Source organism: Dipodomys spectabilis, unplaced genomic scaffold (genome assembly GCF_019054845.1).
Source record: "Dipodomys spectabilis isolate Male_0828 unplaced genomic scaffold, ASM1905484v1 ptg000001l, whole genome shotgun sequence".
Lineage (NCBI taxonomy): Eukaryota > Metazoa > Chordata > Mammalia > Rodentia > Heteromyidae > Dipodomys > Dipodomys spectabilis.
Genome location: NW_024870678.1, coordinates 4,104,499 through 4,229,615, shown reverse-complemented (window position 1 = coordinate 4,229,615; position 125,117 = coordinate 4,104,499). Strand labels below are relative to the sequence as shown.

General features: G+C 39.5%; 1 protein-coding gene across 3 annotated transcripts; it reads left to right on the top strand.

Moving 5' to 3' along the window:
- The first annotated feature begins 11,301 nt into the window (after positions 1-11,301).
- Positions 11,302-118,240, top strand: Cdk19 (cyclin dependent kinase 19). Of its 3 annotated transcripts, XM_042684430.1 has the most exons (14): positions 11,398-11,480; positions 38,163-38,223; positions 52,456-52,531; positions 68,463-68,573; positions 72,901-73,041; positions 90,230-90,287; positions 96,787-96,918; positions 100,689-100,832; positions 101,255-101,324; positions 105,785-105,857; positions 106,503-106,600; positions 108,497-108,575; positions 110,196-110,459; positions 113,956-118,240. In XM_042684430.1, exons 3-14 carry the CDS (start codon positions 52,508-52,510, stop codon positions 114,085-114,087), a joined length of 1,326 nt encoding a protein of 441 aa, XP_042540364.1. In that variant the 5' UTR covers positions 11,398-11,480; positions 38,163-38,223; positions 52,456-52,507; the 3' UTR covers positions 114,088-118,240. The 3 variants fall into 3 exon arrangements, with proteins under 3 accessions (XP_042540312.1, XP_042540364.1, XP_042540373.1); XM_042684378.1 differs by lacking the exon at positions 38,163-38,223 and having other exon boundaries at positions 11,302-11,480; XM_042684439.1 differs by lacking the exons at positions 11,398-11,480; positions 38,163-38,223; positions 52,456-52,531; positions 68,463-68,573; positions 90,230-90,287 and having other exon boundaries at positions 72,967-73,041.
- The last annotated feature ends 6,877 nt before the right edge of the window (positions 118,241-125,117 follow it).

Genomic DNA, 125,117 nt, shown 5'->3' with positions numbered 1-125,117 from the left:
ATCCATGTCTTCTCAATTATTTTGTAAACTTTGTTCAAAATTGTGTTAACTTCGTTAAGCTCATGATCCTAATAGAGCTCTCTCACTGAAGAATCAATGATTTGATTCTATATACATAAAACCAGTGGGGAATGAAATATGGATACCGGGTCTAAGTAATGCCATCTTGTCCTCACCACCATCTTGGCATTTTATGGAAACTTTTCACCCAATTCTGGAAACTCAAGCAGTGAAATAGGTCATCCTTTGAATTCCATATGTGTCATGTTGTTTAGCTCCCAGAAAGTTTTTCTCCAAAGAATACTTTCCCTTGGTTGTTCTAGATTGTTCCCTCTAGATAACTAGTCCTTGATTGCCCCTGATTATTTTTCTAGATAGTTTGCTTTGCTTATATATAACATGCTTTTGTTTAATTCCCCACCCCAATCATGTTGTTTTTGCCTTTATAAGCTTTGTGCTAGTTACATTCAGGAGTACAAGTATTTTGGGACATGAATCCACTTGTAGCAGCCAGCTTTATAATAAAGACTACCAATTTGACCTCTCAAAATGTGGCTTCTCATGGGGCTGGGAAGGTGGCTCAGTGGTAGAGTGCTTGCCTTGCATGCATGAGGCCATGGATTCGATTCCTCAGCACCACATAAGCAAAAAGAAAAAAAGCTGGAAGTGGCGCTGTGGCTCAAGTGGTAGAGTGCTAGCCTTGAGCTGAAGAGCTGAGGGACAGCACCCTGGCCCAGAGTTCATGCCCCACGACCGGACCCCCTTCCCTCCCCCCCCAAAAAGTGGCTTCTCTGTATCTCACTGTTTGAATTCCCATATAACATTTAATAATTCACGGGGCTGGGAAGGTGACTCAGTGATAGAGTGCTTGCCTCGCCTGCATAAGGCCCTGGGTTCGATTGCTCAGCACCATATAAACAGAAAAAGTTGGAAGTGGTGCTGTGGCTGAAGTGGTAGAGTGCTAGCCTTGAGCTGAAGAGCTGAGAGACAGCATCCAGGCCCAGAGTTCAAGCCCCACAACCACCAAAAAAAAAACAAAAACCCCAAACAAACAAAAACCATTTAATAATTCTATAATCTGCAAAATTTAATTTGCGCCCTTGTCTGCCTCAAATCTTGGTGTTTTCTTTGCAGTGCTAGGGAAAAATTAATTTTAAAATTGTTTTCATCATTAATAATTTTTCACCTGAAGTTTAATATGAAATAAAGGTTTTTAGGGTTAGTCTGCAGTTCAGTGGTAGAATGCATGATCAACTTGTACTAGACCATGGGTTGAATCTACAACAATTTAGCAAAGATGCTTATTTCTTCCTTCTTTCCTTCCTTCCTTCCTTCCTTTTCTGCCTTCCTTCCTTTCTTCTTTCCTAAGGGACTAAAAAAGTCTTATTTTTTGTCAAATGGGCAATCTTTTTTTTTCTTCTTATTCAACAACCTTTAAATTCAGGTTTTAACAAAAGTGTAATGCTTATGTACCTCTAATCATATAAAATAATATTTATCAAATGAACTGTAGGAAATGAGAGCCAGGTGCTGGTGGCTCATACCTGTAATCCTGGCTACTTAGAAGCCTTAGATCTGAGGGTAGTGGTTTGAAGCCAGTCTGGGCATGAGACTGCTATCTCCAACTAACCACCGAAAACTGGAAGTAAAGCACTAGACTTGAACAAAAAGAGCTCACAGGATAGTCCCCAGGCCCTGAGTTCAAGCCCCCATGATAGACAATTAAAAAAAAAAATTAGGTTTATATGTAAGCCTATGAAAATTTGCTGAAGTAGTTTTTAAAACTGCAGAATCTAAACTCAATTAGGTTTTTTTTGTTTGTGTGCCAGTACAAGAGCTAGGCCTCACAATATTCTTTAGCTTTTTATTTATTTAAGGCTGGCCATTCCTTCTCCTTCTGAGGTTCAAGGGACTATCATGATTTTTGAGGTTTCATAGAAAGAGGGTATGATGTGCACAGATGACAGAGCAGATGATATTGGTCAGGCCAGTGGCCTGCTTGATCATTATTTCAGTTCTAGTTCTTTAAGGGGTTTTGGAAGGGTTGTGTGATGCAATATGGCCCCCAGGAGGTGACAATTCTTGCCCCAGAGTGCAGCATCACCATCCTGCTAATTGACCTCATTTGGGAAGTGGTCTGTTTTTTCCGGCTTGCTGTTGCTTGGGGATAGTTTTGGTTCTTTGGTTCTAAAGATGCTTATCCAACTGTCCTATCATTTCCGGAATTTAAGATACCCTGCTTCAGCTTCCCCAAAGGTGAAATTACAGGTATGTGGTACAACAGTCAATGAAAAGCAAAATAAATCTTTCATGTGCTCATTAGAGTAGCACTTTTAATTTCCTTCAAAACTTTTCCAAGGCTGGCAGGTGTGGCGGCTCAGTAGTAAAGCATGTCCTTTGGGTTCAATCCTCAGCAAAAACAAAGTAAAACAAAGCAAAATTAAACATTTCCTTTGTATTCACAACTTGACTAAGCAGTGAAAGTGGGCTAGTTTTTCACCTAGCTCACCTTCCAACATGCCTTACACACTAAGTTGAATTATTTGTAGCTTTTAATTTAAAATGAGAGTTCTGTGATCCTGCCTTTCCCTCAGAAATCTAGAGACCATTATTGGGTTACCAGCTAGCTTAATTTTTTTTTTTAATTGTCAAGGTGATGTACAGAGGCATTTCAGTTATGTAAATAAGGTAAGGAGTATGTACAGATTTCGATGTTGGGACTGGTAGCTCATGCTTATAATCCTAGCCATTCAAGTGGCTGAGATCTGAGAATTTTAGTTCAAAGCCAGGCTAACCAGTAACCAGACAGATTCTTTTTTTTTTTTTGTCAGTTGTGGGGCCTGAACTCTGGGCCTGGGCGCTGTCCCTCAGCTCAAGGCTCAAGGCTAACGATCTACCACTTGAGCCACAGCACCACTTTCAGCTTTTTCTGCTTATATGGTGCTGAGGAATGGAACCCAGGGCCTCATGCATGCAAAGCAAGCACTCTACCACTGAGTCACCTTCCCAGCCCCACCATACAGATTCTTTCTTTTTTTTGGGTCCGGTCATGGGGCCTGAACTCTGGGCCTGGGTGCTGTCCCTCAACTCTTCAGCTCAAGGCTAGCGCTGTACCACTTGAGCCACAGCGCCACTTCCGGCTTTTTTCTTTTTGCTTATGTGGTACTGAGGAATCGAACCCAGGGCCTCAGGCATGCAAGGCAAGCGCTCTACCACTGAGCCACCTTCCCAGCCCCAGACAGATTCTTGACTCTTATCTCCAACAAAGCAGCACAACTAGAGATACGGCTCAAGTGGTAGAGAGCAAGTCTTCAGTGAAAAGGCCAAGCAAGAATGCAAGGCCCAAAGTTCAAGTTAATCAAATCAATTTTTTACAAAATTTATGTACAAAGTGTTACTTATCAAACAATAATAATAAAGTCTAGGAGAGAAATATTAAATTGAACTATTCCTAAGAATATTTACTCAGAACATTGCTACTTTCCTCCAGTTTTACCAACAGTACCTTCCAGCTTGATTTTTAGTTGAACTGGCTCTTGAAATGAGGTTACCAGAAGCATTTTTTCCTTAGCACATAAAATTTTATACATTTCATTTCTCTAAACGTATTTGCATAATTAAAACTAGTACAATATTCCAATTCTCTTGCTACATTCCCTTGGCCTCCTGCATACTAGACAAGTACTCATCACTGAGCTATTTTGGCCATAAACACTCCTTTTTTTTTTTTTTTTTTTGGGTCTGGTCATGGGGCCTGAACTCTGGGCCTGGGCGCTGTCCCTCAGCTCTTCAGCTCAAGGCTAGCGCTCTACCACTTGAGCCACAGCGCCACTTCCAGCTTTTTTCTTTTTGCTTATGTGGTGCTGAGGAATTGAACCCAGGGCCTCATGCATGCAAGGCAAGAGCTCTACCACTGAGTGCTCTACCACCTTCCCAGCCCCAACACTCCCTTTTTTTATTATTGGTTGTGGGGCTTGAACATAGGGTCTGGGCACTATCCCTGAGCTCTTTGTACATGGCTAGTACTCTGCCACTGTGAGCACAACTCCATTTCTGGTTTTGGGGTAGTTGAGATAAGAATCTCACAGGGACTTTCTGCCCAGGCTGACTTTGAACTGTGATCCTCAGATTTCAGCCTCCTGAGTAGCTAGGATTATAGGTGTGAGCCCAACTGCTTAAACAGTTCTATAAAAAATAGAAGGCTTGAAAAAGGATAAAACAGATTGTTACTATATCTGAACCACTGAGTATTTGAAAAATGGGGTAATGTCTTCAGGATTCTAAGGAATATTCATTTGTTAACATGGAATTGTATATTTGGTCCCTTCCTGCCCCCCTAAAAGAGCTCATGGATTTACTTCAGAGGAACAAATGAACATGATATTATTTAACAGCACATATATATATATATATATATATATATATATATATATATATATATTTTTTTTTTTTTTTTTTTTGGCTAGTCCTGGAGCTTGAATTCTGGGCCTGAGCACTATTCCTAACCTTCTTTTGCTCAAGTCTAGAACTCTACCACTTGAGCCACAGCACCAGTTCTAGCATTTTCTGTTTATGTGGTGCTGAGGAATTGAACTCTGGGCTTCATGAATGCTAGGCAAGCACTCCACCACTAAGCCACATTTCCAGCCCTCAATAGGACAATTATAAAGAATACTTGCATGAATGAGTGCCACTCCACCCAGTCTAGGGATGTCAAGAGACTTCCTGAAGATGACCTCAAGTCAAGCCTTAAAACAACAGGAAAACAACTTGCTAAAGCTCTTGAATAAATTTTGCTGACCTACATTAGACAGGAGTAAGAGAAATTTTATCTCTGTATTCAAATTTGATTGTTTATAATTCATAATCTGGTCATGACTAAGGGCATAAGAATGAACAAATAGCCATAATTTGGCCTACTGCTTCCATCACATGCTGAGTGAACCTGACTTGCAAGATCATAGCTCAGTTGTGGTGACTAATCCATTATGTGCTGGGCACATTCTCCTTGCCTTTTTTTTCTTTTGGTGCCAGGACTGAGGCTTGAACTCAGGGCCTTTTGGTCAAAGCTGGCACTATTTGAGCCATAGTCTCACTTCAGGCTTTTTGGTGAGATAAGAGTCTCTTGGACTTTTCTGCCAAGGCTGGCTTTGAACCATGATCCTCAGATCTCAGCCTCCTGAGTTAAGGTTACAAGTGTGAGCCACTGGTGCCTGGATGCTTCTTGCCTTTTAAATGTGAAAAAAAAACCTGGTGAAACATAATTTTTTTTTTTCTTTCTTTCATTGAAGGGTCTGTACCTAGGCAAAGTGAACTTGTTAATGGACCCAAAGCCAGTTATACTCCAGCCAGAGTGGAGGCCTTGGTCTAACCTTTAAGTACCAAGTTCATGATGTTGCTAAAAAAGAATCTGAGGACTCATTATGTTTGGGATCAAGACAGTTTTATTAGTAAATCCAAGCAAAGCAAAGATGGAGAGATAATGCATGACCCAGACATAGGTGTGGGCACATCTGATAACAAGTGCTTCAATGTATACAGAAAAAGCAGGTTGAGGTTCAGCTCAAATTTATCATAAATACTCCCCTTGTTCTGACATCTGGTACATTCTGTCATTCTTGCTATTATGCCGTTTATCAACTGGACCTAGAGATTTCAAAGTTGGTCTGCTCATTAACTTTGGGTCATTGTGAATTATTTGGATATTCCTTCAAACAGCGAGAATGTGCTCTGCCAGCACAACACTCCCTTCAAGACAGATGTCTATCCTTCAGATAAATATTTTTCTTTGCAAACACTTTTTGTGTCCAGAGGTGTCATTTTCAGGGTTTCAACACTCCTCCCCTCACCCCCCCACCCCCCACCCCTGGTGTAAATGTCTCTCTTTAGGACATCTTTGCTCAGTTCCCAGAACACACTATTTGAGCAAGCAAACAAGGCCAGAGGGAGAGAGCTATAATCCTATAATCCCCAATTCATTTTTCTCTGATCTATCCTGCTTCACACTCTACTTTGGATGTGTGCATGCCTGCACGGGGATTGGGATTTGAACCCAGAGCTTGGGTGCTTAGATTTTTCTGCTTACCACTTGAATCGCATTTTGGTGGTTAATTGGAGATGAGTTTTATATTCTTTCCTGTTCAGGCTGGCCTTGAACCTTGATTCTTAGAACTCAGCCTTCTGAGTAGCTAGGATTGCAGAGATTGTTAAGTGTTAGCGCGGCAGAAAGTAAGGACTGCCAAAGATTGCAGATAACCAAAGTTGGAAGATGTAGTAAGCAGGGATTCTCTCCAAAGGCTTCAGAAAAACTAGCCCTTCAAACATCTTGTTTTTAGATTACTGCCTCCAGAACTGTGAGACAATCAATTCTTGCTGTTTCAAGTTACTCAGTGGTAATTTTTCACAGCAGCTCTAGGAAATGGCCATAGCTATCAATCAAGGTGTTCCTATCAGCAGCTTGCAGGCAGCTCTCCCTTTGTTTGGTCTGCATCTTCAGCAAATAGACAATCGTTTGATTATTTTTCTCTTTGTTTCCTTTCCTTTTGTTTTCTTTCTTTAATTTTCCTTTTTCTTTTGAGACAGGATCTTGATATATGGTCATGGCTGGTCTTGAACTTTCAATTTTCCTATCTCAGCCTCCAGTATCACAGATATCCTTCCCCATGCACATTTTGGGTGAGATTTTATTTTATTTTATTTTTTATTGTCGGTTTTGGGGCTTGAACTCTGGGCCTGGGTGTTGTCCCTCAGCTCTTCAGCTCAAGGCTAGTGCTCTAGCACTTGAGCCACAGTGCCACTTCTGGCTTTTTCTGTTTATGTGTTGAGGAATTGAACCCAGGGCCTCATGCATGTGAGACAAGCACTCTGCCACTGAGCCATCTTCCCAGTCCTGAGATTTGATTCTTAACTCCATTCCTTCCTATTCCTCCTCATCGGCTGCCTTGACAACAACTTTGTACTTAGGAAATCTAGTGTCTGTTTCCCTAACAGCCTTCAAGCATAAATCATCTATACCAAAGGCAGCTTTGTTCTCAGACTTTAAATCAATGTTTATGTAGTAGGAATAGCTTTCTCAGAAGAGTAGCAAGATTTACATGGCAGTTAGTGGCTCCAAAATCTGATTTGCCACTCAGTATATTTCTGGTAGCAAAGGCAAGGACAGTTTCTTATATTAACCAAGAAAATGAGTGCTTTAGTGACAGTAGCAACTACACATTCTCTGTATATTATAAGCCTTGTGCCTCTTGCACATACCAAGAAGGGGAAAATAACTGACAGCAACTAAATAAAAAGAAGAAATAAAATGTGCCAAGGTCATCCTTGAACTTGAGATCAATCTGATTCTGTCTCCTGAGTAGCTGAGGTTACAGGTGTGCACCACCACACCCAGCTTAGAGGTAGTAATTTTAATATATACAAACTAGGGTTTATGACAATGCTATGGTTAGTCATCTGGTGTTGAAATTTTAATCCTTATCTTGACGTATTAAGAGGATGGAAACTAAATCTATGGTGTTTGCAGGTAAGGCCTTTGTGAGACAGTGAGGATTTGCTAAGGTCATTAGGTAGAGCTTCCATGATTGAATCTTGGTAGCTTTTTCTCCCCTAAAGGGCCATGTCTTTGGTTGCTAGTATGGCACTACTGAGAGACAATGAAACCTTTAGATAGTAAGCCTTAAGAGAAGTTAATGGGTGAAGCTCTCTAAGGAGAGACAATTTCCTGGCCAAAGCATGAGTAGATTTTACTTCACCATACACTACTGTTATGATATGCTGCCTTGCACATAAAGCAAGGGATCAACTAATTATGGAGTGAGGACAAAATAAATGTCCTGTTTGTCTGTCACTGTCTCTGTCTCTCTCTTTTAGTGCAGGTCAAGGCCTGAGTGTTTTTTTTTTTTTCCTGTGTTGATCCTTGAACTCAGGGCCTGGGCGATATCTCTAAGTTTCTTTTGCTCAAGGCTAGTACTCTACCATTGAGCCCCAGTGCCACTTCCAGCTTTTTCTGAGAAGTTTATTGGCAATTAGAGTCTCACAGACTTTTCTGCTCCAACTGTGATCCTTAGATCTCAGCCTCCCAGTAGCTATGATTACAGTTATGAGCCACCAGTGCTGGCTTTGTCCCTGAGTCCTTTTGCTCAGCACTAGTGCTCTACCACTTAAGAAAAAACTCCACTTCTGGCATTTTTGGTAGTTAATTGGAGATAAGAGTTTCAGAGACTTTCCTGCCCAAGCTGGCTTAGAATCTCAATCCTCAGATCTCAGGCTCCTGAGTAGCTAAGATTATAGGCCTGAGCCACAGGCAATCAGCTAAGAATTCCTTCTTTCATAAGTACATAATCCATCCACTTTCAGAGAACTTTTCTCTTGTATGATCCTTGAGAAAATGAAGACATCAGATACCTTACCCCTGAGATGCCCGATTCCATTCCCAAAACACTAGGTAATCAAAGGGACAATGGTGGCAGGCCTGAAAGGCCAGGACTGGAATAATGTTATCTGAAGGACACTAGAAACTGGGCAAACTAGTGTTATCTAGAAGAAAACCTGCTTTCCTGCATGTACACACAAGATATGTTCCTTGGAATGCTGGTCAAAGGAACAAAGCAAGCTAAAGATGTCAGTGCTTATACAAACTAACCTGTAAAGCCCCTCTCTTTGTGATGACTGGTACATGGAAAGGACACTGCTCTTCCAGCCCACTGCCACTGGACTACTCAGCAGAGTGCTGTGCACAGGCTAAGTGCTTGCTATTGGAATTGCTCTGTTAGCGAGTTTCAATAATCCTTAGGTCTCACACATCATGTCTGGATACTTTCTTCAGTCTCCTGGCAACCTACCCACTTGCTAGCACAGCTGCTGGGAATCCAATTCTATCTTCTACATGACACTACGTGTATCTGGATCCTGTCTTCTTTGTGTTGCATATTTTAGTCCTGTACTATACTATAAAGATTTACCTTTTATAGTTCTCCACCAACTCTTTTCTCTTAATATTGGAAAGTTATTATATATATATATTTAATTGCAAAGATACTGTACAGAAGGGTTACAGTTACATGAGCAAGGTAATGAGCCCATTTCCTATGTGTGCTTATTTGGTAGATTCAGTTTCCCAATATAAAAAGACTAATTTTCACTTTTTATCTATAACATTTACCACAGAGCCTGGCAATAAGAGCAGTTCAGGTTCTTAACTCTAATTTTTTTGGGAGGGTATACTTGAATTTGAACTCAGGGCTCTGCTTGTTAGGCAGGTGCTCTACTACTTGTGTCAGGCCCCAGACCAAAACTGACACTTTTGAAATTTGAGCAAATTTCTCGAGGAGCTACTCTAACAAAAACAGCAGTTCTCTCTCTCACTCAGCTTTTTTTTAATTTTTTTTCCTGCTCAAGGCTAGTGCTCTACCTCTTGAGCTACAGCTCCGCTTTCAGCTTTTTGGTAGTTAATTGGAGATAAAAGTCTCATAGACTTTGTTGCCCAGGTTGGCTTCAAACCACGATCCTAAGTAGCTAAGATTACAAACATGAGTAGATGCCTGGTTCTTATGTAGTCTCTTGATTGGACTTGGAATCCAAATGGGGGCAGTGGAGACAAATTAAGGTGAGGGAAGGAAGTGAAAGGTAAATAAAAGCTGCCTCCGTATGCAGTCTCCTGGATCATAAAATTTATCTAGAAATAGATGATACAGATAATTTTAATAGTGATGTGGCTTGGTAGAGAGCTTGTCTAGGATGCATGAAGTCCTGAGTTCGATATCTCAGTACTATATAAACAGAAAAGGCTGGAAGTGGTGCCGTGGCTCTCAAGTGGTTGAGTGCTTACCTTGAGCAAAAGAAGCTTAGCAACAGTGTTCAGGTCCTCAGTTCAAGCCCCAGATTGGCTAAATAAATAAATGCAAGGTTCTCTTTACAAATTAATGCTGTAGTCAGCAGAAGGGAGCTGAAGTGTGCATCGTGTTGGTTACCAATTTAAGTACAAAGTTATTAAAATGCCAGAGGGGCACATTACAGTCTCCTAAATCATGTTTTTGGCCATGGTGTATCTAGAGCCCTAAACCATGATGAATTCATGTTCATTCTGATTAAAGAGAATTGCTTAAACATTCTGGGAGGACTTCACCATTATGCATAGGCTGTAAAAACTCTTTACAGTCCAACCCATATGATTGTTCTTAAAAGGCTGCATCTTCAGGCACTTCAATTGTCCTCAGACAGATGGCTCAAGCTTGGCTACTGCAATCACATATGCTAGGAGAAAACCAACTACAGAGCCAAGAATAAGATGATTGGCTGCCGTGGCTCAGAAGTTACAGTTCCCTTCTGCAAGAGCTAGGAAACCGCTGAGTTTTCAGGTTTTGAAATACAGTTTTTGCAACGTAAAGGAAAAAAGAGTAACCTATCAGGAAGAACCCAACATATCTAATCAAGAGCGGGAAAGAAGCCAAAGCCTGGGGATACCCACACACTAGTTAGAACGTCATTCTTCAGTCTCCACCAATGAGCTGCTGGATGGGGCGGGGCAACAGGCGGACCAACAGCCCTAGAAAACAAACCGCAATCTGCAATTCAACTGTCCTACCCAGTCCTTGTCATCCAGCCTCAGGAGCAAGCTTCTGGGCCAGGTGCTTGATAAGTGCTTTTTTTTTTTTTCTGTCTTCCCAGCCCAGTGACTGATGGGGCAGAAATAGTTCCTTCTTAGCAGAGCAACTGCCTTCTTCCCTCCCGCTCATGCATGCTCAGAAAAAACTCACTAAGTGCGTTTTATGCCTCCACAGGAACTCGGTCGAACGCTACCTGGGTTGGGAGGGGTGAGTGAGGGCAGCCAGGAGGCGCCAATGCGCAGGCGTACGTGCCTAGGGGGAGCGGGGCTGAAGGTGCCCACAGCAGCTTGGGAACTGTATTTCGTGCTAGCCACACTTCCATAGCTCTCGAAGACCTTGGGACTACATATCCCAGAAGCCACCGTGACACAGGGGGCCGGACCGGCTGGTTCATTAATGAGTTCGAGGAAGCCGCGGCTCGGCCCACCAGGTTCCAAAACAAGGAAATGAAGGGGGGAGGCGGGACTGGGGGTGTCTGCTGGAGCTGCCGCCGTCGCCGACGCCGCCGAGTAGGAGGCGGAGGAGGAGGAGGAGGAGGAGGAGGTGGAGGAGGAGGCGGTGGCTGCCGCGGCGTCGCTTGCTGAAGGCGCCCGCGAAGCGGCGGGCGGCGCGCGCGCGTGCCTGAGAGGCGGCTGTTGGAGAAGTGGAGCGGCGGCCGCGGGGGGAGGAGGAGGAGGAGGAGGAGGAGGAGGTGGGACTGAGCGGCGGCGGCCCCCGCGTCCCGGTGCCTCTATGGGGGAAGCAGACAATGGATTATGATTTCAAGGCGAAGCTGGCGGCGGAGCGGGAACGGGTGGAGGATTTGTTTGAGTACGAAGGGTGCAAAGTGGGACGCGGCACCTACGGGCACGTCTACAAGGCGAGGCGGAAAGATGGGTAAGAGCACGGGCGGGGGCAGTGGGCTCGCTCCGCTCCTCTACGGGGCGGGATGGGTGGGTCGGAGCCCTGCCGGACCGTGTCGGCGGGGTGAGGCGGAGGTGCTCGTGCGGCCGCGTCGAGGGGCGGACTCGGAAGGACGGAGTCTGCCCGTCCCCCCCCCCCCCGCCCCCGCCGCGCGGTGCCGTCGCGCCCCCTGGAACTCCCGCGGCGCTCCCCGGTCGGGGGCGTCGGTCCCGTCGGAGGGCGGCGGCGCTGGGGGCGGGGGAGGGTGGCTTTGATCGAGCCTCGGGCTGGTGGCGGGACTCCAGTTGGGACCTCGGTTGGAGGTGGAGTTTGTGGGGTCTTGTCTTCCTGGGGAAGCTGAGGGCTTGGTGGGGGGGGGGGCGGGGGGTGGGGGGGGGTTCGCTGCTGAGTTGCGGCTCCGGCCCTGGGCTAGTGACGGGCGTTGTGAAACTTCCAATCGGCTGAGCGCCTCCCCCGGGCGGCGGTTTGAAACCTCGCCCGCGAGCCCGTCGGGCGGGCGAGCGCTCGGGTCCTGGCTCTTAGGGCACCGCTGCCCAGATACAGGCTTCTTTCCAGCCAGCCCGTGGTCTGGCTGGGTAGGTCCTCGCGTCCCTGGGGTTTACCTGGACACTTCTCGGCCCCCTCCTTTTCTGCCCCAGATTTCACGGTCTTGAACAGTCATAATTCTTCACCTTTTTTCTCCAAAGAAGAACCTCCAGACATACGAAGGGTATTTTGCAAGCGCTAATTCGAGAGTTCGCTTGGTACCTATCTCCTCCAGCCATCGCCCTGGGTATCTTGAGTGTGTCTTAAAACAACAACAACCACAACAAAACAACCAGTCCTAGGGAGTGAACTCATGGCTGCCAATTCTCTACCCTTTGAGCCATAGCTGGTCATTTATTGGAGATGAGTCTCGTGGACCTTTCGGCTCAGGATGGCTTTGGACGGCGTTCTTCAAATCTCAACTTCCTGAGTAGCTAGGATTCCAAATGTGGGGCACCAGCGGCCTGCAAGGATGTTCTTTTTTATTTTCAATGAGTATTTATATATCTGCCCTTCACTTCATCCTTTATCCAGGGGCTGTGTGCTAGAGTTTATCTGGAACCTGGAGTTACCAAAGAGTGAATATGGAATGACAACAGCTGGTCCTGAACCGTTGTTTGCTTGGGAGTTGAGGGTGAACCATAAGGACCCTTTACCAGTATTAGTAAAACGCAAGGTGGATAAGGTGTTGAGCACGGTCTTGCAGTTCATACAGCAGGACACGTGGGAACCACATCCCTTCCTGCGGAGGGTCGATTTTAATTAATCAATTTCTGTCCCAGCCTGGGCAGAATTCCCTTCCCGTAGGGTTCCCTCTTAGAATCTAAGAATGGTCAGAGTAGGCAATAGAGGTTTTAAGACTATAACGGACTACTATTGAATAAACACATTATAAGCCCCAATGACATAGTAAGATTTGTATTTGTCTGTGCACTAATAAGTGTAATTTGATATGGATAGATTAAAACCTCTAGGACCAAAGTGGACAGATGATATGCTGTGCTAATTTCATAAAAGGAGCAACAACGCAAATTTAAAATGTTTAAAAGTTTAATGAATACCACAACAATACAAGTTTAAAGGATTATTATTATAGATATCTTTTTCTTGTAATAACTGTACAGACCAATGGTATTTCGTTGTTTCTAGTACTTTCAGTTAATTGTCACATGTCTTTGAACAGAATTGTGGAATGTAAGGTACCGTAATTGATTTGTACTTTGTTTTTTGGAGTATCCATTTTCCTTGTTTTACTGGTATTCCTGTGGGGATCTTATCAGATATAGTTGGAGAAAGCACATTCAATATTACATTGTTATAGAATATTGTGAGCTAGGTTTATTTTCCCATGCTACTCATCATAATTTCCTAACATATTTCATCTAAAGTATATTTTTTTTGGGGGGGGGTTAGTCATGGGGCTTATCCTCAGGGCCTGAGGCACTGTCCCTAAGCTCTTTTTGTTCAAGGTTCTATCCCTGTGCCATAGCTCCACTTCCTGTTTGGAGTGGTTAATTGGAGATAAGAATCTCTCAGGGATTTTTCTGCCTGACTTGTCTTCCAACCTTGATCCTCAGACTCAGCCTCCTGAGTAGCTAGGATTACAGGCATGAGCCATTGGTGTCAGCTAAAATACATAATTTTAATTTCTATTAAAGTAGCTTTCATTTAGCAGGAAAATTTTTACTAAAGTTAAAAAATAATCTGCTTTTGAATTGCAGTTTGAATAATTGGGCTTAACCAAAGATATAATTTAACTACTTCCATTTATTACTTTTGAATATTTCTCCCTTTAAAAAGTTCTTAAGTGGAGTATACTTTTTTTTTTTTTTTTTGGTGGTGGGTCTTGAACTCAGGGCCTGGGAGCTGTCCCTCAGCTCTTCAGCTCAAGGTTAGCACTCTACCACTTGAGCCACAGTGCCACTTCCGGTTTTCTGGTGGTTTATTGGAGATAAGAATCTCACAGACTTTGCTGCCTGGGCTGGCTTTGAACCATGATCTTTAGATCTCAGCCTCCTGAGTAGTGGAGTATACTTTTTACTTTTTTTTTTTTTTTTTTTTTTGTCGGTCATGGGACTTGAACTCTGGTCTTGGAGAGCTGTCCCTGTGCTCTTCAGCTCAAGGTGAGCGCTCTACCACTTGAGCCACAGCACCACTTCCGTGGAGTATACTTTTTAAGTGGAATTTGTTAATTAGAATTAATATAGCTTCAGTACAAGATTAATTTGTACATCTTTAAAGTAAAATGCCTTATAATTTTTAAGAATCTGATTATTTCAAACCACTATATTACATGTAAGAAAAACCATAATAAAGTTTTTTTTCCTCTTGGTTCAATTTGGTTGAGATTTGTAGCTTTCAGTAAACACCTACCCAATGAGATTAGTTTTATGTTCATTGATAATCAGTCATTTGGAACATCAGAGATTTTTAGTAATTTTGGGCTGTGATACAAATTTACATAGTACAGGATTTTTTGTTTGTTTGTTTGTTGGTCGTGAGGCTTGAATTCTAGGCCTAGGCACTGTCCCTTAGCTCATCAGCTCCAGGCCAGCACTCTACCACTTGAGCTACAGCGCCACTTCTGGTTTTCTGGTGTTTCATTGGAATTAAGAGTTTCACGGATTTTCCTGCCTAGGCTGGCTTTGAACTGCAATCCTCAGATCTCAGCCTCCTGAGTAGCTAGGATTACAAGTGTGAGCCACCAGTGCCCAGCTAGTAAAGGATTTTATTTTATTTTATTTTATTTATTTATTTTTTTTGGTCGGTCGTGGGGCTTGAACTCTGGGCCTGGGCGCTGTCCCTCAGCTCTTCAGCTCAAGGCGAGCGCTCTACCACTTGAGCTACAGCGCCACTTCTGGTGATAGGAGATAGGAGTCTCACGGTCTCTCCTGCCCGGGCTGGCTTTGAACCGAGATCCTCAGATCTCAGCCTCCTGAGTAGCTAGGATTACAGGCGTGAGCCACCAGCGCCCGGCTTAGTAAAGGATTTTATACACTGATTAATTCCAAATTTATTTTGGTTAGCTAAGAAAAATGTATAGTGCTATTTTAGGGAGTAAGAGAAATTGTGGGGATGTTAAACAATTCTAGTGCATTTTTGTATATAACCAACAAATTCTTCAGGTCTTTAGAAGAAACACTGGGTAGAAATAGTGAAGTATCAGCAGAAAAGAAAACAAAAACATCTTTGTTTATGGTTTAACCCTGGCTTACAGAACCCTAGGATGATAATTCCTTTGCAATAAGATTTTAATTTAAGCTTTATTATGTTACATCAATTGACAATAGATTGGAGATGTAATATATCTTACTTTTTCACCTTTTAATTGAAGCATGAAAACTATACATATTTGTGGGTCATTTTGATAGATATATATATTGTATAATATTTAAATCAGGGGAAACGTGTGTCCTAAAAACATTTATCATTTTTTGTGGTTAAAATACTCAATCCTTTTTTTTTTTTTTTTTTGGGTCTGGTTATGGGGCCTGAACTCTGGGCCTGGGCGCTGTCCCTCAGCTCTTCACCTCAAGGTGAACACTCTACCACTTGAGCCACAGTGCCAATTCCGGCTTTTTTCTTTTTGCTTATGTGGTGCTAAGGAATCAACCCAGGGCCCCAGGCATGCAAGGCAAGCACTCTACCACTGAGCCACCTTCCCAGCCCATCAAAATCCCTTCTTATAGCTTATTTAAAATACATAGTATTGCTGCCATGTTCTGGTGATTAAGCCTGTATTACTGGATACTCAGGAGGCTGAGATCTGAAAATCCCAGTTCAAAGCCAGCCCCTGGCAAACAAATCCATAAGACTCTTAACCAACTAAGAGCTGGAAGTGGAGGTGTGGTTCAACCTTGAGAGAAAAAGGCTAAGGGGTAGTGCCCAGGCCCTGAGTTCAAGCCCCAGTACTAGTACGCACATCCCCCCACCCTGCCAAATAATATACAATATTGCTATCTGTACTTAACCTACTGTGTTAGGCATGTACTTTACTACTGAACACAGCTCCAAAAGTTATTCTTGAAGAGAACAGGTTCAGAATACTTGTAAACTTTCTAGTATGAGCAAGAATGAATAGTTTTTCCTCATTAGTAATAAGTTGCACATAATATTTTATGGTTACAAATTTCAGGACCATATTTCTTCAGTTAAAAACACTTTTCATTGATTAAGGATTATTGTTTAAAAGGTGGTGGTGGTTGTTATTTTTGTGAAACATGGTTTCATAGCATAGTATTATGTCTGAAAACTGTTGTGTCCAGCAGTACTATTGCAGAAATTCATCGTCTATTGAATCTGTCCAGTAAATTGAATCTGTCCAGTAAAAGAATGTCTAGTATGGGAATGTAGCTCACTGATCCACTGCTTGCCTAGCATATGCATGACCCTGGGTTTCATCCTCAGCACCACAAATAAAAAAAGTTTATTTTGGGATGTTTTTGAAAGATACTCAGTAATTGAAAGTGAAATGGCTGGCAGATATCTTAGTTTCATTTTCACGTTAAGGTTTCAGATGAGTAGTTGTGTGACTGTATGCCATGAAATTCTTCACAAATGTAGTGAACGTATATAGAATACATATGGGTAAATTATAGGTACAATAGTAGTTCCCTGTTTTTTTCAGATTCTGCTATGTGTAGCTGCTGCTGTTCTTCTGGCTTTCCTTCATCCTTAAACTGTCCCTACTATAGGACCTTATCTGACTTGGACGGTAGTCAAATTGTTTAAGTCACTCCTGGTGTTGTTTTCATGCACAACAAAACCAGTCACAACTCTTTTTTGGAAAGCTACATTTCCTGTGGCTTTATATGACCACATCTAATTTTTTTGTGTGCTGATACTGGGCTTGAATTTAGTTTTTTTTTTAAATTTTAATTTTTTTTATTGTGAAAATACTGTACAGAGGGGTTATAATTACATAGGCAAGATAGTGAGTACATTTCTTTTTTCTTTTTTTTTTTTTGGGTCTGGTCCTGGGGCCTGAACTCTGGGCCTGGGTGCTGTCCCTCAGCTCTTCAACTCAAGGCTAGCACTCTACCACTTGAGCCACAGCGTCACTTCTGGCTTTTTTCTTTTTGCTTATGTGGTGCTGAGGAATCGAACCCAGGGCCTCATGCATGCAAGGCCAGCGCTCTGCCACTGAGCCACCTTCCCAGCCCAATGAGTACATTTCTTTTTTTTTTTTTTTTTTTTGGGTCCTGTCGTGGGGCCTGAACTCTGGGCCTGGGCACTGTCCCTCAGCTCTTCAGCTCAAGGTTAGCGCTCTACCACTTGAGCCACAGTGCCACTTCCGGCCTTTTTCTTTTTGCTTATGTGGTGCTGAGGAATTGAACCCAAGGCCTCATGCATGCAAGGCAAGCGCTCTACCACTGAGCCACCTTCCCAGCCCCATGAGTACATTTCTTATCAAGCATTGTAGCTTCCTCCTTTGTTTCCCCTTTCAATCCCCCCCCCCCCCCGTGATTCCCCCCCTCCCGAATTTAGTTTTTTCACTCAGGGATGGTGCTCTATTGAACCACAACTCTACTTCTTTGTGTGTGTGTGTGTGTGTGTGTGTGTGTGTGTGGTTAATTAGAGGTAAGAATCTCATGGACTTTTCTGCTCAGGCTGGCTTTGAACCACAAATCTCAGGCTTGGGGTAGCTAGGATTACAAGCATGATTCACCAGTGTCCAGACGATCACATCTAATCTTAGTTCCTTAGTTTGGCATCAAAAGCATTTGCATTCACATACTGAGTCTGTAGCCTTTACACTTTATGCCCAATTCTGTTTCAGAAGTGTGTGTTTGTGTGTGTGTGTGTGTGTGTGTGTGTGTGTATGTGTGTGTGTATATATATATATATATATATATATATATATACACTTCTGTAGCATTGAAATGTTCTTATTTTCTAGAACTTAACAAAATGTTTGTATCTCGTTTTCTTTGTTCTGCATTCAAAACAGAAGGTGTTCCATACCATTTCTCAATTTCCATTTCCACTAACCTTACCACACCTGGTAAACTTCTGTTCATTCATATAATTACATATCAATACCCAACTCAAATAACTTCTCTCAGAGGCCTTCTGTCATTTATTCAGTGTGCTTCTTAGCTAGGTTTCTATTCCTTCTTACTCTTGTATGGCTAATATCACTATAAGTGGTATTAGTATCTCTCAACTATTTGTACTATAGTCACCATCATTCTTTCTCTAGTGTGTTGCACAGGGTTGAACATGTATTACACATTGAAAAATTATATTGAACCAGGCATGTTGATGTGCATCTGTAATCTTAGAATTCAGAAGGCTGAAGGAGGAGAATAATGAGTTGAACGCCAGGCTGCACAGTAAGACTGTCAAAAACAAAATTAAGCTGGGAGCTGGTGGTTCACACCTATAATCCTAGCTACTTAGGAGGCTGAGATCTGAGGATCTCAGTTCAAAACCAGTCCAGGAAGGACTCCAATTAACCACTAGAAAACCGGAAGGGCGCTGTGGCTCAAGTGGTAGAGTGCTAATCTTGAGCTGAAGAGCTCAGGGACACCACCCAGTCTCAGAGTTCAAACCCCATGACCAACAAACAATAAAACAAAATTAAGCCCCTATAAACAAAAAAAAAACCCGAAACCCCAAAGCTGTGTTGAATTTTTCAAAACATGCTCTAGATTGGTAAGGATACCTTAGGAGCAGATCAATATCATTCTTAAAAAATAGGTTTATTTACGTTGAAAAGCAATACCTTCAATAATTATTTTATTTTTGGGTCTGGTCGTGGGGCCTGAACTCTGGGCTTGGGCGCTGTCCCTCAGCTCTTCAGCTCAAGGCTAGCGCTCTGCCACTTGAGCCACAGCGCCACTTCTGCCTTTTTTCTTTTTGCTTATGTCGTGCTGAGGAATTGAACTTAGGGCCTCAAGCATGCAAGGCAAGCGCTCTACCACTGAGCCACCTTCCCAGCCCCTTCAGTAATTATTTTGAAATGAATGCATGAGATAGTTTTAAGAATTTTTACCTTGGGCTGGGAAGGTGGTTCAGTGGTAGAATGCTTGCCTCGCATACATGAGGCCCTGGGTTCGATTCCTCAGCACCACACAAGCAGAAAAAGCTGGAAGTGACACTGTGGCTCAACTGGTAAAGCGCTCGCCTTAAGCTGAAGAGCTGAGGGACAGTGCCAGAGTTCAAGCCCCATGACTGACCAAAGAAAACAAACAAACCAATTTCTATAGCACTAGTGTATTTTTTTTCTAAGAAATTATATGCTCCCCATCATATAACTCCTGTTTTCACTGTATTTGATGTTGGTGCCTGTACCTTGTATATACAATTCTCTAATTCAGGGAGGGGAAGGGAAAAAACAAAGTGCTTAAATAAGAATACAGGTTGACCCATTGTAACAATGAGATGTACAAAGAACTATGTTGAAAACGATCTTTACAACTTGGGGTGGGGGGGTAGTTGTGGAGGTGGGAGGGAAGGGATGGTTGGGGGAACAATGCTCAATAGGAAATGTACTCATTACCTTGCTCATGTAACTAACCCCTCTGTACAGCATTTTTACAATAAAAAACATAAACAAAATTATATGCTGCTTTTTTGAGGCTTTTTATAGTGCCTACTAGGTTGGACGTTGTGGCTCACAATTGTAATCCTAGATACTTAGGAAGTAAGGAAGATTGCAGTTTGCCGCCAGTCTGGGCAAGAAGCAAGGCCCTATGTCAGAAAACAAGGAATAGCTGGGTGTTGGTGGCTTACACCTGTAATCCTTGCTACTCAGAAGGCTGAGATCTGAGGATTTATGTTCAAAGCCAGCTTGGGCAGGAATATTTATGAGACTCTATCTCCACTGAACTACCAAAAAGCCAAAAATGGTGCTGTGGGTTAAAGTGGTGGAGCATTAGCCTGGAACACAAAAGCTCAGAGACAGTGCCCAGGCCTTGAATTCAAACCCCAGGACTGGCACACACACAGAAAAAGAAAAAGATTATTCGGAAGGAATAGTCAGGAAGATTGTTGTGGGATGCCTACCCAGGCAACGTGTCTGAGACCCAACTTGAAAAATAATGAAAGCAAAAAGGCCTAAGTATGTGGCTCACATGGTGGAGTAGCTGCCTAACTATAAGGCCCTGAGTTCAAACTCCAGTACTACCTTTCTCATCCTACTAAACCCAAAGACATAATATGGTGGAAAGTAAGTAATTAAACAAAAAAACCCATATTTTCTCTTAGACTAATTTTGTTTTAGGATTACCAGACTGTAGTAATCTCTTATGTTTGTAATAGTTATTTATAGAGATGTTAGCTATTGTTAGCATTCAAATATATTTAGGACATTTTTTGATAGAGATTTGTAGTAAAAAAGAAAAAAAAAAGAAGGAAAAAGCAGTACACTGGGTGCTGGTGGTTCATGGCTGTAATCCTAGTTGCTCAGGAGGCCGACATGTGTGGATCATGGTTTAAAGCCAGCCTGGGTAGGAAAGGATCTGACACTCTTTTATCTTTAGCCACCAGAAAACGGAAGTGGTGCTGTGGCTCAAAGTGGTAGAGTACTAACCTTGAACAGAAGAGCTCAGGGACAGTGCCCAGGTCCACGGCTGAACAACAGCAAAAAAGTAGCTGAGATCTGAGGATTGCAGTTCAAAGCCAGCTTGGACAGGAAAGTCCATGAGACTGATCCAAAAAGATGGAAGCAGAGCTGTGATTCAAGTGGTAGAGTATTTACCTTGAGGGAAAAAGCTAAGGGACAGTGAGAGCTAAGAGTTAAAGCCTCAGGACTGGAAAAAAAACAACAACCAAAGCTCATTAAAATTATATAAATATATATATTATATAATATATATATACTTACATATAAATTATATATACAATTATATAAATCATTTGTTTTTTGTAGAAAGTACAGTTATTTCCTGTGCAAGTGTTTTAGTAGCACAGAAAAGCAGGTCTTAAATTTTAGATAGGTCTATGGAAGAAAAGGCTTTTTATTACAGTTGATGTCCACCTTGGTGAATTAAGTGTTTTTACATTGTATCATATACTTTTGAACTTGATATGCTGTATAAATGTTAATATGTAATATTAAATTGTGACTTTGAAAAATAGTACAGTAGTATAGATATCAGTATAGAAGGTTTTAACAGTATAATTTGAAACTTTCTTGGTGGTGATCAGAGTAAGAATACTTAGATCTTTAAAAACTAATATGTTTTGGGGCTGGGAAGGTGGCTCAGTGGTAGAGCGCTTGTCTTGCATGCGTGAGGCTCTGGGTTTGATTCCTCAGCACCACATAAGCAGAAAAAAAAAGTCTGAAGTGGCGCTGTGGCTCAAGTGGTAGAGCGCTAGCCTTGAGCTGAAGAGTTGAGGGACAGCGCCCAGGCCCAGAGTTCAGACCCTACGACCGGACCCAAAAAAACCCCCCCAAAAAACTAATATAAATTTTAATTTTATAAAAATTAACTTGTTTGTTGTCTTTTAATATTGTCTATAATGTTAGTACTACCGTTGTATCCTAAACAAAGGAGAAACATTTATAGAGCATATTTTAATATTTTAAATAATATAACTATTTTAAAAAACAATGCTTTAGGTCTAGAATTGTAAAGAGCAGTCAAAATTATTTAAAGACTTTTTTATCCATTTATAAATAGCTGATACTCCAGCACTTCCTGTAATAGCTGTTTTGAGCTTGTACTGTTGAGGGTAAGGGAGAGTCTCAAGAGAGATGACAGGATGTAATTCAGGATACAAGTGTACAGCCAGTTGTTTTTTTATTGAGGGTTTGAGTTCTTATCCAGAAGTGAGTGATGGATCAAAGAGAAATAAACCTTTTATGTCCTGAAGTAATTGGTGTCTGTGTATTGTTAATTTCAAATATGAGGTTTTTTTGTAGTGGAGGGGATCAAACAAATACAATGTCTGGTTAAAGAGAAAGTTTATACAAAACATTATTATACCAGCAGCAGTTTCAGATTTATTATTTTTTTTAATTTTTGTTTTTTGGGTCTGGTTGTGGGGCCTGAACTCTGGGCATGGGCACTGTCCTCAGCTCTTCAGCTCAAGGCTAGCACTCTACCACTTGAGCCACAGCGCCACTTCCAGCTTTTTTCTTTTCGCTTATGTGGTGCTGAGGAATCGAACCCAGGGCCTCATGCATGCAAAGCAGGCGCTCTACCACTGAGCCACCTTCCCAGCCCTCAGATTTATTTTTATGGTTTCCCTTGATTATATGGAGAGGCAACTTGGAGTTTTTGACCTGCACTATGTAGGTTTGTTTTGCACATTTTGTGATAGTTGCATAATCTCGTTAAGTAGTAGGTGACTATGCATAAAACTTAACTAAAGAAAGTAAAATTTTGGATGACGTTAGATCAAGATGCACTGTACTCATAAATTAATATCTTGAATTGAAACCCCAAAGATAATTTTAAAAATAAAAATTAAAAAGTCATTTAAAAATGTCATCTAAAAGTAAAAGAATAAGTTTTTTTTTTGGGTCCGGTCGTGGGTCCTGAACTCTAAGCCTGGGCATTGAGCCACAGCGCCACTTCTGGCTTTTTTTCTTTTTGCTTATGTGGTGCTGAGGAATCGAACCCAGGGCCTCATGCCTCATGCATGCAAGGCAAGAGCTCTACCACTGAACCACCTTCCCAGCCCCTAAAGCAATAAGTTTTATTCAGTATTTAAGCCTCTTTAAAAAATACAATTATAATTTTATAGAAGGTTGGTGATGTAGCTTGTCTAATAAGAAAGGGTGCTTGCCTAGCATGCATGAAGTATTAATCCTCAGCATGGTGAATAAGAAAAAAAAAAAAAAACTATTACACTGCAAATAGGGAAGGGAAAAAAGGAAAATAACTTGATGGGTGAACTTTAGATCTCAGCCCTGAGTAGCTAGCATCAGGTTGAGTCATTGGTGCCTAACTTGAACATCTTTTCATTGACTTATTGGCTGTGTCTGAATATGCTTTGGAGAGATGTCTACTGAGATTCTTTGTCTATTTTTTTTTTCATTTTTTTGGGGTTTTGAACACAGGAATTGCACTTGTTAGGTAGATGTTCTCTCACTTGTACCATGCCTTACCCCTGTTTTTTAAAAGTAGATTCTTTTTGGGGCTGGGAAGGTGGCTCAGTGGTAGAGTGCTTGCCTTGCATGCCTGAGGCCCTGGGTTCGATTCCTCAGCACCACATAAGCAAAAAGAAAAAAGCCAGAAGTGGCGCTGTGGCTCAAGTGGTAGAGTGCTAGCCTTGAGCTGAAGAGCTGAGGGACAGCACCCAGGCCCAGAGTTCAGTCCCCACGACCGGACCTAAAAAAAAAATAAAAGTAGATTCTTTTTATTGCTGAGTAATAGAAGTTCTTTCTTTCTTTTTTTTTTTGTTGGTCGTGGGGCTTGAACTCTGGGCTTGGGCACTGTCCCAGCGCTCTTCAGCTCAAGGCAAGCACTCTACCACTTGAACCACAGCGCCACTTCCAGTTTTCTAGTGGTTTATTGGAGACAGAGTCTCACGGACTTTCATGCCTGGGCTGGCTTTGAACCACGATCCTCAGCTCTCAGCCTCCTGAGTAGCTAGGATTACAGGCATGAGCCACCAGCGCCCGGCTATATAGAAGTTCTTTTCTATTTTTCTTGTCTTTTTTGGGTCCAGTTGTGGGCCTGAACTCTGGGCCTGGGCGCTGTCCCTCAGCTCTTCAGCTCAAGGCTAGTGCTCTACCACTTGAGCCACAGCGCCGCTTCTGGCTTTTTTTTTTTCTGCTTATATGGTGCTGAGGAATGGAACCCAGGGCCTCATGCATGCAAGGCAAGCGCTCTACCACTGAGCCACCTTCCCAGCCCATGCTACAGAGTTCTAACCTTTGAGGTTTGTATAATTTCTTTGGCCCAAATTAAATATATTTAATTTATATATTAAATATATATAAATTATATATATATATATATATATAACTACTTTTTCCTTAACTAAATCATACAAGAAGTATATTATGTGCTTTTAGAGAATAAATTCAATAACTTTTCAGTTTAGAAAGTTTATTTCTTAGGAAGTTTCTATTTATATTTAGGTATTTTTTACATTGGCATGTATTAATTGCACCAGGTAATGAGTTTCATTATGGCATGCATATAATGTACTTTGAACATATTCACCCCTCTTGCTGTTTCTTATCCTTTCCCCTCCCTCCCACATTCCTAATAGTCCCCCTTTTCCTATTGTGTTTCTCCCTCCCCCGAATTTCACAGATGCAAGAAAATACGAGACACTTGTCTTTCTAGAGTGGCTTATTTTGCTTAATATGATGTTTTTCAGTTCTACACATTTTCCTGAAAATGGTAGAATTTAATTCTTCTTTATGACTAAATGTACTCATATTCATATGTAATGCAAGTACATACATTTACATATATATGCAGTCAGTCATTATCTGTTGGTGTGCACCTAGGCTAATTATATAACTTGGCTATTGTGGATAATTCTGAAACACAAATATCTTTTTATTTTATTTTTTGTCAGTTGTGGGGCTTGAACTCTGGGCCTGGGCGCTGTCCCTCAGCTCTTAAGCTCAAGGCGAGCGCTCTACCACTTGAGCTACAGCGCCACTTCCGGTTTTGTGGTGGTTTATTGGAGATAGGAGTCTCACGGTCTCTCCTGCCTAGGCTGGCTTTGAACCTCGATCCTCAGATCTCAGCCTCCTGAGTAGCTAAGGATTACAGGCGTGAGCCACCAGCGCCCGGCGACAAATATCTTTATTATATACTGACTTAGCTTCCTTCGGATATATACTTAGAAGTGGTACTTGGATCATAAAGGAGTTTTAATTTTAATTTTTTAAGGAGGCTCCATGCTGATTTCCATAATGACTAGACTATTTAACATTCCCAGGGTATAAAGGCTTCTTCCTCTATCTTGATCAAAATTTGCTTTTTGTTTTCTTAGTGATAGACATTCTGACTGGCCCCCAATGGCATCTCAGTGTAATTTTCATTTTCATTTCCTTGATGACTAAAAATATTTAGCATTTTTCATATACTTATTAGTCATTTATACTTCTTCATTTGAAAAGTGAGCTCACTTCAATCTACTAATATCCTTCACTCACTTGACACTACTGAATTACTGAATTAGTACTGAATTAGGGCTACAGAGGGAAAAGACATAGTTTGATTTATATGTATGCATGCATGTGTATATGAACAAATTAACATTTATATAATGTGAGGGTAAGTGGGAATGGCACTTAACTGACCTTGGAGGTCTTCCTTCTGAAGGGTTCCAAGAGGAGAGGAGGTCATTGTTATCAAGATTTTGGAGGCTAAGACTAAGTCATACAGAGAAGTGGTTTTAAATTTAGTAAGAATAATATAGTGTGGGGCTGGGAAAGTGGCTCAGTGGTAGAGCACTTGCCTTGTGTGCATGAGGCCCTGGGTTCGATTCCTCAGCACCACATAACCAAAATAAAAAAGCTGGAAGTGGCACTGTGGCTCAAGTGGTAGAGTGCTAGCCTTGAGCTGAAGAGCTGAGGGACAGCACCCAGGCCCAGAGTTCAGGCCCCACGACCATACCCCCCCCAAAAAAAGAATAATATAGTGTGATCTGGTGGTGAAAGCAATCATAAACTCAGAGGTCTTGAAGAGATTTCAAGTCTTCATTGAGCCAGAGTAATTTTCTTAGAATTATAATGGCCAGATCATGGGCTATGACATTTGTGTGTGTGTGTGTATATGTGTGTACATATGTGTGCATGCTGTATTCTTTTTTTTTAATTTTTTACTATGAAAATACCGTACAGAGGTGTTACAATTACATGGGCAAGACAATGAGTACATTTTTTAATCAACATGCTGTATTCTTAACTGGGCTTGAACTTAGGGCCTCATGCTCTTGGTTTATTTTTTCACTCAAAATAGGTGCTCTACTACTTGAGCCATATCTCATTTTCAGCTTTCAGTTGCTTTATTTGTAAGAGTTTTAAGGAACTTTTCTGTTTGGGCCTGCTTTGAACCACACCCCTCAGATCTCAGCTTCCTGAGTAGTTACGATTACAGGGGTAAGTAACCAGTGTCCAAGTTGGCTTTTGACTTTATAGCTAAACTAGTAGGTAGATGGATGATCTTTGCCTTTATTATTATTGCCTGGGGAAATTGAGTGTTCTCATTTGTATATTGACTATTGTTTTTTTGATATTTGATAGTCATTTCCTTTGTCTTTTTTAGTAGGTGTAGTATGATGGTTAAGCTTGGGTTTCAAGGTGGATTTACAATCCCACCTGTATTCTTAGCTATGTAACTTGAGCAAATTAATTGTGTCTTAGTTCGCTTATTGGTAAAATGGACAGTAAGAGCCTATAGTGTTATTGTGAGGCATGTTGTACACATGAAGTACTTGTAACTGTGCCTGTCACATAACAAGTACTACCACTATTGTTAGTTTTTCCATACTTGTGTATTTTTCTTCCTAAAGAGGGTTAAAAATAGATATCACCAAATTGCCGTCTTAAAACATTGTTTCTAGGATGGGAAAGTGGCTCAGTGGTAGAGTGCTTGCCTTGCATGCATGAGGCCCTGGGTTCAATTTTTCAGCAACGCATAAGCAGAAAAATCTGGAAGTTGCGCTGTGGCTCAAGTGTTAGAGTGCTGAAGAGCTGAAAGACAGTGCCCAGGCCCAGAGTTCAGGCCCCACAACCAACAAAACAAAAAACATTATTTCTTTTTTCTTTTCTTTTTTTTTTTTTGGGGTCTGGTCGTGAGGCCTGAACTCTGGGCCTAGGTGCTGTCCCTCAGCTCTTCAGCTCAAGGCTAGCACTCTACCACTTGAGCCACAGTGCCACTTCTGGCTTTTTTCTTTTTGCTTATGTGGTGCTGAGGAATCGAACCCAGGGCCTCATGCATGCGAGGCAAGCGCTCTACCACTGAGCCACCTTCCCAGCCCCAAAAATTGTTTCTTTTACATTAAAAAACTTTATAACTCATTGTAAGTCAGGTGTCATTCAGTATTGTGTACAATATCTTTGTTTTATTGTTTCTGTATTTATATATGTGTCTTAAGAAGTCAAAGGATTCATGTAAAAATAATACATATTTTCTTTCTTCACTCCTTCCTTCCTTCCTTTCTTCCTTCCTTCCTTCCTTTCCTCCACTCTATCTCTCTTCCTTTGTCTTTCTTTCTCCCTTTCTTTCTTCTTTCGTCTTTCTTTTTTGTTTCTCTTTCTTTCTTTCTTTCTTTCTTTCTTTCTTTCTTTCTTTCTTTCTTTCTTTCTTTCTTTCTTTCTGTCTGTCTTTCTTTCTTCCTTTCTTCCTTTCTTCCTTTCTTCCTTTCTTTCTTGGTTGTGGGGCTTGAACTCTGGGGACTGGGTTTTGTCCCTGAGCTCTTCCTTAAAGCTACTAGCTACCACTTGAGCCACAGCGCCACTTCTGGCCTTTTCTGTTATATGGGTGCTGAGAAATCAAACCCAGGGCCTCATGCATGCGAGGCAAGCACTCTACCACTGAGCCATCTTCCTAGCCCCCAGATAATATATATTTTCTAACTTTAAAATAAAAACCATTTTTTAATTTTTGAGATAGTCTTGTTATGTAGCCCAAGCTAGCCCCAAACTTAGACTTCTTCTGCCTTAGTCTCCTGACTGCTGGAAATTCAGTACACCACCGCAAATTGCTCTTAATTTTTATTTTTATTTTTTGTCGGTCGTGGGGCTTGAACTCTGGGCCTGGGCGCTGTCCCTCAGCTCTTTAGCTCAAGGCGAGCGCTCTACCACTTGAGCTACAGCGCCACTTCCGTTTTTCTGGTGGTTTATTGGAGATAGGAGTCTCACGGTCTCTCCTGCCCGGGCTGGCTTTGAACCTCGATCCTCAGATCTCAGCCTCCTTAGTAGCTAGGATTACAGGCGTGAGCCACCAGCGCCCGGCTTTTAATTTTTATTTTTTATTTTTATCTTTTGTCCACCATGGTGCTTGAACTCCAGGCCTGGGCACTGTCCCTCAGCTCTTCAGCTTGAGGCTAGCGCTCTACCACTTGAGCCACAGTGTCACTTCCAGTTTTCTGGTGGTTTATTGGAGATAAGAGTCTCATGGACTTTCCTGCCCAGGCTGGCTTTGAACCACGATCCTCAGATCTCAGCCTCCTAAGTAGCTAGGATTATAGGTGTTGGGCCACTGGCGCCTGGCAGCTCTAATTTTTTTATTAGAAAAATTTCAAGCATGGAGAAAAGTTTACAATCTTAGTTCCATGATTACTTGTGTATCCACTATATAAGTTCTTCTCTCTGCAAAATATCAAGCATTAAAAAAAAATCTTTCTACAAAGGGCCAGGGACTACTTTAGGTTTTGGAGGCCATATGGTCTCTGTTAAAATTATTGAAGTTCTGTAGTTGTAAGTAAGCAGCCATAGACAATACGTGAAAAAAATGGGAATAGCAGTATTCCAATAAAATTTTATTTGTAAAAACAAACAGCTGAATTTGACTTGGATTATAGTTATCCATTTTCTGATACAGGTTAAATAGCAAATTGCTTCATTTGCTTTCTCTGTGAATATACTTGTATATAAACACACATTTTAACCATTGGAAAATAAGTTATAATCATCATGGTTACAACCTTTAATATCTCAGCATGTATTGCCTAAAAATAATCATACCTTTTAATATCTCAGCATTCATTTCCTGAAAATAATCACATTCTTTTTAACCACAATACCATTATTACAGCTAAGAACATAATACTTTTTGTACTATTACATAACACAGTCCAAAAGTGAAAAATCCTTAAATTTGCTCTTTAATAATTAACTTACTGAACTTAGTTTCTAACCTTCTTAATCTAATTCTGTTTTTTAAAATTTATTTCTTTTTGTCTTTTTATATTTTTGATTTACTTCTTTAGATAAAAATCTGAATGGAGAGCCTGGTGCTGGTAGCTCATGCCTGTAATCCTAGCTGCTCAGGAGGCTGAGATCTGAGGATCATGGTTCATACATAGTGTAGGCAGGAAAGTCTGTGAGATTCTTTTTTTTTTTTTTTGATGTGGGGCTTGAACTTGGCCTGGGCACTGTCCCTCAGCTCTACAGCTCAAGGCAAGCTCTCTACACTTGAGCTGCAGTTCCACTTCCGGTTTTCTGGTGGTTTATTGGAGATAGGAGTCTCACGGTCTTTCCTTCCTGGGCTGGCTTTGAACTGCAATCCTCAGATCTCAGCCTCCTGAGTAGCTAGAATTACTGGCGTGAGCCACCAACTCCGGACTCTGTGAGATTCTTATCTTCAATTAACTTCCAGAAAACCAGAAGTAGAGCTGTGACGCAAAGTAGTAGAGTGCTAGCTATGAGCAAAATTGCTCAGGAACAGTGTCCAGGCCCTGAGTTCAAGCCCTACAACTGACAAAAACTAAACAAAACAAAACAAAAAAAACAAACATTGAGGAAAGCTGTGTGTTGATTTCGTTTTGTACGTGTTCAACCACATGAAAGGAATATTTTTAAAAAATGTATTTGTTATTTATTAAAAAACCTAGATTTTGCTTTTATTCAAGTTAGATAAAGCCAAACACATACTTCTAAAAAATGGCCAATTTTGTTAAAATTTTCTTTTACTTGGTATGATAAGTATAATGTTTCAAATAAAGAAAGCCATTGTACTCTGTGAAAGTTGTGTCATAGAACGACAGTGGGTTCTTGTTTTTTCTACTGTTCCTTGTTCTATCCAAATTTAGCCCTCTGTATTGTGCCTCCTCCCCCTCTCATATCATCTCCTAGGCTATGGATGCACAGACTCATTTCATTTTGTTCTGTTAAAAACATCAGTTTCCCTGATGAGAATGAAAGACTGGTTTGTTGGTATAATGGTGGGATTGTAGGCTGTATTTAGGAATAGTGTAATTCAAAATGGGACAAACAAGACTTTATTCTCTTTAGATTAATGATGGTAAATAGTCTATTAGGAACATATTCAAGAGTCTTCATACCTCTTTGCAGTGTATGCAAAGGAAACAAACATACAGTTATGAAGGAAAGAAGTAGAACAGAAAGTTATTCAGGATGACTAGAGTAAGAACTCACGGTGGAGGTTGGGAATGCATTGGGAGAGAAAGCAGAGTATGATCATGTGGGCTATGCCAAAGAATTTGGCCTTTAACCTGATGGAGACTGGGTGTAATAGATTCCAAGTAGAGTGGTTTTCATCAGTTCTTGAAAGGCAAATAGTAATTTTTTTATTGTGAAAGGAATCCATATTATTACAAAAGCAAAACTGTTTAAAAAGGTGATGATGCTGGGTGCCAGTGGCTCATGCCTGTAATCCTAGCTATTCAGGAAGCTGAGATCTGAGGATCATGGTTCAAAGCCAGCCCCGGCAAGAATGTCCTTGAGACTCTTACCTCCAGTAAACCACCAGAAAACCGGAAGTGGCGCTGTGGCTCAAGTGGTAGAGCATTAGCCTTGAGCTGAAGAGCTGAGGGACAGCGCCCAGGCCCAGAGTTAAAGCCCCATGGCCAACAACAACAACAAAAAGGTGATGAAAGGTTCTGTAATCCCACTTAGTAACAAGTAACCATAGTCTGAAGTAGCTGTATAGTTTCTAGAGAGGGATTACACAGTCAGATTTGCGATTTGCCTTAGTGTGGGTGGTGATGATGACAAAAGTGATGGAAGTACAAGTTGGAGGCTACTAGAGAGATCAGATGAGTAAAGATGAGAATTGTTCTTAGTAGCAACGGTGGGGGAAACAAGGGTCAATACTGGTGGAAAATGCAAGGGATATATAGGAGGTAGGGTTCAGCGACCAGTTAGATGAGTCAAGTGAAGGACAGACAGTGGCCAGAATAACATTTGAATGTTCTTTCTAGAAGTGAGGATCAAACTAGCTTATTTGGGTATAAAAGGGAAATATATCAGTTTTTACCATCAACATACATCTACTGGGAGAGTCTCTCTCTCTCTCTTTTTTTTTTTTTTGTCAGTCGTGGGGCTTGAACTCTGGGCTTGGACTGTCTCTGCACTCCTCAGCTCAAGGTGAGTGTTCTACCTCTTGAGCCACAGTGTCACTTCCGGTTTTCTAGTGGTTTATTGGAGATAAGAGTCTCACAGACTTTTCTGCTGGGGCTGGTTTTTTTTTTTTTTTTGGTCGGTCGTGGGGCTTGAACTCTGGGCCTGGGCGCTGTCCCTCAGCTCTTCAGCTCAAGGCGAGCGCTCTACCACTTGAGCTACAGCGCCACTTCCGGTTTTGTGGTGGTTTATTGGAGATAGGAGTCTCACGGTCTCTCCTGCCCGGGCTGGCTTTGATTCGAGATCCTCAGATCTTAGCCTCCTGAGTAGCTAGGATTACAGGCGTGAGCCACCAGCGCCCAGCTTGGGGCTGGTTTTGAACTGTGATCCTCAGATCTGAGCCTCCTGAGTAGCAAGGATTACAGGTGTGAGCCACTGGCACCCGGCCTGAGTCTATCCATTTGTTGCTTTTTCTTCATGTGTTTTTATGCTAACTTGGAAGGTAAGGGTCAAAGTAAGAAATCATTTCTGTTTTAATAGCGAAGAGCTATTATATTATGCTCTTTTAGCTCTTTTTAATTATGTTGAAGGCAAGGGCCTTCAGGAAGTTGCTTATGTTTTGGAGTGTAGCATTTTTCTTTTTTGGAACTACAGGGTTAAAATAGGGAGAAATGGAAAAGACAGAGAAGCATTTCCAGTTCCTTATGTAGAAAATGAAAGTTAAAGACTCAAACGATGGCTTTTATATGTAGTGTTTATACTTTTTGAGCTGGGTAAATAACACTGTTATGTCAGTCTAATGACTCCTAATACTTAGACATGGTTTAGGGGTAGATATGATAGGTGACACTCACCCCAGACCCTGGTAGGACTTTCTTTTGGCCAGACAAGCCTTTCATTCTTTCTATCTCTACCTATTCATGATGAGTTCCCAGATTTTTATCATTTCAAATGAGAAGGCAGATTTAGATTAAACATATTGAATATGTTCAATCCATATTCAACTGCCAGCTACAGAAACAGCAAGAAACTAGTAAAATGGCAACCTAAGTCCATCTATTTGTCTTCTATATTAGATATAATGTTTAGATCAGTTACTGTTTATGAACCATTCTTTACTTTAATATGAGTGCCTCCTGGAGGGAGGAAGTTGATTTTAAATAGATATTTTTTTTTTTTTTTTTTTTTTGGGTCCGGTCGTGGGGCCTGAACTCTGGGCCTGGACGCTGTCCCTCAGCTCTTCAGCTCAAGGCTAGTGCTCTACCACTGGAGCCACAGCGCCACTTCTGGCTTTTTTCTTGTTGCTTATGTGGTGCTGAGGAATCGAACCCAGGGCCTCGAGCATGCAAGGCAAGTGCTCTACCACTGAGCCATCTTCCCAGCCTAAATAGATATTTTTTGAGTGAAACTCCAATTCGAGCAGCCACCAATAGTTTTGAAAAACAACCCATAGGCTACTGAGTTTTTCCCACCTTTGAATGAGAACTTTCAATGACCTGACCTGCCTTATAGTCTCATACAGAATGAAAGGTTTACCTAAGCCTAGAGTTTCAGAGATAGAGCAGTTATCTATGCTAGACTCTTGAGAGGGCTTTTTATTTTCCCAGGTGTTTACAATCTGGGACTGGGTTGCTTCACAGGAGCATCGTTGTCATCTAAATCCTAGTGGACAAAAACATTTCCAGATAGATTTTGAGCTGTTTCTTTGAGCTGGTCCTAATATTAAGAAAGCCTTTGTCTTTTAGGGTCAAAAATCAATTCTCAGAGTTACAGTGTGACCTAAATAATTTTCCCTTTTATTGGGAGGTCTGTGCCTTTTATGGAGACCCAGTGTCCTATAGAACCGAAGAATTTGGAACAGGGCTCCACAGTTTAAAGTTAAGGACCTTAATTTCCTTGTTAAGGTGTTTTTAGTTACAGTAGGATTTGATATACTACATTGAGCTAAAGATGACAGAATTTTATTTGTTTCCTTGGCCATTTTTAGCAGAGCTAATGTTACCTACCTTCTGCAAAAATTACCTATCTATCTATCTTATCTATCTATCTATATCTATCTATTGTCAGAGTTAGGGCTTGAATTTAAGTCCTTGGTCCTGTCTCTGAGCTCTTTTTGCTGAAGGCTAGTGCTCTGCCATTTGAGCCATAGCTCCACTGGTAAGAATCTCACAGACTTCCTGCCTAGGCTGGCTTCAACTTCAGTCCTCAGATCTTAGCCTCCTGAATAGCTAGGATTATAGGCATGAGCCACAGGCCCCTAGCTAGAACTAAGATTATAATAGTTGAAAAACAAGTACTTGCTAAGGTTGTTTTCCATGAGGTAGGACCTAAACTGTAGATGATAAAAACGTAGAATAGCCATAGTTAAAATTTTGAAAAAAGGCTTATCAGTCTATAGAAGTTTCATTACTTCCTTTACATATGGTACTTTAGGATAATTCCATTTGGCAGCCCTGTATCAGCACTATCAAGCTAATAGTTATAATTAGAAATACATGCATTGTAAGAACAATTTGGTACTGTGTTTTTCTTTTTTTGGTCCAGTCTTGGGGCCTGAACTCTGCGCCTGGGTGCTGTCCCTCAGCTCTTCAGCTCAAGGCTAGCGCTCTACCACTTGAGCTACAGTGCCACTTCTGGCTTTTTTCATTTTGCTTATGTGGTACTGAGGAATTGAACCCAGGGCCTTATACATGCAAGGCAAGCGCTCTACCACTGAGCCACCTTCCCAGTCCTAGTTTGTTAAATTTTAATCACTTAATATAAGGCCTTTATAAAATAGATACTTAAATGAACTCTGATTTAATTAGTTTCCTAAGTACTTAGAGGCCTGATAAAATTAGCAGAAACAATATTTCCCTAAACTCAATTTTTTTACGTATGTTACTAAGAGCAAATACATTTTTAAATTTAAAATTGTTTACTCTTATTATAAAGGTGATATACAAAGGGATTATGGTTACACAAGTCTTTTTGGACAAGGATCCCAGTTTTTCCCTCCAAAATATTTTAAGACCTAGAATTAGGTGGTGCATACAATTTTGACCTTGACAAATCTTTGGTGATTCTTACATTATAGTCAAATTAGTTCTGAATATAGACCTTTCATAACCTCTATCTTTTTATACTTCCTCATACTCTTTATAGTATTCTTTTAGCCTTCTGATTTCTTTGTCCTTGCTTGCTTTTTCTATTTTAGAACACTCTTTAGGACAAAGCTTGCCTTTAAAAAATCCTTTTTTAAATTCAAAAGCATGTTTTTCTTTCCTTTAGCTTTCTTTCCTAAATACAAATCCTCATAACTTCCTGTGACTTTGCTACTTGAGGAAGGTCTCTTGTATGAAATCCTTCTGTTTCATTCCATTTTAATTTTAATTTTTGAATTTACAAAAAATTTTTTCCAATAAAATCAGACATTCTTAGTACAAGTTTAGAATGAAGGTTAAGAAAATAAACAATCTAAAATAACCTTCCTGCATAACAATTTCTAAAAGCCAAGTTGTAGCAATACTGAAGATGAGATCTGAGTATCGAGGTTCGAAGCCAACCTAGGCAGGACAGTCCATGAGACTCTTCTCTCCAGTTATATCTCTTATCTACCACTGGCTCAAATGGTAGACCCCCAACCCTGAGTAAAAAAGAAGCCTAGGGAGAGGTCCCTGAATTCAAATTCCAGAATTGTCACCAAAAGAATAGAAAAGGTATATTTATTTTTAAAGTAATCAAAGTGTATTTGTGAGAAAGAGTTGGATATTTTGTTGAAACAAAAAATATTTGAGAGAAAATTGTCATACCTATAATTCAGGAAAGCAGTGAAATTTTGATTTTTGTGGTTTTATCAACATGTTGCTTTAGTTAGAAATCCAAGGAGGTCAGTCAAGACAGCTAACATCTGCTATCCCTGTTAGAGATACCTAGAACCCCTCATAGGATATTGGGAGTTGACTGATTGAGACTCCCAATAATAGGGGCCCCATTTGGTTGTGAGTATCCCCTGGTTGGTATAGCGGGACAGTCCCCCATGTTTGTGCTTATAGCAGTAGCAGCGTGTTCCTGGATATCAGGGCCCCTTCTTTGGATATGGCAGCTTTCTCTAGTGCCTTTGTTCTGCACATTTGGAATGAGGTCTTGACGTTTGCCTGGGTTGGCATGGACCATAATCTTCCTACTTACACTTCTGACAAAGTTAGGCTAACAAGGGTGTGTTTCTTTCCTTTCCTCTACTTAGCTTTTACTGGTTAAGATGGGGTGGTTTCATGACCTTCTTTGCACGGATGGGCTTTGAATTGTGATCCATTTGATGTTAGCTTTCTGAGTAACTAGGATTTCAGGTGTGAGCCTTATTTCTGGCTACCTACTTTTGGGCAACTTTCTTTCTTTCTTTTTTTTTTAGAAATGAAGTTTATTTTATTTTATATTTATTTATTTTTTTTGTTGGTTGTGGGGCTTGAATTCTGGGCCTAGGCACTGTTCCTCAGCTCTTTTGCTCAAGGTGAGTGCACTTGAGCCACAGCGTCACTTCCTGGGCAACTTTCTTAACTTCCCTACATCTCATTTCTTCATCTAGAAAGAATATAATATGCACTTAGTGTTATTTTAGGATTTCATACCTGTGGAATTCTTCGAAGTATATCTGTCATATTATCCTCTATAAGCCTTTGCTACTTTTTTTCTCCTTTTGGGTTTTAGAAATACATGCAATATGCAAATAGTTACCGTATTTCAAACACAGTTATGCTCTAAGCTCTTAGCTCAGAATGTCAGAAGCACAGCTTTAGAGAAAGAAGTTGTTTTGGGAATTAAGAGATTACATCTGATGCAGATAGTGTTGGTCATATTGCTGTTAGTAATACATAATTATCACTTAGAGTCTGTGTCCTGTTCTTGCCTTTTATCTTTGAGAACTGTTCTAGACTGTTCTGGCTAGATGAACTGTTCTGGATGTTCTGGTTCTGCTTCTTTGAGCCACCTCACACAGTTCCTTAAACTCCTGATTGGGCACTATATTCTCTCAGGTTCTACATTCATGCTTCCTATTAAGTTGCTAATGTAAGTCAAATTCATGGACTTAAAAGTTTGAAAAATATAACATTCAATTTTTTTTTTTTTGGTTCCGGTCGTGGGGCCTGAACTCTGGGCCTGGGCGCTGTCCCTCAGCTCTTCAGCTCACGGCTAGCGCTCTACCACTTGAGCCACAGTGCCACTTTCGGCTTTTTTCTTTTTGCTTATGTGGTGCTGAGGAATGGAACTCAGGGAATGGAACTCAGGGCCTCAGGCATGCAAGGCAAGCGCTCTACCACTGAGCCACCTTCCCAGCCCCAACTTTCATTTTTTTGTTGGTGGGGGGAGGGTTGCTTGAACTCTGGGTCTGGGCGCTGTCCCTCAGTTCTTCAGCTCAAGACTAGCGCTCTACTTGAGTCACAGCACCACTTCTGGTGTTCAGTGGTTTATTGGAGATAAGAGTCTCACGGCCTTTCCTTTCCTGCCCGGGCTGGCTTTGAACTATGATCCTCAGATCTCAGCCTTCTGAGTAGCTAGGATGGCAGGTGCCCTGCATTGTTTATAGTATCTTAATACCATGTTTCATTAATTCTCAATATAAACGTGAGATAGGGAAGGAATCCTTAGTTTGGTCAACTCTGGTTATACTGAGAGATCAATTACCTGGACTTTAGGGTCTGGGTTTTTTTTTTTTTTTTTAACAGTATTATTACTGCATTTCTTTCTTCATGAATCATCATATATTAAGACAGTTCTTTGTTCCTCCTTTAATTATTATTTGCTAATATGTTTATAAAGATTTGTAAATACTACCTAAACGTATTATGTCCTGCTATTTTATTTATTTATTTATTTATTGGGTCCTGTCATGGGGTCTGAACTCTGGGCTTGAGTGCTGTCCCTCAGCTCTTCAGCTCAAGGCTAGTGCTTTGCCACTTGAGCCACAGCGCCACTTCCAGCTTTTTTCTTTTTTTTTTCCGGTTGTGGGCCTGAACTCTGGGCCTGGGTGCTGTCCCTCAGCTCTTTAGCTCAAGGTTAGCCCTCTACCACGTGAGCCACAGCGCCACTTCCGGCTTTTTCTGCTTATGTGGTGCTGAAGAATCGAACCCAGAGCCTCATGCATGCAAGGCAAGCACTCTACCACTGAGCCACCTTCCCAGCCCCCAGTTTTTTTCTTTTTGCTTATGTGGTGCTGAGGAATCGAACCCAGGGCCTCAGGCATGCAAGGCAAGCGCTCTACCACTGGGCCACCTTCCCAGCCCCTGTCCTGCTATTTTAGATTGAATAGTTAAGGAAACTTATATGACTACTTATTCCCACGGGCTGTCTATAGTTTTTGAGTTTTTGTTTTTGTTTTTTAGTCCAGGCTGGCCTTTTCTCATGATCCTCCTGGCTCAGCCTCCTGACTACTGGGATTAAAGACATGCACCATCATGTCTAACTGTTTTGGAGTTTTTATTTTTTCATCACTTATACTAGAAAAGAATAGAATAAAATCTGAGATCTAAATATTTTACCTGATTAAATCCTTAATATTTTACAGAAACATTTTCTGAAAAGCCCGTCATATTTTGTGCTTATTCTGCTTCCTACTGTCCAGCATATATAGTAATCTACTTTTTCCAACCGTAATTTCAAAATTAAATCTTGCCATTGCAATAGCTTTATAGTTCTACTTTTCAGTTTTTTTCCTCTGCATTTGTCATTTTCTTGGTGTGTTTTGGATTGTTGTCTTATATTGTCAGTAATTTGTGGTCATAAGAAGAGAATCCCTTGCCCTATAGGACTCTTCACACTCCCTTTTTTGAAGTATATTTTTCCATTGAATTTCTTTAATTTTTCATATGTAAATATGTATTGGTTCTCACATAATTAAAAATGATTGTTACTTTCAGTATAAATGAAATCATATTTTTTACTGTTCTTTCAGTTTTTATAGTATTACTTCTTTTGATAAGCATATACATTAGATAAGGCTCAACTTTTGATCTTTTTGTATAACCAGTGGCATAACAGTGAACTCTTAGCAGTACATTGTTAATTTGCCCACTTTCAAATCTAAAATCTTAATTTCCTTGGCAGATATATAGATTTATGATAGGCATTTGGCATTTTATGTTTTGGGCAGTGTAACTTTAAATCTACATAAACTTCTCTGCCTTTTGCCTCTGCTGTGTTCGTAGATTCCAGGAGTGCTTCGTGTATGGACCTCAAGCGTTGGAGGTAGCAGCTTTTCAGCAGAAGGTAAAGCAGAGTGTTGCCTTCTGGTGTCATTGTGTGTGTGTGCTGGGGTGGCTATATGGCTATTTTCACCACAAAATTATTTATAATTATGCATTAAATGATTGACTTTCATTGGATTGAAAAATCAGTAATACCTGCACAATTTTATTAGTAAAATATATAAAATGTAGAAACCATTAAGTAGAAATCAAGACTGCCATTAACAGAGTAGGAGTGATTAAGAAAAGAGGTCATTAGTAAAAATGTATAAAATATACTGTATAATTTTCTCAGACTTAGATGCACTATGATTTCTTCCTGGGAACTTGTCCAAGTCATTATTCATATGTTGTATTATTCTCTACTGCTCCTTTTACTGAAAGATTGCTTTACAATAAACAAGAAGCAGCCTAATCCATGACTCATGACTGGAGGATAGACATTCTTGCATTATATAATATTCCGTTGCCAAAAATGTTGGTTTCCAATATGCTAATTACCACTCTTCTGAACTTGTTAATATGCTCTTCTTTCAAGTTAGTTCTTGTTTCAGCAGAGCAGCAAACACATCCCACATACTTGTAAAATATGTTTTTATAGAAACTTTAAAAAATTTTTTTAATTTTTAATTTTTATTTTTTTGGGTCCGGTCGTGGGGTCTGAACTCTGGGCCTCGGCGCTGTCCCTCAGCTCTTCAGCTCAAGGCTAGCGCTCTACCACTTGAGCCACAACCCCACTTCTGGCTGTTTTTTTCTGCTTATGTGGTGCTGAGGAATCGAACGCAGGGCCTCATGCGTGCAAAGCAAGTGCTCTACCACTGAGCCACCTTCCCAGCCCAGAAACTTTTTTTTTTAATGAGCTACTTTTTGAGGAAATCATGATTAGAGATGAGAAGTTATGACATACCTTTCCTAGGTAATGCTTCTTTGATGAAAAGAGAAACATTTTGCCATTTATTTACTAGATATTAAAACTACTTTTGTGAATTTATGCAACTGTTTATGAATGTTCTTTTGGTGATACTTAATAGTTGTTTTGTTGGTTTGTTTTTTAAGATCCATAGCAGTTAATGTAATAATTTTTTTTTTTGTCCTGGTCCTGGGCTTAAATTTAGGATAGGAACAGGGCACTCTTTTCTTACCAGTATGTAACTCAAGGCTGGCACTCTACCATTTGAACCACAACTCAGCTTCTGGCTTTTTGCTGGTTAATTGGAGGTAAGAGTCTCCACTTCTGGTTGGCTTTTTTTTGTTGTTGTTGTTAGTTTTTTGGAAATAAGAGTCTGTCATGGAATTTCTTACACCTTAGGGTTTCAAACTGCAATCTTCAGATCTCAGCCTTCTGAGAAGCTAGGATTATAGCCGTGAGCGACTAGCACCCAACTAAAAATACTTTTTAAATGTTAAAAAGGGGTTTTAATTTAATGTGTCAGTTTGTTAGTACAATGCATCTTGATCAATGCCAACCCTTTTATCATTCTCCCTCATCTCTCCAAACCCAACTCCATCCCTTCAATTTACCTGGTTCCAGGTAAATTTTATTTTATTATTTATTTATTTTTGTTGATCATGGTGCTTGAACTCTGGGCCTGGGCACTGTCCCTCAGCTCTTCAGCTCAAGGTGAGCACTCTACTACTTGAGCCACAGCTCCACTTTTGGTTTTCTGGTGGTTTATTGTAGATAAGAGTCTCATGGCCTTTCCTGCCCAGGCTAGCTTTGAACTGTGATCCTCAGATCTCATCCTCCTGAGTAGCTAGGATTACAGGAGTGAGCCACCAGTGCCCAGCTGTAAAAGTTTTTTTTTTTGTCAGTTGTGGGGCTTGAACTCTGGGCCTGGGCGCTGTCCCTGCGCTCTTCAGCTCAAGGCCAGTGCTCCACCTCTTGAGCCACAGAGCCACTTCCAGTTTTCTAGTGATTTATTGGAGATCAGAGTCTTACGGACTTTTCTGCCTGGGCTGGCTTTGAATCGTGATCCTCAGATCTCAGCCTCTTTATTTATTTATTTATTTATTAAAAAAAAACATTTTTTTTGGGAGGGGGGTCTGGTCGTGAGGCCTGAACTCTGGGCCTAGGCGCTGACTCTCAGCTCTTCAGCTCAAGGTTAGCACTCTACCACTTGAGCCACAGCACCACTTCTGGCTTTTTTTGTTTATGTGGTGCCGAGGAATCAAACCCAGGGCCTCATGCATGCAAGACAAGCACTCTACCACTGAGCCACCTTCCCAGCTTATGATCTCAGCCTCTTGAGTAGCTAGGATTACAGGCGTGAGCCACAGGCGCCCAGCTTGTAAAAGTATTTTAAATAATGGTATTTAGGTAACTTTAAAATATACCTCATATTTAGTAATGTGCACACTATTTAGCTCCTGTGCTGTCGTATGACTTCTGTAGGGCGAACCCATTACATTATGGCAAACTGTATTGCCTAGTATGCACCGCAGCACACATCTATTTATTGAATAAAGTCTTAAATTCCAGATGCTTACTGTAAATCTCCATCTTGCAAGAAAAAATAAATGGTAATATTAGGCATCTAAGCGATTAATGAATACACTAAATATTTGATTGTTAGCTGCAGGGTATTAGGTTATCACCTTTCTGGAAACTTAACCATACAAGTAAGTCATGTTAATTTTGGGCTAATAATACCTGTCAGGAATGCTGTCCTGCAGCCTATACTATGCATTCTAGTTGACATACATTCTTGATCTTCTTCCTTACTGTCTCTAAAAAAGCTTAGTTTATCCCTTCTTCATGTCTGAGCTAAGCACCCAGAAAGTACTAATATGCTAAAAACTATGGAGTTCAAAAAGGAAGCATTATTCCTTTTAATGAAGATACAGTAGACCTTTGGTATTTGTGGGTATGTGGTTCCTAGGACACTGCTGCTGAGGAAAATGAATTGTAGCATTCAGTCCTGTATTTCCATAATACTACTGACTGTCTGCTAAAGACATGTCACCTCTCAAACAATCTCAGGTTTTCAGCAATTAACTTTTACCTTGCTTTTGTATATCCTTTACTTTTTGGAAGGCAGCTTTTCACAAAATTAAGGACTGGCAAAGATTTAGCAGATCACAAGAGGATTTAACCACAACTGATTATAATGTGGAACGGACTGAGAGCTTCTCTGCGTTAACTCAACTGTGTAATGTGTGGAAGGAATTAAATATTTTTTGTTTTTTATTTGTTTTTGACCATGCTTGGTCAAAACGAATATATCTGTGAATACAGTAAAGTGAGCATACTATATCTGAAATCACTTTAACAGTGTTAATAACCAAATAATGAGTCTGGTGTATGGTTCAAATGGTAAGGGCCTGTCTAGCAAGTGCAAAGAGCTGAGTTCAAACTCCAGTACTGTCACCCTACCCCTCAATAGTCAGTATATATTTTAGGTATTATGCTTCTTTTTTTTTTTTTTGTCGGTTGTGGGGCTTGAACTCTGGGCTTGGGCGCTGTCCATGTGCTCTTCAGCTCAAGGCGAGCACTCTACCGCTTGAGCCACAGCACCACTTTCAGTTTCTAGTGGTTTATTGGAGATAAGAGTCTCATGGAGTTTCCTGCCTGGGCTGGCTTTGAACCATGATCCTCAGATCTCAGCCTTCTGAGTAGCTAGGATTACAGACATGAGCCACTGGTGCCCGGTATGATTATTAAGTGATGTTCTTCAGGATCTGGTTTTGCCTCCTATTTTCATGACTTTATTCTTTTTTTTTTTTGTGCCAGTACTGTGGCTTGAACTCAGGACCCTAGCTTTTTCTGCTCAAATCTGGAGCTCTACCACTCAATCCATAGGTTCACTTTTGGCTTTTTGCTGGTTAATTAGAGATAAGAGTCTCATGGACTTTGCTGTTTGGGCTGTGTTCTAACTGCAATCCTTAGATCTGAGCCTCCTGAGTACTTAGGATTACCAGTGAGAGCCCCTGGTGCCTGGATCATGACATTGGTTTCACATCTTTACCTCTAACATACATCTTCTTTTGAAGCTATAGGTTTGTCCAAATGTCTCTTGGACATCTCCATATAGATATCACCACAATCTTTTGAACTTCAACTTTTCTAAAACTCAGTGAATAGTTCCATTGCCACCCATTGCATAAGCCAGAAACTGGGAATCATTCTTGTGTTTCTTTTTATTGTTTCTTCATCAGATGTTCTGTTCCTCCCGTTTCCTAATTATCTTTCCAATCCAGCCACTCATTTCCTGTGTCACCATCCTAATTTAGACCATAGGCACCACTAACTTAGGTTACTTCTATCTCTTCACTAGTCCGTTTAGCCATCTTCATACCTCTAAACTATTCACAAAAACATAGATTGCTTAGTATTCTTACTTTGTTTCTTGGCATGAAGTTCAGTTTCCTTACCATGATTGCTTTATTTAGCTCTGCTGTTTTCTTCAGCTTTAATTTGCTTTCCGTATTTGAAACCAGCTTTAGTGAACTTGCGATACATATGCCCTCTGTGTCTGAGCTTTGACACATCCTGTTTCTTTTTCAGAAGAGGAATATGAAGAAATGAAAATAATTGCTCTAGTGATTTAATAAGCATAGATGCTAGAGCTAGCTGCCACTTTACTATAGTGAGTTGCTTACTTTCTCTGCTTTCAGCATCCTCATCTGTACAACACAATGGTAATGTATGCTTCCTAGCATATAGTAGGGATTAAAAGTCAATATTTGAGGATCTTAGATTTTTTTCCTGCCATGTAGTAAATATCATATAAGTGAAATGATTCATTATAGCTTTCATTATAAGTGTATTATAACACTGGGTGATGATGGTGATGGTAAAATTGGTATTTGTAGACAGGGTCTTGCTTGGTAGCCTCGACTGGCTTGGACTTCACTATATAGACCAAATTGGCCTTACACTTGGAGTTGTCTGTACTTTTCAAGAGCTGGGATTGCAGTTATGCACATCATGCTCAGCATGTAAGAGCTTTATAGTACAGAAGTGAATAAATGCTTTTGTAATTTACGTTTAGGAATTTTATAAGGTGGACACTGGTAGTACATGCCTGTAATCCTAGCTACTCAGGAGGCTGAGATTTGAGGATCAGGGTTTGAAACCATCCCAGGCAGGAGTCTTTGAAACTCTTCTCCATTTAACAAGCAAAAAGCTAGAAGTAGAGCTGTAGCTCAAGTGGTAGAGTGTCAGCCTTGAGTGAAAAAGCTAAGGGATAGCTCCTAGATCCTGAGTTAAAGTCCTAGTACTGGCGTGTGTGTGCACATACATAAGGGTTTTTTTTTAAAGTAAGTTTTTTATTGTAAGAATACCATACTGAAGGGTTACAATTACATGAGCAAGGTAATGAGTACATTTCTTATCAAGCATTGTTGCCTCCTCCTTTGTTTTTCCCCTACCATCCCTGCCCTCCCATCTCCATTGTCTATACCCCCCCCCCCACCACATACAGTTTTAAGAAAAGTTTTATAAAGAAATTCACTTATTTCTTTCAAATATATTCTAGAACTTGTGGATCATAAGGGCTTAGATGGTTTATATCAGCTAGGAAAAACATACAAAACCTTTTTATCAACAGAAGATGCCTCAATGGCTTAGGTTTGGTAGGACCTTCTGTGGTTAAAAAATTAGCATATGTTAAAAAATTTAAAGTTTGTTTTGATTTTTTTGCCTATTCTCTTTTCTTGTTTGTTTTTATTGATACTTAAAATATTAGATGATTTCATGAAGATTGAATTCTAAATATAAAGCTGAGAAAAGTGAGTTGGGCATAATTAAGTAGCAATAAAACCCAGAAACAACCTCCCCCAAATGCAAGTAAGTAAGCTGTTGATCCAGTCTTGTCTGATCTAAATGATCAAACTCTATCTGAACTGTCAGTCCAGACTTAAAAATGACAAAATATTTATAGTTTTGTCCTTCCTCCAGAAGGAAGTCATTGCCTTCTGGTGAGTTTTTAAGATATGATTATCCTTTCAGTGAAAATATTGCTGTAAGAATATCACTGTTGTTTTGCTTTTATTTTTTAGAATATTATTTCTAACTTTTAGAGTATTTTATCCCTACCCCTTTTTTCAGCCCTAGAGATTAACCCAAAATCTTGTACATTTACTAGGCCTTCTACATTCATTGAGTTCTTTCTTTTCTTGCTGTGTTGCTTAGCCTAGTACTAAACTTATAAATACATGTGATTCTCCCACCTCAGATTTCTAAGTATCTGGGACTACAAGTACATACCCTGCTGGAGTATATAGTATTAAAAGAAACTTAGCTAGGCGCTGATGGCTCATGCCTGTAATCCTAGCTACTCAGGAGGCTGAGATCTGAGGATCATGGTTCAAAGCCAGCCCGGACAGGAACATCCATGAGACTCTTATCTCCAGTAAACCACTAAAAAACTGGAAGTGGCACTGTGGCTGAAGCGGTAGAGTACTTGCCTTGAGCTGAAGAGCTGAGGGACAACGCCCAAGCCCAGAGTTCAAGCCTCACGACCAAAAAATAAAAATAAAAAATAAAAGAAACTTGTTGTATTTTCTTTTTCTTTCTTATTTATTTATTTATTTTTTGGTTGGTCATGGGGCCTGCACTCTGGGCCCGGGCGCTGTCCCTCAGCTCTTCAGCTCAAGGCTAGCACTTTACCACTTGAGCCACAGCGCCACTTCCACCTTTTCCTGCTTATTTGGTGCTGAGGAATCGAACCCAGGGCCCCATGCATGCAAGGCAAGCACTCTACCAGTGAGCCATCTTCCCAGTCCCCTCGTTGTATTTTCTTACTGTTGTAAAAATATTTTTTATGTTGATTAAGATAAGTATGTTTATTTCAGTGGAGTTTAAATAATAGCTCCTATTCATATAATTTTTTGTTAGCTCCTATATAATATGCAGAAATGAGTAAGATAGTTTTATCTCTTATTTGGGGGGTAGGTTAAAAGGAATCAGCTGTAATTCCATGTAATTTTAATAAAACAGAGTATCTGAGGTCCTTTATAGAAGTTTTGTTTTTGTTTTGATGTGGTATTGGGGCTTGAACTTAAGGAACTTGCTCTCTTGCTTGGCTTTTCCCACCCAAGTCTAGCGCTTGAGCCTCATACCTCTACTTCTGGCTCTTTTCTGGTTTATTGGAGGTTAAGAGTCTCATGAACTTTTCTGCTGGGGCTGGCTTTGAGTCATGTGAAGGCTGGCTTTGCCTTGATCCTCAGCAAAGAATCAAGGCTGATGTCTCAGCTTCCTGAGTAGATAGGATTATAGGCATGAGTCACTGTCACTTGGCTTCCTCAGTTGTTTCTGAGACATTGTTTTGAGATGTTTCTGAGACATTGTTTCTGTCACTATTACTCTTCCTACATTTGCTTTTTATCTTTCTAAATACATGTAATTTTCTTTGTCATTGAATCATAAGTTGCAGACATCGTAACATCACCTCCAAATATTTAAACCTACATCTCCTAAGAATGAAGATATTATTCTGTTGAACCATAATATTATACTACATTTAAGACAGTAAAATAAAAATAACATTACCCACCAGGTGCTGGTGGTTCACTCCTGTAATCCTAGTTATTCAGGAGGCTAAGATCTGAGAATTGAAGTTTGAAGCCAGTGGGTCAGGAAAGTCTGTGACACTCTTATCTCTAATTAACCACCAAAAATGCTGGGTGGAACTGTGTTCAGTTGATAGAATGTTAGACTTGAGCAAATAAAGCTCAGGGATTGCTCCCACGCATTGAGTTCAAGCTCCAGGACTGGCACACAAAATAACATTAACTATGATAACATAATCATCATGTAAAATTTAGTCCATATTTAAATTTTCCTAGATGTCCTACAATTAACGTTTTATAGCTATTTTTTACTTGAACCACAGTTCATTCAAGATTTAAATTTTTTGTTTTGGTACTGGATCTTGAACTCAGGCCTCTTGCCTTGCTCTGCTTGGCCTTAGCGTTTTTCAGCTATAGGGGAGGAGGACAAGAGTTTCCTATGACAATGCGTTGGACTTCTATAACCTACCTAGCCTTTACCACTGTCTTGGAATGCTCTCCATGACTGGGCACGGTGCCTGGAGGACAGGCCTCTCAAATGAATAAAGTAACAGATCACAGTGGTTCTACTTTTTAGTTTATTATGCTTGGCAAAACTAAGGGGAAATATTTGTGTCCATAATTTCAAACTTAGAAACTTCAAGACAAATAAAAACAGAGGCCATGGTTAAATAACACCCCACTCCCTATTAACTGCCCATAACCAAGTAGCCAAAGCTTAAGTCAACCTGATTTCTGTGATCTGTCATAAATTGTGGATGAAACATGCCTTCATTAGCATGACCTGGTGAAATTAAACCAATCAGCTATTCACAGATTAGTTTAAGCAGTTTAAATTAGCTTCAGCAATTTGCTTACTCAAAAGATTGCTAATGTATCATAGCCAGTTTTGAAAAATAGTTGGATTTCCTCCTTAATGCTGTATAAATTATGCCATAGGCAGTTTATGACCACTTAGTTTGAGGTCTCCTAGTTTATAAACTGTTCCTACGTATGCGCAATAAACTTTAATCCTCCCTCTCTTGCTCCTCTACTTCTCTCCTTTCCTTTCCTATCTTCCTTTGTCAATATGCTGGCTTGAACTCGGGCTCTTGCTAGGGTTTTTCTACTCATGGCTGGTGCTCTACTATTTGATTTGTGTTGACAATTGTGTGGATACATACAATATTACTGTCACTTACATATTGATCTTTGAAATTTTCATGATAAGTTAAAAAATTATTGTTACTAAACAGTGATATCAGAGAGGTTACTGTTCCATAAGTCAGGTAAGGAGTACATTTCCTTTTGGACAGTGTCGCTTCTTCTCTTGCTCTCTCCATTTTCCCTCCCATCCCCACCTACAAGTTGTATAGTTCAGTTGCAACATAGTGTCAAGTGAGTATCACTGCTACATTTGTTCACCCTTTGTTCCTCCATTTCTGTGTCATAGTACAAATTTAAGTTGAGCAGGATGAAGTATGCCTGTAATCCTGCCACTCAGAGATAAAGGCAGGAGGATTGTAAGTTCAGCTCCAGCCAAGGCTACATAGCAACATCTTATCTCCAATACCAAGAGCTGGGGATGTAAATCAATGGTGGAATGCTTACCTAACATGTGCAAGCTCTAGTTTCAATCTATAGCACTTACATAATAAGGGACAATGTTTCCAAATAAGGAATGATCACTGCTAAGCTGGGTTCATGATATATTGAATAATTCAGAATGATACTAATATAGTAACTAAATTTAATTTTTGTAATGCCAGATCTTCCTTCCTTTTTTTTTTTTTTTTTTTTTTGCTGGTCATGGAGCTTGAACTATGGGCCGGGGCACTGTTCTGAGCTCTTCAGCTCAAACCTAGTGCTCTACCACTTGAGCCATAGTACCCACTTCCAGCTTTTTCTGTGTATGTGGTGCTAAGGAATTGAGCCCAGGGCCTCATGCATGCAAGGCAAGCACTCTACCACTGAGCCTCCTTCCCAGCCCCGCCCCCTTCCCTTCCTTCCCCTCCCCTCCCCTCTTCTTCTTTCTCTCTCTCTCCTTTCCTTCCTTCCTTCCTCCTTCCTTCCTTCCTTCCTTCCTTCCTTCCCTCCCTCTTTCCTTCCTTCCTTCTTCCTTCCTTCCCTCCCTCCCTCCCTCCCTCCCTCCCTTTCTCCCTTCCTCCCTTCCTCCCTTCCTTCCTTCCTTCCTTCCTTCCTTCCTTCCTTCCTTCCTTCCTTCCTTCCTTCCTTCCTTCCTTCCTTCCTCCCTCCCTCCCTTCCTTCCTCCCTCCCTCCCTCCCTTTCTTTCTCCCTTTCTCTTTATCTATTTTTTTCATCTTTTCTTTCTGTGTGGGTATGGTGTAGAACCTTCCTAACCTGAAAAACTAGTTATCACATAATAAGGAAAAAGGCTTCATACTGATTATTTCTAGCAGATTCTTGGAGAAAAATATATTGGAAAGATTCAGGTTTCATACTGAAGAATGTATTATTGGTAACATCTAGTTATAAAAATTGTTAGCATTCTACTATCTTAAATGTTAAATTCTCATATAGTTAGGAAAAGCAAAGTTAAAGGTTAAAATTATTAGAACTTTTTGTCTTCTAAGGGATATGAAAGCGGATGGTCTTCAGAAATGCTTCTGTATTTTGATATTACAGGTTTGGAAATAAGCAAGCTGTTGGACCACTTGTAGGCCCTCCTGGAGAGGAACACTCACTTAGGATAAAAAACACAAAGCTTTCTGCCCCATGTTCCTAGTCATTGAAATATTTCTGGACAATGTGGTCAGGACACATTTTCAGTCTTTATACTCTGCTTAAATATCTGCACTGACGATATAGGTTAATGCCAGGGAGTCTCATAGGCTTTCTGGGATCTTGCCATTTCTTCATTGGGCAAATCTTAGTGGTACCTCAGTCACCATTTACCATCTGACAGACTATTAAGAAAGAATGATTGATTTATATACTTTCTTGTATTCTCATTTAAAAGCTGAAAATATTAAAATTACAGAGTTTTGAATATTTCATTAAACAGATGGAAGTTGCTGGGCACTGGTGGCTCACGCCTGTAATCCACGCTACTCAAGAGGCTGAGATCTGAGGATCATACTTCAAACTCAGGTTGGGCAGGAAAGTCCATGAGACTCTTATCTCCAATTAACCAGTAGAAAACTGGAAGTGGTGCTATGGCTCAAGTGATAAAGTGCTAGCCTTGAGCTGAAGAGCTGAGGGACAGTGCCAAGGCCCAGAGTTCAAGCCCCATGGCTGACCAAAAAAAAGAACCAGATGGAAGTTATATTTAAATTTATTAGGTTAAATAATTGCTAGGTTTGATACTTGTTCATAACCATATATAATTCAGAGTAAAGTCCTATGTCTATGCTTCAGTTTATTCTGCTCAAGCTTCCAAATTCCTTTGGCAGCTGGGTGTGAAATTCAAAAGCCATTAATGTGATGTGTTAATTTTGCACTTTTTGACTTAACTGCAAAAAAAAATCATCGTTTCCATAGCAACGATAACCTATCCAGATTGTGTAATATTCTTTACAGTATTAAAAATAAAGCTATGCATTACATGAGCTTCTGGAGTACTTAGGAGAACTGGGAGTTGAAATATTTCTGTCGAAAAACAATTATGATTATATGTGAAAATTTTGTCAGAAGGCTTTTATAATGTTTCAAGAATTTAATTATTAAATATGTAATATGTACATTGTAAGCATTGTTTCAGAGCAGCTAAGGCAGGTGGGCTCTACAACATACTTTGTACATAGATTGTAGTTAAAGGGGGTATTGGTTTTAATTACATTCACCTAATGCTCTGGTTTTTGGTGGTTTCTAAGAAGTCCATAAAAACAGGAAATGGGCCAGATGCCTGTGACTTATGCTTTTAATCCTTGCTACTCAGGAGGCTGTGAACAAGGTTCACAGACAACCCCAAGTAGGAAAGTTCAAGTAAAAGCCAGAATGTAAGTGGTATGAGTGCTAGCTAAGGAAACAAGCTTGAGGCTCTGAGTTCAGATCCTTGGTCTGGCAAAAAAACAAAACAAAAAACAACAGGAAACAAGATGGAGAAAAAGGTGCATAAAGATTGCTTAAGCTCCCCCCCCCTTTTTTGGGGGGGAGGGCAGCTTATGCTTGTTGGGCAGGCATTCTTCCATTTAACCTACCAGCCCATTTTGCCTTAATTATTGTTGGGATAGGATCTTTTTTTTTTTTTTGGTCGGTCATGTGACCTGAACTCTGGGCCTGGGTGCTGTCCCTCAGCTCTTCAGCTCAAAGCTAGTGTTCTATCACTTGAGCTACAGCGCCACTTCCGGCTTATTCTGTTTATGTGGTGCTGAGGAATTAAATCCAGGGCCTCATGCATGCCAGGCAAGCACTCTACCACCGAGCCACCTTCCCAGCCCTGGGATAGGATCTTTACATTATTTTCCTGGGCCAGTCTGGACCACAGTCCTCCTATTTGTGCCTCCTAATGCTTTCTGAATAGCTGGGATGATACAGGCATGTTCCTCTGTGCCCAGCTTATAGGTTGGAATGGAGTCTTGCTAACATTTTGCTATAGGCTGATCTTAAATCTCAGTCTTCCCTATCTCTACCTCCTAAGTAGCTGAGATTACAGGTATGAGTCTGTCTTCTGACTCTTCCCTTTTGAGACAGGGTCTGACTGACCTCAAGCTTACTATGTAGGCTGGGCTGGTCTTGAACTTTCTATATGCTTGCCTCAAACTCCTGAATGCTGGCATTAAAGGAATGTGTTACTGAGCCTGGCCAAACTTTTTGAAAATTTTGATTTTGCTCTTCAAAAGATTACTAAGTTCTTACTTTGAAAATGATAAAGATTACTTAAGTATTTCTTGAGTATCAAATTATTTTTGTCACCCCATTCTCATTTTAAAAACAGTTACATATTACCACTAAAGTTAGCAGTTTTTTTTTTTGTACTGACCAGTATATGTATGTATTTTTGTTGTTGTTTTCTTTTTCTTTTTTTTCTTTTTTTGGGTCCGGTCGTGGGGCCTGAACTCTGGGCCTGGGTGCTGTCCCTCAGCTCTTCAGCTCAAGGCTAGCGCTCTACCACTTGAGACACAGTGCCACTTCCGGCTTTTTTTCTTTTTGCTTATGTGGGGCTGAGGAATGGAATCCAGGGCCTCAGGCATGCAAGGCAAGTGCTCTACCACTGAGCCACCCTCCCAGCCCCTGTTGTTTTCTTTTGTTGGTTGTGGGGCTTGAACTCTGGGCCTGGATGCTATCCTTGAGCTCTTTAGCTCAAGGCTAGTGTTCTACCACTAGAGCCACTGTACCACTTCAGGTTTTCTGGTGGTTAATTGGAGATAAGAGTCTCATGGACTTTTCTGCCTGGCTGTCTTTGAAACATGATCCTCAGATCTCAGCCTCCTGAGTAGATTGGATTACAAGCATGGGCCCCTGGTGTCCAGCTATATAGTTATATTTTTATATATGATATAATTTGAGTATTTTCTTAATATTAGATATTTTTCTAATGTTCTTCATAGTCATATTCTAATAGTCGCATCATAATCCATCTGGTGTATATTGTTAAGATACTGCTTATTTTTTATCATATAATGGAAGAAAAATTGTTGTAATTTTCAAACTGATAATGGGAGAAAACTGACAATAACTCAGTTATTTAACATAGATGATTGAAGAAATCTTCAAAAGGCATATAAAATGTTTTGAAGGGCACATTATGAATAATTTTTTTTTTTTGCAGTACTGGGCCTTTTACTTTCTAAGCAGGTGCTCTACCACTTAAGTTGCACCTCCAGCTATGAAAACCTCTTAAACTGCTTTTTCTGCCGATAAATGGGTAATGAGTAAATGGGTAATAGCTAAGTAGGAAAAATGTGACACTCTGTAATACCAGCATTTAACAAAACCATGACAACATTGTGAACCTTGCTGAGGCACTAATATAATCAGAAGACCAAAACTTGGAGGCTATAGATTATGCTCCATTGTAAGAACAACCCATGAGATGACCCACTGTTAAGGTCGTTGAGCTGATGCCTTCCTATGGCTGGTTCTGGTGCCAGTTTCTTGAGGATATCGGTGTTCTAGCCAGTCACTATTTTTTCCCCTGGTAGTTCACCATTATTGAAACAATATCTTCTATTAGTTAAGCACTCTTATAAGTGTTGGAGTTTCCCAGATTCCTGTTTTTTCCCTACTGGGGTTCATAGAAGAGTTTCCTAGGTATATGATATTGGTGGCTTTAGGCTGGGATTTGGGAGTATATAAGCGTCCTCTATCCTAGGAGGAAATCTGTGTGTTCAGTGGGTTCTCCATACTTCTTTTTATTTTCTTCTTACGGTATGAGAGTATTTTAAGTGAACCTAAGAGTTTATGTCTGTCAGTTATTTTTGTAGTATATGTTTATAACAGAATGCTTTCATAGACATCACATAATTACTGCAGGAGTGGAATCATTTTGCAATATGTTTGAGTTTGTATTTATGCTTGTTTATTTTTTGTAACCAGTGCTGTGTTTAATATACTACCCTGTTAAATTTTGAATTTTGTGTTTTGGCTCTGTCTGATGTTTTTATTGTTACATAAATTTCTTTTGGTATTTCATATTTCTGTAGTAGAAATATTATAAAAATAATAAGCAATACATGGCATAGTGAGAGTATTTACATACAACTGAGAGACTCAATACATTCCCATTATTTTTGTACTTATAATTTTGAATCTGGAAGTAATATATGGAAAAGTAAAAAAAATATTTTTTGTTCATGTGCAGAAAAGATGAAAAGGAATATGCACTGAAGCAAATTGAAGGCACAGGAATATCCATGTCGGCTTGTAGAGAGATTGCAGTAAGTGGCCATAAATAGTAACATATTATTATGTATATTTGGAGTGATTTATTTCAATAGAAAAGTTTGATTAATGTATACAATGCATGGTTATTTTATACACATTAATTGGTTTAAAGAAATTTTATATAAGATGGAGACATTTCCATGGACTTTCAATTACATGTAAGTCGTATTTAGGATTTGTAATATTAGAAATACTGAATTAAGGATGTGGAGCTGGGGTTCACAGTGGTGGAGCTATAGCCCTGAGCACAAAAGCTCAGGGACAGCACCTAGGCCCTGAGTTCAAGCCCCACAACTGGCCAAAAAAAAAAAAGACCGAATTAAATGATTTAATTAAATAGTCATGTAATATAATTATTTTAATGAATAATTTATATCAGTTTTCCTATAATTTTGGGATTGATTTTTTTTTTTCCCCTTCAGTACTTGGGTTTGAACTCAGAGTCTTATGCTTGCTAAGCATATACTCTACCTCTTAAACAATGTTCCCAGTCCTTTTTGCTTTAATTTTTCACTGAAGTCTTACATTTATGCTCAGACCATCTTGACTTACTATTTGCGTTTCCCATGTGGCTGGGATGACAAGATGTGTAGCACCATGCCACATTATTGGTTGAGATGGAGTCTTGTGAACTTTTTACCCAAACTGGTCTTGAACTACAGTCCTCTGAACCTTTCTCTCCTGAGCAGCTAGGATTACTACTTCTGGCTTGTATTTCTTTATAAAGAAAGTGACCGGGCTGGGATGTAGCTCAGTGGCAAAGCGCTTGCCTAGCAAGTGCAACGTCCTGGGTTCGATCCCCAGTACCAAAAAAGAAAAGACAAAAAAAAAAAAGAAAGTGACCATATTATTAAATCATTTATTTTTTCATGTCTGTCTGTCTGTCTGTCTGTCTGTCTATCTATCTCTATCTAGATTTTATTAGTTGCTAGAAAAATAAGACCATTATAATATGATAATCCTTTAAAGAAAGATACTTTGTTCTTTTTCTTAATGTGACCTATACATGTAATTAAATGGTTGTGAATAAGAGTACCTTTCATAGCTGTGTGCTGGTATCTCATGCCTATAATCCTAGCTACTCAGGAGGCTGAGATCTGAGGATTGTGATTCGAAACCAGCCTATGTAGAAAACTCCCTGTGAGACTCTTTTCTTTCATTTTTTTTTTTTTGCTTTCACATCAACTTTATTCTCAGAGCATCCTGTGTGAGTTTTAAACAAACCCTCACATTGCCAACTGTTAGGAATCATATTCCTTCTTACATGTACCACATGTAAGAGGGTTTACGGTTTGCACCTGTCTGTAAGGCTTTGTTACAAATTAAACAAAGACACACACACACCGTGAGACTATCATCTACAATAAACTACTCGAAAAAGCTGCAAGTGCTGGCACCTGTGGCTCACGCTTGTTATCCTAGCTGCTCAGGAGTCTGAGATCTGAGGATGGTAGTTCGAAGCCAACCCTGTCAAGAAAGGCCATGAAACTCTTTATCTCCAATAAAACACCAGAAAACTGGAAGTGGCGCTTAGGCTCAAGTGGTAGAGTGCTAGCCTTGAGCTGAGAGCTCAGAACAGTGCCTAGGCCCAGAGTTTAATAAGCCCCATGACAGAGAAAAAAAAAAAAAAGCCAGAAGTGGCACTGTAGCCCAAGTGGTAGAGTGCTAGTTTTGAGCACAAAGAGGCCCAGGGACAGCACTCAGGCCCTGAGTTTAGGCCCTAGGACCAGGTCCCTCCTCCCCCCCTCCCCCTCCAAAAAAAGAGTACTTATTATTTACTGTGGGTTTTGTAGACACTAAACTTACTAAAGTACTTTCAAGTATTCATTTAATTTTCACAACAGTCTTAGGAAATAAGTACTTTTAGTTATCCCCATTGAAGGTCAGAAAACAGAGTGAAAAACATAAATATTACTTCATTTTTAGTTCTCTAAGCAAGGTTGCTAATTAGGTCTTCATGGTGTTGTCACATTGATTAGGGGCAATTGTTACTTGTTATTTAATAATTGCTAAGCAATTGTTTTTTTTGTTGTTGTTTTTAAGAACAATTTTTTTTTTATGTGTATGTGTGTGCCAGTCCTGGGGCTTGAAAGCAGGGCCTAGGCACTGTCTCTGAGCTTCTTTGGCTCAAGGCTAGCACTCTACCACTTGAGCCACAGTGCCACTTCTGGCCTTTTCTGTGTATGTGGTACCGAGGAATTGAACCTAGGGCTTCATGCATGCTTGGCAAGCACGCTACCACTAAGCCACATTCCCAGCCCCAAGAGCACTCTTAAAAAAAATTATTTATTTTTTGTTTATATGGTACCAAGGAATCAAGGCAGGGCCTCATGCATGCTAGGCAAGCACTCGACCACTAAGCCACATTCCTTGCCCTAAGCAAGTGTTCGTATTATCCCTAGCCATTAGAGATTTCTTTAATTTATTAACAATTAACATGCATTACCCACATATCCAGAGTTCTGCTTCACTCACATAGAAACATTTCTTCAGCAAGATCTATTCTTTGTTCTTTGTGTTTGACTCAAAAATAAAATTTTTACTTTTGAGTTTAAATAGTCAGCATAAATCCCTTCTTACTAAAATCTTCGTTTTCCTTGTCAGTAGTTTTCTCAAATATGTAATCTTTTTAGCCTCCTTGGAAAAATAACATTCCTGATGACTCCTGATGAATCTTTTAAGAATTTTGGGATGAAGTTTGTTGTGTTTGAGAGCTGATATAAGATCAATACACAGGGATGAATCACACAGTAGCATTTTTCATTTTCTAAGAAACAAAAAGACAAGAAACCAGTAGGATAAGATAAAGTCATGAATTTGTTGAATGTTATTTATTGGTGTGTGTGTGTGTGTGTGTGTGTACATGTCCATATATGCACATTTTGTAGCATATGTTAATCTATATTTTCTGTTAGATGAGTAACAACTAGATTTTGTTGTTATCAGTAGATGAATTAAACACATTTTGCCTAGTGGGAAAGAGGTAGGCCTTGTAGATTTTTGGTGTTTTGTATCAAGGTGATGAAAGTAAAAAAGAACAGTTTGAACAGAGTCATTGGCATTGTTCCCAGTTTTGTGTTTGTGTGTCTGCATGCATGCTCTCTGGTAAACAAAATGGGATGGGATGGTGACCCAGTTTAGTTGTAGCTGAGTATTTCCTCACTTCCCTCACACCAGAAGGGTGGGCTAGTTGGCTGTTGGTAGCACCTTGAGGTACGTACATGTGGCTCCTGCAAACTCCTGCCCATTTTGTAAGTTATTGAAGAGTGGGCTTTCTATGTTGTTAATATACCTCATACTAAGGAGATAAGTAGAGTTAGTTCTTCTAAACATATAAAAATGATCAACTTCATGTTCTTGCTGCTAGCAATTACTGGCTATACTCTATTTTTAGTATTATTTTTCTCTTAAGTGATATTGAAGCAAAATTACACTAGTGATATAAATACACTGTAAAGGATTGAAAATCAATCTGATACCAGTATGTGAACGTTTTAACAGTAATGGTCAGTAAGTGGTGATATTTGTTACTATTATTATTGGTAACCTTTTTCTATTTTAAACTCTAATCAAATATAACTTTTAGCTAAAAATATTTCCACTGTGGGTAAAATAAGTTAGTTTTAAGATTATAAATTTAATTTAAAAGTGTTTCACATACACATAAGGATTGGGCCTGGACACCGTCTCTGAGCTTTTTTTTTTTCCGCTCAAGGCTAGTGTTTTGTTTTGTTTTGTTTTTTTGGGTCCAGTCATGGGGCCTGAACTCTGGGCCTGGGCGTTGTTCCTCAGCTCTTCAGCTCAAGGCTAGCGCTCTACCACTTGAGCCACAGCACCACTTCCGGATTTTTTCTTTTTTGCTTATGTGGTGGTGAGGAATGGAACCCAGGGCCTCATGCATTCAAGGCAAGCGCTCTACCACTGAGCCATCTTCCCAGCCCCGGCTAGTGTTCTTATTACTTCCAGGCTTTTGCTGCTTACTTAGAGATAAATCTGATTTATCTTCCTGGGCAGGCTTTGAAACAGGATCCTTAGATCCCAGCCTCCTGTGTAGTGAGGATTACAGGCATGAGCCACCACTGCTTAGCCTATTTTTAAAGTATACTATAGCAGAAAATATATTTGCCCCTTTCTTCAAATATACCAGTCTATTATATTATAATTGCTACTTTTTTTCCGTTGGCTGTACTGGGAATTAAACTCAGTCAGGGCTTACACTTGCTTGGCAATTGTTCTACCACTACAGGCATAACCCAAGTTCTGTTAGTTTATGTTAGATAGGGTTGTGCACTTTTGTCTGTGCTGGCTTTGGACCTGATCCTCCTATATCTGGCTCTTGAGTAGATAGCTGGCCAAGTACATGTTACTATTTTTTTAAATTTCTAGTTGTTATAAAGTTAATGTACACAGGGGTTACCATTTCATAAGTCAGGTAATGAGTTCTTTTCCTTTCTTCCTGTCTTTCCTTTTCTTTCTTTCCTTCCCTTCCCCCCCCCCCCCCCCCCCCCCCCCCCCCCCCCCCCCCCGTGTTCCTCAGATCTTAGCCTCCTGAGTAGCTAGGATTATAGGTGTGAGCCACCTGTGTCTGATGTATGTATTGAGCTTGGGGCTTGAACTCAGGGCCTGGGCATTGTCTCTGAGCTTTTTTGCTTAAAGTCTAGCACTCTGCCTCTTAAGCCACAGCTCCATTTCTGGCTTTTTGATGATTAATTGGAGATAAGAGACTCATAGACTGAACCGTGATCCCCAGATCTCAGCCACCTGAGTGGCTAGGATTATACATGTAAGCTACCAGCACATGACCTTGTCGAGATTTTTAAGTTAGAATTTGTTAAAATATTTGAACTCATAGATAGCCTAGTGCATTAACTTATTTTTTATTACTATAATAAAATATCTAAGACTTGATAACTTTATAAAGAAAAGAGATTTACTTGCTCTTAGTTTTAGAGGCTAGAAGTCTGGGGTCTGGTAGCTGATATTTAGCCTATGTTGAAGCCCTTAACAGGAGATGCCATCAAGGTGGGAGCTCACGTGGGAGCATGAGATCACATTTCCAGGTTAGGAACCAGAGAGAAATTCAGGAGTCAGGCTTGCTTAATAGATTTTTTTTTTTTTTTTTGTCCATTGTGGGGCTTGAACTCTGGGCTTGGATGCTATCCTTGGCTCTTCAGCTCAGGGCGAGCACTCTGCCACTTGAGCCACAGCGCCACTTCCAGTTTTCTAGTGGTTTTTTTATTAGAGATAAGAGTCTCATGGACTTTTCCTGCCTGGGCTGGCTTTGAACCGTGATCCTCAGCTCTCAGTCTCCTGAGTAGCTAGGATTACAGGTGTGAGCCACTGGTGCTGGCTAGATTTTTCTTATAGGTACTAACTCAGAGTCCGAGGAGAACTGCCTAAATCCTTTTGAGGGCATATTCCAATGACTTAATAACTGCCTACTAGGCCTTACCTCTGAAAGATTACGTATCATTTTTCAATATTGCTGCAATAAGGTCCGAGTCTCAGCAGATGAACTTAGGGTATGTGACTGGCACACACAGACCACATCCAAACAGTAGTGTCTAGTGCTAATATTTGTTTAGTAGAAAGTATGAATTTTATGGATTTAAAAATAACACAGAGGGCTGGAAAGGTGGCTCAGTGGTAGAGTGCTTGCCTTGCATGCATGAGGCCCTGGATTCGATTCCTCAGCACCACATAAGCAAAAAAGAAAAAAGCTGGAAGTGGTGCTGTGGCTCAAGTGGTAGAGCTCTAGCCTTGAGCTGAAGAGCTGAGGGACAGCGCCCAGTTCCTAAGTTCAGGCCCCATGACCGGACCCCTAAAAAAAAAAAAAAATAACACAGAGTGCTAGAAATGTAGCTTAGTGGTAGAGTGCTTGCCTAGCATGCATGAAGCCCTAGGTTCAATTCCTCAGTACTACATAAACAGAAAAGGCCAGAAGTAGTGCTGTGGCTTACCTAGTAGAGTGTTAGCCTTGAGGAAAAGAAGCTCAGGGACAGTGCCCGGGCCCTGTTGCTAGGCAAGAAACTCTACCACTTTTTCTTTTATTCTTTTCTTTTTGCCAGTGCTGGGCTTGAACTCAGTACCTGGACACTGTCTCTGAGCTTTTTTTGCTTAAGGCTGGCCTTGAGCCACAGTGCTGTTTCTGGCTTCTTCTGTTTATGTGGTACTGAGAAATAGAACCCAGGGCTTCATGCAAGCTAGGCAAGCACTTTAGCTACCTTACCAGCCCTTGATTTCTTTATAATTAAGCACCTTTCAGTTTTAGAAGTGTGTTCCTGAAAGTTAAATTTTAGTACTGTGTGTGTGTGTGTGTGTGTGTGTGTGTGTGCGTATAATTATGTTATACCCTATATATTCATGTAATTAAAATAATAATGCAAGTTATATCACTGGGCACTTGTGGCTCAAACCTGTAATTCTAGCTATTCAGGAAGTTGGGAACTGAGGATCACAGTTCGAGGCCAGCCTGGGCAGGAAAGTCTGGAGACTTCTATCTAATAAACTACCAAAAGCCAGAAGTGAAGCTATGACTCAAGTGCTAGATTGCTAGTCTTGAGCAAAAAATCTCAGGGACAGTTCCCAGGCCCTGAGTTCAAGCCCCAAGACGAACATACACACATAAAAAATGTTTAAGTAAAAAAAAAAAATGTTTAAGTTTGTGAAATGGTGTTATTTCATTTAAAAAATTTTATTATTCTACAATGAATTCATAGTAAAACATCACATTGTATCTAATAAACGCTTCCAGTTGTTCTTTGTTAATTAAAGTGAAAAAAGTGTTAGATGCAGAATAAGAAAATACCTCTTTAAATGAATTAACTTCTCCCCCATAATTTGTCTACCCCAGGCTCAGCAAAGAAATTAAAATTATGTAATTCATTTTATTGAGCCTCATGGATTGAAAACATAATTAGTATTGTTACATGTCCTTCTGTAGAGAAAATGTATACTTTCTTAGTAAATATAGAATTCCTTTGGCCGCATACAAATGAACCTTCAAGAAAGGTGATGCTATAGACATCAAGGGACTGGTTACTGTTCTCACAAGTATTACTGTGTCACAATCAGAATGCTGTTGGCACTGTAAATAATTTAAGGGCAAGATTCATGCCAAGAGAATTAATACTTGTCTTAAGCATATTAAGCACTTTTAAAAAGCTAAACACATGAAGGAAAATGACCAGAATAAGAAGAGATAGGTACCTGAGTTTAACTGAACCCAGCCTGATCTGCTAAAAGAAGCACATTTTATGAGAACCCGTCAAAGTGAGTTGGTGGAAACTGTACCCTATGAATTCATGGCATAATGAATATTTAAAAAAAAGTTCTTTGGGCTGCAAAAAGCAAACAAAAAATCCCCACAAAATCCATAAATTACTGGATTGTTTTGAAGATGAAATAAAATAACTGTCTTGTGTTTTATATGGTACATATACTATCTGGTGATCATAGTGATTGTAATATGTATATATGCATATGAAAAGCTATCAAATATTGACAAGTTGTCTTTGGTTAGATTACAGATAATTTTTATTTTCTTTGTGCTTTTCTATGTTTCTGATTTAACATATTTAAGACTTTCTGCGTGCTTAAGTCATTAAACATAAGATATACCAAATAAACAAAAAAAAAATGACTCAGGGCAAGCAGATGAGATTTATTACCTCTAATATAAATTTCGTCACTGTTTAGAATTGCACTACCATTTTTGTGGCTGTATGAAGTCTGCAAAATTGAGGCCAATGGAGATATAGTAATGTAATTGAAATACATTCCTACATGTAGAACTATATTTTAATCATATTTACATCCAAGAAGACAACATAGTATTGAGTTATGAGTTATGTTTTAACTTGCATTTTCATAATCTGGACAAAGACAGTGAATTTATCGTTATTTGGAAATGCTTTCTCTTTTATGATTGCCTGTTTCTGTGATTCAAATTCAGTAGCTCTTAATAGTGAGTTCTAATAGTGATTTGAATTATTGGCAAAGCTGTAGACATCTAGTTAGAGTAATGCTTTGGTAGTTACAAGTTTTGTGTTTCTAAAATTCTTGGCAGCACTCTTTGGTATTTCACTTTGGTTTGAGTCCCTGTTGCTGTGTTAAGTTCCATTTCAGGCTCTGGAGAATAATAAGATGAATTGAAAAAAGGGTTCCAGCTCTTACATTGTAGTCTAGTCGAGGAAACAACAAAACAACGAAAACTATGAAACGTTACAAATACGTGACAGCAGAAAGTGGAGGACAATGATGGTCAATTCATTATTGAGAAGATATTTTGAGAGAGGGGAGGTAGTGGGCAGGAAGGGTGAATGGCTAGTAGTAGTAGAAAAAGCCTTCACAGAAGATTAGATGCTTGAGCAAACTTGAAGGCAGGTGCTTGCAGTTTGAGGTAAAAGCCTTTCTGGGAGGGAAGCAGTTGTGGTACTGTGAGAAAAAAATGGTCTTTAAGTGGATTGCTGAAAAGTTCCTGTTTTGTCCTGGAGGCTTGGCTCTTGTTGACTAATCTGCTAGGACAATATCTACCAGTTCTGCTAGGCAAAGAGGAACCGCTTTGGAATAAGGAAAGATTTTTGAAATGTTAGGTTTTATCTTTTTTTTTTTTTTTTTTTTTGCCTACCTGGGGCTTGAACTAGTGGCCTGGGCACTGTGGGCGAGCCTCTTTGTGCTCAAGTCTAGTGTGCTACTACCACTTGAGCCAGAGCTCTACTTCTTGATTTTTCTGAGTCGTTTGTTGGAGATAAGAGGTTTCACAGACTTTCTTGCCCAGGCCGACTCTGAACCTGATCCTCAGATCTCAACCTCCTGAGTAGCTAGGATTATAGGTTTGAGCCACTGGATCCTGGCCTAGGTTTTATCTTAAACTGATTTTTCCAAGATGGAATTAAAACACACCTCAGAAGACATACCTCATATTGTTCTAGAAATAATAGAGGATATGGGTATGTTTTGAGATTACTAGTGTGCTGTTAATCTTGTTTCAAAGTCTTTTAATTGTTACCTTATGTAAACACATCTTACCCTATTCAAGCCAGCCAATCTCCAGCAGATTGTAAATCTGAGCTCAAATCTGAGCAGAAGAGTAGGGCCTCCTCACAATAACCTCAAAAAATATTTAGGAATTAACCTAACCAAAGATGTAAAAGAACTATTTAATGAAAACTATAAAAATTTAAAGAAATTATAGAGGACACCAGGAAATGGAAAGACTTTCCATGTTCTTGGATAGGCAGACAATATAGTGAAAATGGCCATACAGCCAGAATTGATATATAAATTCAATGCAATTCCTGTTAAAATCCCAATGATGCTCATTACTGAAATACAGAAAACAGTCCAAAAATGCATATGGAACAACAAAAGACCTAGAATAGCCAAACAATTCTAGGCAAAAAAGACAACACGGGAAGAATCTGGATGCCAGACTTCAAACTTTACTATAGAGCCATAATAACAAAGACAGTTTGGTACTGGCATAAAACAAACCAGAAGACCAATGGAATAGATTAGAAAATCCAGAGATACAACTACATGCTACAGTCAGCTGATATTTGACAAAGGAGCCAAAGACATACAGTGGAAGAAGCACAGCTTCTTCAACTATTGGTGCTGGGAAAACTCGGGCGGGCCACATGAAGAAAACTAAAAGTGGACCCTAGTATGTCACCATGCACTAACATCAACTCAAAATAGATTAAAGACCTTACCATCAAATCTGAAACTTTGAAACTACCTCAGGACAGAGTAGAAGAGACACTTGAACGTACAGGCACAGGCAGGAACTTCCTGAACAGAGTTCCAGGGTCCAACAAATTGGAGAGAGACTGGACAGATGGTACTACCTTAAATAAAAAGTTTCTGCACAGCTAAAGACATAGCAACCAAACTAGAAAGACAGCCAACTAACTGGGAAAAATATTTACCAGCAATATATCAGACAAGGGGCTAATATGCAGTATATATAGGAAACTAATCCCTCCCAAATATAACAAACCAATTAGTAAATGGGCAATGGAACTAAAGAGACTTCTCAGAAGAAGAGATAAAAATGGCAAAGATACGCATGAGGAAATGTTCATCATCCCTGGTTGTAAAGGAAATGCAAATAAAGACAACCCTGAGATACCATCTTACCCCAGTCAGAATGGCCCAGATCTTAAATTCAGCCAATGACAAATGCTGGAGGGGATGTGGAGAAAGAGGAACCCTACTACTGCATTGTTGGTGGGAATGTATACTAATACAACCACTTGAAAAGCAGTCCTGGAGGGTCCTCAGTAAGCTAAATATAGACCTTCCGCATGACCAAGCCATACCACTCTTAGGCATCTATCCTGAACAACAGGAACCAGTATACAAGGACACATGCAACTCCATGTTCATTGCAGCACTGTTTACAATAGCCAGGATATGGAAACAACCCAGATGTCCCTCTACTGATGAATGGATCCAAAAATAGTGGTACCTATATACAATGGAATATTATGCAACCATTAGAAAGGACAAAATAATGGCATTACAGGAAAATGTATGGAACTAGAAAAAAACCTTGTTGAGTGAGGTAAGGCCAAGAGCAAAGAGACAAACGGCACATGGTCTCCCTGATAAGTGGGTGTAAGTACTAAACGTAAGGAGATACGACAAAGTAAACAAGACTCAAGAAACAAAAGGACTTTTACTCATCTGGTTGAATCATTACTAAATGACCCCATGCTGCTGACCACATATATGGTATATATGTACACATTGGAGGGAAACTAGGAGGAGGACACAGAAACAGGGAAACAGGAAAACATACAACAGCGGGACCCATTCATTAACTGTGCTGGTCATTGATCAAAATGAACTAAGCAACTCAATGCAGTGATGGGAGGGAGGGAATGAACGGGAAAGACGAACAGCTGACACCAAGCAAAAGGAAAGGACATGTAATATATCACCCAATGTGGAAGAAATGACTATTGTCAAAGCTCATAGAACTCATAAACTTTATAGACCATGATAAAGGCAATTTGCCCCATGGGGGGGGAAATGTCAAGTCTGAGCTCTTCATAAAAGGATATACTCTAAAATACATTTTTCAGAATTCATGGTTATAAATGCTAATTCATTTGATACATTCCTTTGTCACTAATAAAATGCATGTAAACAAACAAAAAAAAAGAGTAGGGCCTCCTGTGTTAGGAATAAGATGAGAGCAAAGATGAGAGCAGCCTACCTGCTCTGTGTGCTTGCTTGCTTGTCAGATTTATAGCTGACGTTGCACCTTACTGCAGAAGTACGAAGTGCAGTGTTTATTGTTGTGACTCCAGTGGTTCTTGGAGAGTGTATTTATAACAGTATGAGGACAATGGGCAGCAAACATGAGGCCAGCCAGTAAGAATGTGGAAGAATTAGGTCAAAGAGTTTCAATGTCCATACTTTTGTGCACAGATGCGCTGGTCCTGGAGTTAAACTCTGGGCCTGGGCACTGTCCCTGAGCTTTATTACCCAAGGCTAGTACTCTACCATTTGAACCACAGCTCCATTTCTATGCTTTTGGAGGTTATTGGAGATAAGAGTTCAGGCTTCAAAGCTTAGTCCTCAGTTCTTAGATCTTCTTGAGTAGGATTACAAGGGTAAGGGTACCTTGCCCAGTGTCCTTTCTTCATAGAGCTTCTTTTGTTTCTTGTTTCAGAAGGGTTGACTATTGTCACAACAGCGAAATAATATAAAACCACTTCTTTGACCCCTTATTTCCCACAGCATTAACCATTAATGGTAGTCTAATTTTGTTGTAGTCTTTGATCTGCTTTCAGTTTAGTTAAAAAACATATTTAAGACTAAACAAGACAGAGATGATACTTATAGTGGCAATAACTCTTCTTTTTAAGTTTCCTAGAATATCTCAGTAGAATTTGACAAATCTAATAGGCATTTCTCTTAACACTTAAAATCATCTACTCTTGGGCTGGAAATGCGGCTTAGTGGTAAAGTGCTTGCCTACACGCGTGAAGTCCTTGGTTCAATTCCTCAGTACCACAAAACAGAAAAAGTCAGAAATGGCACTGTGGCTTAAATGGTAGAGTGCTAGCTTTGAGCAAATGAAGCTCAGGGACAGTGCCCAGGCCCTGAGTTCAAGCCCCATGACTGGACCAAAAAAGGAAAAAAAAATCTGTTCTGGCTGGTTTGCATAACAATATCTTCTCCTGGAAAATATACATTATATTTCTTTGAGCAGACATTCTGTGTGTTTTTGTTTTGTTTTGTTTTGTTTTTTCAGTCCTGGTCCTGGAACTTGAACTTAGAGCCTGAGCTCTATCCCTGAGCTTTTTTGCTCAAGGAGAGTACTAGGATTATGAGGGTGAACCACCACTGCCCAACCTGAACAGTTTTTGACTTCTGAGTTGTATCAGGACTTAAAAAGATAACTGAAAACAAAAAACAAAACAAAACAAAAGATAACTGAAAGAACTTGTTATTGAAATAGTCAATATGACTATATATTATCTACCTACCTATCTATGCATAATATAAGAGTTTATTTATTAAATTCCAAATGGACTGATACAAATAATCCACACTGGGATTTGGAAGAGTAAGGATCTTTATGAATGTAGGGCTTAATGAATGGAAAGGAACAAAGGAAGCAAAGTTAAAAAGAGACAAGCCTCTTATGGATGATTTAACTGCATAATATGCATGATTTGGTTGCCTTGTTATTAGAAACAAAAGCTTTTTTTTTTTTTTTTTTTTTGGGTCATGGGTCTTGAACTCTGGGCTTGGACACTGTCCCTTGTGCTCTTCAGCGCAAGGCCAGTGCACTGCCACTTGAGCTACAGTGCCACTTCCTTTTTTTTTTGGTGGTTTATTGGAGATAAGAGTCTCACTGAGTTTCCTGCCCGGGCTGGCTTTGAACATGATCCTTAGATCTTAGCCTCCTGAGTAGCTTGTATTACAGCGTGAGCCACCGGCGCCTGGCTAACAAAAGCTTTTTTAAACAGTTTTTTATTATTAGAAAGATGATGTAAGAGGGGTTACAGTTACATAAGTCAGGTATGAGTATATTTCTTTTTGGACAATGTCACCACTTCCCTTGCTCTCTCCAAGTCTTTCCCTACAGTTCCACCCCACAAGTTGTATAGTTGTATATTTGTATATTTATACTATATTTTCAACATAGTATCTAGTGAGTACCACTGCTACATTTGACAAGTCTTTTGATTTCATTTCCCTGTAGTCTTTAATTTTGTTCATTTTATTTATTGATTGAACTATTTTTCTAATCCTGATTCATCACTTAGTAATTTGCCTTGATCAAAGAGATTATTGGACAATAGATAAGAAAAACACATCCTTGATAAAATATATTCCTGGTTGGGAAAGTGGCTTAGTGGTAGAGTGCTTGCTAGCATGCATGAGGCCCTGGGTTTGATTCCTTAGTACCACATAAACAACAACAACAAAAAAACTTAAATATATATATTCCTATCAGGTATGGTGGTGCATACCTGTTTCCCAGCTATTCTGGTTCAAAGCCATCCTGAGCAGGATAGTTGTGAGACTCTTATCTCCAATTAACCACCAGAAAACTTGAAGTGGTGCTGTGGCTCAAGTAGTAGAGCACTATCCTTAAGCTTAAGAGCTCAGGAACAGTGCCTAGGCCCAGAGTTCAAGCCCCATGACCGACCAAACAACAACAACAACAACAACACCAAATACAACCAACAATTTGGCTGATACCTGCTTTAATTTGTCAGGTATGTTCTTTATTCTCTGTCCCTATGTGTTATTTTATTTAGTATTTTACAGCATTTTATTCACAACACTGTATGACCCATAGCACTGCTTTGCTTTTCTGGTTATGTGCCTGGTTAAATATTTCATCGTAAGATATTCAGAGCTGTATTTCTGCCTATTATATTAACCCAGCACTCTTATTTAGTAGAGTACTTGTTAATTAAAATAACAAAATCATTCATAGCAACCTTTGGAAAAAGGTCATTTGTGAAAGAGTGGTAAATTTTTACAATGTTACAGTCCATCTTTGGTATAGTTTGTGAGTTAAGAGCCAGTAATCAGTAGAATTAATTCGTTTGACAAGTAATTATTGAGTGCTTATAATTTTTTTATTTTTTATTTTATGTTTTGGGGACTTGAACTCAAGACCTGGGAACTATCCTGAGCTTCTTTTGCTCAAGGGACATTTGAGCACTCTACCACTTGAGCCAGTGCACCACTTCCAGTTTTTTGTTATGTGGTACCGAGGAATCGAACCCAGGGCTTCATGAATGCTAGGCAAGTACTCTACCACTAAGCCACATTCCAGCCCTGTACTACATACCATTTTAAACACTGGTGACATGACATAAAAGCAACAAAAAGCTTTGTCTCTATTGAGTTTATACATTAATATATAGAAAAAAGCCATTAAATAACAAACGTCATCATGTCTGTCCACGTGAGATATTTCTGTACAGTGACTGTTAAAGTGTAAGTTTTGAGAAAGGTTAAAAAAAATGAACCGACCTGATATTAGAACCTTTGAATTCAAAGGTGAATCCTTAGACAAAACTTATGGACAAAACTTATGTGTATTCAAATGCCTATGAAAATTGAGGGAAAATTAGCTTCCTCCATGGTGGGAGAAAGGAAGTTAATGAAACTCTATTGTACAGCCTAGAATTCATATGCCTATAGATAAGTGTTATTCTGCATCATCACATCACTGTGATGTAGCTTTAGAAACTAGCTTCTGTAGAATTAGAATTAGGTGACCAAAAGATCTTTTCTTAACAATGTGTTTTATTCTATTGAGGTAGAATTCTTTCTCCTGTATGAGTTGCTAGAAAGCTTTTGTTTTCCAAGCACTTTAGACTTGTAGATAGGAGATACAAAACTGGATTTGATAGTGGTAGTACTTGGTATAAAATAATCATGCTGGGTGCCAGTGGCTCATGCCTGTAATCCTAGCTACTCAGGAGGCTGAGATCTGAGATCTGCCAGCCTGGGTAGGAAAGTCTGTGAGAGACTCTTATCTCCAATTAGCCACTAGAAAACCAGAAATGATCCTGTGGTTCAAATAGTAGAGTGCTCACCTTGAGCTGAAGAGCTGAGGGACAGTGCCCAGGCCCAGAATTCAAGTCCCATGACCAACAAAATAAATAAATAAACAAACATATAAATAATCACGAAGAACTTATAGCTGGTAGGTCATTTTCAGGCAAAGTGCTGGGAGCATAGATGAACAGAAAAAGCTAACGTGCAAAATAAAACCAAAATGAGAGTTGAGAACTGGGAAAAATCTGTCATTGGAAATAGTTGGGTTTCTTGGGGGGGCATCTAGGATGTAGTTGAAAATTTCAGAGATGGCATTCAGATAATTAAAAAACAAACAAACAAACAAAAAACAGCATCTTCCTCATGTTACCAAGGCTTGCTTTGAACTCTTGGGCTTAAGTGGTCCTCCCACTTCAGTCTCTCCAATGACTTGGATGATAGACATGGCTCACCACATACAACTCAAGATCACGTGAGTTTTATATCACAGTGTAGGCACTCAAAGTATGCTTCACTTATTTAAGACTGTTAGGATGAGTAAGCAATTAATTTTTCTATGACTCATTGATTTCCTTAATATGTCTGTCTTTTCTGATGAATTGTGGGAATTGAAGACAAGTATTTTAGATGTAGTGGGAAAAATCAGATTTGGTATAGCCAAGAAGATCTATTTAAAATCTGAACCCCTTCTTTTTCTAGCTGTTTGTCTTTCAGTCAAGTTATTTTTATCATTTAGAACTGAGTACTGGTATTTTTTCTACTTCCTTGTGTTTTCTGAATTTTCAAAAATTTTATTTTGAAGTTTAAAAAAGACAATTTCTCCCACCCCACTTCTCACTAACAGAATGGTGATTCATCTGTTTCTCTTACATTCAGCTTTTGAGAGAATTGAAGCACCCTAATGTGATCGCATTGCAGAAGGTGTTCCTTTCTCACAGTGACAGGAAGGTGTGGCTGCTGTTTGATTATGCAGAACATGACTTGTGGGTAAGTCTAAAATCACTCACTAAGGATTATTTTATGTAAATGAGAAGCAAATACTTAAGTGATACATACTGCTAATATTCAGAAAGCAAGCATGTTGTTAATCATAATTCAAAATAAGCATGATAGATGGAAATGTTTATTTTAAATAAAGTAAAAGAATAATCGGAAATGTATTGAGAAGGGAGTACTTGTAATGTTCAGAAGCTTCACTTCAGAAAATTTTAATGAATGAGAAATTATATTTTATGCAAGTAATGATAGTTTACTATTATATATAGTGAAAAAATAGTTTCTTTTGTGATTTTTTTGTCATATATGTACTTCAATGTACAATGTGTAAAAATTCAACAGTGTAACTTCAGAGTAGGAATTGGAGGGAGGAATGTGGGAGATACAATCCAAAAGGGTGACTAATCAAGATGCATTGTACACCTAACCTGATTTATGGAATTGTAATTTCTTTGAACAACTGCTTAATAATAAAATTTAAAAAGACAAACTTCTTGCATTATTTTGCCATGTAAAACTGTGTCCACTGATTAGATTTTGCAGATTTTTAGGATGTTGTGTGAATATATGACCATAAGAAGAAAGAAAATCTAATTCCTAACTTTTAAAATGAGGATTTAGGCTGGGTGCTGGTGGCTCATACCTTAATCCTAGCTACTCAGGGGGCTGAGATCTGAGTATCACAGTCAAAGCCAGCCAAGTCAGGAAAGTCCATGAGACTCTTATCTCCAATTAACTACCAGAAAACTGGAAGTGGCACCGTGGCTCAAATAGTAGAATGCTTATAGCTCAGGGACAGTACCTAGGCTCAGAGTTTAAGCCCTACAACCAACCCCCTTTCCCTTCAAAAATTAGGATTCAGGCATAGGAAACCATTTTGAGTGTTAAAAGTTAAAAAAAAAAAAGCCCACAAATTTGGTAGTAAATTCAAATTATGGATAATTAAGATTTAATGTGGTATGAGTTTATATAAATTATAAATTTGTTTAGCAATAACTTTAACAGACTTAATAAAACCTGAAGAAACTTTCAGTTCAGACAAATGTTTGAACAGGGTTTTTAATGACCCTTAGTGTCCATATTGGCATTTTTTGGACCATGGGTGGAGTGGTTGGGGATGAAGGTAGAGAAGATAGAGGTTGAGTGACAAGTAGCATTTCTTCCTTTTTATTACAGTGTTTCTTTCTTTTTTTTTTTTTTTTTGTCAGTCGTGGGGCTTGAACTCTGGGCCTGGGCGCTGTCCTTGCGTTCTTGAGCTCAAGACAAGTGCTCTGCCACTTCAACTACAGCACCACTTCTGGTTTTCTTGAGGTTTATTGGAGATAAGAGTCTCACGGACTTTCCTGCCTGGGTTGGCTTTGAACCGTGATCATCAGATCTCAGCCTCCTGAGTAGCTAGGATTACAGGTGTGAGCCACAGGCGCCCGGCTTATTACAGTGTTTCTTTTCTTTCTTTTTTCTTTTTTTGGTGGTTGTGAGGCTTAAACTCAGTGCTTAGGCACTGTCCCTGAGCTTTTTTGCTCAAGACTGGCTCTCTACTACTTTGAGCCATAGCTCCACTTCCGGTTTTTGTGTAGTTAATTGGAGATAAGAGTTTTGGGGACTTTTCTGCCTGGGCTGGCTTTGAACTATGATCCTCAGATCTCAGCCTCCTGAGTAACTAGAATCACAATCCTGAGCCACAGGTATCCAGCTTGTGTTTTGTTTTCAATTAGCATAGATTAGTTATACAAGGAAGGGTTTCATTGTGACATTTTTCTTTCTTTCTTTTTTTTTTTTTTGGGTCCGGTCGTGGGGCCTGAACTCTGGGCCTGGGCGCTGTCCCTCAGCTCTTCAGCTCAAGGCTAGCACTCTACCACTTGAGCCATAGCACCACTTCCGGCTTTTTTCTTTTTGCTTATGTGGTGCTGAGGAATAGAACCCAGGGCCTTGAGCATGCAAGGCAGGCGCTCTACCACTGAGCCACCTTCCCAGCTCCGTGACATTTTTCATGCATGTATACAATGTGTCTTGCCAACTTCATTATTGCAATGTTTTAGTAAGCCACAAGAGAAAGTGGGTATAAAAATTTGAATGTGGTCTTTTAAAACATTTATTTCAGGGCTGGGAAGATGGCTCAAGGTCGAGTGCATGGCTTGTATGCATGAGGCCCTGGGTTCAATTCCTCAGCATCATATGATGATGTGGCACTGTGGCTCAAGTGGTAGAGCACTAGCCTTGAGTTGAAGAGCTGAGGGACAGTGCCCAGGCCCAGAGTTCAGGCCCCAGGACCAACAAAAAGAAAAAAAAAATTTTTTTTTTCATTTTTTTAAAATTTTTATTTATTTTTTATTGTGAAAATACTGTACAGAGGGGTTACAATTACATGGGCAAGATAATGAGTACATTTCTTATCAAGCATTGTAGCCTCATCCTTTGTTTCCCCTTCTCATCCGTTCCCATCCCCCCCACCCCAATTCTCCCCGCCCCCCCCCCCCCCAAAGTTGTAAAGTTCCTTTTCGACATAACTTGTACTTCTCATTATTGCAACGGGTCCACCTGTATCCTTATTTAAACGACTTTTTTTTCCCCTTCCCCTCCACAAATTATACTGATATCAAATACAGTGAAAGCGGGGGTTATACTGTGGGGAAGGGAAAAATATTTCAGTGGGATTAAATTCTCTATTTTCTTCCTTCTTCCTTTTTCTCTATTTTTTTCTTTTTGTTTTTGGGGTCCGGTTGTGGGGCCTGAACTCTGGGCTTGGGTGCTGTCCCTCAGCTCTTCAGCTCAAGGCTAGCACTCTACCACATGAGCCACAGCACCACTTCTGGCTTTTTTCTTTTTGCTTATGTGGTGCATGCCAAGGCAAGCACTCTACCACTGAGCCACCTTCCCAGCCCCTTTTTCTCTGTTTTGATTTCTTGATTTTTCTGTTTTGATTTACTGATTCCTAGAAATAAACCTTAACTCATTTTGTGCCAAAGAAACATGGAACTTAATAATTTTAATGTCCAAATAGTGATGTTATCCAAATGCACTAAATACTATTTATAGAAAACACAGTTAAACAAAATTCTGACGATAAAAAATTCTGTTAGTAGCAGAAATGACTTTTATATATATCTATATATGTTAAAAAACCTATAACCTATAACCTATATATATATATAGGTTAAAAAAATCTATATTTTTCAGTTGTGGGGCTTGAACTCTGGGCCTGGACTCTGTCTCTCAGCTCAAGGCTAGTACTCCACCACTTGAGCCACAGTGCCACTTCTGGTTTTCTGAGTGGGTTATTGGAGATAAGAGTCTCACAGACTTGGGCTGGGAAGGTGGTTCAGTGGTAGAGCGCTTGCCTTGCATGCCTGAGGCCCTGGGTTCGATTCCTCAGCACCACATAAGCAAAAAAGAAAAAAACCGGAAGTGGTGCTGTGGCTCAAGTGGTAGAGTGCTAGCCTTGAGCTGAAGAGCTGAGGGACAGCGCCCAGGCCCAGAGTTAAGGCCCCACGACCAGACCCCAGAAAAAAAGAGTCTCACAGACTTTCCTCCTTGGGCTGGCTTTGAATTGAGATTCTCAGATCTCAGCCTCCATGTGGTGGCATGAGCCACCACCAGCATGACTAATATATTCCTTTTTTTTTGTTGGTTGTGGGGCCTGAACTCTGGGCCTGGGCGCTGTCCCTCAGCTTTTCAGTGCTCTACCACTTGAGCCACAGAGCCACTTCCAGCTTTTTCTGCTTATGAGGTGCTGAGGAATTGAACCCAGGGCCTCATGAATGTGAAGCAAGCAACCTACCACTGAGCCACCTTCCCAGCCCATGACTAATATATTCTTAGGCAGGCATTTAAACCTGGACTCATTTTGTGTTTTGCTTCTATTTAATAACAATATTGTTTTAATAAATGTGGCTATTACAACCCTATATTAATATTGGTCACATTCACCTCCAAAATAGATAATTTTGGTTGACCTTATTCAAGCTATTTTCTTTGTGTCATTATTGGTCTTTAAAAATAGTTTTTTTTTTTTAATTTGTTTTTTGTCCATCATGGGGCTTGATATTCTGGGTTTGGGCACTGTCCCTGAACTTTTGTGCTCAAGGCTAGTGCTGTATCACTTTGAGCTACAGCTACACATCTGGTTTTCTGGTGGTTAAAGTCCAAGAGTGTCTTGGACTTTCCTGCCTGGGCTGGCTTTGAACTGTGATTCTCAGATCTTGACATTCTAAGTAGCTTAAAAATAGTTTTAAAATAGACCACTTACAGAATAGATTTTGTTCTATTGGCATCTTACAGAGATTATATTATTATAGTTTGCTTTATTTTTAATTTTTAGCATATTATTAAATTTCATCGTGCATCAAAAGCAAATAAAAAGCCCATGCAGTTGCCGAGATCTATGGTTAAATCCTTACTTTACCAGATTCTTGATGGTATCCATTACCTCCATGCAAATTGGGTGCTTCACAGAGACCTGGTAAGTGTGTTTCTTTATAATTCATCAGTGTTATTTGTTCTATTAAGAAAGTCTTTTCTTGGTACATTTGTTTAAGAAAAAAATAGAAAACTTGAAAATACACACAAGATGGGCTGGGAAGGTGGCTCAGTGGTAGAGCGCTTGCCTTGCATGCATGAGGCCCTGGGTTTGATTCCTCAGCACCACATAAGCAAAGAGAAAAAAGCCAGAAGTGGCGCTGTGGCTCAAGTGGTAGAGCGCTAGCCTTGAGCTGAAGAACTGAGGGACAGCGCCCAGGCCAGGCCCAGAGTTCAGGCCCCACGATCAAACCACCCCCCCCCCCCCCCCAAAAAAAAAGAAAATACACACAAGCAAGAAGAAGGGGTAAAAATTCCCTTTAGACATACAATCAACATTTGCCAGTTAACATTTGGTCTGTTATTACTCGATTATATTTATGCGTAGCTGTAATATGTCCATATTTTTGTGTTTTTTTTTTTTTTTTTTTTTTTCTGCTCTTTAGGCTTGAACTCTGGGCCTGGGCACTATCCCTGAGCTTCTTTGACTCAAGGCTAGCCACTTCCGGTTTTTTGTGTAGAGATAAGAATCTCATGGACTTTCTTGCCTGGACTGGCTTTAAACCGCAGTCCTCAGATCTCAGCTCCTGAGTAGCTAGGATTACAAGCGTGAACCACCAGCACCTGGCCAGTATGATTTTTAATAAATGATTAATGTATAATTTTAGTGGAGTAGTTGCTATGTAAAGCAAGTCCATATAATTTTCATTCTTTTTATTCTTTCTCATCTTCAGTAAAAATATTAACAATTTAAAACTTAATAGCTGGGTACTGGTAGCTCATGCTTGTAATCCTAGCTTCTAAGGAGGCTGAGATCCGATGATAGTGCTTCAAAAACCTGCCCAGATAGGAAAGTCTGTGAAGCTCTTACCTACAATTAACAAGCAAGAAGCCAGAAGTGGAAGTATGAGTCAAGTGGTAGAGATCTAGCCTTTAATGAAAAAACTAAGGATCAATGCTCAGGCTCTGAGTTTAAGCCCCAGTACTGGCAAAAAAAGGGAAAAAAAATAAAAGTAAAACCTGAGTATTTGTGTTTTTCTTGTTAAGACTTAGGCTGAAAGAATGCCATTATACCTGGTGGAAAGAATGTTGTCACCAGGTATAATGGCATTCTTTCAGCCTAAGTCTTAACAGAGCCTAAGCTCTTTCCCTCTCCTCTTTCTCCCTTTCCTTTCCTTTGGCTTAAAGTCAGGGCCTGGCTGTTTCTAAGGAGCTATAGCTTCACTTTCATCTTTTTAGTGCTTTATTAGAGATAGAAGTCACAATCATTCCTGCCTGGCTGGCTTTGGACTGCAATCCTCAGATCTCAGCCTCCTGAGTAGTTAGGATTATAGAAGTGAGTCATTGGTATGGTGTTCTGCTTGATTTTACTTCTTACTTATTAAACCTATAATAAATTTGTTAATATCAAATATTATGCTTGGTGTTCATCTTTACATTGTTGTCATTTTAGTTGATATTGATGAGAGCTTTTTGAGGAGACAAGACTATTCTTGTGAGTTGGATATTTTATCCTACTACCACACAAGTGATTTCATGATCATGTATTGTTTAGGTTTTTGAGAAATTTTGGGATATGGTAGTATAAGTCTAGGTAGATTCTAGTCTTTCAAGAGAATTATTTATTACAGATAAGCTAAATACATAAAGATATCTGGTTAGTTGTGGCATTACATTGAGGGCAAATGATAGGGGCCACAAATAGTACAATTGTCATTTTAACAGAAACAATTTACTGTATCATTTTTACCTTTAAGGTTTTCAAGACTTTTATCTAACCATCTTTCTTTCTTTTCTTTTTCTTTTTTTTTTTGTCGATGATGGGGCTTGAACTCTGGGCCTGGACGCTGTCCCTCAGCTCTTTAGCTCAAGATTAGCGCTCTACCACTTGAGCCACAGTGCCACTTCCAGCTTTTTTCTGCTTATGTGGTGCTGAGGAATCGAACCCAGGGCCTCATGCATGCAAGGCAAGCACTCTACCACTGAGCCACCTTCCCAGCCTACCACCTTACTCTTGTGTTTTGTTTTGTTTTTGGGTCCAGTTGTGGGGCCTGAACTCTGGGCCTGGGCGCTGTCCCTCAGCTCTTCAGCTCAAGGCTAGCGCTCTACCACTTGAGCCACAGCGCCACTTCCGGCTTTTTTCTTTTTGCTTATGTGGTGCTGAGGAATTGAACCCAGGGCCTCAGGCATGCAAGGCAAGCACTCTACCACTGAGTCACCTTCATAGCCCGACCACCTTACTCTTAAACATGCTTTAAAATTGTTCTTAGGAATCTGAGGTTATTTTAAATCAATATTAGAGATGGGGTTTAGATGTTAATTTGCTGTACAATATATGAGTTATATTTCTAAGGTTATAATCACGTTTGAATCATTAACAAGAATCTTTTGTTGAGGATTAAGGGCTCTTATTTCCTAGTGGTAAATTTTGTTCTAAACAGAGTATTTTTAATATGTTTGTGAAGTTGTCATCTGACTGTCCACTGATAAAATTCAGTAGGACCAGGACTCAGTTTTCTCCTATCTGAATTAGCTACTGCTTTAGTGTCTTTTCTTTTGGTTCTGGTATTGTCTCTTCCTCTCACCTAGAAATTTCTTACCTATTTGCAGACCCTTCATTGCCCTCCAACTTCAAAGGTTACCACATTCTTTCAGTGCCATGTCTAAACTATTTTCTCTGAACATGTTCTCTATTTCCATGCCTATTGTTTCTTTCTAGTTTATGCCATTTTTGCTTTTCTTGTATTATGTACTAGTCTGTTAATTTGTCTCCTTGCTGATAATCTCTTTTCTTTCATTCCACAGTAGATCTGCTATCTGTTTATTTACTTAGTCTTTTTTTTGTCTCTGTATTTGATATTATGTTCTGAACTCGGTCTTATCCTTCTAGGCAGGGAATCTACCATTTGTGCCACTCCATCAGCCATTTTTGCTTTATTTTTCAGGTAGGGTCTTGATTTTTTTTTTGCTCCAGGCTAGCTTCAGAATGCTGTCTGCCTCCCTTCTATACCTTCTAGATTCCTGGGATCATGGTTGAAATGTGGTCTTGCTAAGTTTTTCCCTTGTGTTTCCTTGAACCATGATTCTCCTGATCTCTGTCTCCGAATACCTAGGATTATAGACATGAACCACCATACCAAACCTGAAATAGGTTGTCATTGACAAACTAAAGCTCTAGTTTATTTGGCTTTCAGAGTCTTATCACATAGAGCCCCAGCTGCTGAATTTGTCTCCATACTATCATCTTTCACCTACATTCTACTATCAAACTATTGAGTATTCCCCATATACTCATGAGATTTCATACCTCCAGTGGCTTTTTTTTTTGGGGGGGGGGGTCTGGTCGTGGGGCCTGAACTCTGGGCCTGGGCGCTGTCCCTCAGCTCTTCAGCTCAAGGCTAGCACTCTACCACTTGAGCCACAGCGCCACTTCCAGCTTTTTTCTTTTTGCTTATGTGGTGCTGAGGAATTGAACCCAGGGCCTCATGCATGCAAGACAAGCACTCTACCACTGAGCCACCTTCCCAGCCCCTCCAGTGGCTTTTATTTACCATTTTACAACTTTTTTGTTCTTGCCTCCATATATTCAAATGCTATCTGTCTTTCAGAGCCCAGCACAAATGTTAAAACTTATCCTCATATCCATCTCTACTTAGAAATAATCTCCCATTGTTACTGGATCCTGATATAGTTAATCTTTATTTGTTTATAATATTTATCTCTGAATATTGTAGTAATTGTTACAGGTGTCTAGAATATCTCCTATATTGTAAACTTCTTGAGGAGGGCAGGGTTGGTGTATTGAATGTACTTCTGACATGCCTAGTGCTAGTTTATATTTTACCCATGCATTTATTGAATGTGTCTGCTGTTTAAGTAAGTAACTCTGGGATAACTTACCTAGTTCTTTTCACTAATCAGGGGTTTTGATAGCTGCATCATATTTTCATGCTTTGCCAAAGTATTTTCAGTAGTTATAAACTCTGTGCTTTGCAGATATATTCTGTAACAGATAAAGAAACATGTGTAAAAGATAAATATAGCATTAAAATGAGATAATACAAATATTGAAAATGATTTTTAGTGAACTTATGAGTAAAAGTTGCTGCTTTAGTCAATGAATCAAAGGATATAGTGTGTTTTTTTGTTTTGTTTTGTTTTTGTCGGTCATGGGACTTGAACTCAAGGCCTGGGTGCTGACCATGAGCTCTTTTCCTCCAGGCTAGTGCTCTACCACTTTGAGCCACGGTACCACTTCTGGTTATCTGAAGGTTAATTGAAGAGTCTCATGGACTTTCTTAACCTGGGTTGGCTTTGAACCATGATCTTCAGATCTCAGTCTCCTAAGTAGCTAGGATTATAGGCATGAGCTTCCATTGCCCAGCTTTGGATATAGTTTTTTTGGTTGTTGTTGTTACTGTTGGTTGTGGAGCTTGAACTCAGGGCGTAGGCTTTGTCCCTGAGCTCTTTCCCTCAAGGCTAGTGCTCTACCACATTGAGCCACAGTGCCACCTATGCATTTTGAGTTGTTAATTGGAGATAAGAGTCTCAGGGGAACTTTTTTGGCCTGGCTGACTTTGAACCATAGTTCTTAGATCTCAGCCTTCTGAGTAGCTAGGATTACAAGTGTCAGTCACTGGTGGCTGGCTGAATATAATTTTTCATGCTTTATCTTTTACAGATATTTAAATATGTTCACTATCTCTAAATAAGCATTTGATATGAAAAACCTGAAAAAGCCACACAAGTAGAGTGTTAAATATAAATTTACAATATAATAACCAAGAAATTTCAAAAGTGAATAAAAACCAAAGTTTGAGCTGAGTGCTGGTGCTCATGCCTGTAATCCTAGCTACCTCAGGAGGCTGAGATCTAATGATCATGTTGGTGAGACTCTTATTTCTGATTAAACACACACACACACACACACACACAAACACACACACACACACATACACACACACACACACCCCAGAAGTGGACCTGTGGCTCAAATGGTAGAGCGCTAGCATTGAGCAAAAAAAGCTAAGGGACAGCACCTAGGCGCTGAGGTAAAGCTCCAGCACTGGCACAAACAAACAAAAACAGTGTTTGGGGTTTTATACCACAAAAAATTTGATGATTTTCATTATGATTGATGTCATATCTAGAATGACATTTTAATTATGAGGTTAAGATCTAGAATTTAATACAACATCTAGAATTTACAGTTATCAAAAAGATTACTTAAATTGAGAAATCGCTTTAAAAGAAAAGGAAAAAGAGCTAAATACATTCATCTTGGCTGGGAGTGAAGGAGAGACATAAGTCTATAAATATTTGGACCTTGTAAACACTAAGGGAGTATTTGAATTTTACAGCAGGGTATAGCTAAGAGTAAGAAGATGAAATATACAATGACTCATTTTATGAGATTACTATTTCTGTTTTTTTTTTTTTTTTTGGGTTCCGGTTGTGGGGCCTGAACTCTGGGCTTGGGTGCTGTCCCTCAGCTCTTCAGCTCAAGGCTAGCGCTCTACCACTTGAGCCACCTTCCCAGCCCCGAGATTACTATTTCTGGTAGATTGGAAGAATGCCAAGGTACAATTCATTTTGTTTTTAAAATTAGGAGATTTTTTTTTTTGGTTGTAGAGCTTGAACTCAGAGTTTGGGCACTGTCCCTAATATCTTATGTTCAAGGCTAGCATTCTACTACTTTGAACCACAGCACCACTTCTGGTTTTCTTGTGGTTAAAAAGACTCAAAGACTTCTTAAACCCGGGCTGGCTTTGAACCGCAATCCTCAGATCTCAGCCTTCTGAGTAGTGAGGATTATAGGTGTGATCCACCAGCACCAGGCCTTTTATAAGCTTCTTGAGGGTAAAGTTCATATCTCACAGATTGTATTGTCCTGGTGTTGCCATAGAATTTCAGGAAAGCATCCGGCACTTTCTCGTTCTTCAGCAAAGGCACAGAAATGCTTGTTGAATGTTAGTATTATTAAGTAAATCAATAATTCCTTAATTCTAAAATATTTCTACTGGATCAGTGACATAAGCTAAAATATCATACCACGAAGCTTCATTTCCAGCCTGAAATGATGGTTATTTTATGTGAATGTATTGACAACTAAGTTTATATCTGAATAGAAGACTTCTGGAAGTGAGGGCCCTAAGTCAGTTAAGTACTATTCATTTCTCCAATGTGCTTTTGCTCTCACAATTCTGGCCTGGAGTATATCACTGGGAAGTGGATTCTAATGTGTGTGCCAAGGGAGAGTGTACTGGCTGAGGTTCTAGATCCTTTTCTCTGGAACTATTTCTTCATCAGTAAAACAAGGGGGCTCATTTTGGAATTTCTCCAACATTCTTAATTTTTTATGATAATAAGAGTGAATTGTTCTATTTGCATATGAATAGCACAGATGTAAATAGAAAACTACTTTTTCTAAGTGGTGCTTCTGAGGATGGACTGCTGTGGTTAATGAAGAGCATAGACTCTAAATGCCTTTTTAGTATTATTCCTGCTACTATTGATATCAATGTGGAATATATCTTTTTATTAGCATAAATTAGTTGTGCAAGAGTTTTATTGTGGTATTTCTATACATACAAACAATGTATGCCAACCAACATCATTCCCCACCCCCATACAGATTCCTTTCTCCCTTTTTAAAACATGGAATATATGTTGATTATTTTCTTTTCTTGACCTTAAAGTTAGGTACAATAGCTTTCTAGATTCATGTGTTTGTCTTACATTCAGCTTTTTATAATGATTGCTTTTTATTGATTCTTGTTAAAGAAAAGAAAAGCTTATCTCTGCTGCTCAGGCCCAAAACCACTTCTAAAAGGCAGACAAAGAAGTACTTTGTTAACTCTTGGCAGTACTGGATTGGCAGGCAATGTTTATTGTTTAGTTTGACTAACCTAAGTGTTGTATTACAGATCTTGCCAACTTAGTTTAAGGTAAAATGAGATTAATCACAGCATTTAGTATTATAGGCTACTTCTGATTTACAGATAGCCTGGATCTAGCTGTAAATATGAAACTTACGACTAAGAAAATGTTTTCATTTAAACATTTTAAAAGATTCTGTGAATAGAAAGGCTTATCTAACCCTTTGACACTAATAGTATTACCAAATGTAACAGTTATTTAAATTAACTTATTTGTAACTGGATTTATATGGAAGAAGTATTGGGTTATGGACTTAAAAATATTTGTGTCAGAAACAAATTTTGACTTCCTAACATACTTGACACTGGAAATACAGGGATTAGTAAAATACAGTTCCTTCCTTGAATGGGTGGTACATTGCGGGGAAGAATCATAAGCAGATAATCATAAAACAAGTTTTGAAATAAATTACATGGCTAGGGTGTAGCTCAGTGGTGGAATGCTTGTCTTGCATACACTTAAGCTGTAGATTTGATCCCTAGCATGCGTAGGTAGGTATGTAGGTAGGTAGGTAGGTAGGTAGGTAGGTAGATGGGTAAATAGATGGACAGATAGATAGATAGATAAATAGATAGATAGATAGATAGATAGATAGATAGATAGATAGATACTACTTAAGGATTGGAGATAGATATTATTTAAGGATTGGCTAAGTATAAGTTACTAAATATATAGAAGAATAATCAATTAGTATGAGGCTTTCTTGGAGAGGACTATACTAAGGATGAGTAGATATATTTATTCATTCATAACGTAAAAAAGATATGTCAGGGAGCATTACAGGCAGAGGAGACAACATAAAACATAGGGTAAGAAACTATAAGCAGCTGGGCACCTTTGGCTTACACTTGTAATCCTAGTTACTCAGGAGGCTGAGATCTCAGGATCATGATTCAAAGCCAGCCCAGGTAAGAAAGGCCATGAGTCTTTTACCTCCAATTAATCACTGAAAACTCAGAAGCGGTGGTGTGGCTGAAGTGGTAGAGCACCAGCCTGACAAGTGGGGGACCATGATGTCAAACTGCATGCAGTACCACCAAAGCAAAGTAAAAATAAATAAATAAGATTGCTGGGTGATAGTGGCTCACACCTATAATCCTAGCTACTTAATAGGCTGAGATCCCCAGGAGCACAATTTGAAGCCTTACCTGGTAGAAAAGTCTCCCCAAGGCTACATCTCTAAAATAATGAGCAAAAAGCAGGGCTGAAGGTGTGAGGCAAAGTGGTATTGGTAGAATGCCAGCTGAGCAACCAAACTGGGCTGAGGATTGATATGCTCTGAGGTATGAAGGGCAGAGTGGAATTTAAACTGCTTTTATTAACTGAAAAAGGACTACCAAGAAAAGAGGTAGTTTGGGTGGGGAAAAGTAAAAAATTAGGGTGGACAAGATAATTGTGGAGATGGCCCATATGTAGTTGACAGACATATCTCTTAAAATACATGAAAGTTAGAGTCCTAGAGGTTGTTAGCGTATACCTGATTTTTTTTCAACCCTAGAACAAACTAAAATCAGAATTCTAAAAAGCCCATATTCAGAAATGAGCGTGACATATTTTCTGACAATTGTAAGACTGGGATGTTGCCTGTCACAGGACACTGATGCCCATGGATTTCAAGTCAATTCTTCAATTTAGTCATTTATTTGTTCCCTCATTTAACAAATGTCTATTAAATATTTATGTAGGATGGGAAGGGGAAACAAAGAGGAGGCAACAATGCTTGATAAGAAATGTACTCATTATCTTGCCCATGTAATTATAACTCCTCTGTGAGGTATTCTCACACTAAAAATAAATAAAAAAACAAAAAAAAATATTTATAGTGGCAAGGTTTTAATAGCTACAGTGACAAAACTATGTATCTGTGCTTTGGGAGTTGGAAGCACAAAGATCAGATTCTCTGTTTTACAATTCTCTGTTATAGAATTAATGAGGTTGTTTGAAGGGTAAACAGATACATTAGACTAACACTATTAGCAAACACCCACTGTCCTAGCTAAAGAGAAGAAAACATAGCTCTTACTCTTAGGTGATTATTTGCCCTATTTGCTACAATTCAAAATCTGACTTGTTTGGGATGAACAATAAAAAACAGTGTGTGGAAAGGAACATGAACAGATCTTCTGGGAATATACTTCTGTATCAGACGAAAGGGGAATTGTGCCCACAATATTTAAATAAAGTATGGGAATAGCCATTATTATCTGTCCTGGACTGTGTTTCAGAAACTAGTCTAATCGATACTTTGTTTTTGTTCTGGTCAATTATGTTGTATTTTTTCTGTTTTTTTTTTTTTTTTTTAATTAGTACTGATTAAAGTCATAAGCTTTATATTTTTGTCCTAAATGTTCTGGAGTGGGGAATACAAAGCAAATAATTATGTATCTCTAAGGCTATTGTATCTGTGATGTGTTGATTATGGAAATAAATTTAACTCTGTAAAAAATTGTTCCTTTAAAAAGAAAAGGCAATGGCTGGGAAGGTGGCTCAGTGGTAGAGCGCTTGCCTCACATGCACGAGGCCCTAGGTTCAATTCCTCAGCACCACATACGGAGAAAAAAGCTGGAAGTGGTGCTGTGGCTCAAGTGGTTAGGGTGCTAGCCTTGAGCTGAAGAGCTGAAGGGACAGAGCCCCGGCCCAGAGTTCAGCCCCCATGACCAACGAAAAAACAAACAAGTCTGGATTAAAAATGTCATGAATATAAATTTAAGATTTAATAAGATTTTATAAAAATATAGGTAGTTCAAGAATAGCTTTTGAGTAATTATATTATTTATCATACTTTCCCTCTGACTTTTGGCTTTAAAATACTATTTTAACTAAAATGAACTTAGTAGCAATGATTTGTCTCTCTGATTTTATTGCTGATAACTGTTGGGCATTTAACTCCTGCCATTTCTTCTGTTTCTATGGTAACTAAAGTGTGCAAACCCAGCAGTATCACTTTCTTTCACAGCTGGCATTTTGTGTGTTCACAGTAAAAAGAAGAGTTTTAGCAAAGCATAGTCTGTGTTAATTGGGATGTAACTAGGTCAGAACAATTTTGGTACCCTTTCATCATCCTTTTAGATTTGTGTGAGGGTAGGAGGGTGTCTGTATGCACTATAATTTCTTTTTTTTAACACATATGCTTTCAATGAGATTAATCACCCCTAAAGTTAGCCTTTTGAAAACTAAACATTTATAAATAAATTTCAGTGTAGAATCTTGAGGATGGGATTGAGTTGTTCTAAGACTTTCCCCATTGCCTTGTAGGGCCTAGATTATGTTCATTAAGAGAAATATAATGATTGATGTGAAAATTCTTTGAACACAGTTAAACATATTTTAATGGTGACTATATAATTAATTTTGTTGGAATTGCTATTTTTAAACATAAATGTCTTGTTTATCTACTTGTTCTGAAGGGACAGATAATCTAAAATAAGGGATGCATAGTTGAGATTTTTTTTTTGCCAAGTAAGGTGGCACATAGTAATCTAGCTACTCAGGAGGCAGAAGTAGGAGTATTGCAGTCCAAGAGCAGCTGGGCAAAGACCCTGCCTAGGAACAAATTATAACAAAAAAGGATAGAGGTGTGGCTCAAGAGATAGAGCACTTGACTAGCAGTAGGAGGCCCTGAGTTCAAACCTTGGTACTTTTCCTCCCTAAAAAATAAAAAGATGAAATAGGCTGGGACTGTTGACTCATACATCTAATCCGAGTTACTTAGAAGGCTGAGATCTGAAGATAGTAGTTTTGAGCCAGTCCAGGCTTTGAGACTTTTATTTGCAGTAAACTGGAACTGGGGGAAGCTTGGCTTAACTGATAGAGTATCAACCATAAGAAAAGAGCTCATCAAGAATGGGAAGTCTCAAGTGAAGTCGGTGGTGGTGGTGGTGGTGGTGGTGGTGGGGGTGGTGGTGGTGGGGGTGGTGGGGGTGGTGGGGGTGGTGGGGGTGGGGGTGGGGGTGGGGGTGGGGGGGGGTGTGTGGCGGAGATGACAGAATGGTGACATTGATCAAGGTGCATATATTGTTCTCATAAATTGACATGTCAAATTGAAACTCTTTTATACTACTACTTAAAGATAAAAATAAGCTGGGCACCGGTGGCTCATGCCTGTAATCCTAGCTACTCAGGAGGCTGAGATCTGAGGATCAAGGTTCAAAGCAAGCCTGGGCAGGAAAGTCCGTGAAACTCTTACCTCCAATAAACCGCCAGAAAACCGGAAGTGGCACTGTAGCTCAAGTGGTAGAGTGCTTGCCTTGAGCTGAAGAGCTGAGGGACAGCATCCAGGCCCAAAGTTCAAGCTCTATGACCCACCAAAAAACCAAAAAGATAAAAAATAGGCCTGGTGACAGTGGCTCATGCCTGTAATCCTAGCTACTCAGGAGGCTGAGATCTGAGAGTTGAGGTTCAAAGTGAGCTAGTGCCGGAAAGGTTGGGCGATTTAATCTCCCAACCTTTAGCTACCAAAAAGCTGAAAGTGAAGTTGTGGCTCAAGTGGTAGAGTGCTAGCCTTTTCCCCAAAAAGCTCAAGGACAATGCCCAGAACCTGAATTCAAGGCCCAGGATTGGCACAAAAAAAAAGGATAAAAAATAGATATTTGTATGTGTTATAATTTAGAAATATATTGAAGAAATAAGTATGAATCCATATATTTTACATTTGTAGCCAAAAACAACAACCAAAGATTAAATAAATATAACTCCTCTGTGTGATCTAGGTTTTAATTTGGGTACAGGAGCTTTTTTAATATGGTTTAAACTCTGGATTCTTTTCTCAAATTGAACAAAAAATTCATGTGTCACTACCCTAGTAAACCATACCACTCCCCCGTCCTCATCTCAGACTCTGCATGGAGACCTCACACTTACAGAGTTTCTATAGGCTTCAAAGGTGTTCTTCACCAACTTCCAAGAACTAGATCTTCCATTCTCTCTCCCTTCCTCCCTCTCCCTGTCTCTCCCTCTCTCTCACCACCCCCTAATTCTTACTTCTTTTTTTTGGGGGGGGGGGTAGTTTGGTGTGGGGCCTGGGTGCTGTCCCTGAGCTCTTCATCTCAAGGCCTAGCGCCTTACTACTTGAGCCACAGTGCCACTTCTGGTTTTCTGGTGGTTAATTGGAGATAAGAGTATCACAGACTTTCTTGCCTGGGCTGGCAGTTTAGACTGTGTCTTCTAGAAATCTCATTTTTACTAAGGCCTTCAGAGTTATCCTCCACATTTGCCTTTGCCTCCTTTCCACTTATTTGGGGTGCATTTATTGAGTCACCAATGACCTTCCAATTGTCCATTTTGGTTGCATCTTCTGACAGCCCCCCCCCCCTTTTATACAAAGGAGTTGCCATTCAACAAAAATTTATGGATACAATATATCTTGATTAATGTCATCCCTTTCAACATGTTTACCCATCCTTCCTGTTCCCATTCCCTCCCTCATCTTCTTAATTTGTAGGATATGCACTGAATTCTTGACTGCATTCCTCATCCCTCCCTTCTGTCTACCTTTTCCCCTATCCCTTTTGAGTACTTGCTTCCTGGTGTTTTATTTTACCTGACAGCTACTTATAAAATTTATTTCCCTTAGCTGTTAGAACCCTGTGCTACCTAGATTTTTGTCTTTTCCTCTTTTCTTTTCTCTCCAGACTGGGTCTTAATATGTAGCCCAAAGTAGATCAAACTCTAGATCTTCCTGCTCTGCCTCCAGAGTGCTTGAATTACATACCAGTACCATGCCTGATTACGTATATATTTTTAGAATTCCATTTCTTTCATGGTAATATTAATACATGCAAAATTAAACCTTATGTAACTATTTAACATAGTAGAAATGAGTCTTTAAATCCTATCATTAGAAATTGAGTGGGTGTATGGGGCTGGGAATATAGCTTAATGGTAAAGTACTTGCCTAGTATGCATGAAGCCCTGGGTTCGATTCCTCAGTATCACATAAACAGAAGAAGCCAGAAGTGGCAACTGTGGCTCAAGTGGTAGAATGCTAGCCTTGAGCAAAAGAAGCTCAGGGATAGTACCTAGGCCCTGAGTTCAAGCCCAGGACTGGCAAAAAAAAAAAAAAAGAGAGAAAGAAATTGGGTAGGAGGAATATTAAAATCTTCTCCCTTCCTCCCTTCATTCTTCCTTCCATCTATTTATTATAGAATTATTTAAAAGAAATGGGTAAGAGAGAAAGGTAATAAAACAATGCAAATTCTTGTCTTTGGTAATTTTATCCTTTAGGTCACCTATATATCTGTTAATACCTTTTCCTTTTGTGTTATGGTCCTTACATTTAGGTGGTCTCTTGTTAATTGCATATGAGTAGGTTTGGGGTTTGATGCAGTGTGGTCATCTTTATAAAAATTATCCAGGGGGCTGAGAAGTTGGCTCAGTGGTAGAGTGCTTACCTTGCATGCATGAGGCCCTGGGTTCGATTCCTCAGCACCACATAAGCAGAAAAATATGGAAGTGGCATTGTGGCTCAAGTGGTAGGGGCTAGCCTCAGCTGAAGAGCTGAGGGACAGTGCCCAAATCCAGAGTTCAGCCCCAACAACCCACAAGGAAAAAAAAAATATCCAGAAATGCGCTCATACTGTAACCCTAGCTACCCAGGAGGCTGAGATCTGAGGATCTCAGTTCAAAACCAGCCCAGGGAGGAAAGTCTGTGAAACTCTTATCTTCAATTACCACCAGAAAACCGGAAGTGGCGCTGTGGTTCAAGTGTTAGAGCCTAGCCTTGAACCGAAGAGCTAAGAGATAGCGTCCAGGCCCATAGTTCAAGCCCAATGACTGACAAAAAGAAATTATCCAGAATTATCCTCCTGAAGACTATCCTCATATTCACTGAAAAGCATCATAGTCTCTTAGTAATTCTTGTTTTTTTTTTTTTACTTTAGTACTTTTCATAATGTTCTATTCTAAAACAACTTAGATCTATTGTGGGTTTAAGTTTTTTGAAGTCAAGGACTTCATTTTTCTCTTGAAAATCTTCAGTTCTGTGGTTTTTTTGGTTGTTGTTGTTTGGTTTGGTTTCATGCTAGAACTAGGGCTTTAATTCAAGTCCTCTTGGTCTTGTTTTTTTGCTCACAACTGGTACCCTACCACTTGAGCCATACCTCCACTTTTTGATGGTTATTTGGAGATAAGAATCTCATATATTTATGAGATTTATGGCTCTGAATTTGTGATTCTCAGATCTCAGCCTCCTTAGTAGCTAGAATTATAGACATGAGCCACTGGCTGCCATATAGCATTTTATATTAAATGAATCTTCGATAAGTAGTTGTCAAACTTGAATTTTGAAAATTCAGTTTTGTCTGATGCTATTTTACTTGTTGGGACAGACTAGTCCTTTCCTGTGTTTTTAGTTTTCATCGTTTAGTGACAATAACTTTCAAATGCAGATCTCCTATTCCTATTCAGTGTCATCTCCTTCTTCTTGTTTTCCCTAATAGCTCTCATAACTCCTATTTCCATAAAAGGCATTATTCTTCAAGTTACATAAATTCAAGATCTTGATGAAAACTTTATCACTCTATTTTCTTAATCTTTTGACTGGAACCAGTCACAACATTCTGTAAATTTTTCATTCTAAAGTATTCTTAGCTTCAAATCCTCCAGTTCCCTTATCACCTCATACTCAGTTCTGCTACCAGTTTACTTCCTCTTTTTTAAAATATTTTTTTAATTGTAAAAATACTGTAGAGAGGGGTTACAGTTACATGAGCAAGGTAATGAGTACATTTCCTATCAAGCATTGTTGCCTCCTCCTTTGTTTTTCCCCTACCATCCCTTCCCTCCCACTTCCACAACTACACCTCCCCCACCCCCCTAGCCTAAATTGTAAAGTTCATTTTTCAACCTAGTGTCTTGTACATCTCATTGTTGCAATGGGTCCACCTGTATCCTTATTTAAACATTTGTTTTTTCCCTTCCCCTCCACAAATTAGACCGACATCAAATACAGTGAAAACGGAATATACCGTCAGGGAGGAAGATACAAAGCAACAAAAAAAAAAATCACATGGTACATTATAAATGCATTAGAAACAATAGCAAGAAAGAAAAAAACACTTGTGTCCCTATCTTGGGGTTCATTTCGCTTAACATCATCTTATCTGGTCATATCTGCTCGTCCCAGACACATATACTAGTTATTGCAAATAAGGGAAACCATGGGACCTACGTTTCTTTGGGCTTGGCTTACTTCACTTAATGTAATTTTTTCCATACTTCCTCTTTTGAGTAATCCCAGTGACTATAATATAGGGTCAGATTACATCATCCAGCATTTAAAGAATGTATTTACCACCCCCATTGTGAACCTTTTCCTTCCTGTCAAGTCAGACTTCTTAATTGTATTCTAAGCATACTTGTTCATTATCTTTTGGGGTGGAGAGGCTATCTTTTGGGGTGGAGAGGCGAATACTGAGGTCTGGACTCTGGGCCTTGTACTTGTTTGACTTTACTTGGTCAGTTTATGCCATACTCCTTGAGTCATACCTACAACCTGACTTTTTGTTGGTTATTTTTGGAGATGAAATCTCACAAACTTTTTTACCTGGGTTGAATTTGGACCTTGACCTGCCTGATCTCAGACTCCTGAATAACAGGCTATATCCTAGCTACTGGTTTGTGAAGCACCTGGCTTGTTAACTTTTGCAATGCCCTGGTCTTTCCTCTACTCAGCTATGCTGGATTCTGCTCAGTATTACTGTTTTCAATTTAAAAACAATCAGAGATAAAAAAGTAAAAGTACTCCAATTTAGTCTCTAATTGCATACCTCAGGCCTTTGTATAACTAGCTTCTAATAGTATACAACCTTCTAAATAGTATCTGGAGATTAGAAGCTTTAGTTTACCACAATTTGTTGTTCTTTTAATGCTTTGTAGTGATAACCTTATATCTAGGAAATACTAAAAACATGTTTACTGATTTAATGGATGAGCCCAATAAATTAAAAACACATGATTTTTCCTTCCAAAGTATTTACAAAGGTGACTTAGTGGCTGGGAATGTGGCTTAGTGGTAGAGTGCATGCCTAGCATACATGAAGCCCTGGGTTCAATTCCTTAGTATCACATAAACAAAAATCTGAAGTGGTTCTGTGGCTTAAGTGGTAGAGCTCTAGCCTTTAGCTTAGAAAGGCTCAGGGACCGAGCCCAGGCCCCTGAGTTCAGCCCCAGGAAGGAGTGGGGAGACGGGAGTGTTAGGTGATTTATTTCCTTCCTCTCACCCCTAATCCTATCATCAACATTTGTTTACAAATATCTGCAGATGGGGGAAGAATTAAAAGATGACAGATAAGCTTGGGGTTGGTGGCTCTTGCCTGGTAATCCTAGCTACTCTGGAGGCTGAGATCTGAGGATTAGGGTTTGAAGCCAGCCAGGGCAGGAAAGTTCTTGAGACTCTTATCACTAATAAGTTACTCACAAAATGCCAGAAGTGATGCTGTGGCTCAAGTGGTAGAGCTTTAGCCTTAAGCAAAAAAAAGCTTAGGGACGCTCCTACGGCCAGAGTTCGAGCCCCAGGACCAGCAAGAGAGGAGAGAAAAAGTAGAGATAACAGATTTGCAGCATATACTTTTTCTTTATGAAATCTATATCAACTTTTGCTTTTGTTTCCCTACATCTTGAAATTATATTTGGAGTTTCTTACTTTTGCATGTATTATTGCTGATATGAATGTCAGTGGTGTCTGTTGAATTTTGGTCATGTTTTCCAGTGGTAGTTTAAAAATATTTAGCAAGGAATATTCCATTTGATTTACATGTTTTTGTTATTTGACTTATTTAAGTGAACACAATTATTTTGTCTATGTTTGATTTTTAGCTCTACCAACTTTTCTTTCCCTGAATACATAAATTCTTTGTTGGGTCAATAAGCAATTTATATAGTTTGTGCAGGTTTTAAAATATCATTACTAGTTTTTATATATGGTGAATAGAAATGATAGGTTTAATCACTTTGTAAGTATTTGGGTGGTATAGTTTGAAAACAAGGTATGTTTCCATGGCAAATGTATTTATATAAAATTAGTGCTAACTTTCAAGTGTATGTCAAGTGCTTCAACTATGTAAAGGGTACTTAATATTTGATTAGTTTAGTTTTGATGAAAATATAGAAATGATATTTTCAATTATAAGGTTTTCCATTTAGAGCATGTCAAAAGAATAAGCATAGTAATTTGAATGCTCTATTTTTATTTCTAGAAACCAGCAAATATCCTAGTAATGGGAGAAGGTCCTGAAAGGGGGAGAGTCAAAATAGGTAGGTAATTAATCCTAAAATAAGTTATTAAGAACTGATTATAAAGATGTTTCCCTTCTTCATACTCTTATTTAAATAGTTAATTTAAAAATATTACAGTATTCTTAGCAAAAGCATTGGAAAATATAGGCATATAATCTATAAAAACCCTTAGGGAAATGGGAGGGAGAAACTGGGGAAAAGTGAAGGAAGGAATGATACAGTCCAAAAGAGAAATGTAGGGCTGGGAAGGTGGCTCAGTGGTAGAGCGCTTGCCTTGCATGCATGAGGCCCTGGGTTTGATTCCTCAGCACCACATAAGCAAAAAGAAAAAAGCTGGAAGTGGCGCTGTGGCTCAAGTGGTAGAGCGCTAGCCTTGAGCTGAAGAGCTGAGGGACAGCGCCCAGGCCCAGAGTTCAGGCCCCATGACCGGACCCCCCCCCCAAAAAAAAAAAAGGGAAAAAAAAAGAGAAATGTATGCATTACCTGAATTGTGAAATGGCTGTTTCTCTATAACATCTTAATAATAACAATAAAATTATATTTTTGAAAAAATACTAGGGCTTTTCCCAAAGTAAGATAATTCTAAAATTGAGACATCACTGGGAATTGACTAGCAAGCTCACAAAACACTAAATCCATATAATATCCCAGTCTTGTGTTAAATGTTACCACCAGTGTCCTGCATAGTCATCCGAAGCAAATCTCCTAAATCTTAGTTCCTTCCTTCACCTCCTCCCTCCCTCCTTTCTCTCTTTCTTTCTTTTCTCTTTCTTTCCTTCCTTCCCTCTCTCTCTCCCTCCCATGATCCCTCCCTCCCCAACTTTTCTTTCCTTGAATAAGTCTCTCTGGCCCTGAGATGGTCTCACAATCTCTTCTTACTCTTCCACCCCAGCCTATAATATTCCATGCTAGGTACTATCATGTTTTTTTCCAAATGAATATATATTTGTTTGTATGTGTGTATGTACATATGTATATACACACATCTTCTTACACTTGCCTGTCTTAGATTAAAACATGGCCAGAAAGGATTTTAAAATAAAATTTGTTTCACCAGCTTGGTTTTTGTTTTTTTGTTTTTGTCGGTCTTGGGTCAAACTCTGGGCCTGGGTGCTGTCCCTCAGCTCTTCAGCTCAAGGCTAGCACTCTATCCCTTGAGCCACAGCGCCACTTCCAGCTTTTTCTGCTTATGTGGTGCTGAGGAATCGAACCCAGGGCCTCGTGCGTGCAAGGCAAGCACTCTACCACTGAGCCACCTTCCCAGCCCCTGGTTTTTGGTTTTTGTTTTTCTGTTGGAATATACTATATTAGAGTTGTGCTTATGTGACTTCCTCCAAATTCATGGCTTCCTACTTCAACTGAGCCTGTCCCACTGCTTGATTTCCTACTTATAGCTCAATTCCTGAAGGTGTTCTAAGTTAGTTTTCCTTTCTTTAAATCTCTGTTCTGAGTTTGCTGAATACAAATTTATTTTAAAAATATTGATGTTAATTAAGCACCTGGTAGCCACTTCTTCTTTTCCCTTTCCAACACTCCTTATTGTTTCTATTATTTTATACCCACTGTCTTTTTTTTTTTTGGGGGGGGGGGGGGTCCGGTTGTGGAGCCTGAACTCTGGGCCTGGGCGCTGTCCCTCAGCTCTTCAGCTCAAGGCTAGCGCTCTACCACTTGAGCCACAGCGCCACTTCCGGCTTTTTTCTTTTTGCTTATGTGGTGCTGAGGAATCAAACCCAGGGCCTCATGCATGCAAGGCAAGCGCTCTACCACTGAGCCACCTTCCAGCCCCCTCACTGTCTTTCTTACAGGCATTTGTTGTGTACCTGCTTTTTGCCAGATGCAAATGGAAGGGAGATAAAGGATAGTTCCTCCTTATGAGAGATAGCCAGATAAACAACTTACTATATAGTGTACTACTTGCTTTCATGTTACCTTATTTGTTTTATACAACCCTTTTCTAAAAGATATCAAAGACAAGAAAGACTGTATTTAGAATAAATACATATTTATTCTAAATACAGTCTTTCTTGTCTAAATACAGTCTTGTCTTTGATATCTTTTAGAAGTCATAGGTTGTCCTGAGATTTTTCTGCTACAAATGTGGGTACCTGGTGATATCAGAGCTATCTGGTATAACTCACTGATTTTTGTTAGAACAACTGAGCTTTTGAACTAGCTTTAGGGAAATAGTGAATCTTCCCTTTCTAAGGTACTATCTTAGTCTTTTTTCTGACTTTTAAATATCTTCCCACTTGACTTAAATTCCCCATAACATAACTTTGCCATTTAAGCCCTTCTTGTTTCTCCTTTTCAACATTTATAGTCCTCTTCCCAATTTAAAAATAAATCTTTATCTCCACATTGTTTTATTTAGCATTTCTGTTATTCCCCCCTTCAAACACAAATTCAGACACTCTTTTTCCTCTATTGTTGGAATACTCTTGATGTTTACCCTTTGCTTTCACTTAATTGTTTACAAGTAAGCCTCTTAGTTGTATCCCTCTATCAAAACTTTCTCTAAAAGGTGACCTCTATCTTAATAAGTGTATCAGTCACTGTTCTCCTTTACTGCTGTAAATCATTTGTTCTTCTGACTAGCTGTCCTTGAGACCTTCTCCTTTGGCTTATATGGAATTATGAAATTCTGTTTTTATATCTACTGCTTTTGCTGTTAGTCTACATTTTATTCACTATTTCCTGTTATGTTTTATTAACCTATTTTAAGACATTGTAAACACTGGTTTGGGGAATGGTCTCCATCTCCCTCTACAATACTTAAGGGATTTGATAAGTTATATCCTCAGTCTTAGAGTCTTTGGCACTTATTGTAAGATTTTAGATTTTAGATTCTGTTCTTCCCAACTAAAGGTGTTCTCCCCTCTATTTGGGTTTCCTCCTGACAACATATACTCCATTGTCCCAAAGCAAATTCAGTATCATCTTAGATTCTCTGTTGTTTATGCCCTTCACTACATCCTTTCCCCCCAATCTAATGTCTTCTCCTTACCATTCTTCAACATAAAATTCTATAATCTGTAATCTGGTCAGGGCAGTTACTTTATTGTTAAGAATGTTAGTATTATACTGCTGGGGGAAGGGGGCTCACACCTTTAATCTTAACCACTCTGGAGGCTGAGATTTGAGGATTATGATTAGATGCCAGTAGGCTGGAAAGTCTTTGAGACTTTTATCTCCTATTAACCACCAAAGAGCCAAAAGTAGAGCTGTGTCTCAAATGGTAGAGTGGTAGCCTTGAGCAAAAAAAGCTCAAGAACAATGTCCAGGCCTGAGTTCAAGCCCCAGTATTGGCACAAAAGAAAAGAAAAAGAGAATTATAATTGTATACAAGATCAACCAGGATTATAAGTAAGCAGTAGCTGCTGGGGGGGGGGGGGGCAGTGACTCATGCCTGTAATCCTAGCTATTCAGGAGATTTGAAGACCATGGCAATAAACTCCATTAGTCTCTTCTGTCCTGTCAACTACTAAAACAAAGCTGGAAGTCTAGCTGTGGCTCAAGAGGTAGAGTGTTAGCCTTGAGCAAGCAAAGCTCAGGGACAGTGCCCAGGCTCTGAGTTCAAACTGAGGACTAGCATTAACAAAAAAAAGTAAGCAGTAATTAATAATAAAGTTCTAATGAAGAAACGATTGATTTAGTTGATTGAGCTTCTTGTTTTAATAGCACATTATTTTTTAATTTCACTAGTAATATTTTTATGGTGCTGGAGATTGAACCCAGAACCTCATACATACTAGCTAAGTATTCTACCACTGAGATACATATTCCCAACTTCATCATCACTGTTATAAAAAAAATAACAATCATAGGGGAACTGAGAACATAGTTAGCTCAGTGGTAGGATTTTTTGCCTAGCATGAATTAGGTTCTGGGTTCCCAGACCTTATCAAAAATGTCCCCCCCCTTCTCTCTCTCTCTCTCTCCCTCTCTCCCTCTCCCTCTCTCCCTCTCTCTCTCTCTCTCTCTCTCTCTCTCTCTTCCCCCCCTATATCTATCTAGTCTGTTGCTGGGGTTTGAACTCCTGGATCTTGCACTTTCTAGGCAGGCACTCTATCACTGAGCTACACCCTCCATCCCTTCTAACTTACTTATTGCCTTTATGTTTTACTATATAAAAATACTTGTCTTCCAGGATTCGGATCAAGTTCTACTTTCAATTTAGTCTATTAAACTATTTAGTCCATAAGTGTCTATTAAACATTATTCTCGATAACACCTTGAAGGAGACATAATCCCTTCATAGATTTTGTACCTAGTAAAAACCAGCAACTTTCTTTATTCTCATTATGTAATTAGCTTTTTACTTTTATATACTCCCTGTATTTTGTTATATAAGTTCTTTGTGTGATAGAACTTGTATGACTGCTTTTCTATCATTTGATATTGCCTGATTAGGATCCACACCAGAATTCTGCTACATCAGTCTTCTTTTTTTTTTTTTTTTTTTTTTGGTCCAGTCGTGGGGCTTGAACTCTGGGCCTGAGCGCTCTCCCTCAGCTCTTCAGCTCAAGGCCAGCGCTCTACCACTTGAGCCACAGCGCCACTTCCAGCTTTTTTCTTTTTGCTTATGTGGTGCTGAGGAATCGAACCCAGGGCCTCGAGCATGCAAGGCAAGCGCTCTACCACTGAGCCACCTTCCCAGCCCATACATCAGTCTTCTTAATTGAACAATTCCACTCAGTCTGATATTTAAAAATTGTTCTAGTAGTGTTTTGGCTAGTTAACTTTTGTCTAAATTAGTAATTATTTGAAAAGTGGTTTGAAGTGCTTTTAATGTTTATATAATAGGAATAATTTTTAAAACTATTTTCTTCTTTTTGGCCTTGATTTCATCTAGTCATTAAATAGACGTACTTACCTAAAACTAAAGAGATAAAGAGTAAGGGGAGAAATAAAAGCTAGTGCCTCTGCTTTAAAGTGCTTTTTAATGAATTATATGGCATTTCATCATACTTTGCCATCAACTGTAATCCATATCTGGTTGTTTAATCTGATTAACCATATCATTTGCAGCCATTTTTTATCTATTTGATGGCATACTTTGCTATCAACAACAATTAGCATTTATTAAATGTATAAAGCATTGCTTTGAATATTGTGCAATATTATAGAATGATAGGTATAATATTAGTAAAATGGTTGAATATTTTTGTTTGCTACAGGAAATTTAGTTTAAAAAGAATAGGCATCAGTGTAGTCTTCCTTGGGTTACTTTGCTTCTTAAGACCTAGATACTCCAAAGCATCCTCAAAAAGTCTTGTAAATTTTTTAAATGTAAAAGTTTCAAACTCTAAAGCAACAAAATCATAGTAATCAAAATTTTAATGTATATTATGTCATAGCAGATTAGTTTTAGATTAAGAGATTTTCTATAGTTGAAATGTTTTTGTCTATTTGTGCATTTTATAGTATAGTGGGGCCCCTTATGTATTCAAATTACCTGCATATATTACACATTTCAAATTAAGAGGTTTATCATTCTTGTGACAGCGACTTTGTGACTTGTAATTGTCATATGTATAATCTACTGGATGTATAATTAGGCAGATCCTAAATTGTAGCATGATTTTTTAAATACTGAGCTCTTTACTTACTATTGCTATCAATGTGGACAAGTCATTCAACTGCTTTGGCCTTAGATCTTTCATCTCAGGAGTGCTTATTAAACTATTATTTTTATGAAGATTAAATTAGACAATACAGGTTATATGTGTGTTTGTGTGCCATTTGTAAACTTATAAAATCTAAAAAAATAGTTTCTATGACTTAACTGTAGTTTTGAATACTCTTTTTATTAGTTTTATGTAGCCCCTAATATTTAAATCAATTAACTTTGGTTTAGACCTTTGTTAAATACTGCTTTATAACTAGTTACAACTTGTGTATTCTAGTCATATTTTTGGAAACGTGTGATATGTTGGTTACTCTTCAGCTGATTTTCTGGAGGACAAAAGCCACAGTTTGTGGAATTTTCTGTTTTTCATGTTATAAATACTTCTATCATAGCCAGTTCCAAGTCACCAATATGCTGTATGAAAGAGCTCCATACAAATCAGCTCTTGTGAGTTTGTAGGGAAGTTGGCCTTAGGACATACTGAACCTAGGTGTAATCAGTTCTTCCATACATAGGTAGATATGCAGAAATAATAAGTAATTGTTTAGATTTTTAGACTGTTTTAGATTTGAAAAGCATTTAAGAATATTTTAACTGTCCCTGCAGTCAGAGCTGGATTCTAATTCTGACTCTGAACCTACTTTATGGGGTCTTGGGCAAGTCAGAGGAAACTATTTTGCTCTTAATCAACAAAACAGGCACAGTAGTAGTATCTTTTTGGGTGTGAGGGAGTACTAAACATAATCCCCACTGTGTGATATAGATTTCTGCTTTTATTTTTTTCAGAGGGAAAGCATTGTTCTATAAGGCCAGTAGCTATTGTTGTCAACCCTGAATGGTTTTAATAATGTGATACTAAATTTTATATGAATTTATTTTATTTTTTAGCTGATATGGGTTTTGCCAGATTGTTCAATTCTCCCCTAAAGCCACTAGCAGATTTGGATCCAGTAGTTGTGACATTTTGGTATCGGGCTCCAGAACTTTTGCTTGGTGCGAGGCATTATACAAAGGCCATTGGTAAGTTGATCTAAAATGATTTATCGTCTTGACATCAAATTCATTAATACCAAGTATCTATGAAATGTAAGTAAGTATAACTTTATTATAGCTTTATAATACTAAAGCTACTTGGTAAAACTTAGTATATAGCTCTTTGTAAGAGTTCTATTGACTTCTATATTTCTTGATTTCGAATTTTTTTTTTTTAAAGAAGTATTGGGCCCCAGGCATCAGTGGTTCATGCCTGTAATCCTGGCTAGTCAGGAGGCTCAGATCTGAGGATCATGGTTTAAAGCAGCCCAGGCAGGAAAGTCTGTAAGACTCTTATCTCCAGTTAGCCACCAGAAAACCAGAAGTGGCGCCAGGCTCAGGGACAGCCCAAGGCCCAGAGTTCAAGCCCCATAACCCACAACTGACTAAAAAAAAAAAAAAAAAGTACTAGGGATTGAATTCAGGGCCTCACACTTAGTAGACAATTATTCTGTCACTTGAGACATTTTGTCAGTCCCCTTATTCATTGGTTATTTTTATTTATTTAGTTATTTTTTATGGTCATTTTTAAGCTGGGTGCCTTTGGCTCACCCTTGTAATGCCATCTGCTCAGGAAGCTGAGATCTGAGGATCATGGTTCAAAGCCAGCCTGGGGAGGGGATTTTTATCTCTACTTATATACGAAAAAGCCAGAAGTGAAGCTGTAGCTCAAGTAGTAGAATGCTAACCTTGAGCAAAAAACCCCAACAAACCCAGGTACAGCACGTAGGCTCTGAGTTCAAGCCCCAGGACTAACACCAAAAACAAAAATACCCCCCAAAACCAAACTCTCAGCATTGTTATGTAGATCTTTTTCCATTTGGTGTAATTTGTTTTGCAAAAGAATAATAACAGTTACTCTAATTAATGAATATAATCAAACTCTTATCTGTAGAATATAGTAACACTGTGGTAAATACTGTACTTTTCTATAATACACCATATTTGTAGCATTATTAACTTTTCTCTTTCTAATAAATCCTAAGTGGCATTTATTTAAACTTATAAATATGAATATACATGTCACAAAAATTAATTCACATTTGATAAAATGTTGCAGGTAGAGTATTATAGTACCAGAAGATAAATTATAGGTTTTGTTTTGTTTTGTTTTGTTTGTTTTTGTCATCATGGGGCTTGAACTCTGGGTTTGGGCCCTGACCCTGAACTCTTCAGCTCCAGACTAGCACTCTACCATTTGAGCCACAGTACCACTTCTGGTTTTCTGGTAGTTAATTGGAGATAAGAGTCTCAGGGACTTTCCTGCCCTGGCTGGCTTTGAACCATGATCCTCAGATCTCAGCCTCCTGAGTAGCTAGGATTATAGGTGGGAGCCACTAACGCCTGGCAAATTATACTCGTTTGTTTGTTTTGTTTTTTTTTTTTTTTTCATATATAAAACCCAAAAGCCGGGTGCCAGGTGGCTCACACCTGTAATCCTAGCTACTCAGGAGGTTGAGATCTGAGGATCCCAGTTCAAAGCCAGCCTGGGCAGAAAAGTCTGTGAGACTCATCTCCAATTAACCACCAGAAAACCAGAAGTGGCGCTGTGGCTCAAGTGGTAGAGCACTTGCCTTGAGCTGAAGAGCTCAGAGACAGCCCCCAGGACAGAGTTCAAGACCCAAGATTGACCAAAAATAAACAAACAAAAAACTCAACAGAATAATCTATGCTGGCTTTAAATAGACAATAATTTTATTGTGAGGTGCTGTGGATTAAAACAGAGTTTTGGGAATGCTAAGCAGGTGCTCTACCACTAAGCTACATTTGTAGACCCTGACAAAACTTTTAAAGATGCTAAACTTGGGGCTGGGAAAGTGGCTCAGTGGTAGAGCGCTTGCCTTGCATGTATGAGGCCCTGGGTTCGATTCCTCGGCACCACATAAGCAAAAAGAAAAAAAGCCAGAAGTGGCGCTGTGGCTCAAGTGGTAGAGCACTAGCCTTGAGCTGAAGAGCTGAGGGACAGCGCCCAGGCCCAGAGTTCAGGCCCCACGACTGGACCCAAAAAAATAAAAAATAAAAAAAAAATAAAGATGCTAAACTTTGTGTTGGAGTTAGCAGAAAGGCTATAAGTAAATGAATAGAAAAATGTATTTTCTACTCTCTCATGTAAAGCCTGTGTGTACTTGTATTATTTATAAGCTTATACCTTATAATTTCTTCTAAAAGAACTGAGGCTGGTAGTCTTTCAGACAGAAGTTGAATTTTCCAGGGGCTGGGAAGGTGGCTCAGTGGTAGAGTGCTTGCCTTGCATGCATGAGGCCCTGGGTTCGATTCCTCAGCTCCACATAAGCAGAAAAAGGCTAGAAGTAGTGCTGTGGCTCAGTGGTAGAGCACTTAGCCTTGAGCTGAAGAGCTGAGGGACAGCACCCAGGCGCAGAGTTTAGGCCCCACGACCAGCAAAAAAAAAAAAAAAAAAGTTGAATTTTCCAAACTCTTTTACATCTGTCTAGACTCAATATGCATTGCTGTATAATTATGCATTTAATTGCTTTAAAATAATTATAAGCCAGGCTTGAGTGGCTCATGCCTGTAATCTTTAGCTACTCAGGAATCTAGAGTCTGAGGTTTGTGGTTCAAAGCCAGCCTGGGCAGGAAAGTCTGTGAGACTCTTATTTCCAGTTAACCACAAAAAGCCAGTACAGCTATGGCTCTACTGTGGTAGAGCACTATACTAACCTAAAGCTTGGGGACAGCACCCAAACCCTGAGTTCAAGCCTTAGATCTCTCTCTCTCTCTCTCTCTCTCTCTCTCCTCTCTTTCTCTCTCATATACACACACAGAATTACATTTTTTATCTGACTATAATCTTATTTCATTCTTTTATCTCCTATTTCAGATTAATAATTAGTGCTTCAACAGTTAAATGAGCTACACAAAATTTTTCCCCCAAATCTAATTCATTGTACCAGTTACAGTTGTGCACTGCTGTAAGTCTAATAGTTGGGAGGCTGAGGCAGTAGGATTAGGAGTTTGAGGCTAGCCTTAACTACATTGCAAGGTCTGACTTCAAAAAACAAAACAAAAAGAAAATCATTGCTTGCCAAGTTGAGTTCTTCCTGAGTTTAACTTCATCAGGAAATTTAAAAGTAAATGTTTCTTATTTGGCTTCCAATCTGTTACATGATGAAATAGCTATTTCATGTCACTTATACACTCTGTACATTTTCTCTTCTTTTCCTTCCTTCCCCTCCCTCCTTTCCTTTCCCATCTCTTTTGTGCCAGTGCTGGAGCTTAAACTCAGGGCCTGGGTTCTGGCTCTGAGCTTTTGTGCTCAAGGCTAGTGATCTACCCACTTGAACCACAGTTTCAGTTCTGGCTTTTTGGTGGGTTGGGAATGGGGCTTAGTGGTAGAGTGCTTGCCTAGCATGCATGAAACCCTGGGTTTAATTCCTCAGTACCACATAAACAGAAAAGGCTGGAAGTAGCTTTGTGACTCAAGTGGTAGAGTGCTAGCAGAAATAAGCTCAGAGACAGTGTCCAGGCCCTGGCCCAGGACTGCTCTCCTCCCCTCTCCCCCCCAAAAAAGTCTCACAGACTTTCCTGTCTTAAGTGGCTTTGAATCATGATTCTCAGATCTTAGCCTTCTGAGTAGCTAGGATTATAGGCATAAGCCACCAGTACCTGGCTTATACATTTTCATAATATACTTACTGTATTTTGTGAATTGTTTTACTGAAAAGTATTCTTATATGCATGTTGGAATTATAATTAAGTAAATATAATGCATTTGTATAAAAATTTGTTTTTTTCCATAGACATATGGGCAATAGGTTGTATATTTGCTGAATTGTTGACTTCAGAACCTATTTTTCATTGTCGTCAAGAAGATATAAAAACAAGCAATCCCTTTCATCATGATCAACTTGATCGGATATTTAGTGTCATGGGGTTTCCTGCAGGTAATTTATTTTCCTGTTAAGCAATTTAAATTATATTTGATCTATATTTTAAAACTAAAAAACTGTACATCATCTTTATAATAACAGTAAAAAAATTTTAAAAATGCCAGTGCCAGTGGCTCATTCCTGTCATCCTAGCTAATCAGAAGGCTGAAATCTGAGGATCAGGGTTTAAAGCCAGCCCAGCCAGGAAAGTCTATCAGACTCTTACCCTCAATTAATCACCAGAAAATCAAAAGTTGAGCTGTGGCTCAGAATGGTAGAGTGCTAGCCTTGAGCAAAAAAAGAGCTCAAGGACAGCATCCAGGCCCTAAGTTAAAGCCTCATGACCATAAATAAATAAATAAATAAATAAATAAATAAATAAATAAATAAATAAATAAATGTTATTTTCTATAACAATATTCAATATTTTTTGTAAGATAAAGATTGGGAAGATATCAGAAAGATGCCAGAATACCCTACACTTCAGAAGGACTTTAGGAGAACAACGTAAGTTTTTCCATATTGTCTTAGTCCATGTGTACTGAAATTTTAAAATAAGTTTTAGATTGGGTAACTTATAAACAACAGAAATTTATTTTCTTACAGTTCTGGAGGCTGGAAAGTCCAAGATTAAGGTGCTAACTAGCAGGTTCAGTGTCTGCTTCCGAGATGGTGCCTTGTTGCTGGGTCCTCATGTTGTCAAGGAAAAAAAGGGGTGAACTCATTGTGAAGCTTCTATTGTAAGACATTAATGTCATTTATGAGAACCCTCCATGACCTAATCACCTTCATTTTCATTCTGGTACATTGGGGATTAGGTTTCAACATGAATTTTGTGAGGAACACATATATTCAAGCCATAGCTTATTAGTTATAGGTATATAGTAATGTTCAAGGGAAAAATATTACCCTTTAAAATTGTATGTGAAAAATTGAAATTTAGAGTATTATATTTAGTGTATTATGTCTATGATTTAAAGAATACATTGCAGATAACGTATATACCCAATTTAGGCTATAGTATTTTAAAACTTTTAAGAATTTCAGCATCAGTAGTCAGTTTAAATGTCTATTTCCTTCTAACATGAATGGTTTTATCTTTATCTGAATAATAATTGATGAAATGGAAATGGTGGTGTAGGAAACCATGAGGGATGGTGGGAAGAAAAACCTGTGGCGCAGGGTCTTACTAAAACAAGACCTTGTCAAAGGAAGAGAGGAGAGAAAGGAAAGTGAAGAGAGGGGAAAAGGAGAGGGAGAAGAGAGGAAATGGAGAGGGGAGCAGAGAAAAAGAGGAGGAAAGGAGTGGAGACAAGTATGAATAGAAATGAGAGAGAGCAAAGGCAATTGTTTGAAAGGACTTTGTTATTGACCCACACCTATAGGAAACATTCTCTTAGGGAAACTTACCTGAAAAATTTCAGGACAGTATCACAGGAACAAAAGTGGACATTATAAAGAGAAGTAGATGGCATTAATCATTTCCAGATGTGTTTGCACAGTCCTTGGTAGGGTCCTTTGCCTCGTTCCCTTAAGATAGCATTGATAACCATGCTTCTGGACTGGGCTCTCTGCTTACTGTAGACATTTTTCCCAGGTAAACTTTAGTTTCAGTGGCCACAATTTATCAGCAGTTAAGATGATAACTCCTAATTTATACAGCTTTAAGTATCTCATATGAAATATTTGGGGTTAGAAGTGTTTTTAGATCGGGAATCTTTTTCAGACATCTGGATTTTGTTTAGGGATGTACAACTTGTATATCCTACTCAAATCTCTTTTCTAGTTTTAGAACCTGTTTATCAAATTGCCTTATGGAACACCAACTTGAATATTCTATAAGTACTTTAAACATTTAAAATAGAATTCAGCATCTATCTTCTTCAACCACTCCATGCTATATTTCCTATCCTAGGAAATGGCTTCATGATTCACATAATTATTTAAGCCAAAGACCTGGGAATTCCCCCTTATCTGTCATTCTTTCCTCCTCTCCTCTCCTCTCCTCTCCTCTCCTCTCTTCTCCTCTCCTCTCCTCTTCCTCCCTTCCCCTCTCCCTTTCTTCTTTTTCCCTTTCCTTTTCCTTTGTTCTCCCTCTCCTCTTCCCTTCTCCCCTTTCCTTCTTCTCCGCTCTTCCTTTTGATGAGGTCTTATTATGAAGCCCAGGCTGTGGCCTTAAAGTCTTGATTCTCCTGCTTCAGCCTCCCAGGGTGTGTACCACCATGCCTAGCTAAATAACTCTTTGCCATGTGTATTTGTGTGTGTGTGTGTGTGTGTGTGTGTGTGTGTGTGTGTGTGTGTGTGTGTGTGTGTGTATTCTTCTTTGAAGAGGGCTCTAATGTTAGCAAAGATGTAATAGAATGAGCACTTGTATTTTTTTTTTTCAGTCCTGGGGCTCTAACTCAGGGTTTGGGCACTGTCCCTTAGCTTCTTTTGCTCAAGGGTAGCACTCTACCACTTGAGCCACAAAGCCACTTCCAGCTTTTTCTGTTAATGTGGTACTGAGGAATCACAGGGCTTCATGCATGCTAGGCAAGCACTCTACCACTAAGCCATATTCCCAGCCCAGCACTTGTTTTCTGATGAGAATGTGTGCTTTTCGAACTTTGATGTACCTATAAATCCAGAGACCTTGTTAAAATTGTAGATCCTATGCTGGATGTGGTAGGACACATCCATATTCCTAGCTACTCAGGAAGCTGATAGGAGAGAATTTTAAGCCTAGGAGTTTGAGGCAAACTTGGGCAATGTAGTGAGACACCCTCATCTTAAAAAACAAAATTAAGAAAAAAAACATATTCTGAGGGTTGGAGATGTAGCTCTGTGGTAAATACTTGCCTAGCAGATAAGAGACCCTGGGTTTGATCCAGCACTGTGAAAGGGGAGGAAAGGCAGATTTTTGAGTTCGAATCTGGGAAGGGGGTCTGAGAATCTTCATTTCTAATACTACTTTGCTATAGCATGATTCTAGAACATACCCTTGGATCTGATAACTTTAGGAATTTATTCTGCAGAAAGTAATCGGAGCTGCCTCTAGTAGCTAGTACTTCCTGTGTGCCCACATAGTTTTTCCATAGATCCTCATAATAAACAAACTTCCTGTGTGCCCACATAGTTTTTCCATAGATCCTTGTAATAAACAAATCTATAGAGTAGATATAAATATAACCTTCACTTTTCAGATGAAGAACATAATGTTTCATAGAAGTTAAGTTGCCCAAGACCACACAATTGAGAGATGACTGAGTCAGGGCCTAGTAGAGGGAGGTTTCTGATTCTCATCTGCTATGAAATGTTGTTTCTTTGCCAAGTGTACCAGATTTACCTACAAATTATGTGTATTACATAGCTTTTATGAAACAGCTCCATATCAGTAGGACATACCACCATTCAGTAACTACAGAGCTTCTGACAAGAGGAAATGTTTATGAAACAATATTAAATGGCAAAAAGCCAACTTTAATATTGTGATCCCAGGTTTATAAACACAAAACAGAAACCCTCTGTTTGTATTCTGTGTATATATGCATTTTTAAAAAACCAAAGGAAAATCACCAAAATGTTCAAATGATTATCACAGAGTGGTTTGATTATGCAGGATTTCAGTTTCCTTCCTTATAGTTTTCTTCATTCCCTATTTTCCCCTGCCCTCCTCTCCTCTTCCCCTCATCTTTTCCCTCTCCCCCCACCCATCCTTTGAAAAAAGGAGGAAACTCCTCTCCTCCGCTCCCCACTTCTCTCTACTCTCTCTCACTTTGCTAAATGACATTCTTCCCCTTCATGATGAACTGAAACCATAAGCCAAAACAAATCTTTACTCCTTTAAAGTTTTGGGCTCAGTTTGTCATAGTGATGAAAAACAGACATATATTGCTGAAAGTTATTGTTTTGCTCAGTACTGATGGCTTAGGCCTATAATCCTAGCTACTGAGAAACTGAGATCTAAAGATTGCAGTTCAAAGCCAGTCAGTCTGGGCAGGAAAGTCCTTGAGACACTTATCTCCAATTAACTACCAAAAAGCTGCAAGAGTTGCTGTGCTCAAGTGGTAGAAAACCAGCCTTGGGGAAAAAAAGCTAAGGTTGAGCACTCTGGTCATGATTTCAAGTTCCTAGTACTGGCACAAAAAAAGAAGTTATTATTTGCTTTGGTATATCTTTGAACTTTATATCTTCCTTCTAATGGATGAGTAAAATTCCATGTGTATACTATACATACCACATGTTTTATAAAACACTCATCTATTGTAGGGTTTCTGGGCTGTTTCCCTAAACTTGTCTATTGTGAATAGTGCAGAAATAAACATGGATGTGCAAGTGTCTTTACTATATCCTAACTTGTAATATTCTAGATGTTCTGGGTAGATACCAAGAGTGGTATTGCCTGGGTCATAGGGGAGTTCTATGTTTAGTGCAACAGCTAAGATTCAAGTTTGTACCTAGAGTGGAATTTCTAGGTGGTAGAATATATTTATTTTCCACTCTAGTGGTTAACACATCATTTTCCCAAATGATTGGATCAATATAAACTCTCAAATGTAATGTTTAACAATTCCTGTTTCTTTTCTTGCTTGCCAGTATTTGGTAAGATACTTCTTTGTAATCAAAAAAGGCAATGGGTTACACATACCTTTTTAGAAAACTAGTTTTGGAGCTATTTATTAAGAAACACAAATTATTTATTAAGAAATGCAAATTAAGCCAGGCACCTGTAGTTACTCAGAAGACTGAAATCTGAGGGTTTATGTTGGAAGCCAGGCAGGAAAGTGTGAGTTTTAGCTCCAATTAACCACCAAAAAGCTGGAAGTAGAGATTTGGCTCAAGTGGTAGAGCACTAACCTTGAGCACAAAAGCTTAGGGACAGCATCCAGGTCCTGAGTTCAAGCCCCAGGACCAGCACACAGAATAAGAAAGAAATGCACATTTGAATGCATGCTCCCATTGACTGGTGGTGATCTATATCTTTGCAGGTATGCAAACAGTAGCCTCATAAAGTACATGGAGAAACACAAAGTCAAGCCGGACAGCAAAGTGTTCCTCTTGGTAGGTACTTCTCTAACAGATTGAAGTCTGATCTTAGCACAACTCTAACCTCACTTTGTTTTCTATGGATTTGTCCAGTGGTTGTTCCTTTTGAAATAAAAGACACTTGGCCAGGCACCGGTGGCTCACACCTGTAATCCTATTCAAGAGGCTGAGATATGAGGATCCCGGTTCAAAGCCAGCCCAGACAGGGCAGGAAAGTTTGTGAGACTCTTATCTCCAATAAAGGACCCAGAAAACTGGAAGTGATACTGTGACTCAAGTGGTAGAGTGCTGGCCTTGAGCAGAAGAGCTGAGGGACAGCACCCAGGCCCAGAGTTCAAGCCCCACAACCAACCAAAAAGAAAAAAGAAATAAAAGATACTAGAGGTTGGTTGTGAGGACAATATTAAGTATTTTTCTGTTGAGATATCATCCTTGACTTAAAATGTATGCTTAACAATGAGTTAGCAACCAAGGAATCATTTTAGAAGGCTTTAATAATGATGATTTCTTCACATAAATATGTGCATAATAAAGTAATTGTGCAGTGTACAATTCAACATGTACTTGATATTAGTCCTGTTAGACATTAATACAAAAGTCAGAACATTGACTCATAAACAACATTCTCATATGTTATCAAATTCTTCTGTGTTGCTCTAGCTTCAGAAACTTCTTACTATGGATCCAACCAAAAGAATTACTTCAGAACAGGCTCTGCAGGACCCCTATTTTCAGGAGGACCCCTTGCCAACATTAGAGTATGTATCCTTCTTCCCTCTTCTATTTACTTTGCTCTAGGTTGAAGATGTTTCATGGTGGCTGAAAACAAGGGAAGCACCTGTTAACTAAAGTACTTGACTTTCTTCAATAAAGCTGCCTCATAGAAAAAAAACCAAACTGCTAAAGAGAAGGGACCCAATTTTTGAAATAGGACAGTCTATGAACAAAAACAAAGAATGACCAGTAATCAGTTTTACAGATGCAAGTTAAAGCAAAAATAGATGAGACTCTTATAGATCAATAAGCTAAATCAGAGGCTAAACCAAACCAGTAGGCAATGGTAAACTTAAAATTTACTGTTTCAGAACATTTCCACAGCACTGCAAAACCTCTCTGTTCTTGTATCCTTATTTCACTCATGTATGTACTTTGAGTTTATATTGATTAGAAGTACATTTTGCCTGGTACCAGTGGCTCAGACCTGTAATCCTAGCCACTCAGGAGGCTGATATCTCAGGATCTCAGTTTGAAGCCAGCCTGGGCAGAAAAGTCTATGAGACTCATATCACCAACTAACCACAAAAAGCCAGAAGTAGAGCTGTGGCTTGAGTGGTAGAGTGCTAGCCTTGAGCAAAAAAGCTGAGGGACGAGGCTGGGAAGGTGGCTCAGTGGTAGAGTGCTTGCCTTGCATGCATGAGGCCCTGGGTTCGAGTCCTCAGCACCACCTAAGCAGAAAAAGCTGGAAGTGGTGCTGTGGCTCAAGTGGTAGAGCACTAGCCTTGAGCTGAAGAGCTGAGGGACAGCGCCCAGGCCCAGAGTTCAGGCACCATGACTGGCAAAAAAAAAAAAAAAAAAAGCTGAGGGACAGCACCCAGGCCTTGACTTCAAGCCCTAGAACCACATATACACACACAAAGAAGGAGGAAATTGGGGGAGGATTGTCTACTTTATTCTTGTTGGTGTTGGTTTTTCATTCAGATCCTTGCCCTTGCTAAGCAGAAAAGCAGGCATTCTTATTGCAGAGCCATGCTTCCAGCCCTCATTTTTTTTGTTAGGTTTGAGATAAGGTCTCACTTTTTGTTGAAGCATGTGAAATCCACCTATTCTAGGTGTCCTGATAGCTAGGATAACTATTGTACACAACAGTCTCACAAACATGTTTTTGCCTCATAAACCATGATTCTAGTAATCTCACCCTTCCAAGTAGCGAGGATTATAGGTATTTCCCAGTATCTGGCTAGAAGTTCATCTTTTCTTGAGGGGATTTTCTTTTTCTTGTTGAAACAAATTCATGTTTATTTGGATACTGTGAAATTAGTATAAAGAAACTTCTGTCATATATGTTAGCTAGCAGCAGTTACACCTTGAACTTGAAAATGACAGCATAAAAATTAAAGTGTGATGAATTTTTATTGCTTACGTTGTTTTGGAAGGCATCCAGCCACAGGTAAAGCCTAGGATGTAAGATCAGAAATAAAAAGTGACTATGCAACTTGTAGGCAGTGACAGGAGGAAGAAACTGGGGGAAAGCAAATGAAGGAATGACATTGTCTAAAAAGAATTGTATTCCATTACCTGATTTATGAAATGATAACTTCTGTATAACACCTAATTGATAACAATAAAGTTATATTTTTAAAAAATTATGTTAATGGGGCTGGGAATGTGGCTTAGTGGTAGAGTGTTTGCCTAGCATGAAGCCCTGGGTTCGATTCCTCAGTGCCACATAAACTGAAAGAGCTGGAAGTGGCACTGTGGCTCAAGTGGTAGAGTGCTAGCCTTGAGCAAAAGAAGCTCAGTAACAGTACCCAGGCCCTGAGTTCAAGCACAGGACTGGAAAATTTTTTTTACAAAAGAGTAGAATTTTTAATAAGAAAGTTAATGATAGTATAGATTTTAAGGTCATGGCATGTTTTTTTTTAAATACTTTTTAGTGTGTTTGCTGGATGTCAGATTCCATACCCCAAAAGAGAATTCCTTAATGAAGATGAACCTGAAGAAAAAGGCGACAAGGTATAAACTTTATAACACTTTGACTTTCAGAGGGTAAGGGAGGCAGAAAGATAACTTGATAATTGCTATATATCTATCCCCTTTTATTTATATATTTCTTTTCCATGAAAGTTTGGGGATGTAAATGTATTTGAAAAAAAAATTTACAGATAATTAAGCTTTCTGGTCTGTTTAATAGATCATTTCACTCCCTGATTCCTAATTCTTCTTTGTTTTATTTGTTCACATCATTACCATCATGTTATGCAGATGCTTTTAAAAAATTTTTTATTATGAAAATATACTGTACAGAGGAGTTACAATTACGTGGGCAAGATAATGAGTACATTTCTTATCAAGCATTGTTGCTTCCTCCTTTGTTTCCCCTTCCTATCCCTTCCCACATCCCTCCTCCCTTCCTCCACCCCTCCCCCAGCCAAAGTTGTAAAGTTTGTTTTTTGACATAACGACTTATACATCTCATTGTTGCAATGGGTCCACCTATGCAGGTACTTTTGCAAGCAGCACTCTAATATGGGACCATACCTCCAGACCTTTTTTGCATGGTTATTTTGAGATAGGGTCTCACTTTTTGCCAAGTCTCATGCCTGAAGTAGAATCTAGTTTTATGCTTCCCACAGTATCTTGGATAATAGGGGCTTGCAACAATGTCTAGTTTCTTCCCTTGAAATGAAATCTCAGGAACTTTTTAACCTGGAACCGTCATCCTCCCAACTTCAGTCTTCTGTATAGTGAGATTACTATTCCCAGCTATTGATTGAGAAGGGATGGTGTGAACTTTTCTGTGCAGGCTGAAAATTGGGCGGCTGCCCTCCCAATTATAGACACAACTACCATGCCTGACTTGTTTTTATTTTGTTGGTTGTTTTTTGTTTTGACCATTTTTGGGGTCTTGCTCTGTGGTCCACACTGACCTGAAGCTCACGCTATAGCCTGGGTTGGCCATGAAAACTGTACCCTCTTGCCTTCACTTCCACAGTGCTGAGATCATAAGCTTGTGTCACCATACCTGTTCCATCTCACCCTGTTCTTTTTTTTTTTGGTCCAATTGTGGGGGCCTGAACTCTGGGCCTGGGCACTGTCCCTCAGCTCTTCAGCTCAAGGCTAGTGCTCTACCACTTGAGCCACAGCGCCACTTCCGGCTTTTTTGTTTTTGCTTATGTGGTGCTGAGGAATCAAACCCAGGGCCTCAGGCATGCAAGGCAAGCGCTCTACCACTGAGCCACCTTCCCAGCCCTCACCCTGTTCTTTTATCTTAACTGCTTATATGACCTCCCTCATTATACTGCTCTGTTTTTCCTAACTCATGATTTGAAATGACTTCTTATAACCATTATAATGAGTACAACACAATTCCCTATGTGCTTATGGCTATGACTAATTTGGAGGATACTGAAATGAACTTTTGGGAGTGCATTCTGTTCAGGATTCAGCATATTGACCCTTGGGGATGCTGTAGTCTGGCAGCTGCCCTTTCTCCAGTCATTCCAGGCACTTAATGAGTCATGCAGCTTGTATCACAGGTAGATCAGAAGTCACATGTGCATCTAAAATAATGAAGGAAATTTTCATTAATTTAGTTTTATATCAAACTTACTTTTTCTTTTCCTTTCATAAAAGAATCAGCAACAACAGCAGAACCAGCATCAGCAGCCCACAGCTCCTCCACAGCAGGCAGCAGCCCCTCCACAGGCACCTCCACCACAGCAGAACAGCACCCAAACCAATGGAACAACAGGGGCAGCCACAGCTGGTGTTGGTGCTGGAGCAGGGCTACAGCACAGCCAGGACTCCAGCCTGAATCAGGTGCCCCCAAACAAGAAGCCACGTCTTGGGCCTTCAGGCGCAAACTCAGGCGGACCTGTTATGCCATCTGATTATCAGGTACTTTTCTCCTTTTTTTTTTTGGGTCCCGTCGTGGGGCCTGAATTCTAGGCCTGGGTGCTGTCCCTCAGCTCTTCAGCTCAAGGCTAGCGCTCTACCACTTGAGCCACAGCACCACTTCCGGCTTTTTTCTTTTTGCTTATGTGGTGCTGAGGAATCGAACCCAGGGCCTCAGGCATGCAAGGCAAGTGCTCTACCACGGAGCCACCTTCCCAGCCCCGAATTTTCTCCTTTCTAATGTGGATATGTTTCATTAAGTGGGAAATGGACTTAAATAGTTCTTAAATCTTAACATTTGTTGTTTGTTGTACAAACTGGGCAATTCTATTTCTAAGACATTACATGAAAAAGAAGGTCTTTGGGGGGTCATATTTACTGTAATTTAAATTATTTGTATCCTGACTTGTTTATTGTAATATCTTAAGAGAAAAAGTAGAAAGGTAGGCTGCTCCCTTCTTAAAGAATTTCCCTATTCATTCTATATTGCTAGTTATAGCTTTGGGTCAGAAAATGATACCTAAATAGGCAATTGAAAAGGGAAGATAGTGGCAGCTTACTTAGAAAATAAATTAGTGAACTCCTCAGAAAGATTTGCTCTTATAAGGCAGAAATTATCGGTAAATAGCCACATGTATGCAGAAGAGAAAATGAAGAGTGAGACTTCTACATCCTAACTGCTGAGCAGGCAGAGATCTAAGGACTGAGGTTTGAAGCCAGCATGGTCAGAAAAGTCCCCATGAGATTCTTTCCTCCAATTAACCACTCAAAAACTGGAAGTAACACTGTAGCTCAAAGTGGTAGAACATTAGCCTTGAACAGAAGAGCTAAGGGACAGCACCCAGCCCTGAGTTTAAGCCCTATGACTGGAAAAAAAAAATCATTGTGGCCAGGCACCAGTGGCTTGTGACTGTAATCCTAGCTACTTAGGAGGCTGAGTTGAGGATTGTGTTTGAAGCAAGCCCCAGCAGCAAAGTCCATTAGACTCTTACCTTTAATTAAGCACATAGCCGCCCCCCCCCCCCCCCCGCCCCCAGTCAGAAATGGAGCTGTGGCTCAAGTGGTAGCCTTGCAGGGTATGGGGGTGGGAAATTCAGGCCCTGAGTTCAAGTCTCAGAACCAGCACCAAAAAAAAAAAAAAAAACAACCATGTGATAATCTTAGAAAGTCTTGCAAAAACAGTTTGTTTTTCAAGGTGGTAATAAACCAAGGAAAGAACAAGGAAGAAGGGAAAACTTAAGTGAAAGATTCCTTTTTCAGTAAAAGGTTTAGGACCAGTCTCTCGGAATTCACAGAATGGGACCATTTAGGACAGAAAGAATAGAAAACAAAAGCTCTGATGAGGGAGCCATAAACTCACTGATAAGAAACTGGAACAAAGAGACACATTAATGAGGAAGACATAACAAATAGTTGCCTCTTTGAGTGTCTCAGAATGCAATGTTTTCAACTGTTTCCCTAAAAACTTCTCTTTAAGAAGAGAATATAATACTTCCTTCTGGCTGTAATTAGACTAGGATTCCTGAACATAATTGGAAGTTGGTTAGAAATTGAGTTTTCCCTTAAGCTTTAGCTTTATCTCTAATATATTTGCAATAAATGTTTACTTACTATCTCATCTTTTTATCTCAGATTATGTTACTCTGTGTTAAAAAGAAATAAAAAGTTGGTTACCAGTGGCTCATGCCTGTAATTCTGGCTACTTAGGTGGCTGAGACCTGAGGATTGTAGTACAAAGCCATCCAGCACAGTTGAAAGCCCGTGAGACTCTTATCTCCAATTAGCTGCCAAAAAAAGCTGAAAGTATAGATCTGACTCAATTGGTAGAGTGTTAGTTTTGAGAAAAAATGCTTAGGGACGGTTGCCCAAACCCTAAGTTCAAGCCAGAGAGAGAGGGGGTGGAGAGGAGGAGAAGGGGAGGGGGAGAGGGAGAGGGAGGAAGAGAGGAGACACATGTTAACTTTATTTCAGGGGGCAATAGATATGACAAGCACAGAGAACACAGTAACAGGGTGTTGCAGTAGAGGAGAGGGATTGTATTCTTCCCCAAATCTAAGAATGACACAGATTTTTAGCCAAGGAGCAGATCAGTGGATGGAAAATTGCTAAGAGGAAACATCAAGGATGAAGGGTTTCTGATTTGATAGGACTATTGCTGAAGGCAGGTGTTAGGTTTTTAAAAAGAGGTAGCCGAGTAAGAACTGCAGCAGCACGCACGTGGTATTCAGGTAAGGGGTAGGTTTATTCAGTAGACCTGCTGGGACCAGGCGAGGTTGGCACTCCACGTGGCTGGGAAAGAGAGAGGAAAGAGCTAGAGCAGAGAGAGAACAGAGAGAGCTAGAAAAGAAGAGCAAGAGCAAGAAACGAACAGAGAGAGAAAGAGCAAGAGAGCTAGAAGAGCAAGAGCAAGAGAGCTAGAAAAGAAGAGCAAAAGCAAGAGCTAGAAAAGAAGAGCAAGAGAGCTAGAAGAGCAAGAGCTAGAAACGAACAGAGAGAGAAAAAGAGAGAGTCTGGGCCTGGGCTAGGCCTTATGTAGGGTATGGGCGGGGAAAGGTGTGGCCACATCAAATTCAGATGTGACCTCAGCGGATGCAGATGTGACCTCTTCCAGGTGTCCCAGTTGCCTAGGTAACACAGGTACTGGGTGGAGACTTTGCTGCGAGGAGGGTGGAGTCTGCTAGCCATCCAGGAGCGGACCTTACAGCAGGTTATGGAGACAAGATTTCTGTGTATATTGTTAGGTTTTTAAAAAGAGGTAGCCGAGTAAGAACAGCACCACGCATGTGGTATTCAGGTAAGGGGTAGGTTTATTCATCATTCTGGCTGGCACCAGGCCATGTTGGCACTCCATGAGGCTGGGAAAAGCCTGGGAAAGAGCGCGGAAAGATGGCTGGGAAAGAGAGCTGGGAAAAAGAGAGAGCTGGGAAAGAGAGCTTCTGGGCCTGGGCTAGGCCTTTTCTAGGGTATGGGCGGAGAAAGATGTAGCCACATCAAATTCAGATGTGACCTCAGCGGATGCAGATGTGACCTCTTCCAGTTGTGCCAGTTGCATAGGTAATGCAGGTACTGGGTGGAGACTTTGCTGCGAAGAGGGTGGAGTCTACTCACCATCCAGGGGCGGGATCTTACATGCATGTGTAGAAATTTGTTATGCAAGGAGTTAGACTGCACCCCAAAAATAGTCAGTGTGAAGAACAGTAGGTCTTCATACTGACTGATTTATAAGTTTATAGCATAAATTTCTACACGGCATGTCTTTGCCAATATAGCTTATCTCCCAAAGAAATTGAGCCAAACTTCATGCATGCCAGAATATGTGGCTACTGTAGGGCTAGGCTGTTAATTTCAGATCTGCAATATGTATTAACAAGCTAAGTTAACTGTTAGCTGCTGCTGAGACCGGTCTCATGACTAAATGGTTTATATCTCCATCCTACTTTGATTGACAACTTGTGCCTTACTCTTCTGTCGATAATACCCTTTTCCTGTTTCCTTCTAGCACTCCAGTTCTCGCCTGAATTACCAAAGCAGCGTTCAGGGATCCTCTCAGTCCCAGAGTGCACTAGGCTACTCCTCTTCATCTCAACAGAGTGCACAGTACCACCCATCACACCAGGCCCACCGGTACTGATCAGCCACCTCTACCTGGCCCAGGCCAGAGCACAGACTTCAGCAATAGGAGGTTTGCATTGCAAAGAACCCCCAAATGCAAACTATGATGCCATTCAGAACTCACACACTCAGGAGAAAAACTTTCCACACTGAGTGTTTTGCAGAACTCCTATCTCTTCTTTATTGACTTAAAGAAGATTCTTGTGAAGTTTCCCCTACCCCTTGCCCCTTACCCTGCATGAGTTCCGTGTGACTTCTCTGATAAAGTGTCTAATCCCAGCACTTCTGTAACCCTCAGCATTTTTTGAAGGATTTCCAGGTGCACCTTTCTCATGCTGTAGCAATCATTATGATTTACTTTTTCAAAGCTCTTTTAATAAGGATTTTAATGTTTTAGAAACAGGATTCCAGTGGTGTGTATAGTTTTATACTTTGTGAACTGATATAGCAACACAGGTAAAAATGGACCTTTTAAACACTACAATTTTCTCAGACTACAAATATTGCTCATGGAAGTCTTAAACTGAAACTTACTGTCCCAAAGTACTTTGCTATTATGTTTTTATTTATCTAGTTTCAGGGAAGTTCTAGTAAAAAGACAACTGGTGGGACAGAAAGAACCTACACCAAAAAAAAACAAAACAAAACAGTCTAGATCTTTGCAGTTACTATGCTTTATGCTATAAATAACTGAAGTATGTGGTGATTTTTATATAATTATTCATATGGAACTTAGTTCCTTAGAATCATTGTTTTCTGAGTAGTATTCAGTAATTAAAAATAGAGTTTTAACCTTCATGTAGCTAAGTCTACCTTAAAAAGGGTTTCAAGAGCTTTGATGGAATACAGTCCTATGGTGATCCACACCAGAAAGCTGAAGAGAATATTAACTGCACTAATAAATTTAAGGAGTAATGTTGATCAAGGATGTGTTACTTCTCCTTGAAAAGGCTCTCTTAAGGAGCTGTTTCTTCACATGTGGATCTGCATGAGTAACTTTCTTACATAATCATGGGTACTCAAGTAGAAGCCTGCAAATTCGTCTGCTTTTAAAATAAAGGAACAGTGTTTTCTATTTGTATTGGCAATAGATATAGGAAGAGTGACTATTTTTAAAGCATGTTGAAAATTTAGGTTTTATTCATGTTTAAAGTATGTATGATGTATATATAATTTTGCTGTTGTTACTGAATCTTAATTCTACCAAGAATCTTTTCATTGCACTGAATGCTTTCTTTTGCCCCTAGGAGAAAACTTAATACTTGTGCCTGAAAACTATGGTGTAAGACTATACAAGATAGGGTGAATATTTGCATTTGTGTAATCTATGAATTACAGACTGAGTTCTTTCTTAGCCATTTTAAAGAGCCCCTGAATCCCCAGACTCAAAAAGAAATGTTAAGATGTATAGAGCTCCCATTTTAGTATAAGGGGCAAAAAAAATTGTGTTCTTCTGAATGCTACTAGCAGCACCAGCCTTGTTTAAATGTTTTCTTGAGCTAGAAGAAATAACTGATTGTTGTATATGCAAACTATATGCATTTTTAAGCTATTCTTTGTGAACTTATCTACCTGGTTATGATACTCTGGGTCCATGTACAAGTAAAATAAGATTTTTAGAAGCCAGAATACATTTTGCACTATTGATGTGATACTGTAGTCAGCCAGGACCTTACTGATCTCAGCAGAATAATGCTTATAAATAGTAATAAAGGCTGTAAAGTGACACTCATCAAGACTGAGATGAAACAATTGACATGCTCCATTGGAAGGAATTTGTGATTGTCTACATAGTATTTCATCCCTTCCATTTTTTTAAACAAGAAGTTGACAGCCTCCTGCATAATGTAGCTACCTATATAAAGCTCTTTCCAGAGCTGCTGTTCATCGGCTGCTCACTGCACACTTAACACATGCCAAGTTCTCCAGTGGGTGAGAAACATATGGAGCAATGCAAACTTGCTGTCCTTAAGAGCTTGTGATCGATTGAGTGACAGTAAGCTGTCCTGAGATATCTATGCCATGTGATAGACTTGTAAGTGAAACCATTGTATAATATGAAGGTTTTTTTAACTTCTAAATATACTTGGATAGTTATTCTTTCAACTTTTATATAGACAGTGTTATGGAAGGGCTTCTCTCTGTCCACCTTAGGAGAAAGCCAGTGATTAAATATCACAAAGGCATTCATATATATTTGAAATGTTCACAGGAGCCTTCAATAACTGAGTGATCCTCATAGGCAGAACTTGCTCTACTAAGTAGTTGTAGTAAATTACAATGAAAACAGAAATTCTGTTCCTGCCCTCAAAGGAGCTTAGATTTAATTTTTAAAAAGACATCCACAAATGTGGACACAACCCAAAATACCATGCCCCTTAATAATTTATAAGCAACTTTGAAATACTGTTCTTAATAGTGCTTATACACTCACAGGACTACCCTGCTTTTCTTGTACATACATATTTCACTGGTAGAACTGACATAGACTTAAGGGGATTCTTGTCAGTTGCTTCCGGTATACAGTGTTTTCTAGGACATAGCCAGAAATCCCCATTACGTGTACGACTGGGTTTCTTATCACTGCACTGGTTCTGGCCCCTTTCTCCTCTTCTTGCCTCAGGGTTGGTGATGCCCAGTTGTGCCCATCACCCTTTGATGTAATTTTGGTTTGTAATTTCCTTTGTCTATAAAGGGAGCAAAGCCTTTCTCACACACAAGGGCCCTAGACCATGGGACCTCTTAAGGAGACCTGTGAAGCTTTCAGATGGTAAAATTTGTCCTTGTGATCCCCAAATCACTGCATTTCTGGTTTGAAAGCTTATTACTGTTACGTCTATTGAGCGTGTATGAAGACCTCCCATAGCATGCCGGAATACCCAGAACAAGGAGGTATTGTAGGAATGAATCAGTTGAAGGTTTTCTACTCTTCACATAACAGATCAGTTTAAGAATTAGCTTTCTGGTGAGGTGGGTGTTTGGGAAAAAGAATCTAAATTTCAGGACAGACTAGTCTAAGGTAGCTTGGTAGCAAGGCTGATACTATGCGGCTGAAGCAATCCTGGTAATAAAGTAGATCAGGCAGTGAGATGCAAAAACCAAGGCCATGTATATTTTTATATCTCTGTGGTTTTGAAACTTTAGTATTTGGAATTTTGGCCTTCTGCACTACTTTTTTGCTCTTACAAAAATAATTTACTCTCAAGAATGGGAAGGAATGACATTTATGTATGCGTGCACTGCCTCATTCCTATTGAAGCAATTGCCTCTAAAATGATGCTGTTTTCTCCACTGAAGGTAGACAGAAAGAAAAAGTTTTGGATATAAGACTTGCAGCTTGATTTGCTTTTAAGTACATTTATGTAGCAGAAATTATACAATGAAGGGATAATTCTATGAAAATTGCAAGTCTTAAACTCCATAGTAATGTCTTCCTAGGAAATAAATAGAGACAGTAAAAAGGCCACTAGATGAACAGAGGCTTGAAGGGGTCACGTACAAGTCATATTTTATACAAAACATAGTGGTTTAGGTCCCTATATCTTCAAGAATAGTCACAAGTATCAGAGCAAAGATCATTGTTTTAGGATTTTTAAAAAATGTGTTGTACTTAAGGCCATACTTACTCTTCTATCACTGCAAGGGAAGTGATATGTATGTATTATATGAAAAAAATACTTAATGCACTGTTATCTCCTAAATATTTAGTAAATTAATACTATTTAATTTTTTTTAAAAATTTGTCTGTGTAGACACTAAAAGTATTACACAAAATCTGGACTGAGATAGTCCTTTTTAACAACAATGGAAAGTACTTTTATATATGTTACGTAGACTATCCTTTCTAAACTGCCTAGTTTGTATTTCTGATAATGCCTCTTTGTGAAGTGTACCTGTTCTTGTCTATTTTTTAGTCATTTTCTGCACGCAGTCCTCTTTGTATGATTAGAGATATGACTGTAGCTTTCCACACTCCGCTGCAATTTGTGTGCTTGGAGCTGCCTGCACCCCAGCAGGTCCCGCTCTGGTGGGCTGCAGGTCGTGCTGTCACTTCAGAGTGTTTTTGCTTTTGAGTTGTCCTAACATCCTTCTTGAAATGACTGTTAAAGCTAAGATAAATTACATTGCATTTATTTTATATTCTTTGTTGAAATAAAATCTAATTGACTTTGCTTATGTATGGATTTTGTTAAGTGTAGACAACTGTTTGTAGTAAGCTTTATTGTTAAATTTTTATCTGCATGCCTAGAAGTGTCTATTGTTACATTGATCTTGCAGAGATAATCTCCCTGTGAATTTTAGTATGTTATTTTGTTTCAGGATAATATGATGCCACAAAACCAAAGAAGCAAGCAAGACTTGCAAATAACTCAGAAGTAAAATTACAATTTTCTAAGTACTCCAAGGGAAGCATCTCTTTTAGATTAATGAAAATTAGAACGATGTTTTTTAAAACAAACATTTTGAGGATGGGTTTGGTTCAGAGATTCTCTTTCCATAAGAGCACGCTGTTGGACCTACACCTGTGCCCTCTACCTGATAAAGCCTCAGTGGTACCTCTACAGAGCTTTTACTTCAGTAGCCAAAGACATAACGGAGTGAATTGAAGTGTGTAACAGAAATATAAAACTTATACTTGTATTTAAAATAGATACTGCACATGTCCAACTTGGCTGCTTCGCTTTTGGCATGGATTGTGTATTCAGTCCTGTGCTATTTGTAGGCGAGATCTTCTCTTGGAAAACTGTTCTTTGGCCTCATTTGCCCTTCTAAAAGCCATCTGAGTAAGAGAAAGTGGATGAGTGGACAAACCCCTTACCATTACCATGAAACAACTGGGAAGTATGTATGTCCCTAGTAGACTCAGTTCTTTGGAAGACTGGATCTGGGTTGGGTTTTTTTTTGTTCTTTTTTTTTTTTTTTTCTGTACTTTCAGCAGCTGACATGATGCAGTGCAGAGCAGATGCTGAATATGGCAAATCATTAGCATCAATTTTGTACACTTGCATAGAGTTCCAGGATCACATAGTGTGCTGTATTTTGTATATGGACAGGGATGAAAATACTTTTATTTTTGTTGGTTGTGGGACTTGAACTCTGGGCCTGGGCGCTTGTCCCTGAGCTCTTCAGTTCAAGGCTAGCACTCTACCACTTGAGCCACAGTACCACTTCTGGTTTTCTGAGTGGTTTATTGGAGATAAGAGTCACGGTCTTTCCTGCCCAGGCTGGCTTTGAATCGCAATCCTCAGACCTCAGCCTCCTGAGTATCTAGGATTACAGGCGTGAGCCACTGGTGCCCAGCCAGAATGAACATACTTTAATGAATAATGAAAATGCTAGAAAAAGCTATCTCTCCCTCCCTTCCCTCCCTCCCTTTTTCTCTCCCTCCCTTCTTCCTCCATTCTTGTGCTGATACTGGGGGTTGAACTCAGAGCTTGGACACTGTCCCTTGGCTTTTTTGCTCAAGGCTGGCACTCTTATCACCTGATCCATACAGTTCCATTTACATCATTTTGGTAATTAGTTGGAGATAAGAGTCTCATGGAGCCGGGTGCCGGTGGCTCTTGCCTATAATCCTAGCTGCGCAGAAGGCTGAGATCTGAGGACCATCGTTCAAAGCCAGCCCAGGCAGGAAAGTCTGTGAGACTCCAATTAACCACCAGAAAACCAGAAGTGGTGCTGTAGCTCAAGTGGTAGAGCACTAGTCTTGAGCTGAAGAGTTTAGGGACAGTGCCCAGGCCCAGAGTTCAAGCCCCATGACCGACCAATAAAAAAAAAAAAAGAAAGAGTCTCTAACTTTCCTCCTAGGCTGGATTCCAAATGTGATTCTCAGATCTCAACCATTCCTGGGGCTTGAACTCAGGGTGTAGGCCCTGTCCCTGAGCTTCTTTTGCTCAAGGCTAGCACTTAACACTTGAGCCACAGTGCCACTCGGGCTTTTTCTGTGTTGTGGTACTGAGGAATCAAACCCAGGGCTTCATGCATGCTAGGCAAGCATTCTACCACTGAGCCACCTTCCCAGCCCAGCATCACTTGTTTATGCACTTATTTTTTTATACTTTTGGCTGCAAAGTTATAATAAAGCACCACTTCAAAGGGACAAACAATTCAAATTATGTTTGAATAAAAAACACCAGTAGTATGTTTGTCAATCTTCTCAAGAAGCCATTTTTCTTGTGGCTGCCTAGAAGCAGACATTTTAAAACCTTGTATAGTTTCATTTTATGTAATAGGCTGGGGAAAACTGGCTTGTCCAAGTAATACAAACCTTATGGGAAATTTGTGCATTTTATCTAGAGAATAAAACATAGAGGAAAGACATTAAAATGTTGACTGAAAATATCAAAGTGCTTCTATTGAGTGCTTTTCCCCGAAGTGTTGCTATTTTTTTTTTTCACATAGAGATACTACTACAGACTGAACATGTTTCTCTCAGATTCACTGACCATTTGACTATATTTAGAGGCAGGGCCTTTATAGAAGTAATTAAGAGTAAATGAAGTTATAAGAACAGGGCCTTCATCCAGTAGAAGTGGGTCTATAAGTACCAGGAAGCTTACTCCCTTTTCTTTCTCTCTCTGAGGGCAAAAAAACAGACACCTGCAAGATGGGAGGAGAACCTTCATCAGAAACCCAACATGCCAGACCTTTACCTTGGAGTTCCCGCCTCTAGAACTGTGAGAAAATACATTTCTAGGTGTCCATACCAACCCAGTCTATTTTAAATCTAGCAAAACTAGTCATTCTTACTTGATGGTTGACTCCCTTCCTTCTTTGGAGATAAAAGTTGCAGGTTAGTCTAGGTCCAGACTCCTGGGATTCTCTATGTTGGGTCTGATCCCTTCCCTGTATGCCAAATAAAGAGAAAATTATGGTCAAGGGCAGAGAAATACCTATTGCTTAGTATGGGCAACCATGCCAAGAGGAAAAATAAGCACTTCAGCCTTCCTCAAGATATAAAAGTAAGTTAAAATAGAACTAGTTTAACTAGAACTAAGGTTTAAAAAGAACTAAGGCTTAGGGGAGGCAAAAGGTATGATAGGTAAACAGTCTCGCACAGCTGTGGCCTGGTTGATTACATCTCAATTCTTCTAGGATCCAGAGAACTGGCTATCCCTGTCATCACTTGAAGCTAGCGTCTGGTTTCCATAGATGATTACTCTTACTCCAGGCTGTAGCCTCATCATTATAGGTAATGGTCTTCATTTGGGAGGTGGCCTGTCTTACAAGACTACTTTTCCTTAGGAGTAGTTTTTGTTCTTTGTCATAAAGATGTTATCAGTCCTATCTTTCCTGGATTCCACGGTGACTGCAACGTGAAAAGCTTAGAACCAAGATAGATAGGAAGTGGAAGCTGGAGTGACAAGCTTTTCTCCTGTTTTGTTTTGTTTTTTTTTTTAATTTGTGGACCCAAGAAAGTAGTCCCTGCTTATAAGCAAAAGCAGCCTTTTAAGCACCTGTTGCAGAAAGATAGTCTTTACTTTCCTGTTGTTTTTTTTTTTCACTTTTTGTGCCAGTCCTGATGCTTGAGTTCAGTGATTTAAGTGGTAGAGTGCTAGCCCTGAGCTTTTTTTTGCTTAAAGCTAGAACTCTACCGTTTGAACCACTTCTCCACTATGGCTTTTGGTGGTTAATTGAAGATAGAAGTCTCAAGTACATTCCTGTCTGGGCTGGCTTTGAACTGCAATCCTCAGCTCTCAGCCTCCTGAGTAGCTAAGATTACAGGCATTTCCTACTATCACCTAACTTATCGAACTTTTAGCCTTGTATCTCCACATACTAAATCATGTTTGTTGCCAGAAAACAATGCAGACATCCAGGTACAGAGAACAAAGAAAGGTTTATTTATACTAAATCATGTCTGTTAGATTATTGACTTTGCCAGAAAACAATGCAAACATCCAGGTACAGAGAACAAAGAAAGGTTTATTGCCAGGAAAGGGGCTGGCAAGACCCATTCTCACAAGGGAGAAATGAGAAGTGCTGGCTATTATCTGAGGTGATCTATATAACCTAGGAGGTCTAGGAAGGGCTAGAAGGGGCTAGGAGGTAGAGATCCTGGTGTGGATATGAGGGACAGGGACTTCATCGTGGTGGAAAAGGATTTATGGCTACTGTCCAAATAGTAGATAAGGGGCCCTGCAGCTGCCCGGATCTAAAGGTCATTCTAAGAGGCTCTTGTTTGACGTCCTTATACGGTGGTAGCTTCCCCAGAGAAGGGTATTGGCAGCTGATTATTTACTGGTTGATTATTTACTGCCTTTACTACATAGGCTTAGCATTTGCCTAAGAAGGGAGCATGCTAAGCTATGGAGAGGGGAAGGAGCATATCAAGCTATGGGAAGGGAGCTCTTTGGACTAACCTGGTCCCTGTTAAAGCCAGGGACTGGTTTTGTTATTTTGAATATCCACAGGGCTTTGTATATATGATAAATCTTCAGTTTTTCAATTTTGATAAAATTAAGATTGGGTAGATGGCAAAACTTCCTAAGTTGAAAATTTATGGCTGGCTACTGACCTAAGCAAGATCATTGTTGAAAACCATTGTCCATTATGTGGAGTTTGAGGTGGCTTATGTACCTTGTGGCTTTGGATAATACAGTTTCTTTGGTTTTTCTTGTCCCTGTGGAAAAACCAGATAATAGAAAGGCCACACATCTGTAACTCAGTTCAGCCAGCAGAATTAACTTGTTTGCAGACTAAAGAACAAAAACAATGCATCTAGAATCCACATAGACTTTTTTTTTTAATGCCATCTTGTTTCAGCAAACAAGTTAGTCTCTAGCCCATGGAACTAGCATGGAACTACCATGGGGAAATAAATGAGTCCTGCAGCATTTTGTTTTATTAGTTTATTTAATTACTTCTGTAACATTTTTAGTTATTTTATTATTATTTTTTATGCTGGTGCCAGGGCTCGGACTCAGCCTGGGTGCTGTCTTTAGCTTTTTGGCTCAAGGCTGCCACCTGAATCTTCCTTTGCCATTGAACCTAACATATCCATAGGTTCTGGGATTAAGGTAAAAATATTGTTATGTTTGGGGGCCTTACTTGTCCTACCACAAAAAGGTTCTACTCATTAAATGTATGTGTGAATATATACCAAATACACAACAGGATAATAATTTGGGGACAACTCAAATTTTTTCAGTCATTTTCCTCAATCTATAGAATTTATTCCCCTCCTACAACCATTCACTTTTCCTTTCCAAATGTTTTGCTATACATTATCATTAATCAGTCTTTTACTATCAAACTTAAATGGCCAATTGAGATGAACAGTTTTGAAGGGTGTGTGTGTGTGTGTGTGTGTGTGTGTGTGTGTGTGTGTGTGTGTGTATGTGTGCGCGTGTGTGTGCATGTGTGTGTGCGCGCGCGCATGCACACGAGTACTTGGACTTAAATCAGGCTCTTACTCATTTTTCACTCAAGGCTGGTACTGTACTATTGAACTATACCTCAAGTTACAGTTTTTTGCTAGTAAACTGGAGATAAGAGTTTCACAAACTTTTCTGCCTGGGCTGGTTTTAAACTGTGATCCTTAGATCTCAGCCTTCTCAGTAGCTGGGATTGCAGATGTAAGATGCTGGCTCCTAGCTCTGAGAGCTTGTTCTATCTCTGAAACTTTATTCTACCTCTGATTAAAGCTGATGGGTCCTGGGCACCAGAGGTGCCCACCTTAATCTTAGCTACCCAGGAGGCTGAGATCTGAGGATTACAGTGAGAAAAAAATGCCCAGGCATCTATGTTCATGAGTCTCTTATTTCTGATAAGCTACCAAAAAAAAAAGCCAAAAATGGAGCAATGGCTCAAGTAGTAGAGTGCCAATCTTGAGCAAAAAAAAAAAAAAAAGGCTCAGAGACAACACCTCGGCCCTGAGTTTGAGCCCTAGGTTGAACAACAAAAAATAAATAAATAAATAAACCCTAGTAGGTGTTAGGGATAAGATGAATTTATCCTTCTATGTTTTCTAGGCAGATCTGATGAACTGTCCAGCTCCCACAGCCTTCTTGTCCACCGATTGGCTGACACACCCATAGCAACAGTCTCATATTGTGACAGAAAAGCAGCCTAGAGAAGGGCAGTCTGAGAAGCACTTGCCACTCATGGGCTTGCCAGGAACCACATAAATAGTGGCAGCTGTACTGGTTTTCAAGAATTTAGGCCATCTTCTAGCTTCTTACCAGGAAAGGTGATCGATCTTTGCCTTCATCTCAACCAACCTGCAAGCCAACTGAGCTGTGTCAAATTCCTTGTATTGGCTTATATGGTTCTGCATAATTACCTCAACAGTGAAACTAGCTGTTGGGTGGATTCTTTTTGCTGTCACTAGAAAGGTTGCCAGAATGAGGGTTTCTCCCGCCCCAAGAGGAGGTTTTTTTTTTTATTCACACAGTTGTACAAGTGGCATTTCATTGTGACCTTTCCATTCTCTTATACAATGTGTCCCAATCAACCTCACTCGCATCATGCTTTTCCACCTCGCTCCTCCTTCCACATTTGACCATATTTATCCACATTCAACATCTTTGCTGGACTGGGAATGTGGCTTAGTGGTAGAGTGCTTGCCTAGCAGGCATGGAGCCTTGGATTCAGTTCTTTAGTACCACATAAACAGAAAAAGCCAGAAGTGGCACTGGGGCTCAAGTGGTAGAGTGCTAGCAAAAGAAGCTAGATGCTACGGTTCAAGCCCCAGGACTGAAAAAAACCCCAGACAGACAAAACCACAATCTTCCCCCCTCAGATTTTATTTTGGTATCTAAATATAAAATCAAATTAAAAGTTGGCTAGAACAGGGCTGGGAAGGTGGCTCAGTGGTAGGTTGCTTGCCTCACATGCATGAGGCCCTGGGTTCGATTCCTCAGCACCACATAAGCAGAAAAAGCTGGAAGTGGCACTGTGGCTCAAGTGGTGGAGTGCTACTCATGACCGACAAAAAAAAAAAAAAAAGAAAAAAAAAGGTTGGCTAGATCCAACAGCAACAGCAACCAAAACAATGTAGATATGAAACAAACCGTAAGCCGGACACTGGTGGCTCATGCCTGTAAT

Bases quoted from the DNA above. Each gene is read 5' to 3' on its own strand.
- Cdk19 (XM_042684378.1), top strand. From the start codon at position 11,353: ATGGATTATGATTTCAAGGCGAAGCTGGCGGCGGAGCGGGAACGGGTG. The intron at 52,532-68,462 runs GTAAGTGGCCAT...TCTTACATTCAG, and splicing joins CGGCTTGTAGAGAGATTGCA to CTTTTGAGAGAATTGAAGCA. The intron at 73,042-90,229 runs GTAAGTGTGTTT...TTTTATTTCTAG, and splicing joins GGGTGCTTCACAGAGACCTG to AAACCAGCAAATATCCTAGT.